Source organism: Neolamprologus brichardi, chromosome 22 (assembly GCF_056152115.1).
Source record: "Neolamprologus brichardi isolate AB-2024 chromosome 22, ASM5615211v1, whole genome shotgun sequence".
Classification (NCBI taxonomy): domain Eukaryota; kingdom Metazoa; phylum Chordata; class Actinopteri; order Cichliformes; family Cichlidae; genus Neolamprologus; species Neolamprologus brichardi.
The window spans coordinates 30,590,414-30,734,592 of record NC_142124.1 but is presented as its reverse complement, the minus strand read 5'-3'; the positions used below and the strand labels follow the sequence as shown (position 1 = coordinate 30,734,592).

Sequence of the window (144,179 nt, the reverse complement as noted above, 5' to 3'; positions counted from 1 at the left end):
TTTTTTTTCACATTCTGTCTCTCACAGTTGAAGTGTACCTCTGGTGCAAATTACTGACCTCTGTCATCATTTTAAGTGGGGGAACTTGCACAATCGGTGGCTGACTAAATACTTTTTTGCCCCACTGTAACTGATAAACAGCAATAGATCCAAACATGGGATTTGATTTTATAGTCAGAACTTACTGGTCAATTCAGTTCTATCTGTACAGCACCATATCACAACAACGGTCACCTCAAGGTGCATAATACTGTCTGGTAAAGACATTACAATAATACAGAGAAATCCCAACAATCAGACAAACCCAAGAGCAAGAACTTGGCGACAGCGGAAAGAAAAACTCCCTTTAAACAATAAGAAACCTCTGGCACAAGCAGGCTCAGGCAGACGCACACATCTACCACAAACAGTTGGGAATGGGGGAGAGAGACAGACCTTATCTGGAGATGTGTTATGATTCCTCTGATAAGGGCTCCCTTTGCCAGATCCTTCACTGAGGCCAGTGTTGCCTTCACACGTACTCATTCATGCGGTTCTAACACTATCACCTTCTGGGTTGGTGCATTTCAAACTGTGGCAGTTTTGGAACAGATGTGTGTAAATTAGAGGCCGACTGGACACCAGCCTGTTCCAATCACCGGCTTATTGATCAGTGCATGTCTAATAATAAGTTTAGATGCAGTAAAGGCCTTTGAAAGACTTCTATCCACTCTGCTCTGGCACACAGTACATTAGAGGGTTATGCAAGCAGAGCCTGGAGTGCCCACTAATGACCAACTGTCATCCCCATGTACATACACAGGGAATAATGCTGCCATTGGCTACGTTGGGCTTGCTTTTACATGCAACGAAAGCTCTACTAAGGCTTCGTTTTCAAATGGCAACCCCAAACCTGATTAGTAACAAGAGCAGAAAACCAATCAGTCGGTTTGTTTCTTTAGAACAAGCAGAAACTAGCATTAATAAAAGGATAAGCTACGAAAAGAGAGAGGTCTAGCTTTTCCCTGGCTACACAGTTTTATTAAATAGTTAAGAGGATTAATAATGATCCTTAATCAGTGTGGCTAGATATGGAATTATTTAACCCAGGTAGGATACTATTAAATCTATTCTTTGCCCTATAGACCGAAGAAAAATCAAGACTGATGTGGATAATAACATAATAATTTGAACTTCTCAACAAGCCTGGCAGGGAAAAAAGAAAGCTACGGGGCCACTCAAGAACATTGTCCTCCCTGGCTCCCATACAGAGTAACATTGATTTCTCTGAGGCCTGTTCAGATGGAGGATTCAATACCAGGAGGAGGGAGGGGGGTTTTGACAATGGGGCATCTGTTTGACAAAGCAGTGATGCTTATACTAGAATAAATCCAACACAATTATGGTCTCCTCTTAAGAAAAAAAAACAACAACTTCTCAGGTCTTTTCAAATTGTAGCTTTTGTCAGAGAAAGAGCATTTTGTGCTTTTTCTGCGCTCAATTTAACCACACTACTATAGTTCCGTGTCCTCAGGACACTTTCAGCATATATGAAATGATACATTTAAGCTGACAAATAAAAGAAATTTGGCAGCTCCTGTGTCTCCACTGAGACAGGATGAATTTACCTCAGGCAGATATATGATCTAAAGTAAGTTATATTAGTGTACATTAGCTTGCCGGCTAGTTTCTGATTTGTCACCCTTCCGGACGGTATGTTCACACATGCTTTGTTTTGTGTCCTTGTATTTTGCGACACTACAGCAGTGTTTTCCGAGACGAACGAAGACAAACAAACAAAAAAAAACACCTACTCTGGCTGAAATGGTGAGTTTAGCTCATCTGAGTTGAAAAGATATTTTCCAAGAAATGTGTTTGATCACAATAACCGTGTAATGCACTCTTTCACAGATGAATGGAACATGTCCTTTAGCTATTATATGCCCCATTAATAATGACTTACACAAACCCAACCGGGCGCACAGAACCAAAGCACACAGAGCATGCAAGGTTTCTCATTAGTCACACGCGTGACCACTGCAGCTTTAACTGGGAACATATTGACTGTTAAAATCATGGTTAGTGCAAACTCATCAAACTTAAGCTCTCCTTTTTTTTCCCCTTTTGAATACCTAGGTCAGGAAAGACCCACGGTTATTAATATCTCCCCACTAACTAGAAGTGACCTAATTGTGTGATGATACTCTCTAGAGAAAGGAGGACAAGGAAATGGGTTCTTAAAGGAGAAACCATTATTGATTGTCCATAAATCCTGTGTCAGGTTCTTGTGGCTGACTGAAAACAATACCCAAACCAATACTTATGTTGGAAAGCTAGCTGTAGCAGGGAATTCATGCATGCGCTAATTTATGAAGGAGAACAAAAGAGTAGATACTCCTCACATGTAATGATAGCAGCTGTTCCTCTGCTGAACATCTGTTAATCTTTTCTGATAATCAACCATCTCTCAAGTATAAAGGATCTAATTACACTGTTATTTATAGAGATGCATTTTATGTAGGAGGTAGTAAGTGCAAAAAACATTGTCCTTTTACTGTATATATAAAACATAGTTACGTGTGCGTAGTACCAGGCTGGTTAATTCCTCATTGCACTAATTCAATCAGTTGCTGGAAACATTCCTCTTAGAGTTTAGCCCATATTGACATGATAGCATCACACAGCTGCTGCAGATTTGTCAGCTGTACCTTCATGAGCAGAATGTCCTTTTCCACTAATTCCCAAAGGAATCTGTTAAACTGAAAGACCGTTTGAGTACAATGCACTTATTGCCATGTTGAAGAAACCAGTTTGAGATGATATGAGCTTTGAGACATGGTGCGTTACTCTGCTGGGAGGTAACAATACCCAGTCAATGCTCAGTGTGCCAAGAAAATCCCCCACACCATTACACTACAACCAGCCTGAACCACTGATACAAGGTAGGATGGATCCAAGCTATCATGTTGTTTATGACAAATTTGACCCAACTATCTGAATCTCACAGCAGAAATCGAGACTCATCAGACCAGACGGGCTTCAAGGTTTGATATCTTGTGTATTCAGAGATACTCTTCTGCATATCTTGGTTGTAATGAGTGGTTATTTGAGTTACTATTTCCTTCCTCTGACCTCTGGCACAAGCAAATCATTTTGGCCCCAAGAACTGCTGCTCACTTTTAAAGTTCAGCAGGCCGTCTTGACCATGTCTACAAGCCTAAGCGCGCTGAGTTGCTGCCATTTGATTGACATATTAAGGATTTGTGTTAATGAGAAGCTGAACTGGGGTACCTAATCAAAGTTGGCTCGTAAAGTTATATAGCATAGTTAGAGCTTTACACCAAACATCAACCTCTGGCCAATGTTGAGATCCCAAAAGCTGCAATTCCTTAAATGGCCACTTGGGGCTAACTGTAAAAGTGAGCTCATACCCACAGACTCTCACCACAACTTTAGCTATGAAATTAACAAGTTCACAGTCTGATTGGTCCCTATTTGAACATTTAAACCGAACATGTTCTGAGGTACAGCCTGTCCAAGAAGTTTGCTGTACACTAAAAACAAGTCTAGTATTTATCAGTGTTATTGAGCACTTTTTAGAAGGCATGGTGCATGTATAGTTTAATAATGAAGCATTTTAACCCAGCTTGCTAATAACCTACCACACCACCCAACTGTCATCTGAAAATGGGTATTTCTGGCTCCACAAAAATATAAATAGTAGCTTCAAGTTGTAGGGTTGAGAAACCAATGGTAAAACCACTGTGTTCATCATCATACAGTCTATGATTCTGGTGGAGCGTTATCAGGTACCACTAGCAAACTAGGTTAATAAGACCCATCCCTAAGCTGTATTGGTGCCATATACAGACAGCGATACCGGCTAATTAGTGCTAAGTAACAGACTAATGACATACTAGAAGTTAACTCATCAAAACCGGGGCACAGACTTATTAAACAGGCCATCTTAGGGTTACGTTGTGCATATGTTTATTAAAACTGGGGTTTCTCTGAGTCTGCACATGCTTTTCTGTGTGTATTTGAACCTACCAGAATGTGACCAGCGAAGCAAAGGAGCAGGATCAAAGCCAATAACAGGAATGCCATCCCAAAGGAGATCCCGAGCACAGCAGTTCTGCAACACACACACAGACACACACACATTACTCTTTAGTCTCTTGGCACCTCTCAGCCTTCTAAAGTGCCATCCAGGCCAATAAATATCACAGAACTTTTAATGTATTCTACCTCAGACCTGCAGTTCGTTTACGCTAGGGCAGCATAACATGGATCGTATGGCTCAAAAACAGGTTTGCTCATGTTTCAGTTTTCCTGTGGAGTAACACGGTAACGGCTGATTTAAGGACGCCTGCCATAAAACTGATGATGTCACGTCTAAAATGGGCGACGCGATGCTGCAGCAAACAGAGCAAAGATAAAGAGGGTGAGACGGCTGAATTAGAAAATCAATGGCCTCTCAGATGCTGAATTACACTTTTGGCTCCCAGAAGCAGTAAATTAGCATGACCGCAAATCTCTCTCTCCCCGCTATTAAAGAGACGCCACACTTTGATTCACCTGATCTATAATCACTAGCAGACATGCTGCCCTTTCATCTCCATCGCCTTTTTTAACATCCCGCCTCTTGCTCCCCTGCCTCTTTCATTTCAGCGCGGTGCCCGTTGATGAGACAGCTGGCGTCAAATGGCTTTTTCACATCAGCCCTGCTGTCACAGCTGGAGTTCGCGTAAACCCTGTAAGACTGGCACAGACTTACTTGGGCAGGACGAGGACCTGTACTATGAATATACAGGAGAATATGAGGCAGGCGCAGGTGACGTAGTACTTGAAGGCAGGTAATGTGGTGGATCTGTACTGCAGAGAGAAGATAGAGACCATGAGTGCAGAAATCAGAGTCAGAACGAGCACTAAGCATTGCAAACAAGTTAGAATTGATCATGTGTGAAAAAAATGATAGTGCTTAACATTTACCATGTAATTGCTGTGAATTCAGGGTTTAACTTTCAGCACCTACAAGTTTATACTGGTTTCTAATGATACTCTAAATTTAGGTAGCGTAAAACAAAAGAAGTAACAACAATCAGTCTTAATGGAAAGGACAATCTAGCTATAGTGTATAGTGGTAATCTCCAAATGATGAGACGAGCATGGAAATTTGAAGTCAGAGGTGTAGTATAGAATATTTAGTGGACACTCCTGTGTTCTATAAGCCTTATATAGCCTGCATAACAACTTCTTTTCCACCGATACCCACACAGTTGCATTGATTTGTTTCTCCCAGCGAGCGATGCCGGCTGCTGTTCTGTATGCATTCGCCTACCTCTTTCTCCAGGGCTTTGTTGTGAAAGAACAATGAGATCCTCTGGATGTCTTCAGACTTCAGCCACTGTCTGGAGACAACAAGTGAGACAAAGTCCAGAAGTCATTCCCTGGATGACTAATGGTCGCTGTATCCTCAGTGAGAGATAAAATCAGCTGGCGCGGAAAAACAATATTTCACGTCACAATGTGCCAACGGCTGTGTATAGACCAATAATGCACGTCCCAACCACATAACAGCTGAAGAGTGTGTGAGCTTTGGTTTTATAACTCATCCATTTTGATATTGCTGAGGTCAGAAGTTAGGGGTGCAGCCCACTTCCTTTATTTCCCAAGGGGTGGGCGCAGTGGATGGGTCCGCATGTTTGATTTGGCAGTTTTACGCTGGATGTCCTTCCTGATTCAGCCCTCCTGGGCGAGGTATGACCAGCACTAAGAGTACACCAGCTCATGACTCCCCTGAGGCCGGATTTGTGTCTCCTCTGAGTCTTGAACCGAGGATCTTTCACCTGTACGGTGAATGTAGTGACAACTACACAATTGTGTACTACTATGGGAAAAGAACTCCGTTTATAAAGAGCTTTTCTATCCCTGTGATACACCAGAGCCACTTTCACCAGCTGCACACACATTTATACAGCGCTGGAGAACATGCTGAAGACAGGGTTCATTTTTGAGAATGACTCTCTGAGGACACCCACTCCACTTCTCGAGCCTGATCACATAAACAAAGGGTATTTTTTTCCACATGGAGCAAAGTACATTTGGATAGCTTTGTTTTCCCTTCAAGAAGAAAAATTAAAAATAAATGTTTGTATTTACTCAGGTTATCTTTGAGCAAAAACAAAGAAATTGGGAAAAGGAAAATACTTTTTCACTGCACTGTATTATACAGTATTTCTATTGTTACACCTCTCGTGGGAGGGTCTTTTTACTTGCTTGAAACAATATCCCAAAGGTGCTTTTTCTTATAAATGCAGTGCTTTACTTCAGATTTATCTGCTTAGTGCTGTAATCGTCCCCTTTTTCCTTCATCATATATTACTTAAAACGATTCATCAGTGCATTCAAGACTGCTTCATCATATTTAAATCATAAAACATGACTAAATAAACAGACCTTCATCTGCATCTGTCACTGCGGCCCTGAATCCGATGACGTTCTTTGACTGCAGACTGACTTTCTGACTTCAGAAATGTGAAGCAGAGCTAGATAATGCAGCGGACACAGCGCTTGCTTACTTTTGTGAGTTAATGCCGTCAATGGTGCGAATCATCCGTTCATTGAGTTCTTCTTCAAACCTCCTCCTCTGGGATTTGGACCTGGGTTTAAAGTGAGTGAGAGAAAGAACTGATACATAAGCAGGATAAAAGTGGTTCTGTGTAACTGCTTGAATAAACTGTCCTGAGGGCGGAGCGATCACGTGTCATAAATATGCCGCTTGCTAACCTTTCTCGTCTCATCTGGAAGTGGTACTGGCCCATCGGAACGTCCTGAAAGAAGAATCGGACCATGAGTAAGTCGTGTCTGAACCTTTGTGTTCGCATCTGAGAAAGAGCAGCACTCACTCTGGTGTTGATTTTGCCGTTGTCTGTGGTCATGCTGTCTCGATGGTGGAGATTGGCGAAAGGTTTGGCAGCTCCCCAGGACTCCAGGTATCGGGTCATCCTGACTGATGCTCTCATCTTCCCGCTGTCCAGAGAGGGACGAGAGCGTACGCCGAGCAGCGGGCTGTGCCTGTCGGTCTGGGAAAAGCATCGGGAACAGAGAAAAACAGACCTCAGAATGAGTGGACGCTACAGCAGGGCCAGCAGGGTAGTCCTCGTCACTTTGATTGGTTATGCATGTCAACAGCCAAGGCTGCTGTTTTTTTGGCATCAGGTCCAGAGTAAAAACCTCCTTGTTGTACTCTTACTGCAATGGTGAAGTGTTCAAAATGGTAAAAGAGGACATTCAAACCCCATAATAGTAAAAAGCTAGCACGCGAAAGGACAGCTGACTGTGATCCATCAGTTGTGCCTGTGTAATCCAGACTTTGACACATAAAATGTGCTCAAACCGAGCGGGTGTGAAGTGAAAAGGACCAGCTGATTTGAGATCTGTGGTCATTTGACAGCTCTTGGTGTGTCCGACCTGCCCGTCAATCGTTTTGAGCTACTTAAACACTTTCAGTCAAGAATAATGCATCTCTATCTCTCTCTGTCTGTTTTTTTTATCCAAATTTTGCGATGAGAGCTTTTTCCCTGACAAAAAAACCCACCATTCTAGCACCGCCCGAAACGCTGACAACCTGGGAGGATAACAAATGCCACATCTCTGGTGGTTTATTTTAATTACTCACAAAGACAGGTATTGCGAGGGACTAAACATGCGCACACATGCTTGTGACGACCGCACACACACACATCCACGATGACTGTGTTCATTTCCTGAGGGTGCACCCAAACAGCTCTGACAGTGACAATCAATGACAGCGAAGGCAGAGATGACACCTCTTGTGATCGATGCTCCACGTTCGGCCTTGATCCATTTTAAGGCTCCTTGAACATGACAGAGACCTGCAGCCTTTTCACAATATCTGATAGGAAATCAAAAAGCCAGCTCTGATAAATAATAAGGGCTACAGAGTGGCATCTTGAGAGACACTCGTGTAAGATCATAACACTACTGTATTTTGTAAGAAGGTAAGTACCACAGTTTAAACACCCAGAGACGTGGGTTAGGTCTAAAACTGCTGTTTTTGTAATTACTGCAGCGCTGCATTCAGCAAAAGTAATTTAGGTCTCTCTACTCAAGTGTCACTCTGCATTTATAAATAGGATACTAGGGGAAAATAATAAAAAGAACTTTCATAAAAAATCTAATCTCCCATAAAATGTACCAATCTACTGGAGAGAACAGAGAGTGCTGGTGAACATTTACGCTTTTTGCATGAATATAACATGAACTCTGAACCCTGAATACAAGTCTAAAGACAGGCTGAACAAGAAGCACGAGAGAGGCAGGAGAGCACAATCCTCCACCAAGGCAGCTCCCTCTCTGGTAGTGTTTATTTTGAAGGGAATGGTGTTGTGCTTCTTATAGAAACTTTCTTAGAAGTAGTTAATAGGTATTGATTTCTACATTCAGCTGGAAAATTGGTGGATTTCCTCACGCAAGCTCTGCGTGAACCTTCAGGTCCTTTCACGGTATTTTTATAGGTTCACGGTCAGAGGTTTGACTCAGCCGTTCCAAAACATTAACTTTCTTTGGTGGGCGTGTGTCCCGCTCACGAGCTGCATGAGCTGGTTTCTGCTGGGATTCAGTTCAGTTCATTTTTATTTCAAACATTTCAAACATGTGCCTTCACAATCATTTCAAAATATCATTCCATTATTTGTTTGAAAAGCAGTAGGCAGAAGTATTTACTTATTTGTCCCTACCCCCTCAAGTTTTAATTCATTTAATTTTCTTTTAGTCTTAAATTAAACAAACAACATATGAAACAAAAGTAAAGCAAAACAAAACATAAATCAAAATCAAGAAATTAGCAAGAAATTACAAGGTCCCTGTACCCCACATTATTAATTAATCTAAGGGCCCTTTTCTGTATTATAGTTATTGTTTGTGTGTTACTTTTGTATGTGTTTCCCCAGACCTCTACACAGTAGCTCATATATGGCAATAGTAAAGCACAGTATAAAATGTGCAGTGCTTTCTGTTCACAAATCGATGTTCTGATTTTGCGCTTTAGAGTTCGCTGGTGTAATTTAAAAGTTAGTGGCTCCATCAGTGAAGTTGAGCCGTCCCTACTTAGGTGGAATGAAAGACTCAAACGGCTGAATGATGGAAAAGATGATCGTAACAGCGACCTCACCAGCAACTCAGCTGGTAGGAAAACATGAGGAAGGACCAGGGCTCCTCACTTCCTGTTTGAGAAATGTGTAGCTCAAAAGGTTTACAAATGTTTTCCACATGAGCGTGGAAAGTTCACCAGTGAACTAGCTTCACAGTCGTGCATGACGAATGAATTGGGCCCTGTGTAGACGCAGCTTTGGGGGCAACAAATTAAAGTGTAAGAAATGTTAGAATTCAGCATGAAGTGAGCATAACATGAAGTCTGAATTTAGGGGCGGGGTGGATGTTTTTACACACTAACACCCTTCAGGGTATTTGTGTCTCTGGCTGGAAGTGAACCAATCGACCTTTTGCTTGCCAAGCAAACTTGCTAACAGTGTCCTGTGCATAAAAATAGGGCTGCTGTAATCCCATACGAGTATTTGTAATGTAAAATACAATCCAGCATTTTATACTGAATTATTATTTCTTATTTTAAGCACAAAAACTCTCCAAGTTTGTTTTTTTCTCAGGTTTGCAGACCAAGTCATCAGATATCTGAATGCCGTTCCAGCAGCTAATGGCTGCAAAAAGCCTGACCGAGTTTGACGTTAGTCGTGGTCAGGCAGCTCAGATTAGTTCAGAGTTACTGAAGTGTGACCAGTTAATGATGGAGAGAAATGCTTCAGGAATTTAAGTGGAGACTTTTACTCTCTGCTGCTCGGCATGACCATCGGGAGCCTCTTGAGCACCGTGTATAAATACTGACAGGCGGAGTGCATTGCTCCATTAATGAAACTGCAGCAGTCGAGATTCCAGATTGCACCGGCTTCAATCCAAACTGAAAATCTACGATCTTGCATGCAAATTTGCCAGATTTTTATTGAGCTGAAGACGCCAGCAGATAAAGATGAAACCATCGAAAGCATGCTCTCAGGGTTTGGCGAAACGTTCTTTGAATTTGCTGGAGTGAGTGTCAGTGTCGTACAGGAAAAATAAAGCTGAAGATTCTTGGTAAAGCTCTAAATAGAAGAAGAAAACACACAAGCATATTTGATTTGAATAGATGTGGGGAGAAACACAAAAACCTGAATTTCTTTTGATAACATGCCGGCGTTGCACCGAGAACTGAGCCCGGTGCAGACAGTGAGCAGAAGATGCCTGGAGTAGGAAAAGGGATATTTTGGGGAGTGGGTGTGATGTAGCCAAGTTATGGGGGGGATTAGGAAGGAAGAGGACTGTTAAGCACGGGTTTTCATTTGCCAAGCTAAAAACTCTGAGCCCGGTCTGAATGCCAGCAGCATATTCTATACAGAAATAGTCTCAACACAGTTCACAGAGGAGGCCGATCTCTTAAATGCCCTTGATCAGCCCTCCATGCCCTGTGTGGACAGGAGGAGCCGTGCGGTGTCACAAACCACTCGCAATGCCTCGAGCTTCCAGACTAACCCGGCTCGTACTAAGATGTTGTCATTTGAGAACAAACTGTGGGCGCACTACATTATTTTCCTCTTCTTGACATTGTCAGTATTGACTAGCTGCTCGCTTTAGCGTGATGGAGAGGGGATGATGTATTTCAGTGCATTCTTCGTGTCAGCCTGACCAGCATCCAAATGATTATGAAGCAGCGGCATTGTCCATGGTGTTGGAAATAGATTTCCTATGTGTTTGTGGACTGCCTCTTTATCTACAAGAAGTTACATAAAAGCTTAAGTCATTACCCAAAATATATAAAATGTAAGTAGATACTGTGGTCAAGGTTTGACGGGTTTGATCAATAAAAGAGATTTTTTAGAAATCAAGGAATCAGTGGCTTTCCTAGATAAATCTCCTTTTTGGTGGATTTTTTTTGATAAATTATTTGTTTTTTTATTTTTTACCCCAACTTAACAGAGACCTAACAGCACTATATCAGAGCTGTCACAATACAATATAATTAGGCTATTATTGTAGTTACAGACGTATCCTGTCACAGCTTCGTTGCTCCAGCTGTCTGCCAGCAGCAGAAGATACACCCAAGCCGAGCTTGATATGAAACAGGTACACTGTCTTTGGCCATTTAGCAGTTTCCCTATGACTGATCAGCTGGCTCTAGTAGTGGCTATATAGTTTTCTCAGTACCCTAGTAGTCAAAGCATTACTCCATCGCGACCGCCAATACTGGGCAGTCAGTTGTACTGCAGGACAAAAGTGTTGGATTTATTCATGGATGAAAAACAATGATATGAAGAGAAACTTTGATTTTTGGGGACTTGTGAGCCATATTCTGCCCCAGCAGCTTTAAATGTTTAAATCCCTTTGTCCTTCACTCACTCCATACAGCACCATCATACTTGTCAATGCTTTTGTCACATCTCGTTTAGATTACTGTATTTCTCTTCTCTATGGTCTACCTCAGCGGTTCCCAACCACTGGGCCGTGAGAGTTGAGGTGGGTGTAAAATTTATGGTTTTCAGGGTTTTTATTGTAATTTGTTTAATTGTATTTATCATTAAGTCAGTTTCCCTGGGTCTTTTCCCGTGTGTTATGAATAAATCTTCTTCTTTGGTACCGGTACTGTTTTTATTTTCTTGTATTTATCCATGACACCTTAAAGGCGGCCCATGAAAATATTGGCAGACATAAACCGGTCCGTGGCACAAAAAAGGTTGGGGATCGCTGTTCTACCTCATAAATCTCTCCATAAATTGCAGTTAGTTCAAAATACAGCTGCTCGTATTTTATTCCGAATTAGATCAACTGAACATATGACACCTGTTCTTAAACAGCTCCACTGGCTTCCAGTTCACCTCCGTGTCAATTTCAAGATCCTGCTTCTTACTTTCAAAGCGCTTCATAACCTCGCTCGCCCATATATATCTGATCTTCTCCGTACGTACTCGCCCCCTCGTACACTTTGCTCTTCTTCAGCTTCCCTTCTGTTTGTTCCACCTGCTCGCCTGACTTCCATGGGACTCAGTCTTTAGCTGTTCTGTCCCAAGACTACAAACTACAGAACCCATCTATTTAAAATTGCATACCCTTCATCATGATTCTGTCTTAGTCTATTTTTACCTTGTTTAGCTTGTATACTTCATGCTTATTTTTTATTACCTTATGTTTTTATTTATATATTTTTTGTACTATTGTAAGGTGACCTTGAGGGTCTTTAAAGGTGCCTATAAATAAAATGTATTATTACTATTATTACTATTATTACTATTATTGTTGTTGTTATTATTATTATTATTATTGTTTACAAGAAGTTGTCTGATTGGAGCAGATGTGAAACATGACTGAAAATCAATAAGGGAGAGCCAAGTCTAAATGGCTCCTCCCCATTTTTTTTAACCAATCACATTCATGTCTTGTTTGTACCATAATATAAAAATTTGGCACCCTAGTAGTGATGGGATTTCCGGCTCTTTTTAGAGAACCGGCTCTTTCGGTTCGGCTCACTAAAAAGATCCGGCTCTTTCGGCTCCGAACCGGCTCTTCGGGTTGTTTTGTTGCTTTAATTAATTTATTATTAACAATAATATAAAATTATGCACAAAAGGAATTACTAATGCAAAAAAAAAAAAGTGGTTTTATTTATATATGTTTATATATAAATATATGCCGTGGCCCCTAGAGACAAAACACGTACAAACTCCAAAACAAATTTCTAGCGTTAACTGAACTTCCAAAACAGAGCTACTAGATCACTTAAATTACACAATTGAAAGCATGAAAGCATATGTGGATGGTTTGTGTATTTATACACAAGCATTCATATATAGTCAAATAATTTTTTTAAAAAAAGTTCATTTACCTGTTACTACCACACACCAAATCCGGTCATTGGTACTTCCTGGCTTGTGTAGCCACTAGGTAACAAAAGCTCAACACTGCGCCTAGCATCCTGGAGCACTTCTGTTGTCTTTTGTACGTGTTTTGAGTTTTTATGTGCTTCTGAGTTTGTACGTGCTTCGGATTTTGTATGTGTTTTTACGTGTTTTGGAGTTTGTACGTGCTTTGTCTGTAGGGGCCACCGTAAATATACTTTTATTTATTCACTCCACATAAAATGTAATAAATAAATCATATAATACAAAAATCAACTATTCACATTTCAACTTTAACTATTTAAATTTTCAGCTTTTTCCTTTTACAAATTTAAACAACACAAAACACTGCAAACCACAACACAATTAAATATAAATTAAAATATGAAAACAAAAAGAACATGCATATTCTCTGTCATATGGGCCTGCATGAATAAACTTTCTGAATCCTTTATCATCTGCAACTGAAAATAGTTGTGGATGATTACTATACCTTTCTAATGTGACGTTGTTGTCCCTGGCTCTCTTTCTCTCTCTCTCCCTCCTGCTCTGTTCCTGTGCTACTGAGTGTAACTACTACTATGGTAGTAACTAACTACTACGGCTCTCATCGTTCACGTCAAAGACCCGGCTCTAAGAGCCATTTCGTTCGCGACCGACCCATCACTACACCCTAGGCTCTTGGACAGAGGGAGGTCCATGATGCCGTGTATAACTTGAACCTTCAACCATTTAATAAACTTTGAAAACTTATCATTTGAGTTTGTTCCTGTTCAAACCACTTTTCACACAAATTAAATCAGCAAAACTAAAAGCATTCTCCGTCAGCCTCATTTGTGTTTATCATTAGCAAATATACATGCTAGCATGCTACTATGCTATAGCTGACCACGCATATTTAGGCTAAAAGTTTCTGCTGCAGTGCGTGCTGCCTGCTCCACTCAGTATGTAGGGGGAGAGAGGGGCACGCACAGGCATGCTCGTTTGGCTGTCACCCACTTACATTAATGCATTCCCAGCAGTAAGTTTAGCCTTCAGAACTAACTATAACCTAAACCTCTTTCTAACTTTAACCCTAAACTCGAGTCTTTACAACAGGCTGTTGGAAGGTTGTGAAAAAATGACGTTTGCACTAGAACGGGTCATCATAAAGATACATGGACATGCTTTATCTTAACTCAGTATCACACACACGTGGACACACAAAAACATTCAGTGAGCGTATCCTTACAGCTGTCCTCTTTTCAAGACAGTAACTTTATAACTACCATGTGATGCGTTTAGGGCACATCTGTAAATTTTAGCTAACAAGAAAAACTCCTCTGTTGCTTTCTGACTGAGACTATAAGAGCTGTGATGGTGTCTGACCTTGGGGTTGATGACCAGGAAGGTGACCACATTATGTTCTTTTAGGTAGGAATCTCTGGTCTGTCCATCTCCAGGCTCTACCTTGTATGAGCCTTTCAAATGCTCCAGTGTTACTGAAGAGATATGGACCCTCCTGGAAAAGAGTAAGTGGATAGACGAAATCAGTTGAAGACTGAAGAGCTTGCGTCACTGCACCACCGACGGCTCAATTAAAATTTATTTTATGCTCGAGCTTTGTAACTACACTACCCTGTAATTCTAGCTTTTCAGCTCGGTTGCCCTTCAAACAGAGATGGAAATATGTTTTTTTTTTTTCATCTGGCATATTTTTCAGATAGCTTTCAGCAGGCATAACAGGAGACAAACTATTAGCAGCCCAGTGAGACAACACTGTGGCATTGGAGAGCTTATTTTCAGAGTAGCATACACATAACCACCGGCCAATTTTCTGGAGCTTGCTACAGCGCTGGGATGGCAGCCCTAATGGCCACAGAACAAATGCAGAGCTGCTTGTCAAATGAAGTAGCTATAATTGACAAAAATGCTCATAACAGGTAGAATTAGAGGAGACGGATCCCCTGTCCAAAAATGTCTCAAAATGTTACCATTATTATGATGTGAAACATCTCAACAATGGAGCAGGGAGGTCAAACACTAATTGAAAAGTAGCTTTGCACCAGCAGTGAGATGAAGTAAAGCATTCTTCGGTTCATTAATCTTACCCAGGCACACCTCCGGCCTCCATGTGATTTGCTAGCGTTACATCATGTGACCACACATCATATTGCCACTTCCGGAGGCCAATCACGCCACAGAGGACATTTCCAGAATGAACGCCAACACGCATGTTGATGTCGACTCCAGTGGCGTCTCTGACCTTCCTGTGGACAGTACAGAAACGCCCTGATGTATTGTGCTCACTTTCTGTAAACAAGATCAAAAGCTTATAGATGACTTGTTACGCCAAATTCTACATTAATATTTTTATTCCAGGACTGTGGAATAGCTTTGCATGGTTCACACCCCGATTTGGTCTTATTGGCTATCCTTTGCAAACAAAATTTGAACAGTGGGTGGGTGGAGCTGTGTGGCTGTGATGACATTAGTGATACCAGCTATCACTGACATTGTTCAAATCCAAGCATAGAAAAAAATTAGCCTGAAATCTGAGATTTTGGCTCACAGCATAAAGCATTTCCATCCATCCGCATTAAAAACACCCACCATTATTAAAAGCACATAAATGAAAGAAAATAAGGAAAAGCATAACATGTTTAAAACAAATCACAAAGTGTAGCAATGTTGCGGTTAACCTTTAGCATAAATCTGGGAGTAAAAGGAAATAGCTAGCCTGGTTAAATCAGGGGGTGAAAAGCTATGAACCGCAGACTATATAAAAGACGGGTATATCTTCATCTCTGCTATCAACAATGTGTAAGTGCTTTAACTCTTTACCCCCTTGAAAGCCTACCAGCAGTAATCCTTCAAGCTGAGCAGTTTCTGTCATATTTCAGACCTGCCTATAGAACAAAATGACTGGGTGTGCATCAGAAGCTAGTGAGGGTGGTTTCTACCCTTGGAAAAACCTAGAAACTGTTCAAATGGTTGTCAAATCATGTCTTTTATTGGTATGCATGGAGTCAAAACTCAAAAATCATTAAGGGTACAGAGGAGGTCGTCATCTTTGTGAGAGAAACAACGACCAGAGGGCAACTATTCTGGTTGCCAGAAGACTTCCAGTTATACAGAAAACTGTGTGACCACAGTAAAAGCATCCCTGATGAACTTACAGGTTCAGGTCACATTGATTGCAAACACTGTTTATTTTAGTGCTGTCAATAGATTGAAAAAAATTAACACATTAATCGCACAATTTTCTGTACTTAATCACGATTAATTGCCATTACTTGATCAACAGCCTGGTTGCAATTATATTTTTTCAACTTTATATTTAAGCTTGTAATGGACATTTATGCAATATAATGAAGTAAATGCAGAAAAAACACAGAGGATGTATGCTTAAATTCAAAGAGAATTTGAATAGTTTTCTTCAATCTTTTAACACAGGTTCACTCCTGTGAAATACCTATGAGTATATAGTTTTTTAAAAAGTTGTAAGTATTCACTAATATATAATATATATTAGTGCTCTAAAACAATTAAAACGTTTAATCAGCTTCATCACAGGGTTACTGTGGATTAATTTTGATTAATCACAATTAAATATCATTCATTTTTATTCTACATTAATCGCTTTTCATTCTGCGTGAGCAAACAAACTCGAGAAACATGAACATGAATGTTCAAGATGTTCAATAAACATGTTAACAAAAAACTCTGTAAACATTTCTCCTCTCTCTCTGTCACTCTTGGGGAGGCACTTCATGTCCTTGAAACGAGGTCGACTCACTGAGGCCCCGATGCTCCGTGAGTGGTTTGTCGCAAGCTGGGTGACACGTTAGCCAAAGTGCTAGCAGCATCCCCGACTCGCGTGTGCTTCGCGTTAATGTTACATTTTAAGCTGGAAGTGCTTCGGTGAAAAGAGAAGTCCTTCTTGCACAATGTGCAAAATACTTTATGTCGGTCGACTGTTCCGTCTTGTTGGTCTTTTAATACTCAAATTTCCCATCGAGGGGACAATCTGCGTTTATCATCTTCCATCTGGTTTAGCTGCCCGTCACTACCAGATCAACAGCCCATTTGCACATGTGCGACGGTAACTCTACTTGGACAAACTGCCCGAAATACGTTGATGGAAACATTTCAGGGATTTTGAGTCATTCTGTACGGAGCCCCGCAGGGGACATGGGAGAAAAAAAATTAAGACGGACTTTTGCGAGATCTCACAAAACAAACTCGGGATCTCGCAAAACTTTTGCGAGATCTCGCAAAAGTTGAATTCCAACAATGGCGGCAGCTACTTAGTTGTAATATTACTCTTTCTGGGTCACAAAATACACTTTTAAGATATTTTGAGGCGTGAATGTAGCTGTGTAAACGTCAGATACCTGCTCGGTTTACAAGACATCACATATTTGCAAAAGTGCTCCGACGTTTTCGGAGATCTGACACCCACCATCTCGAAGCTAACGGGAGGTCGAGACCTACTACGGCCGGAAGGAACACCTCTTTCCCGGCACATCGTGCCTCGACCTCCCGGTCGGCTTCGAGCTGGCGGCCTCCGAAGAATGCGGCTAAAACTTTTGCGAGATCCCGAGTTTGTTTTGCGAGATCTCGCAAAAGTCCGTCTTAATTTTTTCTCCCATGTCCCCTGCGGGGCTCCATAATTCTGCACTCCAGATGCGTTAATTACGTCAAAAATTTTAATCGTGTTGACCGTGATGGTGGATTAATTTGCGTTAACGCGTTCATTTTGACAGCACTAGTTTATTTTGCAAATTATGGCTGCATTTAGAATCAGAAAACAAGAAAATTGTTGAGTTTTTTCCTGTATTATTATAGGGTCTTTACGTTATAAATAAAGAACCTTGAGGTGACTGTTATTGTGATTTTGTGCTAGATAAATAAAACTGAACTGAAAGTGTCTGACCAACCAACCACACGCTGTCTCAGCATGTCACAGGTGGCCATCTTTAATCTGATTGTGATTAAAGGTCAGTGTTGAAAAGCTAATATATTAGCCTATGAAACGAATGCGCGTGTGTTCATGCGTGAATGGAGACACACAGACAGATAGCAGAAGAGGGAGAAACCGGGCTAATATATTTCGTTTATTTGTCCATTCTGGAGGCTTATCGTATCGCGTTCACTCTGTGTTTACTCCAGAGTTCAAACAGAGCTGGAATCGAGTCTGGCATTCCTTCTGCTCAATCTGTTTGACAGCTGTGTGTTTGTGTGTGTTTGCGTTTCCCTTTGTGTAAGAGCGAAAAAAAATACGGGTGAAAAGAGAGGGAAAGATCTGGTGTTTTACTTGATGGCCTCACACATATCCAGGCCCATCTTCACGCAGTTCCTGGCGTGGTCAGGCAGCGATTCGGGCAGGCCAGACACACAGTAGTAACAGTCTCCCAGGATCTTGATTCGCATGCACTCATTTTCCTTTAAAAAGCAGAAAGGGAGAAGGAAGCGAATTGCAGCCATTATCAAACTCTTTCATATCCAAATCTGTCCAAAATTATTATCATCTTTATTAATCCTCAGCTATTTTATTCCTTCCTTACCTCCATCTAACCCTCATGCACAGAGTCACATCCATCAAGCCCAAAATCATACACCCACACGTAAAGCATATTCGCTCTTATTCCACATGTGGGAAGTGTAACAGCTCATCGTTGGACTGGGTTTATGTAACAGCAGCTTTGTCAGACGGGAGGACAGAGCTGCTGGACACAAAGCAAAGAGAGCCTGACTAAACTGTTGAGACCCACGTAGCTGCGAACCCCGGAGACAGCGAGATACACTCTGACCAGCCCACGCACGAAGGCAGGGCGCTCCGGGAAAGCGCGGCAGGAAGGCTGACAGAGGCCGCAGGACCGAGAAAAAATTTATTTCGAGGCCACGTTTCATCTGGTAGACAACACCAGACAGACCTCGTTCTCTCATCTTGGTTACTTTCTAATTAAGCCGTTCTAATTTAGTGCATTAATTCAAGCTTCAGATGACATTACCCTGAAAGCACTACATGTGAACCAAGACCAACTGTTTCATGTCTTCCATTATTTCCTCATTAAATTCAAATGAATTTCTGATTAAAATGCCATTTGCTGCTTTGATTTATGGAGGCTCTTACTGCAAGATGCATATGACTGTGTGTATTTCAATCATACAGAGTGGGTAAAGTACAGTAAATTCAGTTGAGAGTGTCTTTTCGGTTTACCTTCGCGATCTGGTCAAACTTGCCGAAGAGTTCGTTCAGCATGTGCACGAGCTCGCCTGGGGAGCAGTCACTGGCCAGCCTGGTGAAGCCCACAATGTCTGCGTAGAGAATGCTGTAAAAACAAAGATAAAGAACACTGTTAAAAGGAAAACCAATGTGTAATGTAGTACAGTGCAAAAGCCCTTCTTTATATTTTGCTTCCATGTACTTTTAAAGTGGTCTCGAGCAGCAGTTTTCCAGACTTTTTGAAGCAATTTCAAAGTTTTTCTTCAGTCATTTGTTGCTCTTTCACTCATTTTCAGTCCAGTCCTTGTACCTGACAAAGGATCAATTTTAAATGATATCTTTAAGTACTTTGTTATCAGCAGCAAGATGCAAAAATGCCGACACCAAACTTTTTGTCAGGACCTGGGTCTGTGGGACCCCAGGGTTCATGAGCAGTCAGTGGACTTGTTCACTTGTTGTTGATGTGTGTGTATATTATGCTGCTGTCCCTGTTTCCCTGCTCGCGGGCGTGTGGGTGTGTCCCTGCCAGGTAGCTGGCCACCAGAGATGGGCAGTAACACGTTACAAGTAATCCGATTACTTTTTTCAAGTAACGAGTAAAGTAAGGGATTACTATTGCAAAAACGGTAATTAGATTACCGTTACTTTCCCGTAGGAATGCTGCGTTACTGCGTTACTAAAACCGTGATTTTTTTGCGAGAATGTCTCATGACAGTGACGTAAGCGAGTGCCACGTTCGTGACAACAGCTGTGTGCAGATCAACAATGGATCATATATCGAGTGCGGGAGAAAGTATGAGCGTGCAGCGTTTAAAGCGTGGAAGTACTGACCTTACTTTAAGTTTGATTCCATAAAAAGTGACAAAAACATTAGTGTCCGTTGTGCGTGGGAAGAAAACTTCTTTTTACAGCGAAAAAACCCCTAAACTTCCAAGCAAGCACCGAGTAGCTACGACGTAATGGGAAACTCACAGAGAAACTTGCGGATTCTTCCACTGACCGCTGCGGCACACCTGCACCAGGGTAAACCTCCGCCTGCCTCACTCCTGCTTTACAGGTGAAAATAGAGCAAAAGGACCAATAAAAAGTCTTTGACTTTATTTATTTTCTGCTGTGTTTTACTTGCATCTATTTGAAAGACTGAGTGTAAACACACACAAAAAAATTATTTTATGTGCTGGAATGTGCAGAAAATAGGTTTAAATATTAAACAAATTTCTTCCAGTCAGAGAATGTTGCATTTAATTAAATTTTTGCTTGATGCATAAAGTTAAAAGAGTTTTCCATTTGATTACATTTTGTATGATGGATTATGTAGAAAAAGTAGAATTGGGCTGAAAGATGTATCGCTTTATCACCTATTCAGGTTGTAAATCGTGTTTTTAAAAAGTAACTAAGTAACTAAGTAATTAATTTTTAATTAATTAATCTTTTGAAAATAAGTAATCAGTAAAGTAACGGGATTACTTTTTTGGGGAAGTAATCAGTAATTAGTTACTGATTACTTTTTTCAAGTAACTTGACCAACACTACTGGCCACACCTGAGGAAATGATCGCACACTTGCAGCTGATCAAGCCTCGTCTGAGGAGCTACTTAGGAGTGTGGTGGAGCTTTCTCAGTGAGAGTAAGCCTGCTGCAGTTTGAAAGTGTCGAACGTCTGCCTCTGTTATTTCCCAGGAGGAGCGTGGAAATGAGAGGGCAACAAGCATGGGGTGCGTGGACACTTGGAAGTGAGGACACAGAGCACGGACACTGGGAGGAAGACACGGCACCGGAGTCTGGGGCGCGCAGGGATTTATTTGTGTGTGATTATTTACCGCACTGTAAATAAATGCACTGCTGTCATTGAAGAGTCCTGCATTTTGGGTTCTCCTTCCCCACCTCCCCACAGTCTGCCATACAGACCGTGACAATTTTATTCATTGATAAGAGTTAAGAACAAGGAAAACACCATTCGATTTTGAGCCACTACTAAATACCACCTAGGAAGTATCTGAATGGTTTAATTTTTCACAATGACAATCATCCCAAACACTCCTAGTGCAGTAAAAGCATATCTGGATTGGAAAACAATAAGTCATGGATTGGCCTCCCCAAAACCCAGAACTCAACGTTATTGAAGCAGCGTGGGATCATCGTGACAAAGAGTAGATCAAAAGGCAGTCCACATCCAAAGAAGAGCTGTGAATGTCCTTCAAGAAGCCTGGAGTACTACTGCTAAGGACTCCTTAAAGAAATTACATGAAAGCTTTCCTTTGGAGTGTTGAAGAAGGAAAGCCATTAGAAATGTTCAAATTTTGTTTTTACCTTATATACTTAAGCAATTTGGGATCATGTTGACAGCAAACATCCAAAGAAGAGCTTTGAATGTCCTTTAGGAAGCCTGGAGAATTATGCTTGAAGACTACTTAAAGAAATGATGAGAAAACTGTCTAACAGAGTTCAGACTGTTATGAAGAAAAAGGTGGCCATACCAAATATTGGCTTGTATAAACTGAATTGTGCCAACTGAATTATCTGACAAATAATGAAGCTTCTGTGGGCCAAGAAATCCAAGAAGTTGTGTTTCAGTTTTGTTGGATGAAATTCAAGGATTTTATTAATCTATCGCTAAGCCAGCAGGTATCTGTGAGTGTGCACGGCGTCTGTAAAGTTTAGAGATAAAGATGAGCTTATAACTTTAGCGCTCCACCATCTGGTTCAAATATAGCTTCAAAAAATGAGCATTGCAGCCGCCACTGAAGCTTTACAGTAGGCAACCCAGGCAATAATATGATTTACATATTAGCAGCGAATAACGTTGGTAAGTTGATACAAGACGCTGGGGAACTCGTGGGATTGGAGTCCAGAGTTCACAAACCAATAAGTGACGTAACGGTTGCTGCATCAGCCTTTATGTAACTCTATAATGACAACAGCTCTCTAACACCTGTGCTGCTGATTCAACTTTTGGAGGCTGTAGTTTCTCATCATTGTAACTCTTATATAGCAGCATAAACTGCATGTTCTATACTTATATACAATTTTTAATGGTTAAAATGTATTTTTTTTAAAAACAGGAAAGGTGTGTGCACTTTAAAGCAACCATATTCACATGTTACATTTCCAGCGTGCCAGCATTTAGTATGTGACCATCTCCCGAAAGAGAAAGAATGCTATGATCTTCAGCCAAGCCTATTACTGCAGCTGGAGAACTGATAATGGGGGTAGTACCTGTTTGGCTCTCTGCTAGCTGACTCATTTAAGAGGATCCCAGCAAAACTGCATTTCCACCTGTACCTGTTCTTTGTTCTGGAAAGATTTCCCTTGTCTCGGCCATCACTGTGAGCTGGACCATGTGAGATTTTGTAATTATTGGAGAGATAATAGGCAGATCAACATGAGGACACACACATACATCCACACACACACCTGAACCCTGCTTAAATGAGGCACGGTGCTGCTATTTCTCCTGTGAAGCTCCATGATGAGGGTAAAAACTGATTTTTAGAGGGCATTTGGTGAAGAGGCTCTCATAGTAAGCCTGGGTTTGTGTATTCGCTCTGTTACCATGAACCCCCTCAGTCCAGAGGAGGATGTCATCGGGAAACAAGGACAGAGGCTCCTGCTCATTTCGCAAAGTGACCTCAGAGGACAATAGAGGTGGATTAACTCTGAGGTGAATTCAGTCATGAAAGGAAAGAAGAAAATGGGATGTAAAGATGATGGCCGCAAAAAAGTGGTTTGAGGAAAGGAAATGAAATTACAGGACATGACAGAAGATGTGAAGCTTGCAGTAATATACAGTAGAGATCCACCTATAAGAGCTGGTGGAGGGTGAGCAGGAGGACAGGATGGCATACGAGCAATCAGGAGCTAAGATGAGAGCAGAAGGTAATCATCTTTATCATGTGGAGGCACAGAGAAAGGAGAGGGACACTTACCTGACATTGGTGTGCCGCTGCACGTAGAGGTTGTGGAAGTTGTTGGTGCTCTCGGTTCGACCGAAGTTCGGTCCCTGAAGCCTCTGGATGATCTCAGCTTTCATCACTCTGGCTATGTGAGCAGGCAGTAGGGATAACAGCAAGCGCTCCTACAGAGAGGGAGATGTGGGGGAAGGAATGCAAATGTTAACAGTGAATAACAATGGCAGGTCGATAAAGAGACTTTGTCTTTCTGATATACTATGATATGGAAATAATCGGGTTTTGTTTCCACCAATCAAACAGAATGGCTCCACAAAAAAATCTTAATCCCCATTCAAACTGGTTTAAATAATTTGCTCCCTGAAACTGAAAGCTGAGCTGCTTTTCTAGGAGACCTGAAGGCTCACATGTAGTGTCTGACAAGGAGTAGTGCATAATTAAGTCTGTTCTACTCTATTCTCTTCTGTTGTCATCCACAGCTAATATTTAACCTATTTTTACATCCCTTAATGATGGCTCATCGGGGCTAATTTTTCAAGCACTGAGCACAGGAAGCCAAAGTCGAGCACTGAAAATCTCTCGAGGCACATTTTCAAATGTGCAGTGTGTCATGGGAAACCAGGTTCTGCGCATTTTTAGGCTGCCGGTTAAATGAGTGATGGAGTGGAACATTAAGGTAAATGCACTTGGTAACCTCCAGTGGTGTCAAAATTAATGTGGAAGTGCAAAAATTGCAGCGGTACTATAGATAATAACAGTAATTTATATTTGGAGTTGTGGCGCTGCTTGGGCGCTAACAGCCACTGCTGAAAAGATCGGCAGAGAACAGAGAAATTATCCGTGACAACAGAGCTGACACTAATTCAGAAAGAGCAAGAAAGCATAAGATGCAGTCGAGGTGGGTTGCAAAGTGGCTTGCAGACAAAAGCATTTTTTTAAGCCGCTTTCAGCCACTCCCTTATTTACATGGGGTCCTCGAAGCAGGTAGCTCTGCATGCTTGATTTGGTAGATTTTTGTAGGAGAAACCCTACCTGCCACGATCCCAAAAGCATTTGTGTTTTCTCTTGAGACTGAACCAGGCATATGAGTTTTGGCTGTCAGCTTTTTTGTCAGCATTGAAATCAGGAGATTTGCTGGGATTGCAGCTGACTCACTCACTATGTATTAACAGACCTCTCTGCATTGAATCATATCTGTTATTAATCTCTGTCTCTCTTCCACAGCATGTCTTTATCCTGTCTTCCTTCTCTCACCCCAACCGGTTGCAGCAGATGGCCCCGCCCCTCCCTGAGCCTGGTTCTGCCGGAGGTTTCTTCCTGTTAAAAGGGAGTTTTTCCTTCCCACTGTCGCCAAAGTGCTTGCTCATAGGGGGTCATATGATTGTTGGGTTTTTCTCTGTATCTATGAAGCGCCTTGAGGCGACTTTTGTTGTGATTTGGCGCTATATAAATAAAATTGAATTGAATTGAATTGAAAGGTGAGCTTGACGTTGTTGAATGTGTGAGCTTCCACCATTAACAAATAGTTAAATAGCCCCACTGGGAATTTTTTTATAACCACCCATTCAAATTGTACTACCCATTTAACATCCACCAAATCACCTGTCTACTCCCTTAGGATCCATCTGTTTTTATCAAAATTTTGGGTTGTTGTGCATAACTAAATGGAAATGCTAATGAAAGAAGAGCTGCATAGCAAAATGCACTGTTGAAACTTTAGTTTCTGAAAATTGTGATTCTTTAGCACAAGGCTAAAATACAACCAAATGGTAGTCCTATCCCTAATGGGTGACAGGTATATGCCAACACCTGTTGTTCTATTATTGTAACAGCTAGCTATCTGCTAAACATCACCTCAAGCCGGTTTTTAGTCAGTGAACTAGATCCCTGAGTGTGTTTTGGGGTGACAACTGATGACTTGCTGAGAGGTTTATTATTGTATTAACAGTCCAAACAAAAAATGAGCTCAAGTTTTATATTATTTTATTTCAGTATGTATATGTAGGCACTTAGGCGCTACTTGCATCTGTATGATGCGCCAGTTGTCACAATGAGGATTGATGAGGACCAAAATGCATGTTAGCTAGCTGATCACAAGCCAAATATGAACCAAGTCCAAAGGGAGGTGGAAATAATCAGAGAATTGATGGGAGACAGACATGAAGTAAAACTACAATAGGTAACCTTCAAAGTTGTACAGCAAGTTCATGAAATGCAAAATAAAAAATGCAGCGAGAAGGTCCGTGCTAAACACGAATGGCAGACAGGGGAACAGGCAAAAGATAAAGATGAGACAGAGGACGGAACAGACGGGGAAACACAGGGAACTAAAACGACTACAAAGAATGAAAATAAGAGAATGACCCAAACTGTGAAACTGAATCATGTACATCCATTTTTTATATACAGTCATAATGAAAATGTAGATGTCATATAGATGTACCTTTGCAGTGATGTAAAATTTATTTGACCTATTATAGTCCGTAGTCCAAATCATTGATTTCTTTCTCATTTTGTAGGTTTTTCTACATTTCCCAAAAAGCATCTTAAGCATCTTATGAACACTGCTGTGCAGCTGCATTTGCTGGAATATCTCAGAAACTGAAATGCCTCGTGGCTGAAGGCAACAAAAGCACACAGGTGGCTGTTGGCAGTTTATCACATTTTTCTTCCGAGGATTCATCTCTCGTCTGATTTTTGAAGGCTACATTATTGTTGCACAAATACGACTATACAAACGACTTTGACAGCTGCTGGTGATTTTTTAGAAAGTTTACCTACGCTTTGGAAAAGTCATGTCATTATACAGTGAGGAGAAAAACGCAGAACCAGAGATGCAAGATCCATCACCCCTCGCTGTTGTGTAACCAGAAGTTTTTGCTTTAATTTAGCACCATACACACTTGCATAGAGGGTGATTTTGGCGTGCATGTGCAAGCGTGTGGGCATGTGTGTGGGTGTGGGTGCATGTTAGAGAGAGTGAATAGCTGCCTGAGGGGGTGTGACTCATAAATGCAGCTCACAGCAGAGAGGGTCATTACATTGTTCACACACCACGGGCTCATTTCCTAAAACACAGCAGCAAATTAAGTCGAGAGAGGGACCAGGGGCTCTAAAAATAGAAACCAATAGCAACACTTGCTCTTATTTACTTATTCAGCGCCGGAGCAATATGAACACTCCACTGTGAGCATGCACAATAGGTATAATAGCCTGGGGAGATGTAGTGCTATTAATCATGTGTTTGATTAATCAACTAAAGTTGTGTGTTCAGTCGCTGAATGAGATTTGTTTTATGCACTGGCATTTGTGTGCGTCCTCACACAGTGATGCAGATACTGGTGCTGAGGAACAGATGCCAGCTTAGTTATAAAACATAGATCAACAGATAGACTCTGCTGATCTATGTTCACAAATAAAACATGTAAATAACTTAACAAGAAATAACAAGAAATGGTAACTACACCTAAATCCAGCGTTTTTACAAAAAAGATTCCTGTAGTAAGTAAGCAACTTTTTACAAACTTAGCAATTTAAAAAATGATTTAAAAACTCATAGTCAATGCCAAGTGCGTACACTACAGGTTATTAGTGTGCACGTTCATATGTCATTTCCCTGGTTGGAAAGAATGGCTAATGTCAGGGCAAAGACGCTAATGTCAAGCAAATGTCACCGCATAATGCCACTTAGACATGACGGACTTACCAACTCCTCGTCCCTGACAAAACTAAGAAGTGAAATATTTTGGCAATTAAAACAGAGGCGGTTTGAATTTAATGTGGGCACTAAATTGTGTGGCCAGCAAGGCCTTGAGCTAATTATAAAAATCAGCATGCAAATAGGATGCTTGCCTTTGCCACTTAGCAGTAAACACAAAGTATAGTCAAGGCTAAATAGAAATATTACATCTGTGTGTTTGTAAAGGTAATACATTTTGATTAATTATGGTGCTAGTTAGAGCTCACGCAAGACATCAAATCCTGGATTAGAATCCATCTAACCCAGGACCATCTTTAGGGTTTACAGAGATATATTCATGGTAAATGGTAATAAATGGCCTGTATTTATATAGCGCTTTATATAAATACAGGCCTAAGGACCCCAAAGCGCTTTACATATCCAGTCATTCACCCATTCACACACTGGTGATGGCAAGCTACGCTGTAGCCACAGCCACCCTGAGGCGCACTGACAGAGGCCGGACACTGGCGCCACCGGGCCCTCTGACCACCACCAGTAGGCAACGGGTGAAGTGTCTTGCCCAAGGACACAACGACCGAAACTGTCCAAGCCGGGGCTCGAACCGGCAACCTTCCGATTACAAGGCGAACTCCCAACTCTTGAGCCACGATCGCCCCATATTCACTCAAATATCCAATCATTACAACCAAGGTATGCAGAAAAACCATCTCTGCACCAACAACATTTTGAACTTTGCAGCAGATCATTTACAGCAGCAAAAGACACTCTGTGAGCTAAGAACAGGAATCTGAGACCATAATTCGCACTAACTTGCCTAAATTGGACAATATAAGATTGGAAAACGGTTGCCTGATTTGATGAGTCTCAAGAATTCATCAGAATTTGGTATAAACAGCATGAAAGCATGGATCCATCCTGGTTTGTATCGGCGGTTCAGGCTGGAGATGGTAATGTAATGGTGTGAGAGGATATTTTCTTGGCACAGTTTGGGCCCCTTAGTAGTTGAATATCATTTAAATGGACATAATGGCAGTGACATTTCGGACTATATCACAAATCTCAAACTGTTTTTTGAACAAAACAGTGAGTTCACTGTACTCAAATGGCTTCTGCAGTCACCAGATCTCAGTCCAGTAGAGCACCGTTGGGATGTGGTGGAACTTGAGATTCATGATTGATGTGTAGCCGACAAAATCTGCAGCAATTGTGTGATGTTTTCATGTCAACATGGACCAAAATCTCTGAGCAATGTTTCCAGCACCTTGTTGAATCCATGCCATGAAGAATTAAAGCGGGTCTGAAGGAAAAAGGGAGACCAACTCAGTCCTAGCAAGGTGTAACTAATGAAGATTAGTTGGGTACCATTAGTTGATGTCAGTGGGTGAGTGTAACTAATCTCAGGACACCTGAAAGAGATCCCTGAATCAGATATGTGGTCAATGGATTGATAGGTTTACTAATGAGTGGATGAATGGAGCAAGAAAAGAAGTCAAAGATAATGACTCTCCAGATTCACTGCAATCCATCCAATTAGAGTAGCTATTTTTGAATGTATTTAATGCTTTTTTTTTAGTGCCAAAATTGACAGGCTTGTTTTGTAACTTCAAAATGGGAACTTCTCCAACTCTTAACAGCTTGTGGAGTAATTTCTAAGGGAACCGTGGATGATGGATTCTTGGCAAAAATGCATAGGATATGACGCTTGTCATACACAAAGTTTCAACACAAACTCTGCTTGAGAACCAAAAGCTGTTGTAGCTTCAGATAGTATTTTGTTAGTGATGGAACAAAATGATGGAAAGTGGCTGGAACGTTGGGAAGGAATCAAGCTAGTTAGCAAGTTAGCCCCATAGCTGCTATTTTGGGTAGCTAATGAATTGTCCGAGTTAGCAACAAAACTAAAGCTGACAAACATTAGCCAGCCCCCAGTACACAGTTTGAGCCCCAGAGTAGAGTGAGCATGACTGTTGGATATGCACAGTCAAACTAGTGGACAGAAGAAGCAAAATCAGGATAATAACCAAGAAGTAACTTCAAGAACTAAAGTATGGCTCTCAAAGTGTGTACCTGTTGGTGCTTTTCAAACTCCAGCTTGATGGGAGACTTGATGCAGTTGCAGGTGTCCTGATAGGTCTGTTTGAGTGCCAGGTCCATCAGATGCTTGTGATATGCCCCAGCCAAGTTTCCACAGGTGAAGATTATCACATTGGCTAAGATCTGCCACACACAGGCACACAAACATGGAAGAAATAAGCAATTAAGAGCTGGCCTATATTGCAAATATGATTGTACCAGTCATTTTTCCACTATACGACCTTTCCACTTAAGCCTCTGTTATTACCTTGTAAAACCAGGCGAGAACACACACTTTTGCAGTGCTTCCCACCACAAGCTCTTTACAGTGTGGACCTGCATATGAATAAGTTGTCCTTGGTGCCGTATCCAATGAACACTGGTTTATTGTTAGAGTACTTTTCCACTCTGCATGTGTGAGTGTGTGAGAGCGAAGAAAGCTATTGAAAGCTGTTGTGATTACAGTGTTTTTACTCTGATGGTTGATTGGAGTGTGTGTGTGTGTGTGTTTGTGTGTGTGTGTGCCAGCAGCAGCAGAAATAGATCTGATACCAAATCAATTCTACTTCACTTCATGTTTCTGCACGCTTATTGACGTTTATGGATAATCTTTTTCTCTTATCGGTCTGCGGCGAGACTCTCTTTGTTTTACTGTATCAACAGTCCATTCAGTTAGAGCCAGTTTTGAAGGGCTGTTCCCTGAGTGCGGTAAAAGGCCCTTCACATTACTCTGGAGGCCCTGCTGAATGTGCTCGATTATACAGGATAGGTTCACTGTTTTACAACCCCGACGCTGCACCTCATCATTTTTAATCATGCTTGGAAAAACATTAGAGAACAAGTTTTCATGCTGCAGCTAATATGGAGAAGAAATTACATATGCAGCACAAGCAGGAAGTCATGGAAAATATATCGGCAGATTCCAACAGCGTGGCTATGTGTTCAGGTTTACCTGCCAGACTAAAGGATCCTCCAGGTCTGTGTCGCGGGTGGTCAGACAGACACTGAGAGTGATAGTGTGTGAGAAGCAGGTGATTCCGCTGGCGATAATGGCCCCTCTCATGGAGAAGGGAAGCATGGTGTAGACAACAAACACGATAAAGAGGAAGAAGGAGACCTGGAAACGGGAAAGCAAGAGCAGGTGAAGGTGCAAATTTGTCTAAATTAAACCACACGCATTAATACAAACAGCTTTGACAAGAAGTTCCCAAATGTAGAAATATGCTTGCGGCTGAATCCCAGCAGAGATCTCTGCTGTACGTGTTCCCACTTTGTCTGCTGTTTGCCTAAATACAGAACACAGCTGAGTGGGCTGCCAGTGCTTCTTTCCTAAGAGATCCAATGATAAACTGCTGATCCTGTGATAAATCATTAGAGATGAGTGGGCTGCTCACTTAGTTTTCACAAAAATCCTCTGCTCAATTGTCCAGAAAATAAGAAAACAACAAATCAGAGCATCACAAGTTATTAAATGACTGCTCAAGTATGTCTTTACATGTGGGAATAACATATTGTAACAATTACACGAGGAGTTTGTTGCTTGATTTCTGTGATCAGTTGTACCTCTTTTTTTGATTTCCATGAGACATTTTTACTCCGATTGCTTATCAGCTCCTGCTGTGGATGTGCGCATGCATGTTTCTGTGTGCTGTGCATGCGCATCAGCGTATTTTTCACTGATACCTCATGCCTTAACCTCCCACTTCGTCTCTGTGCACTTCCCCTGCCCTCACTCCACCTCTTCCTGTTATGGTGGCTGTGGTGGCAACCAGCGTGATGAGGTCACAGCTTCAACTAGGACACCAGATCAACTTTGACCTTCCTGCCTGTCTGTTTATTTCCTGTGCCTATCAGGTTCAGAAAGTCAGACTGCAAACAGGAATTCACTACGGGTGACAGCTCTGAGTGGATGGTTTCTCCTGAAAAGAAACCGATAATTCCTAGACCTCGATTTGTGTCTTACTTTATTATGCATGTAAACTTTAAGCTTTAAATACACTATGGCCTGCATTTCTCAGTTATTTCAGGGTTTATATGGATGCTTGGAAATCCTTTGAGGGTTTTGGATCAAGTGTTTGAAACTGTTAGAAATTTATTAGCTTTTTAAATAAGACTAAATGAAAAGCTTGCTTTTGGGAAAACATTTCTCTTTGAGCCTCACTTAACACACGGTCTGTAAATGTGTGGTTAAAGTATGAGCGGTGCTTTCTAATGGAACAGTGGGTGGGACATGACAGCATGCCAGGAGGTTGCTGTTTTAAGAAACATTGGCTTTAAAACTATAAATCAGGGTTCAAATGAGGACCAAATCCTCAGTGACGCTTCAGTAAATGATGGAGTCGTTTAAATGGTGAGCAACTGTTGGAAATTTTCAAGTAGGCTAACATTACACGTCTCATTTGTTTAAGCTAGCTAAGCTAATAGCCAATTTTGAAACTGCTAGTACGAGGCCTGTCAGTCACTTACAGCACTTTCACTCATATATACCATCATATGCACGCTACCTGTTCGTGTTCGCTTGGAGTGTGATGGTTTGAAAATGGAAAATGCCCACTTTTTCTGTATACCACTTATGCTAGTTAGCCATGTAGAGCTGTCAGTGGCTAAAGCACGCTAATCTGGTGAAAGCTACAGCGCTTCAAGATTGTTCAGGTAATTAATGAAACTGGAAAAGCATCAAAATAATAGAGTTTATCTTTTTTATGATCCAGTAATAATGGACTGATCATTATAGTTGAGAAAGTCTTTCTTGAGTCGCCCGGGCTGAAGAAAAATATGGATTTGTTTTAGTAGACCCTGTGCCATAAAAAACAACACACACCCACACAGTATTTCAGAACTGTCAAAATTTGTACAAAATGTATATATATTTTTTAACTGAATTCACTTAACTGACTTTAAATTTTTATATACAAATTTCAGCCGGCACAATGCATTTCAGAATTTAATGAAGCATAACGTAAACCATTTTAGCAGTCAGATTTGAAGAGTTGGTTGAAACAGCCTGAAACCTCACATGAAACTGAATTATTAAACATCCATCAAAATAAAAACGGCTAAATCCATTTAGATTTCCTCTTCCAAGCACCAGATGTCCATGGAAGTTGTTTTCTGAGCCAAGGTGATAAGGCAACTTTTCAGAGGATTAGCAAAACTCTAATTAAATTTTGAATTAATGTTTAGCTACTAAGTAATTTTTTCTTGATTGGAGGTCTAAAATATGTTTAATCGGTACATACCCTCCAATGCTAAATGCTAAAATTGGGTTCAAATTGCTTAAAAAGTCAAAGTAAAATAGATTTCTAGATAAAAACTAAACAGTCCAAAAACAGTAAATGGGCTGGTTCTTATGTCATCTACTGGAACACTCAGGTTTTCACAACATATCTCCTCATAATAAGAGGAGTGTTCTTGTTTGGCAACGTCATTCTTAATATCTTTTAAGGTCTTTTTGTTGGGTGGGTTCCTAACTTCCTGTCTATGAAGTTCGCACTGGAAGTGTAAATTAACTTTGTTCTGCTTTCCTGCTGTGAAGTCAACAATTGATTGAAATTTACAATAATTTCTAATTTAATTTAGTTGCACTTTGGAAACCCTGGCTTTAAAATTTGTCAGAGTTTTTAGCACAGGACATGGCTTTAGTGTGACTATATATTCTTATGTGTACCACAGATGTCTTGGGCTAAAAGATCCATCTTTAGAGTGACTCAGTTCAACTTTGTGAGAGCTGTAGAAACCCTGCGCTCTGTTCCGCTTGAGAAAATAACAGATAGTCAAAATCAACGCTGCGGACATAATTTGCAGCAACGGGTTACAGAGATTTCTTCTCTCGCTAGCATGCAGTGTTTTATCAAGCCAAATCACAGCTAGAACATTGGGTATAAGTAATTGTTTGGTTGACCTGAATGCAGCGAGCGCGCACACACACTGAGGTGTTTTTGTGTAGGCTTAGACCTTCTGTTACTAAGGGAACCAACAAAGGGAAGGATGCTGACGTCGGAGCAGATGTAGCGTTTTGAAGGCCGTGTATATTTTTGCCATAACCTTCAACTCCTTACCCTGAACTCTCACCTCGGCATCGGGGAGGGGGTGACTAAAGGGGTATGTGGTTAGTCGGAGTGTGTGACACTGGGTGTGTTCAGGTGGCTGCGTGGAATTGAGAATGGCAGTCCAATTTCAGGTGCGTCACCTGCTTCTGTGTGCCACACAGGCAGGCAGGCAGACACCGTCTCCACGGCTTTCTATCCTGAATCCTAATACAGCCTCAAACACTCCGACATGAGTCCTGCAGCCATCATATCACTTCAGCACCTTCCATGACTTTTTCTCCCTCTGCCCTGCTCTGTGTGCTTCAAGCATAAGCGATGCATGCTCACCCGCCTCCTAATGCAAACACAGACAGATGCACAGATGCATGAATACTCCCATTTAAAAAGGTTTTGCTCTCCCCTCCTAAGAAGCAACACCCTGGTTTTTTTGTTTGTTTGTTTTTTTGGGCAGGTACGTACTAACACGCACAGGTAAAAGTGACTATATCTTGATTATTTGGCACCAGGTGTGACAGTTATGTTCCATCTGCCTTCTGGAAAGAGCCGTGGCCTTCAGAGAAATTAAATAAAGAGCAGACTAACAGGCTACTGCGGCTAGATAGTGGCACACGTGGCTAAAGATGTATTTCTGTGTGCGCATGTGTGTGTGTGTGCGTCTGTGTTTACAACAAAAGCAGGTGAGCCAGCTCAGAATGGGGTGGTTGAGAGTGGTGGAGGGTGGGAGTGGGAGAGAGGGGGTCCAAAGTGAATGGCTGAAGAGAGAAGCAGCTTCTCCCGGCCTCTGTCTTTGTGGCCTTTCTTTCTTTCTGTCAGACCCTTACTGTTATTAGCTCCGTGTGCTCCATCAGACATGCTGTTCTCTCAGTAATCACAATCAATCCAGCCCACCGAGAGCAGGCAGCAGCTCCAACTGTTCTCCTCTCACAGGATTTCTGCTCCCCTGCATCTTTCTTTCTTTCTTTCTTTACCCTGTTTGTTATTACCTTTTTTCCTTTTCTCACTCCTTTCCTGCTTTCCTTTTCTCATTTTTTCTTTTCGCCATCCTCCTTTCATTTCTTGTTTTCCTTTCCTGTTGCTTTCTTTCCTAATGCTTTTATTTCCCACCTTTTTCCTTCTTTTCCATTTTCCTTCGTTGATTAAGTGTTTCTTTTCTTACCTAATTCTTTCCTGCTTCCTTCTATCTTTCTTTCCTTCTTTTTTGCCTTTTTCTTCTTGCCTTTCTCCTTTATTTTTTTATTTCTCTTCCTATTTTTCTCCTTTTTTCTTTCCGCTTTCCTTTTTCTTCTTTTTTCTCCTTCTTTCTTTTCTTACATATTTCTTTCCCTTTCTTCTTTTGTTAACTTATTTAATTCTGTCTTTCTGTTTTTCATTCTTTCATTCTATCTGGATAGATAGATAGATAGATAGAGAGAGAGAGAGAGAGAGAGAGAGAGAGAGAGAGATAGAGGAAGAGTCATGGGAGCAGAATAGCATAATTAATAATGCAGAATGATTATGCTCTCACAGGTGGCCGATGTTAAAAATATCTCCAACCCCACCGTGGAATCGAAGAAGTAAAACGAAGGTAATACGGAGAAAGAGAGGTGGGGAGTGGGTCGTAGGTGGAGGTTAAAAGGATAAAAGGAGGCAGGTGGAGAAACCAGGGAGAGAAAAATGGGATTTGATGAATAGATGGAGACAGGGTGCTAGCATGAGAAAATAGGAGTCCTGAAATGGAGAAAGAAGGAGCCTGGCGCTGAAAACTAATGTGTCTGTCTGCTGATCTGCTCACCTCCAGCTCTCATCAGGGCTCATTAACACGTCAAATTAATTCTGCGCTCACACACAGCCTCAAACGCACACAGTCACGCACACACAGCCATGTATGCATTCAAAAAATACACATTTAAACTAAATGACAGGTGTGTGTGCGGAAGCAAATTCTTTCTCACATGAAATCCTGAGAAGACTCTTGAATGCACGGCTACGTGTCGAAAGGCCAAATTATCAGGTTCGGGTAATCGTAAGCCATTTTCACGCACGTACTGCAGCGCTGACTAAACAGCTTAAGTCACATATTTATTAATTGTTTGTTTTTGTAGACTGTAGACAAAAGTCTTGTCAATCACAAGTGCGCCCTGTATTATCCTCCTTTTTGACTCCCATGGAAATCGTTTATTAAACAATAAACATCGTGATGCATTTATTATGCTCTGAAACTAGACGATGACTCATGAAGAGAGAGTGTTTACTGAGAGTATGGATCATGGCAGTCATAAAGTTGTTTTTTTGTTTTTGTTTTTCGCAGACTTTGATGCCCCCTTACTCGCCCCCTGCTGGCTATCTGAAAAAATGTAGCTTTAAGGCTCATTTACATTTTCACCCTCAAAAACATTGAAGCTATCCAATCTTTAAGTGATTTCCACTTTAATTGAGTGGAAAAAAAGTGAGCGTTCATCCTCCATCTTTACTGTGTTTATGTTATGCTAACATAGCTCTGCCGCTAGCCACCACGTAGCACATCATTATATACCAGCTAGCCCAACTTCAGTAACCCTACAAACATCACTGCTGTTTAGGTTTTTGTTTTCATTTATGTTGGAAGTGATAATAGAGTTGTACGTTTTAATTTTTTCAGAAATCTCTCAGGCAGAGCATAGTAAATTATGTTTGGGTGGAAACTAGCTAGCTAACTCCCCGCTAACGTCTAACTCCGTTAAATTTAATGAATTCTGTTTTCTTTTTTTTCTTTTTCTTTTTTTTTGTTTTTTTTCTTTTTAACCTGTCCCGTTTGGCTCTTTTGCCATCAGAATTATTGTCTAAAGGCGAAGAAAGATGCCCAACGGATTTTCTTTACCAAATTGACCATCCCAGCTTTGCCGTAATGGTCCATTTGATTCACCTTTTATTGTTTATTTTATTTTCACTTGCTGAATACGGGACAGACTTGACTGGGGGAAAGAAAAGGGAGAAAGAAGGAGGGAAAGAAAAACAGTTGAGAAGAGGGACGGGGGAGAAGGGCAAAAAACAAAAACCAACAGAATAAGCAGAAAAAAAAAATACATATATCGATCACCTGGATCACCTGTTGAGAAAGAAAAAAGAAAACAAGCAGAAGAAAACGAGAGTAATAGAATAAACAACATCACAATGATATATGGGAATATGACAGTAAATACTAAATATTAAACATTATTGTGCAGCACGTAAGATCGACAGCACAGTGTGCTTTGAGGTAGGAGCCAAAAAGGGTGTCGTTTGTGTGTGTGATCACCCGTGTGTACACCTGTGAGCATGGACGCGCTTGTTTTTTTTTTAAAAAGGTTCCTTCATGTAATGATCTGCTAGAGGGTGTGGGGGGGCCACTGCCCCGTCCTCCAGGGCATGAAGCAGGTATGGAGGAGATCAAAACTCCAGACATCCAGAGACCCCCAGAACACAAGAGACCAAGGAAGACCAACAGAGGGGCAGCTGGGCCACTGTCCCAGAAAGAGCTGAGGAGAGTCCCAGATGAGGGGTCATTCAGCAGCCGCGGAGCAGAAGCCAGCGGGGGTTGCAGTGACGTGCCCGTGAGCTCCGCCGGCAGCCAGCTGTGCCTGAGTGACCGAGCTCAGAAATTCTGTTTTCATGGATGGCTGGATGTTAAACTTAATTGTTACACACAGCTGGTAGAGCAGGCACACGGATGATTTTATTAAAGATTAAAGAATTTAGACAGTTTTTAACTTTCAGTGATGCCGTAGTGTTCCTTTGAATTTGGGGCCAGAAGTGAAATTTGGACCCGAAACGGCTTAAAGACCGGATAAAAATAATAATAAATTGAAAAATATACGATCAACTTTAAACTGAATCAACTGATTAATCATTAAAGAAAATGTGCTTGGTGTAAACTAATCAATAAAGTACATTTCATTTACATTTTATCAGATTCCATTAAATTTAAAGTTTTTCATGGTACTTATGTGACTAATCTACATGAAAAATCTACATGTAATTAAATGAGCTAAAGTGTGAATTTTGGGCTTAAACTTTCTTTAAGTGCACAAGCTATGTCCATCTTTTATATCCAGTTAGTTTACTTCACAGGAAGGTAGCATCTGATTAAGTCTTTCAGAGTCTGCAGAAAAGCTTTGCTGCTTCCATTTCATATTGAAGTTTTAATCTGAAGTGTGTGAATCCTTCAGCTTTATAAAAGTATGAAAACTTATCTGCCGAATATTACTTCAAGCTGATGCATCTTTGCAGGGCTCAAACACCTGGTTGTGTTATTATCTTTCCTTTCATGATTTTTACCAGTATAATGATTGTTCCACCATTGTTGTGACTGTCAACCAGTGCTGGGTGTAATGCATTACAAAACAACACTTTACTGTAATCACATTACATTTTTCACAAATGCAGTAATGTAGTGCATTACTGTACTAACTTCAGTAGTCAAGTTACAATTTCAGGCATTATCATCATCACAAATCACAAAATACAGTCACAATACAAAATAAAGTTGAGCATCATAGGGTCCCCTTCAAGTCACTTTTACAATATTCTCAATTCCAAATTGGACAGCTGTAAACATTTCAAAGCCATCTGCTGAACTCTTGCTGATCAACCCGAACACTCACACAGAAAATAAAGAAAACGATCTACCTGGTCCCAGGGGCTGAGTCTCCCTCCAGAGAACATGAAGAGGTAACCCATGGTGACCAGACAGGCCCATATTAGCAGTGAGAACAGGCGAAGCATCCGCTTGAAGACGGATTCGATGCAGACGAGGATGAAGATGGAAAGGAAGAGGAAGAGCGCAGTGGGCACTGTGATCAAGAACGTCAAGTGGTCCTCTGTATTCTGGAGAGAGACAGAGATGGTTGGAGGTGAGGTGAGTTTGGTGAAATTGAACACATTCATGCTTTGGCCCTGGGTTAACCAATCACGAGTGGACACCTCTAATTGGCTCTCCCGTGGCGTCAGAATGCAACCACTTCTGTCAGTATCTCACCTAACCCCGTTCTCAGTGCAGATAAAATGCCACATGTGCAAAGAGTGGTTCTTTCTCTCTACACCAAACCACACAATGGAACGCCCGAAATGAAACACAGAGAGATAAGGCAGGGAAACAAAAGTAAGATTAAGGAGGCAAACTCTTGATTGTACTGTGACTCATCTGATATCATCTCCCCACCTGCTTCTTAATATAGGATTATATCTGCACATCGGAAAATGATGCTAAGGAGGTACCACTTCCGTTAAAGAGAAGGGGACCTGATGACCAGATGTCGGTGCGTTTGCTTCTACTATAGGTCAAAATCATGCACTCTGACTAATGTGTAAGCACAATTATGGACGGATTTTGATTTAAGAAAATGTTACTGAATCTAATTTTCAGCTTCTTCCTAATCCCTGATGCTCACCCCATTATACCTACAATGTCTTCTTCACCTCTCTTTAAAACTGTCCGTTGCTTTGGATGGTCGACCACAGGTATTTAAACTCATCTGTCTTCGCTATCTCTGCTCTTTGCATTTTCACTTTTCCATCAGCCTCCCTCTCATTCACACTTTCATCTGGAGCAGGGCGATATGACCAAAAATATTTATCACGATATACATTTGAAAATTTGCGATAACGATATAACTGACGATATAATTGACACTAGACAAAACACTTTACAACTCCACAACTTTATTAGTGCAAAAAAAACCATCAATGTATTTTCACTTAAACAAGCAGCTGTTTTTTAAGTGCATTAAAGTTATATAAAAATTTAACAGTGCAAATGCAAATTCCTTGCTGATAGTTTAACCAAAATGCATTTCCGGTGGAAATTGGCCAACATATCCTCAGCATAACCATGTATAATATCCACAAAACTTAAAAAGAGGTTATACACACACACAATATGGTAATATTATGTTGAAGCACAGTACGTATCACTCCGCGAGGCTCCTGCTTACAATAGCCGTAATGCTCCAACAATCCATCAAGCGGTGCAGCTTCGTAGCTTAGCAAAGTCGTACTGAAACATTTGACAGATTTTCGAGCGCCGTGCACATAAAATCGTTTCGAGGTCAGTAAACACAACCAGAATTCATACATAAGGCACACGGGATTATAAGGGGCTCTGTCGATTTTCAGAAAAATCAATGGATTGATTTTAAATGTGCCGTATTTTCCAAACAACACGGTAATAACGACGGCCCGCTAGCATGCGCTACCAAAAATAGTGCTTTGTTGTGTAGCTGACGAACGAAAGCTAAACCAGTTCCACCACTGAAGTTGCAGCATTTTTACAAACCAATTCTGGTTCATCCATTTCATTTAACGATCCGCTTTTGCTCTTCTCATTCTGCGTCGCCGCCATGTGCGTATGAAAACAAAGGCACTGCGCATGCGCGTTTTACCCATATTCTATCGTGATATTTCATTTTCCTATCGTTGCCCAAAATTACACCTGTATTATCGTGAACGGTATGATATAGTCCAGCCCTACTTTCAACTGAGCTTCATTCCTCTTCTCGCCAATGCGTACCTCCACCTCTCCACGCTCTCTTCCACCTGGTCCCTATCTCAGTACAGAGATCATCTGCAAACATTGTCCTGCCTAAACTCAGAAAACAAAAATGGGCTCAGGGTTGATCTGTCTCACATGGGAGGTCCCTGCTGTGGGAACGCACAAAAAAATATGAGCCACCCAAAAACATACTTGAAAACGGCCAGTACTGAAAAAGGAATAATTCACCTTCGAGGCTGAAACCATTTTGCACCAGTTCTAAATTGGGGCATCCTCTCAATTCATGTCCCTTAACCAGAGCACAGCCTGAAGCCAAAGAAGCACCTACCAGAGACACACAGATGAGTTCTGATATTGTTTTAGACACTCGTGTCTAAAAGCTTCAACCTTAACTCCAAATTGACAAAATGTTTGCTCACTTTTTTTGTTTGCTAGTGAGGATGTTAGGTCCTCAAAAGGATGGCGGTACTACACAGCGTGCACGCACAAACAGACGAGCAGACGGCACAGATCTGCAGGCAGACAGTCTGAGCCCGGGGAATGTGCTACAGCATCACTTCCACGCTCACACTATCAAAGTCAGCATTTAGAAGCTGTCACCACACAGACAGAACACTCTCTCGTCCTCATTTGGCATATATGCAGGTCAAGACGTTAAAGGCAACAAAAACTGTCCATCCCGTCAAGTCGTAATTTCTTTTGTTTCTCCCCCATACAGTGGTTCAGCTTTTTTCTCTCATATAGCTTTGTGCAATTACCTGCCTTATTAATATATTGATTCTTCTTTGTAGAAACTTGTGAAATCAAGTGCAAATGAGCTCATATAACTGCCAGATATATACAACTGGTTCTAGAAAAATGGCTTCATATCAGACTCATTAAAGCTTATGCAGCTTTTGCTTATTCTTTATGCAATCTTTACTTTTCTGGTCAAATGTTCTCAGCATGGAGACTCAAAAAAAACAAAAAACGAATGCAGTTATGGGATTCAAGGTAGATTCATAATCGTCTTATTTATCATTTTTATAATTGTTAACATGAGCAGACTAGAACAAATCCAACAAAAACTGTAATGGAAAGAGTCTGCAGGGTTCGCCGAACCTACTTGCCGCTTATATTGAGGCTGTTCAGGGGGAAAAAGTGCACTTTTCTTGCAACAATATTCATTATTTGGAGAATAATACGTGATGAACATGATGATGAACTCATGATGTTCATTTTCCTGCTCCATATTTTTTCCCTTGCACTCTAGAGGGGCCAGCCTGGTGGTCAGCTCTGTCTTCTCACAGCATGAACATCCTGGGTTTGAATCCTGCAGCAAGATAGTGATGTCATGGTCCCAGCACTTTGACCCACTCATACAGAAAATCAAGATACCTCCTGCTTGTTTTTTCATGTTATATTCTCAGACTTTCTTACTTTTAATCTCCTGTCTCATTCTCAGTGATTAGTTTCACTTGTACCTTGTTTCAGTCATTTCTTGTGTTTCTAATTGGCCTTTAGTGTATTTAAAGCTGCAACTTGCCTTAGTACCTTGTCACGTCTTACTCTTTGTCTCCCAGAGTGTTTACCTGTTTGCACCTCTATGGACTTTTGTTTGTTTGTTTGTTTTTACTTTGCCTCAAAGGTCTGTTCTTGGGTCCACATTTCCCTCAAACATGACAGAATGATGGACCCAGCTGACGTTGATGTACTTTCTGGGGAGCTTAAAGACGAGTTTGTGTGGTGCTGTAAGATTTCCACCTGGATTCTTGGATCCACAAACATTAAAACCCTGTGAGTGGGAGCTTCTGCCACGAAAAGAAGAATCAACAAACATCCACAATTCCTTCAGTCTCCCACAAGTTCGGACAGTTTTCCCAATAACTGCAAAGCGGAAGGATGACTGCAGTTGCTCAGATGTAAGTAGTATCTGAGTCTCCTTAACTCCTTAAATCCATCTGCTTCATCCGATTTCCAGTCACTTGTTCCTGCTACCTACCTGGCCAACAACCACAACCAGAGGATGACGAACTAGCCTCCCTTGACCCTCCAGCTGCTACATCCACAACCCAGTCATCCTGCTCCACATAGTAACTGGCTGCACCATCCACTGCCAACCTGCCAGAGCCCACTTCCTGCATTTTATCATCTTTTAAGAAGTCTTCAGTGACACAGCAGTGGTCCAGCTCCGAACTTTACTGCAATGGATATGGATATGAAAGAAAATGGCCTCTAGAGCAGCGGTCCCCAGCCTTTTTTGCTCCATGGACCGGTTTATGCCCGACAATATTTTCATGGACCGGCTTTTAAGGTGTCGCGGATAAATACAACAAAATAAAACTAGTACCGGTACCAAAAAAAGAAAATGTATTCATAACACACGTGAAAAGACCAAGGAAAACCGAGTAAACGATAAAAACGATAACAAAATAACGCTGAAAACCAATAAAAACCCCGAAAACTATACATTTCACACCTGAGCCTCAACTCTCGCGGCCCGGTACCAAACGACTCACGGACCGGTACCGGTCCGAGGCCCGGGGGTTGGAGACCGCTGCTCTAGAGGACTAGACTTGAACTACAGTAACTTTGCATGATATAAAGTTCCTTTAAAGTCACCCTCCTTTTATATCATTATGTTTCTGGTTAGTGGGATGTAGCAGAGCGGGAGATCAACAGACGAATTGGTGCTGTATAAGCAAAGCTCTCGATTTACCGGTCGATCTACATCCCTACCCTCACCTGTGCTCACAAGCTTTGGGTGAAGAAAGAACGAGATCACGGATACAAGTGGTAGAAGTTATATTTGTCTGAAGGGTGGCTGGCATCTCCTATAGAGATAGAGTGAGTAGAGCCTCTACTCCTCCACATCGACAGGAGCCAGTTGAGGTGGTTCGGGCATCTGACAAGGATGCCTGCTAGAGACCTCCTGGGTGAGGTGTTCCGGGCATGTCCCACCAGAACAAGGCCCCAGGGCAGACCCAGAACACGCTGGAGGAATTATATCTCAGGTGGCCAGGGAATGCTTTGGTTTTCCCCTAGACACGCTGGAGGAAGTGGCCAGGGAGATGGAGGTCTGGTCTTCTCTGCTTAGGCTGCAGCCTCCGTGATCCGGAAATTGATGGATGGATGTTTCTGATTGGCTGTCTCTCACAAACAGAAGGCTTAAATTGAATTGCTAATAGTTGGCGCTGTATGGATGAGATGACCATATTTAGGTTTCCCCCTCTCTTTGACATCATACAGAGCCTGTGCTTTTGGCTCATAGAGGTTACTTGCACATACACTTAATTCATTATTTGACTAAATGTATGGCCCACTTTAATACCAATTCCACAGTCATGCTAATTAAAGACTGATGACAGCCAAGAGACAGTTGTTAGATTGTTGTCCCTTTTCCCTGCTGGATGTATTACGGATTCCTAGCTGTAAAAATTCACTGGCTAATTTGGCCTGGACCTACAGAAGAGGTATGCCTAATTAAGTTAATATTTCGCTAAAAATTTCACTTGCCACTTATGATCTGATTAGCTGCTGAGCCTCTGCACCAAGAAATAATGACAGTAGTGTTTGCAGCAGGTCTGATTGTGCTGAGTGAAAGTCAGGAGGAGTGCACAGCCTCCTAGAGCTCATTCTACTAATCCGCCTGTGCACTCTGCAACTAATGTGCAAATAAAGCACTCCGAAACATCGTTTCAGAATTTATACACTCTGAGGGGAAAACAGGCAACAAAATAACCATCATTCACCCAAAGAGCAGGATGTGAAACACCTCACAGGCTCCATCCTAAAGCCGGTGCCCACATAAACCATTTAAACTTATTCTAGTCGAGTCATGATTACACTGACAGGTCCGGCATGATAATTGAGCTAGACTCTCTGTGATTACTTGTCAGCCATTTTACAGTAAAAGGCACGCCGGTGTGGGCAAAGAAACGCATTGGATCCTCTCCGCGTCCAATTCAATTTCTCTGAGAGAAGCAAAAAACAAGATGTCACAGGCTCAACCTTCAGTAACGGGATGTTTTGACAGTTTATTGACTCGAGCTGCTTGTTAAAATACAGCAGAAGCTATTCGGTCAGAACAAATCCAAGATAGCAGCATTAATGTGGCAACATGGTGCAGCAGCGGTAGCATGAGTCAGGGTCTGGTGAAGGGATCCCATGGGATCCGGCTGCTGACGCCACGGCAGCTATACAGTCAGCCCGGAGCACAGATTGAATCCTAATGAGAATGTAAGCAAGACTGCAAACTCTTACAACAGCAGAGGTTCTTTTAGCGTTAGAAACACACGCAAAACACACATGCACACACAAGTCAGAGACATACAGAGAAAGAAAAGGGACCTGCTTTCTCGCTACATGCGCATTTGGAGTGGAGCAGCTGTTCACATCAACAGAAAGAAGCATCTGCACTTTGCACATTTCTGATCGTAGGCCATCTAATCCTGTTAAAACCCCTTTGAAACTGGTTAAAGCATTTTCCCTTGACATAGCACAGAGGGAGTGGGGTGTGTCTGCCTGCTATATTGTGCAGCATTGTCACCCAGAACAATAATTTCCTTTTTTAACCCAGTCTGTCTCATCCAGCTATTATACTGGGAGGGGGAAAAAGGCTGGGGAGGGGTATGGGGAGACATAACAGTGGCAGAAAGAGATTCAAAAATCTAATTATTCAGCAGCAAAATGACAAAAACGCACCAAATAAAGAAACTGAGGAGAAATGGGGGCCAGAGAGGGTGTGTTGCGATCGCGGCAGCGTATGTTCTTTCCACGTGCTTGTGCCTGCTGAATATTTATACTGTCTGATGAAGCAGCACTGGTGGCATATTCCTTCAATTTGCTCTCAGCCTGGTAATGAAATTCATCAATAATCAACAACCCTTTCCCTTGAAGGCCCATCTGCGGCACAGAGAAATGCTACCGCGCTCTCCACAAACAGGTCAAAGGTTGCAGAACATCCAGTGCTGAACCTAAAAGTTTATGGCTCACGTTATTAAAGCTAGTTTGGAGTGAAGTCACAGTCACTTTAATGGAGGACCTACCATCACGAAAAGGACACTAACTCACTGCAATGATGTTTTATGGGCGCTTTAGCGGCTTTTGTTGTGTTTAACTGTCATGACTGTTTTCATTTCACCTTGAGAGATTGCGTTACTTCAACTGTGTGATCTTACATCCGTTCATCACAGCGCCACAGTGAAGGAATTCATCGGAGGCGAGTGAAGAAATGGTCATTTTGCCAGCAGAATAAAAAGAAGTCTGATGCCCACAGCAGGGAGACGGTGCTGCTCAGTGGATCAAACCAGTTTGAAATGCTTCTGCAGATTCAAAGAGTCCCAGCAGCTGAGTAAAAAAAGATCACTTATTTAAAGATGAGCCATGAAGAAATGGTAATCTTGGTGAAAATGAACTATGAATTTCAAAGAAATCTGATAAATTTAATGTTAGTTTAAAGGCTCAAGGGGCTAATGAGGACTAGATCGTATCTCAAACTGAATTACTCCTTTATTTATTACAACCACGAGGGAGACGTGTCGGGTGGATGTCATTTTGAGACAGAAGTAGCAAGAGTTGAAGATGGAGCACTGTCAGCTAATACCAACAACCTACATCCATAAACAACACACATACTTGCTAATCAGTGCTTAGTAATAGCCTAATAGCCTTCTGGATGATCTGTGCTACATGGCAAGTCGCATCAGAGAATTCCACTAATAAGATAGAAAAAAGGGGCAAACACTACAACACAGGGGAGAGGTTCAGTCAGTCAGTAACTCGAGTTAAATGAGGAAGTCTATGGGAATTCACTCACTTTTGTCTTTTCCTAGGAATAATAGCAGCTGTCTTGGATATTTCCCACACTCAAGCATTAATAGTTTAGTTGGTTTTTACACAGTGCTTCTGCATTTTGACTTTTCTGTTAAGGGTACAGCATCAAAAATCTCACCACTAGATATCAGGAGACTGCATATCCTAGTCAACTGAATTTTGTTTCCTTCCAATTCAAGTGCATAATCCTGGCTACAGTAGTTGCTGTAAGACAAACACCTCTGGCTGTAGTTCGTCTGTAGTGAGTGTAGGCTGTCAGTCTCTTGTTTATCTCAGCTGTCAGCATGCACCAGCATCTATTTACTCTTGTAGAAGCTGTAAAACTTTGTGAAAGGAGTCAAAGGCAAGTCAGCAGGTGAGTGAGACTCTCTTCTTTCCAATGACTGTGATACTGAGGTGAGCTGTTGGGGATATCCTGAACTTTTCTATCAGTATCACTCTTTGGTTAGCCTCTGTTAGCTACTGCTGCCCTCTCTTACGGTGCGTTCACACCGAACGTGATAGACGCGACCAAAAAGCACCAGACGCCCCTAGCTGGTCACGTGCACATTCGCACCTCAACGCAAATTGGTTGCACTTCAAAATATGCAATTTTCACGCGTGTGAAGTGGAAATGTGGGAGGAAGTAGTGCCAGATGGTATGTTTGCAAGATGGCAGCTGTCGAGCTAGCGTTTGAAGAGAGAGTCTCCTTTCTCTATTTACTGTGGAGAGCAGAGCAGCGGCGTAAAGGATGACCTCGCCGTACCTGGGTCCATCAGGTCCTCCAGAAGCGTGAGCAGTTTGGTGAGTTTCACCACTTGCTCCAGGAGCTGCGTCTGGATGATGGCCGCTTTCAGCGGTACCACCGTCTTTCCTTCGTCCAGTTTGAGGAACTGCTGTCCCGCGTCGGTCCAAGCATCGCCCGCCTAAACACCAACTACAGGCGCTCAATCCCACCTGCAGAGCGCCTGTCCGTCTGCCTGCGGTTAGTAAAAGTGTTTAATACGGTAGTCCTTTATCGATACCTGTGCTAATATATGTTCATTTGAAGTCCCAGTGACTTCCCTGCCACCCACAAACCTCTAAAGAGCGTTCCTGCCTTTTTTAAAATTTTCTTAATAAATGGAGCTTGCCTCCAAAATAAACTAACCTCTCTTTATTCTCTTAAATAATTGGGCTTCACTATGTTCCTTTATAGTAGTATATTTTTTCATTGGTATAATATGAAATAAATTCTACATGTGTCAAGTTGTGTGCCAATATTTGCTGTGTAGTAGAACTGAGACATTAGTCATTACAAAAACTTATTTGAAATAATATTAAAATTCTTGGTAGAGAAAGCAGCTGGTGTCGTACAGCTCCGGGTGGTTTGTTACGGCGTTGATGAGCCTTTCCTCCATATTGAATGAAGAATGAAGGGCTTTGGCTGGACCTGCCCCTTTGAACTAGGCCAGAGCATCACGTCACCAGGCTCCTGATTGGTTGTCGCGGCGCGACTTGACACTGAGTTCAGATTTTTCCAACTCGAGCGGTAGACGCGATACGCGATACACGCGTATTTTTATTCGCACTTCAAACACGTCAGTCGCGCGACTGGCGCATTTTCGTGTTTTCGCGTTTTCGTGACGCAAATCTGCTTCTGAATTTTCGCAGGATCCTCAGTCGCGCTTCATCGCACTCCTCCATTGACTTTACATGTAAACCTGACGCTCTGGTCGCGTCTATCACGTTCGGTGTGAACGCACCGTTAGATATTGTTAGCCTTTGTTAGCTACTGTTAGCTAGTGTTAGCTACTGTTAGCTAGTGTTGGCTATTGTTATCCTCTGCAGATCTAACATTGTTAGACTCAGACACTCAACAAATAAACTCTAGTACGATGTGAGAATGTAATCAAACTTTATCAGAGGGAAAGTGCGATTTTTAGAATACTTAACATTAGCTGGTATAATATTAGCTTATAACCAGCTGTTCTTGTTGTATAGCCAGTTTGCCACCAGCTGCTGGAAGATGGGAGGGTCTTCTCACAGCTAAGACCTCCATGTCTAATCTGTTAACAGGAAGTAACTGCGGAAATGTCTGAAATAAATAAGCATATTTTCGTGTATTAGAGCCCTGACTTCAGCTCAGGAGATTCGGCTTAAATTCAATTCAATTCAATTTCAATTCAATTTTATTTATATAGCGCCAAATCACAACAAATGTCGCCTCAAGGCGACAAGTGAGGAGGAAGAGGGTGATATTTTATCCAGATGTTGGGCACATTGTCTCTTTCCTTCTTGTCTTGCTTCTTTGGTGAAGGTAAGATAAAGGAGAAGATAAAGGATAGGTATGATCAGCGTCTGATAGTGCACACACAACACCATGCAATTGCTTATGAGTTCTCTTTTCTTCCACCTTCGGCATGCTACATACTTAGCTGGTCTCTAACCACACACATAAAACATGATTAGTCAGAACGGCGATATCTATCTCGGTCACTGTATTCAAGATAGCCTGGGAACATGGTGGCTTCTACAAACCAGATTTATTATAAGTTTATGTGAACTCATCACTTTGTTGGGAGATCTAATTTCCCTAATTTGAAGACCAGATTATTTTTATGATGTCTTGGTACTTAAAACCTTAGAACTGACTGGGGGGCATGTTTTCCTTTTTTTTTTTTTTTACCATGACTGTGTAATTATATCTAACTGTGATTATATCTTTTTGAAGGCACTTTAATCAAGAATATACAAGCAATTCAATATAGTTTAGAAAAGGTCAGTTTTTCGCAGCATTGTTGCTTGAGGTCTCCGTGTCTAGTGGATTATTTTTTACTTAGGTGTAGCTCCAACCACACCTAGTCAGTGACGTCACAACATCTATTTCATTCCACTCGGTCACCTCACTTCTCTCCCAGTAACAGCTGGTGATCCATCATTACAAAAACACCCTTCCCTCACTGCCTCCCATCGATCAAACTGTCAACGAGAAGAAAACTAAATCTGTGTTTTTGCTTTACTTAAAATATCAACAGACTGCTCACGAGCCGGCCGAAACAGTGCTGGAATCAGTGATGAGCACCAAGGCAGCAATGAGAGAGCGGTTACAGTTCACAGATTACCAATCTTCTATAATCAGACGGAATATTGATTTCGATTAAACTGTCAAATTATGTTTTGAATGGCCTTAGGTTAACACGGAGGACACACACCACAGAAAATACAACCTCAAGGCAGAAAGAACAAGAATGATTTTCCTCTCAAAATTACTCAGACAGAAATTAAAAAAGACTTCCTCAGACAAACACACCCAAACAGCACAATCGCTGATATGCACATACCAGCACACACGCACACACGTACTGCGCAAACTGGGTGGAGGGGCCGGCTTCTTAAAACAGCACTTTGAGCCACTCCAGCCATGATGTGTGGCGACAGATAAAAGTGGGCAGCAATTTTGGGAGCATTAACGCTGCTTTGGTTGGGTTTCTGTCGGCTCACTGATAAAGCCACGGCACTTACAACAACATCCTCCCCTCTCTCTGCTGCCCGGCCTCCTAGCTTCAGACCCAGCCTCTATTTATTCCTGCCATTCTTCTTGGCCCAGCAGTAATAAATACACACGCCTCGCTGAGCAACCGCTTCATCACTATAGACAGGCTTGGATGTTATTTAATAGGAGCAAACTTGGGGGGAAAGAAATGAATGATTTCAATTTGCATTGAGAATGATGGGAAATTACCTGCGGGATTGTAATTTAACCAGTGAAGCACAGAGCCCAAGAAGTAAAGGAGGATTAGATCGACCAGCGGGGAGGGCAATAAATTCTATTGATTTGTCTTAAATAGAAGGCATCAATAAAGGTGGAGGTGCTACTGAGAATGACCCCCACAATTATTGAGTCGAGGTGCTACTTAGAGAGCAAAACAAATGTCTAAAGACCGTCCTGGGCATATGAGAGCAAAACAATCTTTATCAAACAACAACAGCAATAGCAATGAGTGGGCTTGCTTTTGTACGGCTATTCCATGAAACACAAAGGCAGCGCTGGCGAAACAATAGCTTGTGTTTATGGTTGAGTGTTTGTGGCCAAAACAACACTTTTCACTTGACAAAAGCACCAACACCCACGCAGCCGCGAACTAAACTGTCACCGTGCTCTTGATCCGCTCTGCAAACCCGGCGTTGAGATTTAAAGTGCCGCTTCACGGCCTCTTATGCTGTCACACGTAATCATACACACACATAAACACACAGAGCTCCCCACCTCAGTCTCATTCAGTTTCATCCCAAAACTAAAACTCTTCTTCTGATCACAGCGCTCTTCGATGATCCCGAGAATAAAGCTTCTTTCTGATTCTTGATAATGAGAAACATAATGAATTAATGAAATCCAAAGTCCACTGTACTCTTTATTCTTATTATAAATGACGTAGAACTTGGAATGTGAAAGCATTTTCATTCTGATTTCAACAATTATGATATCAAGATAATTGAGATGAAATGATGTGTCTTGTTCTATAAATACAGCAGTTTTATTTATACAGTGCCAAGTCACAACAACAGTCTGTTTAAGGTGCTTTGTATTATAAGGTAAAGACTCTACAGTAATGTAGAGAAAAGCCCAACAATCAAATGAGCCCCTGTGAGCACTTGAAAGTGGGAAGGAAAAACTCCCTTTTAACAGGAAGAAACCAGCAGAACCAGGCTCAGCCACAATCGGTTGGGGGCGAGGACAGGAAGATCAGGACTGATGTGTTTTTTTGTGGCAGCTTTAACTCGAGCTACATTTGAGTTTTTCAGTTGAATTTATGTTAAAATTCTATGAATTTCACACCTAAATGGGACCTTTTATGTGTTTCCTACATTACGTATATGTACATGTACTGTTACAGTGGTAGGTGACCATATTAAACATGGTTAAAGTTTGAAATAACGATGTCAGCTTATGTGCAAATAAACCAAGAGTCATGATAAAATATTTCTGTTTGCACACAACAACAGAATTATTTAAGAAAAAACAAAAACTACCACTTGTTTTACTATCATTACCCTCTCTGAAAATCTGATCTTTTTATTGACCCATAGCACAAAGCACTGCTGTGCTTTGATGTGCTTTAACTTTGTAATCCTGAAAACTTGTAAAATTACGGAGCCCCGCAGGGGACATGGGAGAAAAAACAATTAAGACGGACTTTTGCGAGATCCCGCAAAACAAACTCGGGATCTCGCAAAACTTTTGCGAGATCTCGCAAAACAAACTCGGGATCTCGCAAAACTTTTGCGAGATCTCGCAAAAGTTTTAGCCGCATTCTTCCCATTAGCTCGAAGCTAACGGGAGGTCGAGACCTACTACAGCCGGGAGGAACACCGCTTTCCCGGCACATCGTGCCTCGACCTCCCGGTCGGCTTCGAGTCAGCGTCCGAAGAATGCGGCTAAAACGTTTGCGAGATCTTGCAAAACTTTTGCGAGATCCCGAGTTTGTTTTGCAAGATCTCGCAAAAGGTTTGCGAGATCCCGAGTTTGTTTTGCGAGATCTCGCAAAAGGTTTGCGAGATCTCGAGTTTGTTTTGCGAGATCTCGCAAAAGTCCGTCTTGATTTTTTTTTCTCCCATGTCCCCTGCGGGGCTGCGTATAAAATAAATTGAAAAGAAAGGGTTATCTTCCAATTAACAAACAGTATAAATACTTTAGTAAGGGTCTGAGCTGTCACTTGTGAAAGCATCATGCTAAAAACAAAAGAAATCAGTTTGGACTTGAGAAAAACAATAATTGATGCTGACAAAGCAGGAGCTGGATATCCAACTGTAACATCAAGAAATTCAAAGAAAGCCACGACGTGCAGGACAAACCTGGCAGAGGCAGGAAGTGAAGGATTTCAAAGACTCAAAACTAGTGAGAGATTTGCCTAAAAACCCAGAACAACTTAAGCAAGTTGGGAATTGTAATCTCGAAGAAGACGGGAATGGACTGCGAGGCTGCAGAACAAGAAAAACTTCACTTCTGCAGAAGAAACGCCTTCAAGCCAGACTGAAGTGAGCTAAATACAACCTGGAGAAAGATTATGCGACAGTGGAATACACCGGAAGTGCGTCTTTTGGTCAGATGAGATGAAAATAGAACTATTTAGCCACAGAGATGCTGCTTATATTTGCGTAAAGAAGGTGTATAACCTAAAGAACTCCGTACCCTCAGTGAAACACGGTGGTGGAAGTATTTTGCTGTGGGGACGCTTCAGTGCGTCTGGACCTGTGGAAGGAATCATGAAGGAAGAAGTCAAAGGAGCTTGCAAAGAAAAGCGTCTGGACTTCTTTAAGTTACTTGAAGACGTTTCACCTCTCATCCGAGAGGCTTCTTCAGTTCTAAGGTCAAATGGTGGAGAGTCCCAGATTTAAACCTAGTGGGAGTATCCCCCCACAGAGGGACAAAAGGACCCCCTGATGATCCTCTAATCGCCTGAGCCAAGGTGTGAAACTGGGTGTGGGTCACAATCAGCCAGGGTTTCGGGTGAGCTCAACTGAAGAACTGAAGAAGCTTCTCGGATGAGAGGTGAAACGTCTTCAAGTAACTTAAAGAAGTCCAGACGCTTTTCTTTGCAAGCTCCTTTGACTACGATGACCTGGATGACTGAGAACCTTCACAGACATGAAGGAAGAAAGATGTGTGAAGATTTTGAAAGAAAACGTGAAGAAGTCAGCAGCAAAACTGGGTCTGGAAGGGCACCGCACTGGTTGAGCAGGTGACACACTTTGAGAGGGGTAGTGAATGAGCCCGAGTGCGAGTCTGTCTCAAAACAGTTTCCTGATTTCCTCATGCTGTGTGATACTGACCTTATCTGGTATCGATCGAATACTAAGTAATTACAGTATTGTGGAATGCAGATACCATTACAAGGGGAAGAGTGGTTCGTCATGATTTATGAGACGAGTCATCATCATCATCAAGTATTGATCCAATATCAATATCAACATTGGTATTGATACTATCGATGCTTGGATCTATCCGTCTACTCTGTACTGTCATGTCTAATAAAGGCAAAAAAACATCGAATCATCCATTAATCTTCTTCTGCTCATCCACTTCAGACTGACAGTGGGGCTGCTGTGAGCTCTCATGGGGCTAAAAGTGTGGCAAACCCCACACACTTCACCGGTCTGCTGCAAGGCTAACGCACAGAAACAGCCATCCATAGTTACTTCTAACTTAGAAGCCAGATAACCTAACAAGAATGTCCTTTGGAGGATGCTTGGTGACCTGGAGAGAGCCCTTTCCGCTCGGGAAGAACATACACTCCACACACAAAATTCCCGCTAAGCCGGTAGATTCAAACACAGAAATAACGCACTAATGCAAAAAAGAGAGAGAGAAACAAAAGGGAAATGCTGAAATAAAACTGCTCTACGCAACTTTACTCAGACAGGGAGGACCCTCCGGTCTGTCCTGTCTCTTTTTTGTTGACCCTCTGCTGCCGCTTGTTTTACTAACACGCTGAATGACTCTTATCGGCACCATGGCTGATTGAAACAGTCTTTCACTTGACATGAGAAACATTTTCCCACATGGCAGAAATAAAAAGCGGCAAGTGTGCAAGAGTGGTTTGGATCTTCTCATTTCATTATTAAAAAGAAGGCTAAAGGCTGAAATTACTCCGTTAATAAGCAATCTGTCCTTGTGGTGACTAAAAAACCCTCAAAAGCAGGAACTTGTTCCGATAACACAGAGCACGTGCTCGTGTTTCTATTGTTCAAACACAACAATGACAACATTTTCTCTCTGTGTTTATTTTTAGACTCAAACTGACCGCGGACTGATGTGTGGATTGTTCACCGCACCTCTAAAATCCTGTCAAAACACTTCCCCCTGTACACACACATAGACAGCCTGTTAACACACACACGCACAGGCACATGCACGCACACTCTCACCAGTCCCGAAGCGAAGAACACCGCCAGCAGTGCGAGGCAGGTTCCCATGACGATCAGCAGCAGGAACACGATCAGCGGGTGCTGCTGGCTCATTCGGTAGTACGACTCGTACAGCCAGTCCTGGGGCTTCTCGCCCTCCGCGCACACCTCACCCTGGAACCCCGGGCACCCGTCCCCCAGGCTCTCGGGCCCCTCGGGCCCCTCGCCTCCATCGCTCTTCTCCAGCAGGTAGCGTCCGCGGGTCCACAGAGCGTCCTGCCACATGGGTAGCCTCCTCTGGATGGATAGTGATGCCTCCTCGTTGCCAAAAAACACGTGCGCAAGGAAAAGGGTGCTTTCTTCCTCTCTTTCTCTCTCCCTCCTCCTCCTCACTCTCCAGCGTCCACCGCTTCCTCTTCTGCTTTAGTTATTTATTTATTTTAAAGTTTGCTAAGCTGCAGAGTGACAGATTGACTGCCGAGTGAAGCAGAGCCAACTTTCCAGCTCCTGCAGCTTCCTCTGCATCCTCTGCCGCTCCTTCAGCCCCGAGGTGCCAAACTGAGTCAGGACAGTGAGAAAGCCGAGCGCTCTCCTCTATCCCTCCTCCTCCCGTCAGAGGCTCCGGAGAGGGAAGACTCGAGGGGAGGTAGGTTCTCACCTCTTGCCTCTCCTCCGGGCTTTGCTCTTTGTGTCTGGTCAGTCTGATGGGGAGCTGGCAGCAGTCTCTTCTCACTGCTAAGAGATGTAGTTGTGACGAAGCAGCATGTTACTCTGCTGAGGTGCGGATGGGAACTGAGAGAGAGAGGGGGGTGTAACTGGGAGGGAGAGAGAGAGAGAGAGAGAGAGGGTGTTCCAACTCGTGTGATAGAGAGAGAGCTAAAAGTGTGTGTGCTGCACCTACCAGAGCAGTGTGAGAATAGTGATGTGTGAGATTAGATAATGTGGAGGGAAGTGGTATATGACTCAAGACTGTGTGTGTGTGTGTGTGTGTGTGTGTGTGTGTGTGTGTGTGTGTGTGTGTGTGTGTGTGTGTCTTTGTTTACAAGGTACAGAAAAGGAAAGAGACTTAAGACATTTACATAAGAGGAAAAAAAGAAGACACTGTGAAGTTGGCAGAAGAAGAAAAACAGTGTGTCAGCGTGTGTGTGTGTGTGTGTGTGTGTGTGTGTGTGTGTGTGTGTGTGTGTGTGTGTGTGTGTGTGTGTGTGTGTGTGTGTGTGTGTGTCTGAGAGAGAGAGAAAGTGAGAAGGGTTGTAACAGCTGTGCAAAACCAAGGAGACCGGAGCGTTGAGAGAAAAAGCACAAAATACCATCCAGCAGCCAGTGACAGAGATAAAAAGGACAGGCAAGACAAACACTCGGAGGGGGGAAAGAATGGGGGAGGAACAGGAAGAAGAAACAAAGTCAGGAAGGAAAAACCTCATGAGACAGAGAGAGTGTGGGAGGAAGAGAGCGAGAGATCAGTGCTTCAAATGGGAGGGAGGGTAGGAGGGCTGGTAATGAGTGAAAGTTTTGAGAGGGGCAAGTGTCAGTGGGAGTAAAATTGAGATGTGACGAGCCAAAATCCCAATATTTTCCTCTCCTCTCCTCTCCTCTTCTCTCCTCTCCTCTCCTCTCCTCTCCTCTCTCTTACTCTCTTCTACGAGCCTCATGCGATGCTCCGCGAGGTGAGAAAAATGCAGTTTTTTTCAATGTGTCAAATCCACAGCTTCCAGAGAGACAGAAAGAGCATGTGTAAGCAGATTCTGATAATAACACGAGCCCAGCAGTGCACAGAACTCAGGGCTATTTTTAGAAATCATAAAAAAAGTAACAGAAGGAAAAAAGAAACCCAAAAGCAACAAATAAATCATCCCAGTGGAAACCTGGTAACAACTTATTCAACCTGAACAGGCTGCACAGTCCTGAACGCAGCTTGGCTAGACTGAGCTGATAGGCTGTCTATCAGTATAAGCAAGGTAACTTTGATTTGATTTGATGGAGCTTTAACCTGCATTTTTTGTTGAACTGTGTTCACAGACGGTGATTTCTGGATTCTGAGCCTATGCGGGGATTTCCAAGACAGAGCCGTGCTACTCTTCAATGCAGTGCAGTCTGAGGGCATGTATTATTCATTTTCAGCTTGTCCGTTGCGCACAGATTTCTCCAGATTCTCGGTTTGATTAAATTATGTACCGATGGGATGGCTGTGCATCGGAAGGTAGAACGGGTCATCTACTAACTGGAAGGTTGGTAGCTCAATCCCCGCTGCTCCAGTCTGCATGGCGAAGCGTTGCCACTGATGCATTTATCTGCATGTGAATGTTTGATAGCTCTTAGATGTAGAACAAAGTGCTTGCATGAGTGGATGGTTTAAGCTTGAGTAGAGGAGAAAAGCAGTATATTTAGGAACTTTGCCATCCAATGTAGGTGATGAGGTGTTCAAAGTCTTTGCAGTTTGACTCTGGGGAAAATTATTGTGAAATTCTTCCAAAATTTGATGCCATATTTTACAGATTCTCAAGCCCTTGCCCATCTTTACTTCTGAGAAACTCTCTAAGTTGCTCTTTTTATACCGAGTCATGCTACTGACTTGTTGCTAATTAGTTAATCTAATTAGCTGCAATCCTATTTCTTGTTTAGTACTGCTTACTTTTTCAGTGTTTTGCTCCCCTGTTCCAGCTTTTCTGAGACATATTGCTGGCATAAATAGAAAATGAGCCAAGTGTCTCATGTTTTTATATATTGCATTGTGATTAAAGTATGAGTTTATAAAGTTTGTAAATTACGGAGCCCCGCAGGGGACATGGGAGAAAAAAAAATTAAGACGGACTTTTGTGAGATCTCGCAAAACTAACTCGGGATCTCGCAAAACAAACTCGGGATCTCGCAAAACTTTTGCGAGATCTCGCAAAACAAACTCGGGATCTCGCAAAACTTTTGCGAGATCTCGCAAAAGTTGAATTCCAACAATGGCGGCAGCTACTTAGTTGTAATATTACTCTTTCTGGGTCACAAAATACACTTTTAAGATATTTTGAGGCGTGAATGTAGTTGTGTAAACGTCAGATACCTGCTCGGTTTACAAACATCACATATTTGCAAAAGTGCTCCGACGTTTTCGGAGATCTGACACCCACTAGCTCGAAGCTAACGGGAGGTCGAGACCTACTATAGCCGGGAGGAACACCGCACACCGTGCCTCGACCTCCCGGTCGGCTTTGAGCTGGCGGCCTCCAAAGAATGCGGCTAAAAGTTTTGCGAGATCCCGAGTTTGTTTTGCGAGATCTCGCAAAAGTCCGTCTTAATTTATTTTTCTCCCATGTCCCCTGTGGGGCTCCGTAGTAAATCACTGCATTCAATTTACATTTGAACTTTTTTGGAACTGGATTTGTATCATTTGATATAAATTATTGGGTGGGCGTGTTGGGTGCAGTGCCACACCATGCCTCCCCTCTGGACACGCTACCAGCTTCAATGCAATGTAAGGACAAACGTCCTGTGGTGCACTCAACAATTAATAAAGACTGAAATGAAATATAAAAAGTTTTTAAATGTGTTTATTAATGTGAACACAAAACTATCACTTTGTTCCAAATGCAACTCAGCTGTCCCACGTTCAAAACATCTTTAATATACAGCACAGTTCACTTTAATCAGCAGTGCCCTACTTCTACTGATGCAGTGCTGCTGCCTGATCTGAAACCTACTTCACATGCACACCTGTCCTCTATGGGAGGGGCTACAGGGCATTCATCAGTGATTGGCAGATGCTGCCTGTATATTATACCCACCACTGAAATGGCCCCACTGCATAACAATCAGTCCTCAGATGTTGGTGAAAAAGACAAATCATTACTCTTAAGCCATTAGTCCAATTTACAGTACATAGGTAAATGTAGTCCCATTTACATAGATCAGCAACTCCCAGTGTGTGAGCTGAAGCCCCCTGGTGGGTCTTGAAGGCACTGCAAGTGTGTTACAAGAAAGTTCTATGTTTTCAGATCTATTTTTGATCCTGAATTTGTCTTATACTTCATCACTATAGCAGCAAAAAGCTGTTTGATATTCAAGCTACTGATGGAAAATCAGCCTCAACAAGAAAATTGTCTGGAGATCAAAAAAAGGAGGAAATGCTTCATCTCAGGCTTTTCTGATAATCAGAGCTGTGATTAAAGACTTGGATGTGCTGCAGAAGATTTTGAGATTTCAAAATGAAGGGCACCGGAATGGGACCTAAGAGATATTTTTATATTCTCAAGATGCTTTTGGAATCTCCTTACAGTGTTTGTTGTCCTGTTTTGACTGATGGCACACTTGGTCAGTACATGTACGAAATGAATGATTAACAAACAGGTTCATGCTATTCAGACTACCCCAAAAATCAGTTTCACCCGGTGGAAGCACTTTGAAAATCTTGAAATGCAGCTATGTGACTATGAGAAGTGTTGCTCTCTCTAAATCTGATTAACAAAGTCTTTGAAATCTGGAACAGAAAAAAAAACAAGCACACGAATGATTCTAAAGACTCTTCTTGGTCCGGGAGTCTGCAGAGCCTGTAGCATCGATAGCACCGTCTCAAACAAAGCAGAGGATGATGCAGGACGTCTTCAGCGCTGCAGGAAAAAAAGGAAAGACATATTTTTATAGCAATTTTCAGCAGGGGGTGTGGAGCGAGGAAATCAATCACTGTGGAGAAAGCAACATGGGGGAAATTTATAGAAAATTGCTATCCAGTTTGGCATTGATGGTAATGACAGCGACAATGATACCCGAGCTAACATGTCCTTCTGCACATAAGCCTCAAATATCCAGCTTGTTCACACAGATAAGTCAGGCAAAGCTGACAGAGCTCTGAAGAAGAGACTGCAGTTGTCTGACTGTATAATAGTACCAGTACCACATACAATGGATCGCAGAGATCAGAGATAAACTGATTCTTTTAGTGCATGCAGAGCTGTGAGGTATTTTTGATTAACCATGATTAAAATGCTGCAGTGCTGCGTTGTTTATTATTGTGATTCCCACAATCAGTGTAAGGAGATTCTGGCCTCCCACACTGGCTTCCAATTGAATTTAGGCTCTATTTTAAAAATCCTTTTACTGGTTTTTAAATCCTTAAATGGTCTGGTGACTGAATATCTGCTGAAACCCTATGTGCCCCCTCGTTCACTCGGGTCATCTGAGCAGCTGCTGCTCTCAGACCCTAAATCTGAAACTCAGAGGAGACTGAACAGTCTCTTTTGTGGCCCCGAAGCTTTGGAATGATCTTCCTCTTCACACTAGGCAACCTACTTCAGTGGTGGTCTTTAAATCCAGGTTAAAAACTCATTTTTATTCGCTGGCCTTGTACTCAGTGGGTAACTGACACTGTTATTTATTTATGGTATTTGTTATTCTTATTGTACTTTTGATATTTCTGCTGCACTTTGGTCGGCCATGTGTTGTTTTAAAAGTGCTATATGAATAAATGATGGTATGGTAAACAAACTCCTAAACCTTGAGTTAAGCTGTTATAGCTGCAAAGGTGGGCTGACATCACCTTAAACCAGGCTCGGCCAACTCCAGGCCTCGTGTCCTGCAGGTTTTAGATCTCACCCTGTTTCAACACACCTGAATCAAAAAATTAGTTCATTACCAGGCCTCTGGAGAACTTCAAGACACGTTGAGGAGGTAATTTAGCCATTTGAATCAGCTGTGATGGATCAAGGACACATCTAAAACCTGCAGGACAGCGGCCCTCGAGGCCTGGGTTTGGACACCACTGCTTTAACCTTCTGGATTAAGAATAATGAGCGAATACTTTTGACAATATTGGCATTTGAAGATGGCTGGATTAGCAAATTCAGTCAAAGCATGAAGATTCAACTCAAGAACACTTATAGCATCAGTACAAGATAAAGAAGACAAGTCCAACTCCAAAATGTGCACCCCAGTTCAACTTCAACCCCAGGTCTGAGAAATGACAGAATTGGGCAAATTGACTTTATTAAGGTCAGATGCTCCGGCGAATGACCGGATGAAGCGGATCAGGCTCTGTGTCAGTAACCTCCCGAATGTAAAACAGAGCGCTACAGCGGCTGCAGAAGATCGGGCCTTCTTCTGCAGCGGTACAAACCCAAATATTTATTTTAGTAAAGTCTCCAGCACTCAAGCACTGCAATAACCCAGATTTCCCCTGACAAGCCAATATCTCTATGACATGAAGTGTGATGCATTTGCAGCCGTTCAGCGTTGCTCATCCTGCCTCCTCTGACTGTTTCTGTCCAGAAGTCCTTTTTGACTCTGGAGAAATTGGTGTGAATCTGTGTTTCATTGTCACATGAACTCTCCCGTCTGGTGGAAACAGAAGGATTTGGAAAACGTGTGAAGAAGTCGTTCTCTGCTCTGCTACATATCTGTTTTATCCCCGTGTGTGTGTGTGTGTGTTGTGCGTGCACATGCCATATTGCAACATATGATAGACTTCCTGTTCAGCTCCCTTATGATAAGCTGTGTAATGTAATCTAATTAGGTCTTCCTTGGCACAACAAAGACAAGATTAATGAGCTGAGCTGAGCTTCACGCACGCTGATGCGCACGCAACCCCCATGACAGTTTGGGAGTGCGTGTGCAGTTGTACAAGTGAGAGACAGCTTGAATTGTGTGTTATTTTCTTTTATCAAACTTGAACTTTGTGTTTTTTGCTTTTTTCCTTTTTCCATGTGTGCCCTTAAGCAAGTTACTCAAACAAGGGATTCGCATTTATTTTCCCGGACACCAAGAACACACAGAGGAACTAAATGTGAAGTGTGACAGGAAGAGGAGAAATGTAAGGAAACAACAGCAAACATGAAGTCAAGCACACACACACACAGAGCAGTTATGAGTGTAAGCCACCTCACAGACGTTACTATGATCCTTGATTTTCCTGTGTCATAAAACTGCCTCCCAATCATGATCCACATGTGCGTTGTGTTGTGTTTGTTGTGCTATAAATGGAGTCTTCTATATAAGGTTTTATTCCCCATCACATTAACAACAGGTGTGGCTGTGCTCACCACCTGCTACCCACTCCACACAAACATAGGCATGCACACATACACACACTCATCAAGCGCCAAAGGCATTGACAGAATGAGAGCACACTGAGGAAGAGTGGCCTTAACACACTAATTCTGCATCAACACCCTCCCACATACAGACAAAGGCACAGCGGCAGGACAGAAGACGAGGCAACACAAGCAGATGCAGAAAGGACGAAAGGGCTCGGCTGCCTTCATGTGCTGTGGGAGATATTGCCACTATGAGATGAGCGTGTACGTCTAGTAGTCTCACCGAGAGGCTCGCGTTAAAGTCCGAAGGCCTTGTTTAACACAGTTAGCGGGGATGGTGAAAAAAGAGATAGCATTAAAGATGATCTTTTTTAAGTTGCATGGGAACAGGGTCATAACACAACACCTGACAAACCATTGACTTGTGAAGTTTCTTTGGGAACTTTGGACCATGTTGGCATGTGTGAGGACCAGACCACCGATAGAAGTTACAGAATGTGAGCAGAAATATACCATATATACACATATATAAATACAGAGTATACAAAAGGGATAAATAGAATAAATAAATGATCAATAAATGATCAATTATCAATAAATCAGTGGCTCAATTTGCTAAAACATGATGCTAAATTGCCTGTATTTGTCAGTAGATTGAAAATTGCAATCCACTGAGCTCTGTTTTTTTACCCCTTCCAATTAAAGTGCATAATCCTAGCTATGATGGCTGACGTAGGATCAGCATGTCTTAGTCATCCAAGAGAGATCAAAAAAATTAAATGTAGTGTGTGCCCATGATAGTTGTAGACAGCCAGCGTGTTTCTACTACTGTTTGGACTGGGTCTGAAGTTTCTCCCTGTCTGTGGAAGGCTGTCAGTCCACTTCTTACCTCAGATGTCAGTACCAGGTGACAAGCATCCAACTGTGTTTACTCTGGAAAAGGATTCAATACAGGTCAATAATTCATAGAATCTCACATCTGACTGGTGACAGCAATACTGCGGTGAGTTGTTGAGGATAAGCTGAACTGTCAGTAAGCACTGTTAGCCTCTATTAGCTGCTGTTCGTCTCTGTGAGGTGCAGTTCTCCACTGTTAGCTGCTGTTTGTCTCTGTTAGCTACAGTTAGCTGCTGTTAGCCTCTGTTAGCTACTATTAGCCTCTTTTAGCTGCTGTTTGCTAGCATTGGTGAAACTTTCTTTGAAGTGGATCTAATGTTGTAGGACTTAGATACTTTGTGATAAACTCTCACATGATGTTTCTCACAACTGTTTATCAAAGAGAATGTGAATTTTTAGGACATTTGAGCCTAACATTAGCTGGCATGACCTTAGCTTATAGAGATTGAAAATGTGACGTCATTCAAGGGTAAAATCGCAAAGAATTCTGGGAACTCGTGGCAAGAGGTACTAGCGCACGCAGGCTTTCAATTGAAATCAGTTACACAGCGATAAAAAAGAAAAGCTGAACAGAAATTGTTGCGCTATGCTCCTTTGTTTATTGTGCATAAATAGTGAATTGTCCTGACACAATATTGCGTTTTGCTTCTGTTATTACCATGGTACATTGACAAAAACATATACTTTTATTCACAGGATAAAACAGGTTTTTTTGTATCACTAATTGCCCAGTACGATTACAGCATACACTATTATTGTCACTGCTACATTTCTGTAATGCGAACCAGAAATTATTTCCACTACTAATTAATTACCGTTGAGCTCAAAGTTCCTATTAATAAATGGTTAACGAATGTGTATTTATGAAGATGATTTGTGAGACTGGTAAACTTATGATATGTACGATGGTCTTTCGTTCTACACGGTGCATTTCATGGTCCTGTACCCATCCGTCGGTAAACTGTTCCTGGGCTTGTTGCAGTGACCTGAAGTTACTAAACTTCATGAGTGTATGCACTCACTCCAAGAACCGTATGATTATAAATATGAGCGTGGTGAAAGTTGGGCAGCACGCTAACGTCTTTTGTCCACTCTGTGTAAAGGGTATAAACCTTTCACTCCTTTGATTTTTTCCTCGTATCTTTTCTTTGACTTTTCATCAAGTCTGTCTTTGTACAGACCGGCATTGTTCTCCTTCGTTTTGTACATAACTTTTTTGGGGGGCAAAGAAAAAGCAAGAAGGTATTGGAACCGGAGAATGAACGTTTTGCGGTGCTGCAAATGCTTGCATTTGATGCGGTATTTGGGTTGTTTTGCCACGAGTTACCAGCATGCAATCCGCAAAAGTCACATGGTCTGTCAATCTCTATAACCAGCTGTTGCTGTTGTTTAGCCGGCTCATTGTCAGCTGTTCAGAGATGGTAGGTTTGCATGTTTAATATTTGTCTATTTAATCAACCTTTAAAGAACAATTTGACCCTATTCCAAAAAAAATTGTTACATGTTACATCCATAGCGGATTCCTCTTACCCTACCTGCCATGTACATATAACAAAAATGTGACAAGATGCTAAGACATCGTGACTGGTACATACAACCCATTTATTCTTTTTACTGTACAGGTTTTATATGTTTGTTCCCATGTTTAATGTGAGACACCCTGATCTTTGTTATCTTGTATTTATTTAAATAAATAAACAGTAATAAAAATATTTTATTAAAGAGAAACTGCTGGGGTTAAGTCCTGGTCAATATAAATTTTATTGGTTGAACAAAAACCTTTCCAAATCATTCCAAACCTGAATGTGCCAGCAACACTCAAGTTTATATCTGTGGATGCCACCCTACATGATATGCCCTGTTTGTGGTCCAAACAACTGAATAACTGAACATAATGAAAAGGCCAGTGAACACACAAGGCAGGAGAATGAACCATAAACTGCACACCACCAGTCTACCACAGGCCAAAACATTTAAGAAAAGTAACAAAGTATGAAAGAAAAAAAGATATATATATTATGAACTTCAGATTTGGAAAATAATTCTTTCATCACAAACCCCCTCATTCTATTACTCATATGTCAGATGTCACTGTTAAATATCAATTTATGCTGCTTTTTGAAAGCAGCACTTTGTTCCTGATCGGTTTCGCACTCCTGTGGTTCGTCGTTCCGTTCCCCCCTGTGGCGCTGTCTGTGTTTACGCTGTGCGGCTGTGATAGAGCACACACCACTCCTCAGCCAACAAGTGATTCTCCTCTGTGCAGCATTAATGATAGGGTACATTTATTTTGGGGAGGGGGGATTCTTGGGGATCCAAAGCCAATGCGGGCTCAACATGTGACCATACTCTGGCTAATTTTGTATCCAGTGTCTCGTGCCCTATTGTGGTTTGGAGCCACATCCTCTGTCTTCCTTTTTAGCTTATCTTTCGCAATCAAATGAAAAATTAGGATGCGTGAAGACAGTGTGCCTGCCGAGAGAAATCTGAAGCACGTCACTTTCTAGAAACTGAGAGCAGTGTGACCTCAGGAAGAACAAAGAGGATATGTGTGTAACAGCTGTAAACTAGAGGTGGACAGATCAATCCAAATATCCATAATAATGATACCCATGTTGGTATTAGTATTGGATCAATACTTTTTTCTGTCTATATAAGTTCAGTATGTAGCCCTAAATAAGTTGCCATAAATTAATTATTTTATTGGAGAACAGCACTACTGTAAGCAGACCAGCAAAAGCACACATGCATTCATAGATGTGACTTGTTCTTGCATGGAGTCACACATGGGAAATCAACAGTGATAGAGGTCAATCCTGTCATGTGGACTGAAGCACATATTCATAAAGGGCTCAAAACAGAATCCGCTCGTGTATCTCCTGTAAAGCATCTGAAAGTATCAAAGGCAAAAAAAAAAACAATCTAGGCCATGGATGTTGAATTATTGATAAAACTGGATGTCATCCCAGATGTAGCTCAGCACAAACAATGATGTTGCGCTAGAAATAAACCAAGTTTCCCACCTTGATGAAAAGAAAAAGTGGGCTTCATCACCTAACTGGGTCTAGCTCAACCCAGCGGTGATTAAAACACACTGAGATGACCTAGATAAGCAGCAATCAAGTCAGGAAGGTGGCGGGGAAGAAGAGTGATGGGGAGTGAGGGAGGGAGAATAGACGACCGTGGGCTTCATTAAGTACACACGTATGCAATTTTCTCAATCAAAGTCTTTCCTCAATCAAACATGGTAATTTAAAGCACCCTGTACAGTCTGTTTTGCATTTGATCCCCTCGACAAAAATGGCTTTTTTTTCCTGAGAGGCGCACAGCATTTCTGGGAATTGGCAAAATATTAAACTAATCAGGCTTTTAATTGCATTTGATTGCTATTGTTCTGGGGTTTCTTACGAGGCTTGTTAAAATGCAGTTTGGCTCAGTTTCCCGCTGTAGAGAAGGTAGAGAAGTGGAGTAATTTTGGAGTTTAAAGACTCCCAGGAGTCTTTAAATACAGAACCTTCATTAAATGCTATAGGCGGGGATCTCTCTGTAGGAAACAGTTAACAGTAAATACATGTGTGTAAGCTTCACTCTTATGTTTGAAAACCATCACAATGCAAAACAGCACAACGTTAATCAGAAAGCCGCCAATAAACAAACAAAAAAAACATATTCAACTGCATATGTGATATAATTTAACAGGTTATCAAGCTGTGTACAATTTGCGCTAATTACGTTTCAATTTTCCTTCCCAGCCAGGGATTTAGGAGCCAGTATTAAAATAAAATATCACATACACACATAAAATATCTTCAACTTCTTTTAAAAATCAGAGTCCTGAATAGGGCTGGACCCTATTCTAGGGCGAGAGGTGTCCTACACCCTGCATAGGTCAACAGTTCATCAACAGGTTAACACAGAAAGAACAGATAAACCACTCATCTACTACCAGTTTTAGACCACCAGTCCCCCTCAGTCTGTGGACACTTCCCACAGTGTCCCACAGAGCCACTGCAGGGGGGGAAATCATGGAGTGAAACTTAGCTGAGGAGGTAAGGTAAACAAGAGCTTCCTGATATTCCATTAAAATCCAACTGAGGTCACTTTTGTTATGTTCATGATATGAATAGTGGGGACAAAGTCTGACCTAGATTCATTTGAATGGACTGATTTTTGAAATTTAAATGGACATGTGACCAGTGTACATAGGCTGTATACAAAAGACAGACCACCACATCATTCCCCAATCGTGTTTTGAAACCTTGAGCTGAGCATTTTGGCCGCCCAAAATGATCTGAGTAATCTGAAAAAGGTAAAAAAGGTTAAATAGCTCCGACTCAGAAAATAAGGGCAACGGTATTATTATACAGTCTGAACTTATCATTCATAAAGCATACCCCATTTTACTATCACCTTTGACTCTAATGGGGACTGTGATTTACAAAATGATTGAGCAAAACTTGAGAATAGCAAGTAAGACCATGAACCCGCCAGAAAAGTGTACGCTGAGGCCACAGATCAAGTTAGCAGCAGGCTAACACTTAGCAGGCTAGCTTCTGCACTTTCTGCACTTTTCAGACCCAGAAGCAACATCCATCTTTTTACAGATGGATGTTTTATGCCAGCCAAATTGTCCTACAAAGATACTTGACTCGTAACCAGCTAATGGCTCCATGACGTACACAAGCTAGCAGCTAACTGTGCTCGGAGCTAGCATTGCTCACCCTCTGCTAGCAGTGCTAGGTCATAGTGCAGTCGGGTTGAAAAGCAGCCATATTACGCTGCTTCTAACAAAGCTGGAAAGAGAAGTGCAAAAAAATTAGGGCCTTCAAATTAACATGATAACTGTAAAGATGCTGTAATGCTCCTTATACTTGAGGAAAACATTTGATCCAGTGTAATAAATACTGATAATAGCAGTGTTGAGCTCTCATAGGTTAAGATGTGGGCTACACGTAGACATGCTTTGTTTTGAGCAATATTCTAAAAGATTTAGTCTACAGGATAATTATTTTTAAAAAAACTTATGGTATTTTTTCCTACAAATAAACACTTTTTTACAGCCAGGAAAGAAACTTTATCGTGGATTTATTCTCCAGTCTATATCCTGCTATTTCTGTCCAAAAAGAAAAAAAAAATCAGGCTAAGTGTGGAAGCAGCTAATCACTGACTTGTGAAAGACTTGTTCATTCAGCTATGCAAGAAGCTTTTCCACTCAAAGTGTTTTAATTCAGCTCTGGCTGAGGACAGACCCTTGGCTTCTGTCTGGCTGGCAAAGAACATACCACATCCAGCAACCCGAGTTATTTCTGAATGTTTTCTGTTTATTTCCTGTGAGAATGCAGCCCTTTCTAGGCTGCATAGACATATTCTTTCTTTGTCGTTTTAAGGGCGCTCTGTCCTAACCTCATCTCCACTTCTTTTTTTGTCTGTTGAGCCTCGTCTGTGCTGTTCATGGCTTTTGAACACTAAATTTAGTGTCTCACCTCCTCTCTTTACAATTGAAATGCTCCTACATTTTGACCTCTTTCACCTTCTTCAACCAGAGCTCAAAAGTCAATTATTTTCAAGCGTCCTCTTATGTTCAGCTTTATTACTACATCGAGGTCATATGGGGGAGGTTAAGGAAAATGTCATAAACATTCCTCGGCAGGCATTTCAGATTTGCCTGGGCTGATTTTTTCTGGAAGCACTGCTGTGGATACAGACAGGACACCTAATCCAGAGCAAAAACACACTTTTCTATTGAAGGACCCGTGAAGCTGACAAAAGCTGATAATACGGCATCAACACTCCTTCCTTTGGTTTGGGGTTTAAGCATGTTGAAGACTCCTGGGAGCTGAGGCACAAAGCAGCCATGCCTCGGAGACCTTCGCTTAATCCAGTTCTGAAAAACAACAGTAAGTGTGCTCCACCCAGTGTTGATGAAAGGAACTGCAAGTGAAGAGATACACGGTAAGGTGCACTAATCTGTTTTTATATCAACAAAGGGTCACATGTAAGGTCAACAGACCCAGTCTCATCAGTGTTGTATGAGCACCAGAGGCTTTTAAACACGTTACACTCTACTTCTTCAGCCCAAGCAGCAGCTAGCTGACATTTCTCCCTCAGAACCACAAATTTACAGCTGTGGTTAGAAGTTTGAACCCACTCATGGGCATGAATGCCACGGTAATTTGGGCTTTTAATGATTTGGTTGAAATGTGGAACAATTGCTCAGCATAGATCTTTTATAACTTTAAAAAGACAAGAACTAGGTGCACAAGTTTGAATTTATTTAGATTTTCTTTAATCCACACAAAGTGAAATTTATACATACAAATTTATAAATACATACACTCACGTAAATCTTTTAATAAGGTTCGACAATGACTGTGAACTTGAAAAGGCCAGAACTATTAACTTCTTACTACAAATGGTAAATTCTCTTTGCCTCTGTGAAAAGGATCTGACGGCTCTAACTGGATTAATACTGAGAACAGTAGCTTAGGGAGGAACTAAGAAGGAGAATTAGAGATTTAAACAGGTTTAGAGGGTCTGTTTCAGACATTTTTAAACAACTACAGAGTAAGATTATCAGATCAAATAACTGTATGCAAGTAAAAGTTCTATCTGGCCTCAGAATCCATGGAGGACTAAGGTGAGGCGTTCGAATCTAAGAACACTATCAGCTGTCAAGCATGGTGGTGGCAGTACCATGCTCTGGGTCTGTTTTGCTGCGAGTGGTACAGGTACATCAAACAAAGGGGATGAAATAATGAAGGAGACGGACTACCTCCAAATTGGACACACTCTGCTTCTGCTAGCTTTTACTGTTCTTTCAGGTTTGGGGGATCAAGAACCAGAAGGCTTCAGAGGGGCTTTTACTTCATTCAGGGGTCCTAGCGAAACCCTTTCGAGGGTGGAGGTGTTACGCCCCTCTGCAGCGGCAGTGCAAGAGTGTTCAGCTGTTGCTAACTGACCACACCTAGTCAGGTGTGGGTAAAGGCACACCTGAGACAGGCTTTCAGGGAGGCTCACTAGTCTTTGCGTTGGTGTACCAGGTATTTCAGCCCACTTGCTATGTAATTTAAGATAAAACATCTTGGCGTTGAAATTCTGGTGTTCGTCTCCATATTTATGTTGCGGCGTTTGAGCCGGGACCTCGTGTGGATTAGAGAAAATCAAAATAAAGTCAAATTTGTGGACCCAAGTCTTCATTTTTAAAATGAGAAAAGATGTATGCTGTACAATTGTTCCACTCTGGAAAAAGAACTGATCACGGAAATCGTTAAAAGCTCTAAATTACTTTCACTCTGATGCCCATGAGGGGTGTATATCAACTTTTGGCCTTAACTGTACATTCTGGGTTAGAGAAATTAATCCAGAAATACGTTAAACCTGCATTCTACCTAAAGGGCGCCAGATGGAGATCTATGGTTGCTAAAAAACCTCCGGTCCTGTACAAGTTTATGGGAAATTGGCTTTCAGACTTTATCTCTGTAAACATTATTCTGCTGAGTTTAGAGGCTCAGTCATTCGTTTGAAGGAATATTGAATAAAAATAAAGTCTGTTTAGTAAATGTAGGTCATACCATGTTTCATACTCTGTGCTATGAAATCATTCGCTTATTGGCTAATAAGTCATTGTCAATCATAAGTCACAAACCAAAGACTGTACGGTTGCCACGGTGCTACAAATGGGTTACTTGGTAGCTCTTACCACCTTGTGAAACATAGAGTAATCTCTTTACACCATCACCTTAGGCCTCAGTTGCCTAATTTACCAATTATAGGCCAATATCACTGCTCCCACAGTTCTCAAAAATTTTAGAAAAGTTATTTGTTAATAGACTTGATAAATATATTGAGAAGCATAATCTCCTAAGTGATAACCAATATGGCTTTAGAGTGAAAAGGTCCACTTCGATGGCAGTGATGGAACTTGTAGAAGGGATATCTAATGCTATAGATAATAAGGAATATACTGTTGGTGTTTTTATAGACTTAAAAAAGGCGTTTGATACGATTGATCATTCTATATTAATGAATAAACTAGAGAGATATGGCATAAGAGGGTTAGCATACAAGTGGATGAAAAGTTACCTGGATGACAGATATCAATATGTCGAATTCAATAATGTAAAATCTAAGCAGTTGAAGGTAACTTGTGGTGTTCCTCAGGGCTCTGTGCTGGGCCCTAAATTATTTATATTATACATAAATGACAGATGTAGCATTTCCAAACTGTTAAAATGTGTATTGTTTGCTGATGATACCACTCTGTATTGCTCAGGTAAAAACCTGGAACAGCTTCTGACTACAGCGGAAAAGGAGTTAAATATAATAAAAAACTGGTTTGATGTAAATAAGTTATCATTAAATATAAAGAAAACAAAATTGATTATTTTTGGCACTAGACAAATGAAAAATGTATCTAAAATCAGGGTTAATGGAATTGAAATTGAAAGAGTGTACGAAAATAAATTTCTTGGAGTGATAATTGATGATAAGCTGAGTTGGAAGTCTCATATAAACCATGTGAAAACAAAAATGTCAAAAACCATTGCTATCCTCTATAAAACAAAGCATGTCCTGAACAAAAAATCATTATACACACTCTATTGTACTCTGTTGCTTCCATATATGACTTACTGTCTGGAGATATGGGGTAATGCATATAAAACGAACACTCTTCCTATTTTCAAGTTGCAAAAAAGAGCTATAAGAATTATAAACCAATCAAACTATATAGAACCAACTAACATTTTGTTTATTAATCTGAATACCCTGAAATTTTATGATTTAGTTGAATATAAAATGGCACAGATAATGTATAAAGCACAAAATAACTTGCTTTGCCCCAGTACTCAGAAGCTGTTCAAAGTCAGAGAGAGTCAATATGACTTAAGGGGAACAGATTTCTTTAAAAAAAACAAGATAAGGACAAATATAAAGCAGAGATGTGTTTCTGTTAGAGGAGTTAACCTGTGGAATAGTTATGACAGTGATTTAAAAAGGTGTAGTTCATTTTCCTTGTTTAAAAATATGTTTAAAAATAGAGTATTAGAAAAAAATATATATCAAGAATGAAAAGAGCAAAAAAACAAAACAAAAACAAAAAACAGAAAACCTCTTGATTCTTTTGCTTTGATGTAGTTACTTACTAAGGTGGTGGTGTTTTTTCTTGTTTGTTTGTTTTGTTTTTGCTTTGTTTGCCTTCTCTCACCCCAACCGGTCGCAGCAGATGGCCCCGCCCCTCCCTGAGCCGGGTTCTGCCGGAGGTTTCTTCCTGTTAAAAGGGAGTTTTTCCTTCCCACTGTCGCCAAAGTGCTTGCTCATAGGGGGTCATATGATTGTTGGGCTTTTCTCTCTGTATCTATGAAGCGCCTTGAGGCGACATTTGTTGTGATTTGGCGCTATATAAATGAAATTGAATTGAATTGAATTTTATTATTTGCTTCGAGCCCTGTGTACAGGAGCTGCATGCTAAAAGATCTTTTGTTAAAAGGGTTGGCGTAATAAGCAAATGCTTCAGCCAATACCTTTTGATTAGCCTTGTCTCATGCTTTCTTGCTTTGTGGTAAATCTTTGTTCTGTCTTCACTGAGATATTTGAATGCTAATCAATAAACATATCAATGTAGTTGCACAGGTCTATAGATGTGTCAGGAACACCATGGGAAGGTCCTGGTAAGATCCCCGTTCTCCACCATTGGAGACTGGTTTCTGGCTGTCACTGAAATCTGTTACAAAGATGCTACACCAAAAACCTTGTGACTGCTTTGGTCAATAGCAAATTGAGGCGCTTGCAGTTTGCATGGAAAATGATGACCTGTCTGCATATACTCACTAACGAAGAGGGAGAGAAACTTAAAGTACAAAACAGGAAACTTTTATTTTGACTTCAAAATCAAATTATGCCTTACAGCAGAAACCAGTTTCAAAAGGGGCAACTTTTACTCGGAAGGCAAATGGTCACTATAGTCTGTGTACGTAGCACTTTTCAGGTTCACTACCACTTTGCAATTATTTAGTGTTTGCAGACATCTTCCACTCAATCCAGGCGTGACCTTTTCAACCAATTTCTCCCAGCAACCACTCGAAAACTCGCAGAAATCGAGGAATATTCATGTTTTCTTAGCAACTGGTGGTTGCCAACCGGTGCCTAGGCTTGTGTGACTCCGTCACTCACACTTAAATCAAATAGACAAACCCACACACAGACTGGCAGTTTTAAAATGTTTATTAAAAAATAAAATAGAAAAAAAAAAATATTTACATAAAAATGTCAAAAAGAACAAAAAGAAAAAAAAGAAAAGCTGGGCAGTGGGTCCCTCTGGCCACTGGTGTCCATTTCGAGGGTCACTGCTCACATGAATCAGCCAGGACACTGAGGGGCTGCCATCTTTCTCTGAACAGCAGCCACCAGTTTAAAATCCCTCATTGTATTGCAATGAAGAGGGGGGTGTTAATATTACATTGCATCTACATGTACATGTGTATGCCAAAATCTCAGCGGTCCAAGTCAAGTATCCAACTCTCCTCGCTTCCTTTTCCGCCTCACTTTTAAAACCATCGGGAGAAGTCAGGACAATGTGGAAGAGCGCGACTGAAGCTTTGACCTAATTGTTTTGACCTTCTGGTGAGGAAAAAGGAACAAAGGAAAGCAGACACGGTGAGTTGGCTACACCGGACCGCTGAGATGCACAATTCTTTATTCCATACAGACTTCCTTGGATACTGCATGTCAGTCTTTGCTGTTAAGAATGCAGGCAACTCTAACCGAGCCAACAGCTTTCGATCCCCAATTTAATTTTTTTTGTCTCAAATCATTGCTGGTTCTGAGCTCTAGAAGCAAAACGCGGCTGTAAGAATCTCAGTTTGAAAGGGTAACTTCATTCCTCTTGTTATCAAATTACTATTGGCCTACAACTGCATGAAAGTCAGTGTTGAATGTTCAATTCTGATTATTACCCTACAGACGGAAAATTATGTATAAAAAAAAATGTAATAGGGAATAACAGGGTGAGAGTGTATACGCCAGAAAACATCAAGAACTTCTCACCCTTTCCATTGGTCAATGATTTTGATTTTTCTGGTCAAATTTATTAAGTATGAAAGGAATTTGTAAGCTGGAGGTTATGATTAGCTCTTAATCAGCTCTGCCCCGTGACCCATCGGCCAAAACAGCAAACCTGCTGTGCAGTTCTGACCGACAGATCCGAGCTGCCATGGTTCAACAACAAAAAACAAAACAACAACAAAAAAAACAAACAAAATAAAAACAGTGCAACAGCAGTGAATGCGTGCAAGTAAGAAAAAGTCAGGAATTGTTGGACACTTTGGCCCTTTGCGAAGAGCACCTGCAGAGAGCAAGTCGCTCTGTGGGTGGCGCTCGTTCGTGAACGGTCGGGCGTACGATTACCAAAGAAAAAGAAAAATTCAACTGTGGTGGCGAGTCACGAGTCTTTCTCACACACGTTTCACTATGTCACACACTACACAGACTCAGACCCGACCACTGACATTAACATCCCCCTTGTTCCTTACATTTGACTGACGAGATGCAGAAATACTGGGTCTTAAACACATCATGGCCTTCATACAAACACAAGGGAGTTGTGGCACGGGCGGGGGTCAGGGGATGGGGGCTAGAGTTTACATGTGTTGGCTTGAGAAGTCTGACAGTCAGTAACATCACTCTAGTCCAACAAGCGGTGAGTGTTTTTTTTTTTTTTGGATACATTTTTTTTTTTTTTTGCTTTTTTTGTCAATGGGAAAAAAGAACCCCAAAAATAAAATACAAGAATTGACACAATAATTAGAAGAATCCACTTGCATAGTAATAACACCGGCGTGTGTAGTGTTTCTGGGCGAGTCACAGCCTTCGACAGTCCCCTCTGTGAGCGTGTGTATTTGTGTGGCGCGGTGTGCTCGCAGGAAACGTGGTACACACACATACACACCCCGAGTAAACACAAAGAAAGGCATTGCAAACAATTAGCGGAAGTACCTGGCAATCGAATACACACAAGATTCCTTAATGGAATCAAAATATAATTCCCTTCACTCAGGGTCCTTGGTTCAGGAAGAAACCCCCCCACGCCCCACCCTCGCTCCCTCCTCCTTTGTCCAGGACCACAAAAAAAGGAGAGAAACCTTATCGCTGAGCATCTAAAGTGTTGGTCTGCGCTAATTTACAGCTGCGGGCGAGAGCTGACCTCAGCCCTGGGATCAGATTTTCCACAGCCACGCCCCCTCTGACACGGCTCAGTGACTTTCTGCCCGCCATTCTTGATCTTCTAATTCAAGTCAGATAAGCTGTTGCCTTCGTGGCCCCAATGCTCCTACAAAAAATAATAACAACAACAACTTTAAAAGAAAAAAATGAACACAAAGCCTAAACAAAACAGGCTGAAAATCCTCCGGGTGCAGAGAGATATGGCCAAGACAAAGCTATCAGGCCAGCCTTCTTTTGCCAGCCTTCTCTCCCCAAACGACAAAATGAGACAACGACATTCCCGTAAGAGACGCAAACAGATATGCGCATTCACACAATACTCAGGTGGCAACAAAACTTGAGCCTCTCCCTGTGCTTCAACGATATCCCAGGGCAGAGTTTCATTCCCTCAACTTCCCCTCAGCATGCCTTAGAAAAACTGGAGCGAGGAACAAAACTTCCATAGGGATTTTTTTTCCCCTTTTGTTGCCCACCTCGCCCATTTTCAGAAAACATGTGAAGAGAAATGATCAGAAATGCCAAGATGATGCTTTTCTGATACGGCTTCCCTTAAGCAGACCACATTTAAAGAGAGGAGAGAAGAAGAGGGGGGAGGGGTCATTTCAACCTGGGTCCATCTCAACCTGATGGAGAGATGCACACGCACACGTGCACACACACACACACACACACACACACACACACACACACACACACTTTAGAGATGCTGCCTGGGGAAAGGTTTCGTAAACAAAATTTAAAACTCTACAAAAATAAAATAACAGTATAAAAATGCCTTTACACACACACACACACACACACGAAATTAAATAAGCTCTTACTTTAGTTTCAAAAAGAAAAATAACATTATTGCACAAAATGGAGAAAAAAAACGTTTGTTTTTAAGTGTATTAACTGTAAAAAGGAAACCGTGGGCAGCTTGGCTGCAAGGGTCGAGATGAGGTCAAGTGAGCTTAGCAATACTGTCAACGCTAAGTTCCAAAAAAAGTAAACCGACCTGAACGCAGAGAAGGAAGACACAATACTGAAAAAAAATGGAATTAAAGTCATGCAAAAAAAAAAAGAAAAGAAAAAGGGAGGGAAGGTACAGAGAGGAGGAAGATGCAGAGCTGAGGGCTGCTGTTCCATGTTGAGGAGCCCTCGGAGTAAAAACTGCTGGTCTCTGGTCCTCTTGTCTGCTTGTCCATCCTCCTTCAAGACGAACGAAGAGCCACGGCATGCAGTCGGAGAGGAGACGGAGGAAACGGCGAGGAGAGGTTTCTATCTGCTCAGGCTAACCGGCAGGCTGTCCCTCTTCCTGCGTCGCCAAGTGTTGCGGTGATGCTGCGTGTATCCACGGTTAGCCAGAACAGCGTTGTTGACCAGTGGCGGGTTGTGGAAGCCCTTCCCGTTGAACTTGGCTCCGTTCTGAAGAGAGATGGAGACGAGGAGAAGACTGAGGGAAAAGCATCAAAGCTGTGATCCCAACACATTTGTGTGTGGACTTGTCTTTGTGGTTGCTCTGTGTTTAAACATGAGCAAAACCACAACACAGAAATAAATGCACGCTGGAGCTAGAAGGCAGGAAGCGATATACAAGCTGCCACTGCTGTGAAGAAGTCTTTGCCCCCTTCTTGGTTTCTTTTGTTTTGCATATTTGTCACATGCACATGATTCAGATCAAATACATTTTTATATTAGACAGAAACGTAATATTTGGCCCACTCTTCTTTCCAGGATTAAATTCAGACATATTGGAGGGTTTTCCACCATGACTGGCCTGTTTAAGGACATGCTACAGCATCTCAATCAGACTGAAGTCTGGACTTAGACTAGTCCACTCCAAAACCATTAAAAATAATAATTACTGGTTATAACCCCAGTGTGTCACTAACTTTCTGCTTCTTAACTCAGATAAAACTGAGGTCATTGTACTCGGCGCTGAAAAGCTTAGAAATATGGTATCTAACCAGATTCTTACTCTGGATGGCATTACCTTGGCCTCCAGTAACACTGTGAGGAACCTTGGAGTCATTTTTGACCAGGATATGTCCTTCAACGCACATATTAAACAAATATGTAAGACTGCGTTCTTCCATTTGCGCAACATCTCTAAAATTAGAAATATCCTGTCTCAGAGTGACGCTGAAAAACTAGTTCATGCATTTATTACTTCCAGGCTGGACTACTGCAATTCATTATTATCAGGATGTCCAAAAAACTCACTGAAAAGCCTTCAGCTAATCCAAAATGCTGCAGCAAGAGTACTGACAGGGACTAGAAAGAGAGAGCATATTTCTCCTGTTTTGGCTTCCCTTCATTGGCTTCCTGTTAAATCCAGAACTGAATTCAAAATCCTGCTCCTCACATACAAGGTCTTAAATAATCAGGCCCCATCTTATCTTAATGACCTTGTAGTACCATATTACCCTATTAGAGCACTTCGCTCTCGCTCTGCAGGCCTACTTGTTGTTCCTAGAGTATTTAAAAGTAGAATGGGAGGGAGAGCCTTCAGTTTTCAGGCCCCTCTTCTGTGGAACCAGCTTCCAGTTTGGATTCGGGAGACAGACACTATCTCTACTTTTAAGATTAGGCTTAAAACTTTCCTTTTTGCTAAAGCATATAGTTAGGGCTGGACCAGGTGACCCTGAATCCTCCCTTAGTTATGCTGCAATAGATGTAGGCTGCCGGGGGATTCCCATGATGCATTGAGTTTTTCCTTTCCAGTCACCTTTCTCACTCACTATGTGTTAACAGACCTCTCTGTATTGAATCGTATCTGTTATTAATCTCTGTCTCTCTTCCACAGCATGTCTTTTATCCTGTCTTCCTTCTCTCACCCCAACCGGTCGCAGCAGATGGCCGCCCCTCCCTGAGCCTGGTTCTGCCGGAGGTTTCTTCCTGTTAAAAGGGAGTTTTTCCTTCCCACTGTCGCCAAAGTGCTTGCTCATAGGGGGTCATATGATTGTTGGGTTTTTCTCTGTATCTATGAAGCGCCTTGAGGCGACATTTGTTGTGATTTGGCGCTATATAAATAAAATTGAATTGAATTGAATTGAAGTGTGTTTAAGCTTCAGAAGACAAACTGATGGTTGGACATTTTTCTGGATTTTCTAGAGTTCATGGTGCTCAGTTAAAACAAGTCATCCGGGTCCTGAAGCTGTAAAGCAGCCGCAGACCATCACACCATCATGTTTTGACTGTTGCAATGATGATCTTTTCTATAACATTCTGTGTTAGATCCACAGCTGGTGTTTGATTGGCTCAAACATTACAAAAGGTTAAACTTTTGTCTCGTCAGTCCACAGAATTTTTTCAAAAATGTGGGACAAACTTTTTTTTTTTTTTTTAAAGTTGGCAGCGTTGTTTTTCCTAACGAACTCTTACTGAGGCAACTAAGGCCAGCAGTTCTGTATTTGTTGTTCTGGGTTCTTTTGAGACCTCCTAGATGAGTTCTTGAGGCTCTTAGACTATTTTTTGGCAGACCAGCCAATTCTGGAAAAGTTCATCAGTGCTTCAAGTTCTCTTCATTTGTGGACAGTTAATTGGCTGGATTCACAAAGCTTTGGAAATGTCTTTGTGACCTTTCCCAAACTAATAGACGGCAACAACTCCACGTTTCATCCTTGGAGTTTCTTTAGGTCACGGCATGATGATATGTTGCCTGTTAAGATCTTTTAGCCTACTTCACTTTGTTACACAGGATATGTTTTAAGTGATATCTTGATTCATCAGGTCGTGCAGTAATCAGACCTGAGTGTGGCTAGTGAAACTAAATTCATTTTTCCACATAATGTTAGGTAGGTTTGGATGGGTTTTTCCCCTTAATAAAAGGGACTGTTTGTTTATACTCCAGTTATCTTTATGTAATATTAAAATGTCTTTGATGATCTGAAACATTTAAGTGTGACAAATATGGGAAAAAAACCCAAAACAAACAAACAAACAAACAAAAAAACAAAAAAACAAACAAAAAAAAGTGCACAGTATTATTTGTGCTCGTTTGATTGAACATTTCCAAACGATAAAGACTCACAGGACTGGACAGACGAGTCATTTCAATGCTGAAGTAAACTCTTCAGTTTTTACATTTTGCAGTCAGTTTTTTAAAGCACTCACCACTTTTTAAACGTCACCAAAACACACGAAAAGCCAGCTGCAGATTGTGTCTTATTCCCCTTTAGATATATTATCCATGTGGTATGGAAAACTCCATTTTTCATTTGTCTAATTTCCATAAATAGATGTCTGGCATTTGTATCAAAACCAAACCTCTTCATGGTGCATGCATTAGGAGGCGTGGCTCCCTCTGGGCAATGCAGCGGCCACATTGACCAATCATTACAATAAACAGCAGCGACTAATGCGGTGCATATGGGTGAAAGCGAGCTTGGTTTAGCATAAAGGCGGGGCACAAGAAAATCACCCGTTTTTAAGCACTATCACAGCTGCAGCAATGTCATTAGTTATTGGAACGCAAATAGCAATTGAATTTTTTATGTAACCTGTACAGAATAATGAGAGCATAAAATGAGAAATAACAAACATGTGACAGGATGAGGATGAAGACGCTGAAGAGAGACAAGAAATGAAATGACAGAGTGGAAACCCTGTGTGGGAGACAAGGTTGTCTCGGTAGTGCATTTGAGTGTGTTTGTGGCATCCAGCGCCTACCTTATGTGTGTGGCTGGAGTGGGGACTGGGCGGAGGCTGGGGGCTGGAAGGGGCAGGGGCATGAGCATGGGCTGGGGGGTGCATGTGGAAGAAGGGGGGGAGCCCGGTGTCTATACACACCTGTCTGCCAGGCATGGAGTGCATTGCTAGACCACCGGGCAGTGAGACGCGAGCCTGGGGAAAAAGAGGCAGAGTTTAAATTGGAAATCTAGTAGTTTCGTTTTTTAATCGAATACTGCAATAAAAATCTGCAAAAACCTGCACATTTTATGTCTTGTTCTCTATCCTACTGATTTAATATGCTTCATTTGTAGTCCAAATTTTAACCACTATATAATCCCATTTTACATGTAAAATTCAGGCTAATTCAGGCAATCACTGCTGCTTGTAGCCACGGCTGCGTGCCTACCTGGGAACCTGGAGGCATGAGCAGATGGTGTCCTCCCATGCCAGGTTTGCCGGTGCTCATGTTGAGGCCTGGAGTTAAAGCTAGGCCGAGGGGTGGGAAAGGCGGGTAAGCTGGCAGGGTTGGTGGAGGGAGGGGACATGGCAACGCTGAATCAGAGTCCTGATGGATCAAAGCAGAGGACATTATTAAAAAAACTAGATTTCCATCTGAATACTAGAATAAAATGACAGTAAATTAAGCTGTACTACCATCAGAATGATAAGAGGCATGTAGTTATGTCATGTGTGTGGCAACATTATCCTTTTATGCTGGATGTCAAGTGCATAATCAGAAGAAACTGTTTGGTATTTTTCAAGAACTACATCAGAAATACAAGCAGCATGTGCATCGTTACTCGTCCTGCATGGGGTTTCTTACGTTATCAGACCCAGACAGCGAGGACACTGATGAGGCGGACGAGTGCTGCTGGGGGCTGGAGATGGACATGGGAGAGTCCGCGCTGTGGGGTGACACCGAATCCCTTTGCTGCTCATCTGACCCAACACCACCTCCCAGCACACAGTTCTCTTGCTCCGACACCGGCTTTTTGGGAGGCGACACTAAAGAAATAGGATTAATGGTAAGAATATATATCATGCTTTAAAAAAAAGCTGATGCTTAATGAGACAATTTAATAGCATCGACTAGCATCAATGGCAAAACTGCATCTATTTTGTTTTGTAACCCGATGATTTGTACCTCTGTTGTCCGGTCGCACCAAATCTCTGCCCCCCCACTTCTTAACGATCCATTCCCTGTAGTCGATCACTTCCTTGGTCAACCTGATTATCCTCCCCAATGTGCTGCAGGGACAAGATAGAAACATTTAAATAAAAGAGCTCTACTCTTAGTAGGTGTCAGTATTACTTTAAACTAGCTTGGATTCTAACCTTTCACAGTCTTTGTTGGGATATGACTGTGCAAGCGGGGAGACAGCATGACTCAGGACAATGAAGGCATAATTAAACACCTCCTTGACTTGCATGGCACCGTAGGAACCCCTTCCCACGTCATTACCTACAAGGTGGAGGGGAAACAAGAGAGGAAAATTTTTTAAAAGACCAATTTAACCGGTTTTAATCAAGTTTTACATTTTCTAAAATTGTTAGTGGCTGTTGGATTACTTGTTACTTAATTGCAAAATGTGCAAAGCATGACTGATCTTAAAATGTATTATTCAACACACAATGGACAGAGTATTGGAGTGAGCTATATAAAAATACATGTGATTAAAGTGCACTATGCAGCATTTTGTATAATACAAGCTTTAGAAAAAAATAAACCGTCAGTGAGTGAAATGGGATATTTGGGCTCTACACTAAATGCCTCAACGCTTTTCTTCAGCTTCCCTGCACCCCAATAAGCTAACGTTAGCCAAAGGAGAACACTAATCACTAAAGCCAGCAAATATCAGCTCTCAACACAAATGGTAAATGGTCTGTATTTGTATAGCGCTTTACTTGGTCCTAAGGACCCCAAAGCGCTTTACACTATACACAATCATCCACCCATTCACACACTGGTGATGGCAAGCTACATTGTAGCCACAGCCGCCCTGGGGCGCACTGACAGAGGCGAGGCTGCCGGACACTGGCGCCACCGGGCCCTCTGACCACCACCAGTAGGCAACGGGTGAAGTGTCTTGAAAAGACAAAAACAAAAATAGATGGCACTCTCCCCAAAGAGTCCACAATAGCTAGCTGCTTTAGTGGGTATTTAGCGAATTGTCTAAATTAGCAAGTAGTATACTGTTAGCCAACGCTAACCAGAAAAAAAAACAAACAAACAAAAACAAAAAAAACCCTTCTGGCCAAATGCGTAGATGATTCAAGACAAGGCCAAACTTGGGATAACATCAGCAGGGTATTTTCTTGACTGACTTTCATTTCATTTGGAGAATATAATTAGACTATAAGCTAGCTCTGTTCTGGCTAATGCTAGCTTGCCTTCTAACACAGATATAAGCTGTAAGCTCCAACACTGTGAGCTATCCAGCTTAGTAACATAAGGCCAGTTAATACACATGTCCGTTTTACATATATACAGCATCTTTAAAAATTATTTTATTGTTTAAACTTTTACAGTAATTGGTTTAAACATATTTAGCTGCTGTGCCAGTCTTAAGACGAACACCAGAGGATACTAAAAATTAAAATCAAACATAGTATGACACACTGATGACCTCTCTTTGGATCATAAATGCCAACCTGAAAATGTAGCTTAAAGTCTTATTTGTTTAGAGACAGATGGTATTTCACACACACCTGGAAGTAGAGGGTCCTCTATGTAGAGCATGGATGGCCTGTATCCATTTGTCATGCCCTTCATAATCTCCTCTTTGGCTATGTATGCGCCTCCATTTTTAATGCGAATCCCTGTTTTCAAGTAGTTGAAATTACGGCCGTACAACTCAAAGAACTCGATCAGTAACACTCCCAGGTTCTCACTGGGGTTGGTGGGATCGATACGAGGATGGAGCTGAAGAGAAAGGAAAGAGACTGGATTAGGGTGTATTTGAGACAACTGCTTCACTAATAAAGATTCGATTTTATGTTGTCCTACAACAGCTAATAAACTACTTCTGCTTATGCCACTATAAATACATACGCACACGATATTATCAAGCAGCACTACTACAACATAAACCGCTTCAACTGTTGTGACATCCCATCCCCGTACCTGTAGGAAACTGATGACCATGAGGATGAGACTGTAGGAGCTGATGCCCCCGGTGAAGACTTCGTTTAGATCCCTCTGCAGCAGAAACTGCTTCAGCACAAAGATCAGGTAAGGCAGCACTGGATACTTCTGAAAGCAAAATGCAGGGACAGATGTGGAATGAAAATGCCTGATTCAAACTATAGATTAAGTAAGAAAACACCAGAGCGCAGCACAGAATCTTAAGAGTAAACGCAGATAAAAACAAATTGACTCGGGCTCCAGCTACATAAATCACTCAGGAGAAAGAGTGTGTCTAATGAGATACATGTAGAACTGTGAGTCAGAAACGAGACTAGGCTACATTATAAGTAAAGAGATGAAATGATGCGGCTGACTAGCACGTCAATCATTATTCTAATTAAGGGTGTGAATCTTTGTCTAAAGAACAGCCTAATTCATGACTCAGGGACAGGCTGGTGCTTTGATCCAAAGCGACGGTGAACACAACTTTGAACGTGACGCAGTTTAATCTTGTAAACTAACTCGATTCAGAAACCACACCCAAAAAACACTTAGAACACAAGCCCAAATGAATCCAACAAATCAATAAGTCAACTTTAAATAAGAACTGTCTTATATAATGCTTTTCCTTATATTCATCATAAATATTGTTAAAAATTTGGATGGTCAATTTTTTATTTCGGGCAGCACGGTGGTTAGCACTGTTGCTGCACAGCAAGAAGGTCCTGAGTTCAATTCCACCATCAGGTCTTTCTGTGTGGAGTTTACATGTTATTCCCGTGTTTGCGTGGGTTCCCTCCGGGTACTCCGGCTTCCTCCCACCGTCCAAAGACATGCAGCTTGTGGGGATAGGTTAATTGGAAAATCCAAATTGTCACTAGGTGTGAATGTGCGAGTGAATGTGAGTGCGAATGGTTGTCTGGCCCTGCGACAGACTGGTGACCTGTCCAGGGTGTACCCCGCCTCTCGCCCTATGACAGCTGGGATAGGCTCCAGCGCCCCCCGCGACCCTGAAAAGGATAAGCGGAAGCGAATGGATGGATGGGAATTTTTTATTTCCTTTTTTTGTTCTTGGCTTTGTATGATTTGAGTGATCCAAGTGATTTGATTTGAGAATAGCAGATATCCTTATACGGTCACTGCAGGCACACAGAGACGATTACTACTGAAAGTAATGTTTTTTAAGCAAGTCAACGAAGCTAAATACAAAAACTTTCAGTCGTTCAATGTACGAATTGTTACAACCCCGACTTCCAACTGTCAAGCTGCCAAGTGGGCCAAACTTTCTAAAAAGCTATCAATATGAGGTGCATGTGATAATCCAGAGGGACCTGTTTTTTGATTTTCCAATTGAAAAGGCAGCACAAGCTCCTGGCTGAATGTGTGTATCTGTGCCAGTGGAGCAGCAGAGCGCTGTCAACTCTTCAAATATCCTTTTAAGGAGTAAGAACAAGACTGCGGGATGCACTGAGGCACCTGGCCACCATGTGAAAAATCAACTCTGAGGTGACCTTTCAATGACAAGACTGCACCGAGTCTGTCACGCCCACATGTTCACAACATCAGCTCTCTGGGTTGGTGTAGTTTGTGGTTGTCAACAGCAGGCTTTCACGCTGGGACGTACATTCCCGGCGATCGCCGTTCCAACATGCAACCACGGCAGCAAACAAAAGCCCCAACAAAATCTGACAGCTCGCGGCAGCAGCGGCACCTGGAATTCCTTTCGCGCATTAGTTCCTAAAACTGACTAAAGTGGGCATGGATCCAACTCGAGCAGGAATTTCTGTGCGAAACTCACCTCTGCTGTGCAGATTTAGCAACAAGAGCTTCAGCAGGACAGACTCTGACGGAGTTAAATGGGGGCTTGACGGAGCGATGTTGCTGGTTCTGTTCCAGCTTCACTTTGGACATGAGATGAGCCGGTACAAGATTGGAGTGAAGTAAAGAGTAATGGTTTAAACTGCTGGGTAGGCTATATTCAAAGAGGGAATTTCCAATTTCCAAGTTCCACCTCACTGCAAGACAGCAATTATGTGACTCCTCCAGTGTTTTTTTTAATTCAAATATGAAAACATGACCTTTTCTTGCTCTCTTCCTCCATCTGAGTGTGTTCCTCCTACTGTGCACTGTTGCCTTCTGGTCTAAGTCAACAAAGAAAGCAGTACCAGAACTACACATGGCCATGAAGTTTGACTTTAGACAACAAATTATAGGAAATAACTAAGTCTCCCCCTCTGTGCCTGGTACGATTTAACACATTGCTCATATAAGTAAGCAGCAGCAATGCAAGTCCCCATGTTAAAAACAGCAAATAATATGCCTTGCTGTGAGCCAATTCATTTAGCTAACTTGTCAGTCCATCACTACATCAAACATGGTCACTCCTAGCTCCATAAAGCCAGCGCCCACTATCAGGCAACAGACTGGTGCAGTGTGTGAGTGGGGTAGTTATTTGTGCTACTGCAAAAATAGGAGAAACATCCACAGCCAGCGAAGCCCCGTGAGAGTGCTTTAAGATGGAGGGGTGATCATCAAAGAAAGGTCAAATAGTTTCCAGTGACTTTCATGTGTTTTTGCTTCAAAATCCCAGCTCTGTCCGCAAATCACAAATGCATCTTCAACCAAAGCCGTTGATCTAATTTGCAGTTTTAGGAACAGTGTCATGGGTTCTAACTTCATGCTTTGTCCAGCTCTCCGTCACATTTTATGAAAACCGGCTTAGTTGTGTGTGTAATCTTTCTGACACACAAACAGATATATGAAGTAATACCCCGTCTGTATCGCCAACCCTGTAAAATCTCCAGCGCTGAAGGCACCTCTCACCTTCATGTAGCCTTTAATGAAGCTTGCAGCCTTGACTCCAGTCTCTACGTTAAAGCTGATGTCCACCTTGACGTCAGTCCTCTGGTCGGTCAGCTTAATGATTGGCACCTGAAAGATGAAGTGAAATGGATCAACAAACACTACAGTCATGTCTTTCTGTAAAAACATGCTCACTGTGTCCTGGAACACAAAGAGGAAAAAAGGGAAGGAGAAAAAAAAAGGAACAACTGTCCCAAATGACAAGCTTTTAGAAATAAAAGCTAATCCAAAAATGAAAACTCAGCCATTAACTACTTATTATCATGTCAGTCAAGAAGGCACTGAAGCCTGTGGTCGCTTGCCTGGTTGTGTGCACAGCCCACACGATGACTGTGCGGGCCACTGAGTTGCTGTTTTCAAATGTATCCCTGCAGGATAGGAGCTATAAACACCTCCGAAGTAGGTGCACACATTAGCCCGAGCTGCAGAGTGATGGCTTTGACACAACGAAGGGAAGTTGCTGTGGAACCGAAATGAGTCGGTAAGTAAAGTATGACCGACCTCGACTGAACAGATGATGGCAAGTTTTCATTTTGGGTGAACAAGAGCAGACAAAGTACGCACTTCAGCATTCGCATCAGTGGTTTCCAAAAAACAGCAGACTATTAATCAAGAAAGAAATGGACAGAAAGTCCACCACAACTCAGGAAATGTGTCACCTGTGAGGCAAACAGATGGACGACACTGACGGTGTCTCACAGGTTAAAGTGGACATTAAAGGGAATAAGTCAAAGCTTTATACTCCTGGGCTCTGGAAGTGCACAAGAGCTTTTTGGTGGCAAATTTTGTTTGCCTGGATTTCTTCCAGCTCTCCTCTTGATTTCTCTTTACTGGAGCTACAAGCATTTATTAGCAAGTGTGAAGAACTATCATTTTATCATTAGGCCAAAGCAATCAATTACTATTTTATACAAAGGGTGGATATTTATCATCTAGTTCCTTACTGAGAAATAAGCAGTTTTTCATTTTGACATTTATGTTAATTTTCTGAATTGTCTTTATTAATCCCTCTGTTTCTGTAGAAACATTTCACAAGTTTCCTTTGTAGAAAATACTGAGCTATAAAGATACAGATGTCATGTAGAGCCCAGCTGATACAGCAGGTGATTTAACAATGTGACGTATTTGACAACTGATTTTGTTTTGAGGCCCACAAAACAAACAGATTTCCATCAAGTTTATTATGCGTTTCATTTATGTTTTCCGTTTTCTTCAAATACTTTTTTATGCTACTCCGGACTCTGTTGCTAACCAGGAAATTGCAGATATCGTGTCAACAAACCACGCTTTTCATTTAGCAGCCATTGTGAATGGCAATACAGTTCGATTTGCAAGTCGCCAATCTGTGGTCCAACAATAAATCAGTGCGGCTCGACTAGCTAACAGGTATCTAACTAATCCTATGGGATAGTTTGGACTAATATATTAGAAAGCATTTTTCACCATCAAGTGTTAGTTTTTCTTTCTTTTGTTTTTTTAAATAAATACCAGCCAATAACTCGTTAAACTCTTCTCAACCAGCTGCAATAAAGGATCAGTTGCTGGCCGCTATGAATGCAGAAAATAGCCAATATTGGCCGATAGTATTGTCCCACCAATAAATCAGCTGTGCTCCAGTGTGATGGCCCAAATGCAATGCCATGCTATAGGTGCACACAGGCACAGAGTGGAGAAGCACGACCTGCTTGTCTCTACTTACTGTAGCCTTGTCCAGCACTTTAATGGAGTTAGGGTCGGCAACTTCATGCTTGCGAAGAGCTTGTTCAAGCTCTTGCAGTGGCGGGCGCTCCCACTTCCCAGTCACCATCAGGTCAATATCACTAAGGGCAAAAAAACATACATGAACTAATTTAAACAAACATTAATTAGTCCTAAAATTAAAATGACCTCGCAGCAAAACAAATCAGGAACAAAATTAAGTTGGCTATTTAAAAACTGAATACATTTAAATCCTGCTCTTACCTTGTTGGAAGGTACAGCCCTGTGCTGAAGCTGCCATATATTTGGACCTGGTAAAACATGGTTACAGAAGTGTGTAAATGACCAAAATCACTGTCATTCATGGCATACAAGCAGACGTGTTACAGCTCTTCACATCACATTCTAACCATAAAGGGCTTGGCAACTTGCAACAACTACACTTCTAGCTCATTTGCGGTGGTGCTGTATATATCCAGTTCAAATGTTTGCAAACGACCAGGACTTCGGCATTTCCGGCTCCCTACTTCAGAGACTGTAAACACTGCCAAGTTAAGTACGCTGCCAAATTAAGTACACAATAGCAAAGAACAAAAATGCTGTGCTTGAGGGCTGCAAGTGAATGCTCTCCAAAGGAAGCGGAGTCATTTCCTTTTCCGTCAACGCAAAAGCACCACGACAGGCCAGGGTAAATACATGAAAATGAAAAGGGAGGCTGGGACAATCCGAGGCTTGATCCATTTACCTGACAATGTGGCTCACAGCAGAAGTGGTGAAGACTGGCAGCCAACAAATCACTGCTGCGCGTGTTTTACATGATTAAGCAACGAGAGAGGCAGTGCATCAACCGCGCCTCGCTGTACTCTTCTCAACCAGCTGCAAGATCCTCCATCACCATTTCTACACCTCTCAAGTGAGAGTACAAACACTAATTTTTCTGTTTTAAAGAGTGTCTCTTAACTGCTTTCCAGTTAGTTAATTATGTTCTCATTCCTTCTAAGGAAACTACAAAACAGTGGTAGTATGAGGTCAGTTTTTGTTGGGTCTGACACATAGTTAAAGAGGAACAGTTTGGTCAAAAGTGTGAGCAAGAGATCGATGCCAATCTCACGTCTGTCTGTTATTTAGAAAATTAAAACTAGGAGTCTGTTTGTTAGCTTGCGGTTTAACAGGAGGAGGGGTGACATGTGCCAGACTGAAACTTGGACGAGCACACCTACGGTCCTGTGACGCTGCCAGGTCATTAAGTCACTAAACCTGGCCAAAAAACATCCGAGCTGACTAATCTCTCACGCCCAATCACACTTCCTGATCGCAATAACTGATGTCATCTCTTGTCCAATGATATTTCAAATGTCATAAAAATACATTTTGTCTTTACAGTTTTTGAAATTTTTGTGCCTAATTTAAGCTCATTTTTAAGGGCTGTAGCCTAATGAAATTATTCAGTCAAAAATAAGTAGTTTTTAAAAAGCACTAGTCAAATTTTCAAAATTTAAGCATGTTCCTTTAAATAATAAAATCATTGAATTAAAATGTACAGCTGTTAAAGGAGAGTGTGGTGAGAGCAAGGCTGGTATGCATAGATGAGCACAGTTAAAAAACAAACAGTTGGTGCTCCACCTGCTGTGGATCCAGGTTAGTTTCAAAGACTGCCAGCTGTGGCCCAAAAAGATCAAAGGTAGCGTCTTTTTCTCAGACAGAGAGAGAAAAAATAAAATAATAATTATTTAAAAAAAAAGGGGGGGGGGGGACACTGTACTGTATTGAAACATTTGATAGTTTCAGCTATGACTTAGGAACACTGACAGGATATCAGTGAAGTCTCTGATTTACGCTGATCCAAACAAACATGTGTGCGTGTGCATGCGTAACATACATCAACAGTAGGCCACAGCTCCTTGATGACCACCTCTATCCGGTTCACCACCTCCTTCCTCATAGCTGCCTCCTCCGGCCGAGGAGATATGTATTTGTAGAAATCCATCACCTCTTCGTGGAGTCTGGACAAAAGGACAAATAAGGGTTAAGTACAAGAATGAACTAAAAATAATCCGACTACGTGGTCACTGCTCTGGAAAGGTTCACACTGCTACTGCCGATGTATACATGTACTAACAAAGCTCATGATTATATGGACACTGCAAACTGAGAAACACTGCAACAGCTTATTAAAACATAATCGATGCCACAAGCAGATCTCAAGGTGTAATGAATATGCACCTCAGCCTGGTAGTGTTACAGCACTAATGAAAGCTCCCCTAATGAAAATGAACTTCGACTTGCAAGAGTGTCACAGGGTTCAAAACCTTCAGGAAGTAGCTTCTCATTTTAGCAGGTACTGATCGTCATGTTCAGTGTTTAATATGACAAATGTGGCAGGTGGCGGATTGTATCAGCTGTTGCTAATGAACCTCAACTCTACAAGTGATTGATGACAGCCCCCACCCCCAAAAAAGCATCACTCTGTAACATCCCGGTAAAACCAGATCACGAGTAATGCTTCTTCTCTGCACCACAGTGTCATTTGAGAAAGCGCATTATCCCAAATAAGCTGCCATGTAAGGGGACTTATACTCAGCTCCAGCTTCGTATTCTTACTCTCAGACTCCAAATTAGCTTTTCACATTTCACACATCAATATAATCCTTAATCATCTTACTCTGGTCCCCAGTTCATGCTCTGTCTGAAGGGTGAACAGAAGGTTTGAACAGCAGGTGGGAGGGGCGGGTGATGACCATATTGGGGATATCTGCTCTCACTGACATCATAGAGAGCCAGGAGTAGAAAAAAAATAGTGTGTTTAAAACCATCTGAGCCCAAGCTTTCAGGTCAGAGGTACATCAACTAACCTCAAACTTTGTTTAACGTTTATATCACTGAAGCATTACATATGTGAGACAATGAGAAAAGAATTTTAGGTCTCCAAGTGTTTTCAGACAGTAAGTTTTATATTATATTGTTAAAGTGATTAAAATGGGTAATATTCCAGTGGAGTAAGAGTTACATTTAACAGTTGCATATTATGTTCTTTGGACATCTAGGCAAATTTGATTTGAAATCGCTGACGCCACATTAGACAAGCATGGGCCCACTTTAAATTAGGAATCCATTAGCTAGCAGTGACCCTGTTGACTGATATCAACATACTGGAAAATAAAATGCCATTAACCAGTGTCGCTGGCCCATATGCGTCAGCTGTGCAATACTGCAAATTTTGTTACTGATCCAATACCGAGGAAATGCAGCCATATTGCAGACACTGATACGTTTAGTGCATCAAACGGCTTATGCAGTGGAGAACGCAGTGTCATGACTTATGAGATTAATTATCAATAATTTGTAAACTGAACATTTTAATTTTTCATAGTGGATGTTTGAGATTTTTGAGGGGGTTTCTTACATTTCCCCCAAAAGTAAAACGTTAGCACAGTTCAGTGGGCTACACACTGAACTCGGAGAATACAAACAAAATATCAATCCTATTGCGCTAGTATCAATCCAATACCAGTGTTGGGGTTGGGTCATTTAGACTGATCTGCCCACCTGTAATTGGCTGTGTCGCAAAAATTTTAAGATTCTTTCTTTTAATTAAAAAAACTCAAAACAATTAAAAAAAAAAAAAAAGCTGCGTAGATGTTACTTTGTTATTTCATTGATCTGTTGTTATTTCTAAATCATTGCATCCCTGTTTCAGATCATAGTAATAACAAACTTCAAACAGTCTTATTTTGAACTGGTGCCCTCTTTTGATCAAGAAGCTACAGCTGTTATTTCAGCATATCAAACAGATTTCTTGGGAAAATGCAGATAAATATTGGATTTGACTGGAAGATTCCCAATACTGTGATAATGGAAAACTCAATTAGGAAATCTGGTCTAATTGTGAAGTCTGAAAATCCATAAATATATTTAGGAATTGCAACTTTGTAAAACCACGTTACTAAACCTGCCTGCTTCAGTAACAGTCAAACTGAAATAATTTGATATATTTGGTTTTTTTTAAAAAGACGAAACATACGTTTTTCTATGCCTTTATGAGAAGTCTCTTAGATCAGTACCAATTTAACCATCCTAGATTCGGCCAACTGTAGCCCTGCCCCATATTGTAACCACCAGGCCAAAAATAAGCCTGAACTAAAGTGGTCAACGTGCAGAGGAGCTATGCTTTGCAGAATACTCATCTTCACTGAATACATTTGGCTTACGGAAAGACAACGGCACAACACACACCTGAGGTTTTGAGTGGAATGTGAGCAAGGTTTAAGTAAAACACTGGAGGGCCAGAGTAGGCCTGGGAGTCTCCCAGGCCCGTTGTTGATATGGATTTGTGTTTGACAGCGGGGCACATATAATGTACAGATTTCTGACCAGTTAAATGCCTTCGAACAGAGGAAGTCTGTTTGACCCATTCATTTTTTTTCCCTAGGAATGCATGCCACGATGCCAGTGTGAAATACAGAACAGGGAGGGACTGTCACAATCAATTACCAGAGCCCTGAAGAAAATGCACTCAGCCCCATGGGCCCACTCCTTGGTGAAAACTGTCAGCAAACCAGTCAGTCCAGCGTGTATCCATGCTAACCGCCCAACGATTACACTCCACACAGCCCACAGTTAGAATAATAGCTATAACCAGAGCCATCCCTGACAAGCAATCTTACAGTAAACACTCAAAGCTTACAACTTTACTCCACCACAACATACAAGTATTTTTATGTCCACACTGTTCCAGTTTGAAGTGAAACTCCCTCTCAGAACTTTAAAGGGCACCCCTGAAGGCAAACCAAAGCAACACTAGTCGGCACACAAGCTGAAACTTGTGTCAGAAAACTTGTAGAACCACGAATTACAAGATGAAATTCACTGTGGTTTCAGAAGAAAACATTCATTAACAACTTCAAACTTCTCAGCTCACTTAGATTTCACTGCAATTGGGAAACTCTGCATCACGCATGTGGAACTGCTTTCGTGACAAACACTGTTTCGTTGTTACAGAAGATTCCCAGATGGGTGCAAGCAGCCATTACAAATATCACAAATTCCTGCAACACATTCAGAAATTCTTCGCTCATTTGTTTCAGGAGGGCTTCTGTTAGTGCTCAGTTATACTTGAAAATCAAAAGCTATTCAGTTAGTTTTTATTACACCAACAATGCAGATATTGCAAATTTAAACAACCCTTATTTACCATTTATAGACATTAAATATTAGGTGAACTCAATACTAAGAAAATATATTTAATCTGTGGCTAAAGCGAGTTCCTGGAAACTGATTTTAATCATACTTCAGTACTCTGGGATCCACCCTGTATGTTATGTCATATTGGCAGATGTCTACAAAGAATAACCTGCAAATAGGGAGTGCACCCAAATTAACTTGGGCACAAAGGTAATTAATTCTGAACTAAAGCACGTACCTTGCACATAACTAGTCCTTCCCCCCACAAATTGTATCAAATTATGTTTAAAACAGTCAATATTGAGAATTAATCTAGCAGGTTTCACCTCCCACGCTCACTGTCAGATTGCCAGATTACTTTTCGGATTCACCACAGCAGATTGCTAACAGGTTAAGTGCAGTTGTCCATATCGTTCAAATTAAGCTGGTTTCAACCTCGTCAACAAAAAATGTTGTAAATAGATTACCATATTTAATTTCTAGTTCTGTGTAATTACATTTCACTAGAGGAATAAAAAGGTTGTAATTCTGTTTTTAAACAGTTTTTCCCGTTAAGTCCAGCCTGCATAGGAAGCCGTTGGGTAAATTAGCTTTAGGCTCCTCGTTTAGGCTAACTAACGGACTACATTTAAAAGCAGCGTATCCGGTCGGCACCTTCTAAATAAATAAACCATTAAGAAAATCTACTCAAACTCGCTCCACGCCAACACATTATTCAACACTTCAGAATACATTTTATTGCTTTACTTAATAGTTGGGCTCGACAGCTTGCTGGAATTATCGTGTTCCGTAACGGCTCAGTTTAACCTTCTGAATACCAAATCACGGCACTTCCGGTCTTTTTCTGGCCGTCTGCGGCTGCCTTTACGCAGCTATAACGGTTAGCTAATCAGTCAACGGCAAGAAGAAAAATGTCCAGCTTACTTTCCAGTACTCAATGTACCGCCATATTCCAACTGCATTGCAAAACAAGAGTATAATATATAACTATACTGTTTATATTGCCAAACAGACGACAGCGTCAGGAGACGTTTGTCAACTTATTACAGCTTATTTCACCACAAATCAGCGATGCGGTTAAGTCACTCACCCGAGTACCCCTGGGCTGTAGTCCCTCGTCTTCCAGGGCGTGCAAGTGCTCGCATAATTGCCATTAGTGCAGTTAGAAATCGAATAATTCATTCCATAAGTGCTCGCCTTGTTGTCACTTTTCCTTCGGCCCGGGTGGTGACTGTGTGGTTGATTAATAGGTACAGAGGGGTGAACCTGATGCTGGTTCACGCAAATCTGCTGTAACTTGAAAGCCTGGTGCTCCTGCGGGTGACGGTGATGGTAAAGGTTGACATTATTGTCCATGCTGTCTCTCAAGTTGAAGAGCAGGTTGGCACCCCCGACGTTATTATTAATACTCCCCGTAACATTTCTATCCATAGTCCTCTCGAGTGAGCAGCTGGAGGGGGGACTGTCCGTCCCGGATTCCTGCGAAGACGACGAGGCAGATCCCGTTTTAAGGGACGCAGTTTTCCCCTCACCTGGCTCGCTGATGTTCGACGGGGTTAAAGAGTTGTGTACGTTCCTGTTGGACAGTGCTCTCCCCAGCGGAGGAATCGCATTGCCGTTACCGCTACTACTGTGTGCAGCGCCGTTCGTGATGCTACGATGGCTGCTGCCGTTGCTCAGGCTTCCTGTAACGTTACCGTTGCTGCTGCAGATGCTCTTGCTCGAAGCCACGGCGGTCGCCACATTTTTTAAAACCGCGTAACTCACACACTGGTTGTGGTTTTGATTGTGGAGCTGCTGCTGAGCGGAGAGAGTCCGTACTCCCTGAGAGGTCTCCCAGACGTGCATCCATAAGGCGTTCGCAGGTCCTTTCTGTTCGGGCTGAATCCAAGCTACCCTCGGATCCATTCAACTTCTTTCTCTGGTAACCCCCCCGACAAGTCCCTAACTAACACTTCCGAGCCCGTGATGAACCTGCGCCGCTTCTCGGACCTTTCAAAGGTCGCTACGCTGTCCGGGGTTACGAGAACAGACGCGTTTGAACATTAAACCGAATCAGGACCATTGATAAAGTGGCCCCCTTTTACACCGCTAGCTGGAAAATTCGCTAGCTGATTCCTACGGGAATTCAATATGGCGTATGCTCTTCAAAATCCACACGCATGCGTCCTACCAGGGATTTCTTAAATGATGACTGCGCCCCCCCACCCCCAATCCGCCCACTCCTTTATCGCTCCTCGGCCGGGAGACTGACGATTTGCAGGGAATAAATATTAGAATTTTCATTTGATAAATAATTCACTGGACAACAAATGAGGTACACGGTAAACGTCGATAATGAATAAAATGACCCGGGGTCTTTCTATTTTTTTTTTTTTTTAAATAAAGCAGGGCCTGGCAGTCCGCAGATCCTTGTGCGCTCAGTTTCAACTTCCCCGCTTTCACCAGTGGGTGGAGGAATGGATGGGTGGGTTCATAGGGGATCCCCATCAACACGAGGCCGGACAGAAGCTTATTGTTGCACAAATGATTGACTATTAACGTCCTGGACACGAATGCATGTCTTGAAATATTCACGCATTAAAGAGAAATCAGATATATAGATTTCCCCAATTTATATGTTATATACTCATTAGAGTTGGGGGACATTAACAGATTTGGCCCTGCAGAATGCCTGACTTTTTCCGTGGGTGATCTAGCTATGGATCTGCAGCTTCCTCTGAAAGACAAAAACTGGAACTATGTAACTTTTAAGGAAAGTATAATTTACTTCAAAAGAAGATCAGGCCATGAGACTGTCGGCATCCCAAACACTTGCTCGAGGCCACAAACGCTGGCCCTTGAAATGCTGCTCACATACACACAGCAGTAAGCCTACACTGCAGTGCAAACACAGACTGTATATAAGGACATAGAGGCTTTTCATACGATCTAAGTACAACAACACAGTAACATGGTCCCCCCCATCTAAGCTTCAAAGGGCCTCCTTTTCCCCCGTTTATTATTTCAGATGCACACTGCGGACCTGGATTCCAAATGTTCATTTTGAAGTGAAGCACAGCAGGTGGTGTTCATCGTCCCAGTATCTCAGTACTGCCCAGGCCCCACCGGTAACAGCAATTTCCCAAGCCATTAAACACTACGATGAAGGAGTGGCACCTTCTGGGATGTGTATGTATTTCTTTTTAAAGAGTATCTTGCATAATGCCTGCCCCCAACCTCTGCTACTCACGTGCAGCATGTGACATAGCCAAAGAAAATCCCCCCTAGAGCAAACTCTGTGTCGGCTAGGATATGCAGCTCGCCATAAAACACACTCGGGCACACGCACAGATGCTTACTCCCACTGTACGCCTGCAGAAATCCTTCTTCCTATCTTTTCCATTTTACACTGCATGAAACACAGGCACTGACAAAGCACACTGAATAGGTTATTCCTCTCATCTCTCATGTCACGGACTCAGCTCGAGCCGAGCGCCGACACCGACTATGTCTCAGCGTGCGTGTCGTTTCAAGGCTGGTTTGCCTCATTGTCAGCTTTTATGGGATTACAACATTGGTGACAACTGGACCGTAGCTGACAGGCGCCTAAAAGATGCACACAAACACACACACAGAAACAACAACACAGGAGCAGCTGGAGAAGCCACTAATATGCTCACAGGCATAACAGTAATAGGAGATAATATTAAGGAAGCAGGCAGTTGTCTGAGGCTGCATGTGGCTTGAATAGTAATGAGGCTGCAGTATGTTCCAGATATTTAACCCACATTAGTGGGAAGCTGCGCTTACAATGTCAGCAGCCGTTACACTGTTTCTCCATGTGAGCATATTGCCTGTGGTGCGTTGCCCCCACTGTGCAGTTAGGTACAGTAATAACAAGGACATCATTAGAATGAACCCACTGATTATCATCTAACCGCAGAGCAGGTTCAAAACTGCAAATCTGGGCCATCGACTTTATATGCAGTCTGTGGTCTGAACCTACAGTCCAAACTGTACCACCTGAATGCAAGATGGGGGGGGGTTAAAAGAGTTTAAACCTAGGAGGTGTAGGTGTGTTAATATGCGCCATCTACAGGTAAAAAGAACATCTTCAAACTGTTGTCCATTGCCTGCATTCTGGGTGCAAAGGAGGGATTTTAAGACCTCAGTAAACACAAAGGAAGACCAAGATATCATACTGCTAGTTATGACAGGGCAGAAATCAGTGCAACACCAAGTATGCCGTTTTTCTTCACGCATGACAATAAACTGAATATTTCTGTTAAAGTTACAATGTTAAAACAATTTGACATAAAACAGAAACTTTATATATTATAAAGTTCACCTGCACTGTTATACAGAAATTTTACACAGACTCTAAGACTAGGACTTCACGTTTCCTTTAATTTCAGACTTTTTGAGATAATTTTTTGTACAAAGTCTAGTCCTATCCGTGGGAGGCAAGACTGGAGCCATAAATAAACAAATAAATAACCAAAGCAGCTATCATATTACCGGCTGGCTTAGGACTCCATGTTGCCATGTTGGTTTTCCCCCTTTTATAGCCAGCAGTGGCCATATTTGAAGAAGAGGGTGGATCGCTAACTTATCAGCTGGACTTGACTGTTTTGAACCCTTCGTCATTTTCACTGTTGCTTCCAATGGCCACTCATACAATAAATGGCCTGTATTTGTATAGCTCTTTATCCTTATTTCCCTCTTATTGGGTCGACAGTTTACAAAATGAACATCTTATTGTTTTCAATAAATCTTGAAAGTAGATTTCCAGGCTGGCTTTACTTTTCACATCGGAAAGCTGTGTCCATCTTTTATATACAGTCTATGGCTTGCAAGACGGGCAGAACATGCAGCAGTGGCTTGTTATTTTACTTTTCTACCACAGCATGCAGCAGTCTTAAAGGCTGAAGGTTGTTAATGCTGCTTAGTTGTTGCTTTTCCACGTTACATTAAATTATATAGCATGCATATATTAAATATTACTTGTATCCAGAGCCTGTGTGTCTAAGTTTGAGACCAACAAGCCATTACAAAGTGCATGAAGATGAATGGTATTACAGGCAAATGGCACGCTCAGTTGTAAATAGTGTCTGTGTAATATAGTGATGCAATTAAAAGGAGCCCAGACAGAGGATGCACAACTAGAAAAAAAAAAAAAAAAAAAACACCCTGGAAAAAAGAGAGAGAAGGTGGGGGCATGAAGGACGTCACTCTGCAAAGCAGCCATCATTTATCATCACACTCAGACGCAGCAGTCAAAGTATTTATTGGTGACAAAGTGTAAAAATCCCTTTATCAAATTCCTAAAGACATGACCTCAGTTGTGACAGGAAAAGGACTTCATCAGGAAATGAGTGAGCAAACTTTAAAGATAACTGCACTTCTTTTGAATAAAAAGTCATTTTTAAAACCCACCCCAAAAAAGGGCATCTGAGTACCAACAAACCATGACATGATTTAAGAAAAGTCTTAACTTACACTGACAAGATTATGACTCACGGTAACAAAAATGAAACCGTAATGGAGCGAAAGAGACAAGTCCAATACTTCCTGTTCCTGTCTTTACTTCCAGTTTTTCTCCGTCCCTTCAAAAACACATCTCGCACAGCTTTATTCATTCAGCACGCGTTGTCCTCCTGCTTTCACCTGGCCAATATTTTTCTCCACTTCTTCACCATCTCTCTGAGAAACTCCCAGCATAGGGCATGTTTTGGGGGCAACTCTTATTTTCTAATTTCAGGCATGGGTGACTTATTGACGCCTGTGCTTGATCTCCATTCTCTGTCCCCGCAGTCCATGAGTGGAGGACAGGCCTGATGCAAGTCTCAGTCTTTTTTTTTTTTTTACTTTTTATTTTGTACATTTTTCCAACTTTGTAGTACATGCAAACAAAAAATACGAAAAAGGAACACAAAAGAAACAAACTAAAAGGAATAAAGCACACCTAATCTGTAGGGTGAAGAAAACAAAGAATAATTATACACATATGTATAGAGAGGGGGCCAGGGAATACCCAAAGTTAGGGCTGCTCGATTATGGCAAAAATGATAATCACGATTATTTTCACTGAAATTGAGATCTCGATTATTTGACGATATTTATTTAACAATAACAATGTATTGAATAATGACTTTAAAGATTGTCAAAAAATAATATAAAATAGTGTGTAAATACTGATAACAGTTCAAATGTTTGCAATATAAGAAATAAATGAAAAATGTAAACATCTATGTTTAGTGAACTTTGCAGTGTTGCTCTGTGGTGCAGCTACGACACCGTAGCAAAGTTTACACACGGTCTACTTGATCCACGTCTGACTCCGCGAACCCATAATGTTTCCACACCACTGAAGTTATTTTACCTCTTTTCAACCAACGGCAGTCACTCTCCTCTCCAAATAACTTCTGCTTAGCTTTCCGAGCTTCCCTCGGGTCCTCTTAATTGTTGTGACGTGTGTTCGAAATGCAGAGAGGTGCGCTTGATTTGCCACACGGAGCAGCGCGAGAGTAAAGCACGAGGGAGGTGCTAATAATCGGCTCAGTCATTTTTAATGATCGTTGAAAGCCCAGATCGTAATCGTGATTAAAATTCAATTAATTGAGCAGCCCTACCCAAAGTACTGTCTTATCAATCCCGTCCCAAAAACACCATCCACCCAGCCCCTTACATCCATATGAAGGCTGCCAAACAGGGCCCGAAGTCTGGTCCTCTCCCCGACAGGTCCAGTTCATCCACAATCATAACATATTTGAACCCGGAGCGGGTAATAGCAGGACCCCATTCTCTCAGGGCCCGGCCGTCCGCCTATGCCTCAAAGGACCAAGAACCAAAAGCTATTTGAATTAAGAAGAAGAAAAACTCCAACGAGGAGAGGTCCCTGCCTTATGGGGTCGAGTGAGTCTTATAGGCTATCCATTTTGTCCACTGTTTTCGGTGTTTATCAGATTTCAGTCTCAAAGTGTAGGTCATTTTCTCCATTATATATATTTCCTCAATTACATCAGTCCATTCTTCCAATTTTAAAGGGTCACTTTTCAGCCAGTTTTTTGTTATTATCTTTTTGCTTGACAACAACATAATTTTAAACAACTAATGGTCCTCCTTTCTTACATTTTCCCATATTCCAAAATTCAATACTTGTGCCTCACACGGCACGTCATACCCCAGCACTTTCTTCATTGTTACCGCAATGCTTTCCCAGTAAGGTTTGATATTTTTACACTTCCAAAACACATGAGAATGATTGGCGTCCCAGTCTCCACATAATCTCCAGCATCGTTGGTTGTTTTCAGCTGCTTGCTTTAGATATAAAGTGTAATAAAGAACCTAATCACATTTTTCCAGCCATATTCTCTCCATCGTCTAGAGCTGGTAGAATTATGCTGTGAGAGACAAACGGATCGCCAGTCATCCTCTGACATAATTCAGATTCCCACTTTTGTTTGATATATAATGTTTCATTCCTATTCAAATTTTGCAGACCAGTCTTTTTTAAGTCCAGATATGCAGTTACATTCACAAAGTTGCTTCTCTTTCAGGACTTTGAGATGACGAGGTCAGTAGATGACACCCAGAGCAAAATCCAGTAGAAAACACGTTCTACGTAATTCAGAACTCGTCTATTTGATGCGAATCGACGTTAAAAAGATTTGTAACAGCTGAATCTTGAGGATAAAATGACCATTTTAAATGTCTGCTTTGCATTTCCAACTTTATGTTCCAACTGGGAGAATATGCAGAGCAGGAGGAGAGTCTTAAAGCTGTTTACTGCTGATGTAGACTGTCATAAATCCCGTATATTACCATGGAGCTACTCCATTCACAACCTTTATTTCCTCTGGAGGAGAGCTGAATGCTGCCTCTCCTGCAAATGCAACACTTCCAGCACATTCAGTCCATGTTTGTTGATGTTCCTTGGTGCTTTGTGATGTTATTACCAACGTAACAGAAATGATAAAAACCTTTCTGAGATGGTGACTTTTAACTATTGCTTCTTCACACCTAGAGTGAGCTTGTTCTCAGTGGAAAAAAATAAGCTGTGTTCAAGGTTTGTTGCAACATTAGAGAATTTCTAAATTAGGCAAATGATCACGGGAATGTTCTTCGCCGTTGCAGGAGAACACATTACCTTTCGAGGTGTCCAGTTTTCTAGAACAGAAAGGGAATCAACACCTTCCTGCTTTTAGGGTAGTCCTCAAACTTGGCAAGGTACCATCTGCAGAGCAAAGGAACAAGAAATTTTCCTGTGTTAATTTTGTTTAAAATGTACAGTGTGCACACTCCAGGAACATTGCTCTGAGTGTGAGAACGCTGCCTGTTTTTGTTCTTACTTGTGGTGGGCCACAGCTCTGCTAGCGAGGACCACTGTGGTAAAGATGGCGAAGGCTGCACTGTGAACAGAGTGACCAGCCAGAGTGAAGCCAGCCCACTCTGTTATCTCGCCCAAGAAGTTGGCCCCAGACACGTACTCGAACATGCCGCCTGTGGGTGGAAGACGGCGACATTAGAGCAGGTGGGTTTCTCCTTTGCTCACTGATGCAAAATTAACCCAAACATTTTAATGTTGAGGGAAATAAAATCCAGCGACTTTTTGCAGAATACAATTTGATACTAAGCTGAAGAAGTGGTGACATTTCCACTGCCTGTGAATCTTATTTGGAGGCAACATGCAGTTACAAAATGCAAAGGGCATTCACAGAGCTGGCTTCATACCACACATACATGGCTGAGCACTCAGTATGTGACTGCAGGCTATGCGCTCAGCAGTGCTGCTACCCTTTATGTGAAAATAGCAGATTCTTGGCTGAGGGGATTCCAGACGTGCCTGTAGGTTGATCTGGAGCAACAAAGCTCACAGCTTCCTCACACCTCGCCTTCTCTGCTTTATTTTCTTTAAGGATTGTTTCAACAGGTTCAGTGCAAGTTCAGGCTCAAGGTGCTTTTGTTGTGACTACGCTCCCAGTCAGGGGAGCCGCTCACTTTGTGAAGCCGTTATGATTACAGATTTATTTAATAGAGGTAGAAGCCAACTTATGGTTTGGATTTTTCAGAGAAAACAGTCCATGTACCCACCGTACAGCCTGTTTTGCAAAAGGAATTTGGACGTGAGCCCATGCCTTGTTTACCCAACCCCCTCCTTACATGTCACATCTTATACAGTGCTCAGCCAGTTAAATGCAGTAAAAGGTCACACACACTTAAAAAAACAAAACCAAACCATAAATCCACTCATGTTTCAGTTGTTAGGTCTGTTTTAGCCAAGCTGGAGTGGGCTGCACAGCGAACTCTTCCTAAAATGGGCTTAAAGATCAGAGAATGTTGATGTGTTGCATTCCCCTCCCAAAAAACATTTATCGACCATTTGTACAGAGAACCACCAACCATCATTTTGACCCTCAGTGTTAAATGCTGCAGTCCTGACTGCCTAACAACATGAAGGCTGTATAGCATGACCCAGATCTAGCTAGATAGCTAAATATATAAGGCACTGTCGTTAGATAAAAGATTAGTAATTATCACAGGGTTTGAATGGATCTGGGATGGGATTCTGATCCAGGCCGTTGGATAACAGATGTGTGGAGAATTAGACGAGTTGCTGCCTGTGTAGAGCAGCTAGGGAACCATAGCTGAACTAAACAGAGTCGAGTCTGTAGAACAGGGGTCGGCAACCCTAGGCAGGGTTAACTGATGGCACCATAGCTGGACGGGCATACCAGGCATTTGCTCGGTGGGCCGATGATTTTTTTTTTTTTTTGGAACGGTATAAACAATGAGAGGTGGTGAATTGGCCAGATGCTGGTCGGTGTGTAAAAATAACTCAGTTGTTTGGTGGTGGCATCCCGGAGCTTCCACAGATTCAGGAAAATTAACAAGTGGTTGAGGCCAGCAGGTGGATGAGGGAGAGGGGAGGCAGGAGGAGGAGAGCCCCGAGGCGGCCGCTGGTCCGAGTGTCAGGTGAACTGAACTTCAGGTAAGAAGTTATGACCTGCAGTCTATCTGGGTCAGATATAAACCAAGTTTAGGTGGAGTTTATTTTCATTGTGCTGACTTTTTACAGTCAGTTACAATAACTCGTACTGCGTGAGCTAGCATGACGGAGTTTCTATACAGCTGGGTGCTATGATGTTACTGATAGTGAACTTTATTTTATTCATAAGGTTAGTTAGTAGAGTCCCGTAAAAAGACGGAATCGTCCCGCATTCAGAGAAATTATTACGCGTTTCGTGTTGAGCTGAGAAGGGACACAGTTTGTCTAGGATGGAAAAAGACACAAAGGTGGATTTATTCTGTCGTTACGCTGTCAGCTGCCTCTTCTTCTCTCATTCTCTCCCCCTCTCTCTCCTGTTGGTCCAAATAAAACATTGGTTCATACCAATGTTTTATTTTCTGATCAAACCAGAAATCTTTAATGAGCAGCTAATTTGTCTCGCATTAACTGAGTTAATGCCAGTTAATGCAACATCGAAGCAGCTGGAATCCACAGCTGTGCGTGTTCATGGAGCTGCATTTTCACCTGATGGACATCACTACCTGACAAGTTTTACTGTCTTAAGAACATTGCAGAGGCCTTATTGACAGTATTTGGCTCTACATGTCTGTGTGAGCAGGTTTTCTCTCACATGTGTCCTCAGGTAGCCTCTGAATGCTGGACACTGGGAGACCAGAGATCACATTAACATGTGTGTCTCTGTATTAACAAACATGCCATATTGGCCCAGTTTATTTTTCTTATCATTGTTGTGAGGAGACCATAAATAGCATTTGGATTTTCTGTTGTACAGTTCATTTGTTGTTATGGATAAAAAGTCTTTTTTTGTTTCAAAATAGCTGATAACTATTCGCTGATAGCTGCCAACATCTGCAAACAAATATAATTCTATAAAGTGGTTCTATATAGTGTGTAACTGTTCATATAGAGCGTTGTTAAATTTATTGCTAATGCAATCATATGGCACACTGACCTCTGAGGAAATTTTAAATGGCACTCGCCATCAGAAAGGTTGCCGACCCCTGCTGTAGAAAGTAAAGAGTGAAATCCAGATCAGAGTAGCTGAATCAGGCCTGAGGAGCTGAGGGAGGTGACGGGCTGCAGAGTGAATGCCGCCTCTTTATCGTGGTTAGTGAAGAGCCGTGCAGAATATTTTGGCTGTTGGCAACTTGGTCTGTCACAGATCAAGAGGCAACTCTGACTGAGAAACCAAAGGTCATCATATGTTCTTACATTAGGGACTTTTCAGTCACATGGTTGACCCAGCCTGAGGCATGCTCTGCATTTAAGCCTCCCTTCTAACCAACTGGGGCAGTCGTTTACAAAATGAACATGTTATATTCAATGAGACTTGAAAGTAATAAGTGAAAGCACCTTTTTTCAGAAATCCCGTGTGAAATGTGATTTTTTGTTTTGCTTATGTAGTGTTGTAAACTGACCCTTCTGTGCTTAAAACATTCCAATGTTAAAAATGTAAACAAATACTATAAATACATCAATCTGAAAGCACATTAGTCTCAAATAACATGAACACTTCGTAAAGATGAATTATGTACACAGCCTGAATACTGAATAAGTGAGGGTTTCACATTTACACACATAATGCACATCTTCCACTGTACGCCTGGCTAACTGTCTAACAATTACTGTCAACTCCGTGTGGTTTAAAAGATTTCCATGTTTGTGTCAGTGAAAGCAAACACACTAAAAGTCCTACAAGTTGGACCGTATTAGAGGATGTGCAGCAAGAGCTGTTTATACAGTAATGTAAGGGCTCACAGAGGCGCAGGCAACGACAGCTAGTGACAACCTGTGATTCTGCTTAGTGTGATCTGTATAATCATGAGACCACACTGGAAAATTAGCATCTAGCACGCAGAGACCGCAGAGTCGAGGGCCATTATGTGATTGCAGGTTTTGTGACTTCCTTCTCACTCATCACATGTGCTGCAACAAAAACATTCAGAGTCTAAACCTAAGAAAAAGTAGCACCACAATGTAAAAACGGCACCGTTTACAAGGAAGGACTGTATCCTAAAATTGAAGAAGGCCCTGTCTCAGAATTTCATGAAAGTATTTTATGCTTATTTCGAGCTGTATGCTTTTATTTTTGGAATTTGCTAGAATAGCTTTATTGGAAACCATGCTTATTTATTTTATACTAATCTTAGTATGGCCCCTCAGTTACTCCTCTGCCTGAAACTAGCTGTTTCACAAATACGTAATCGATTTGATCAGTTTCCCCCTCTACATTCTGTATGCATATGCCAGTTTTTACATGCATACACAACGTATAAAAAGGTAAACTTGATGTGGCAGTGTTCTGAGTTAAGCTCTTAAATAAATAAATAAATAAATAAATAAATAAATAAATAAATAAAGTTTACCAGCACAATCAATGTACAGTTCGCCGAGGACTGAGAGAAATTACATCGTACCATTCTTTATAGCTTACTTTACAACAAGTACAATGAAAACCTAATGAAATGATTTCATTATAAATTGTTTTCTTTCATCCTTTAATCATCAAATGACTAACAAAAATGTTGCATTGCTTACTTTAGGTTGAGTATGCAAAAACTTAAGACTACAGTTACAGAAATGATTTATCCTTAATTACTGGACGCCTGCTGTTGAATTTCATCTGAACAGAAAATTAAATAGTCTAAATCAAAGGTGTCAAACATTAGGCCTGGGGCCCAGAATCAGCCCGGCACAGACTCCAATTAGGCCCAATGGACAGTTTTGGACAATATGAAGGAGTGCACACATTTTGAACTGTATTTTCATATTTTTTTCCCCTCAACACAGACGCTACACTTTTTTGGTTGTTTTTTTAACAACAAGTCCACAATTATTAAAAGGCTATTTTATTGTGAATTAACAAAACTTTCTGCTGTACAATTACAGGACAGTCTGGGTGACAAACTTTATGTAATTTTAAACATTTATGTCTTACAGCTTAAGCTGAGCTTGAGTAGTGCTGACAGATTATTTCTTCAACACAGCAGCATTTCTAGAACAGGTAGAAGAACTGAGACAACCTTGAAACGACACCACTTTTTCTTATGAAGTTATCTCAGGGACAAAATGTGTATCTAAACTCCTTTACACTGACAGAAAGAGTTTCACTGGTTTGACCCACTGGAGATTAAAATGAGTTTAAAATCCCAAGTCTAAATAAAATGTCAGAGTCTGACTGAAGCCCTTACCTTTGGGAACCTTGTAACCAGTCTCTCCGGGCTTTCTCAGGTTCCTAAGGATGTGGTCAGATTGTAGATTTATAAACCAGCCGACGAACCACAGTACCGAGCCTGGAGACAAAAGCAAAAGCTGTTTCAGCAAGTGACTGTACTGACAAAAAGCCAGAGAGCAAAACTTTGCGTTTCTTTTTCTTTTAGCATTTCCACATTTTGATGAATACTCCTGGTTTCCTTCCGAAAGCAACCTTAAAATATCATATTTTAAGTTTTCCTGCTAATCCAACTTAGGGTCACATACAGACTTGATATTTTCCCAGCTGTAACAGGACAAAAGGTAAGGTTTTAAAAGAAGAAAGAAAAGAAAAACTGTGTTGAGAAACTGTTGTTATAAATAAAATACATATATACATACATGATGCTTTAGACAATGTGCACAAACTGGCGAACGACTTAACTCTGTGTAATCACTGTCATCTGTGAGGTACAGCTCTCCAAATATTCACCCATATCTATCATTTCCTGACTTTTCAAAAATAGCTCACACTCCGGCTGTGGTTCTCAGACAGAAAGATGTAGGCAAAGTGTACCTTTGTAACTTTGTATCTCTGAGTCTCGTTGATGAGTTGATGACTGAACCTGGGGTTATTTGGCATGCAGCCACCCCACTGACAAATCTGATCATTTTACCTTTCAAAAACCTTTATGTGTGTACAAACATCAAAAACTATACATAACATCTTTCTCACTCACTTAGAAAAACTCAAATACATGTGGACGAATCACCTGATACCCACAGATCACATAGAAGGCCCACATGGGCATTCAACATGTAAAACTAGAACATCTGGGCTTCCAGTGTATACCGAAACAGAACAGCTCGTAACCATTCTACTCGATAACACAGATTTTTTTTTTTGGCTCAGTAATGCCTCCAGTCTTCCCAGATGAGCTGGAGGAAGGGGTGAGTGAGGTCTTAGCTCGTCTGCTTAGGCTGCTGCCTCCGTGACCCAGATAAGCAGCAGAAAATGGGTGGATAGATACATGGCTGGACTTATCCCAGATATACTGCCACATGTGTATATGTTGCTTTATATGGGTTTTTGAAAACTGCTGGACAGTTTTCAGCACAGCACAGTGCATGTAGAGGACTATGCAATCAGCAGAGCCTGGCCTTCCCCTACTTAAAACTGATACTATGTAATCCAACTGATGCAGTCTACAGCGTGGTTATTTTTAATTGCACAAGAGGATGAGAGTGCAATTGTAAAGTGGAAACTACATCCAGGATGCTTGGCTAGCCAAGAACCACAGTGAAAGCTGAGTGAATGCCGACGCCAGCCCATCAACCAGACCTTGAACTTCAACCGGTAACAAACTGATGAGCAGTCAGGCTGCAGTCTGTTTGTACAGTAAAATCACAGTGGAGATCGTTTTGAAGTCGCTGTGTTGGTTTTTATCTTTGTTTTGTGCAATACCAAGAGAAAGATGCGTCCTCATTAGGACAGAGTTTTTTGTTGGTATGTGAAACTATAGTTACAGGTTTATGTTGTTAAATGGTAATTATGAAACAATGTGTCACGGGTCATTTTACAGAGTAACATGAAAGTAATGTAACAAGTAGGATAACAAATCATCTTGAGTGCGCATGCGTCAACCATGCATGCAGCCTGTTACAGTTGCTCCTGTCTTTTCTCTTTAGTTTAACTTTTTTTCTTATTCATTTCTATGTCCTTTACTTTTTACTTAAATAAATACAGAATTTTCCTTGGGGATTAATAAAGTATTCTGATTCTGCTTCAGACAAATTACTGAATCCTGGGAGTAATTAATCAACGTACGGCATTACTTTTAATAAATGTTTTATTTGTAATATGTGTGATAATTACTTTTTTTTGAGTAACGACCCCAACACTGATCACAACAAAGAGGGGGAAATACCTCCAACATGGACAAACATTTGACCAGACAACATGCAATTAATTTGCATGAATTTAATGTCTTTGATATGGGGGTGATTCTCAAGGAAGATCCAGTGAGAATCGGTAAGAGAATGAATAAGGGATGGAATTGATAAGTGATATGGATATTAGCTCAATTCTTATCAATTCCCATCCCTATGTACACTTATAAAATACTAATTACACTCAGTGCAACATTTTAACTTCTGCACACAACAAAATAATTCACATTCCTGTTGCAAACAGTCAGGGAACAGGACACCTACCAATGAGGAAGCATGGATGTGTAACCCAGTATGCTGGGTACTCAGCATAGTGGCTCAGGTACCTGATCTGCATGAAGCCATTATAGCAGCAGAAGACAAAGGCCAGAGCGAATGAAGCGAACGGTGTCGGTTTCCCTCCTCTGATTAAAAATGGATAAATGCAGGCTCTGCAGAAGAAGAAGAAAAAACACAACAAGAACACATTATTTTGAGTAATGGCATGTTTATACTGAAATGTATTCATCTGTGCACATTTTGACATCTCCTGTATCTGAGTTGCATAATCAATCAGGCGTTTCTTTGCCCAGTTGAAGGGGTACTTAAGCAATGCTCCTTGCGCAAGCCTGCTTATAACACTGTATAAATAAATAAACGTGAATGCCCACGGTTGCTTACCTCTGGACATAGTGAAGGAAATACATGGCAATGAGGAGCTGATTAGGTAGTAAAGACGTCTTGGAAGAAGATGTCCAGAGTAGAAGACACAAAGGGAGCAGTAAGGCTGGCAGCTCCTGGACGAACCAGGCGAACCTGGCGTTAACTGGAAATCCATACTTGCTTGTAGCATACCGCCCGTAAGGAACATTTTCAAACAGCAAAGTAATAAAAGTGCAGGCTGCCATTAAAAACATGAAGTAAGCCATGCGGTCCAACATGTACAGCTCCTCTTCCTCCGAAGAGAAGAGCAGGGAGAGGAGAGCATCCATTTCGACCTCAGGGCTAATATTTAAAACTAAAACGTTCACAATTAGCTAACTATACATACCGGTTATTCCCTAGCTTGCAGTCCAGAACGCAGACAAGAGCCTGCACAGCGCATACGCTCGCGACCGATTCGGACCAATTAAGAGTTCTTGGACGATTACGCAACCGATCCTTTCAGCCAATGAAAGCGCTCGGTCTTTGCATCAGCATGTTAGATTGGATCCGGTGGAGACTCCTGCTGGGATAGGTTTCTGAGTTCATAAAGTCGTCAGACTAAACTCTCGCGAGGTCATAACCCAGCCGGAGAGCCGTTCGTGTATGAAAATGCTTATAAAAAGTCCAATCGGGGAAAAGTCATTTATCCGTCTCCTCATCCCCTACTTGCCAAATTTATACATTAACATTTATATCGACTGTTTTGTGCAAAACTCAGCTCGGTTAAACATCTCTCGGTTTAACATACGCAAATTGTTGCTGCAGTTTATAGTTGTAATCACAGCAATTCCCAGATGAGGCTGCCTATTTAACCCATCTCTTGGGTAATAACTTTATGCTGGGTTAATGTGACGTTGTGTTATTTACTTCAAGCCAGGGTTATGCTACAGTTTTATATTTTTCTTCTTTCCAGGCTGCCACTACTGTTCAGTTTTAATGACAAATGGTTAGTCTATCTTTCTTAATGACTCTTTCTCAAAATTGAACTATAATGTGGAGTAATGTGGAAAACAGCAACTTGTACGGTCACTTTAATACTGTTATATAAAACATTGTTTTTACTTTTCATTGCTGTTAATACAGCGTTTGTCCATATAAATTACATGTTATTGTTATGGAAATAAAAGAATAGGATGCTTTCATAAAGGGTTGTTGGTGGATAAAAAAAAAGAAAAGAAAAACAGATCATTTTACCTCTCTGCTTGCTGGTTGCCATGCAACGTGAAGATAATATGTTTAACTAGTGTTTTGTGTGTATAAAATTGCTGTGATGAAATAAAAAGATGCAACATTTTAAGGTGCAAAAAGTGCATAATTGCTAAAATAGGTCAATTTAACGGGTTGTTGGGTGGTTACTAGGCAGTATGATGATTCATAATATAGGACCTTTAAGGGGCCCGTTTGGTTGATCAACTCCTGATCGTGTAGGATCACTGATTATTATTATTTATTCATTTATTTATTTATTTATTCATTTATTTATTTATTTATTTTTTAAAAACAGAAATTTGATGAAGTAGGATTAATATAACATTCAGGGCCAAATAACGAACACGTGTATGTTAAGGGAGACTTTGTTATTTTCATAGACAATTATTTGCATAAAATCCCACAATGGCACATATTACGATTATATTAAAAAAAACAAAAAAACCCGAGTTGGGACAATTTTTAAATAATGTGTAAAAAAGTGAAGTTTGTAGTTTCGACAATAAATATTAGTTATTTAATTTGCATAACTTACTTTAATGGCATTAATTTAGAAAAACATATTTATACAAATTCGGTCATCGTCATTCAAGCTGGAATGTAGTCATATAGTAAACAAGAAATTAGAACAATGTCTTTTATATAATTCAATTTTTATGGTTGCAAAGTTTCACGTAAACAATTTAAACTTTATTTTTGTAAAAATAATATTTCAGAAAAGTGCAGACCGGCTCGTTGAAGCGTTTCTGCTTTCTTTCAGGCAGATTTTGCGGCCACCTCAAGGGGTCCTCATTCACGTGCGTCAGAGCAGCACGTTCCGTGGATACACAGCCTGTCCATCATCAGGCGCCTTGCACGTTTACACTTTAGCTGAGCAACAGCTCTGTTTTGCTCGCGTCCAGTCACCACGTTGTTCCGCAGACTTTTCTCCAGAGTTGTCTGCTATTCCAACATGGGGAAAAGAAGCAGACAGCGGCAGAAAAACCAGAATGCTGGCAGGGACAGCAGAGACACCGCTGTAAGTAAAACTCCTGCTCCAGACAAACTAGCTAGTGTTTGTGTTTAGCCACGCCGCACATGAACGTTTAAATAAAGTAACTGCAGAAAGGAAGCGACTGCAGGGATAATTTATATCTGTTACCTTTACTGAAAGTAGCAGATATAAACTGCTGCTGGTTACCGTGCTGTTTTCAAAGCCATGTGTGACCACCATTTTCCTTTTTCTCCCCCTTTTGAACAAAGATCTGTATATCTTTATATATGTGAACAGCTTGTTGTACTATAGGCCAAATTCAGCACGACACCACAGTTAAATGTAACAGATCGTATGGTATGTTGTTCAGGCTGTTACTCAAAATTATAAGCAAGTAAAGTTAAATTTGATTTTATCAAACAACATTCAGTGTAGCAATTTTGTCTCCTCTTAGTTTGCATGAACATATTTGTTTGTCCCAGGGTTGGGGAGCTGGGTATGCTGACATTATCAAGGAGAACAAGCTGTTTGAGAACTACTATAAGGAGCTAGGTCTGGTACCTGAGGGGGAGTTTGAACAGTTCATGGAAGCAATGAGGGAACCTCTGCCAGCAACCATCCGCATCACTGGATACAAGAGGTGAGCTGGACAGATCTACAACTTGGGCTCATGCTTAACGCCATGTAGGAGGTTGTCATTGGAACGTATGTGCCCCTTTGTAGGTTGTTCTGAACTTTTTCATGGAAATTCCACTTTTAATTACAAGGTGAAAATGCTTAATCATTAATTACATTTATAAGGAGAAATATTAGATCCCTAATGTAAATGCTACTAATTTCCTTTTCCAGCCATGCCAAGGAGATCCTTCATTGTCTGAAGGAAAAATATTTCAAGGATATTCAGGAGCTGGAAATCGATGGTCAGAAGATCGAAGCTCCGCAGCCTCTCAGCTGGTAATATATCATGTTTTCCCCAAGACTAAAAAGATGCACCGATTCAAATTAAAACCAGATTGTGGACTGTCCTCTTCAGGTACCCTGATGAGCAGGCCTGGCACACCAACATGAGCAGGAAGATCATAAGGAAGTCTCCCCTGCTGGAGAAGTTCCACCAGTTTTTGGTCAGCGAGACCGAGTCGGTGAGTCAGTCACAGTCCCAAAGATCACATTTGTGTTACCAGTGGAAGGGGCTAAAAAAACCCAAACATGTCAGGATGTTGGTAAAGAAGTGGAGAGACTGACATTCCTTTTGTTTGTCCTCGCAGGGCAACATCAGCCGACAAGAAGCTGTCAGCATGATCCCTCCTCTACTTCTGAAGATTGAGCCCCATCACAAGGTAAAAGCAGTTTTATTATACTTAATGCAATTGAACTTTTTCTCTGTTTTAAACTCGTGTGCAAATTTACCCTCTGTGCTGGTGAGGAGTGTGTGCATAAATCAGATGAACATGGTTTCATAAATAAAATCTTAGGCCCTTATGAGTTTAGAATAATCCTTTAATTGTCCCACAAGGGGAAATTTGGTTGTAACAGCAGCCAAAAAGACACATATACAAACAAACAGGACACGGAACAGAAACATACACAACTTTTCTTACATATTTACATTAAGGACAGTGGTTACTATATACAGAGAGTACTGTACAGTTATTAAATTCAATAAAAATAACTACAGATAAGAGGCAAAGCAGGTTGTAGTGCGAATCAGTTAATTAACTTATTGCAGTTATAGCGCAGATGTAAACATCTATGATTGTTGGGAGCAGTTCTTAATGTACAGTCTGGGAGCTGCAGAAACACTCCTTCATGCATCGAGGATGCAGCAGTCTGTCACTGAAGCAGCTCTGCAGTTCAGCAACATTTACATGCATGGGCTGGGAGACTCTGTCCATCAGAGATGCTATTTTGGCCAGAGCCCTTCTGTCTCCCACCACCTGCGCTGGGTCCAGGGTGCATCCCAGAACAGAGCTGGCCTTCCTGATGAGTTTATCCATCCTCTTCCTCTCAGCTGCCGATAAACTGCTGCTCCAACATACAACACTGTAAAAAAATGACAGATGCCACCACAGAGTCATAGAAGGTCTTTAAAAGCGCTCCCTGGACTCCAAATGACCTCAGTCGCCTCAGCAGGTAGAGTCTGCTCTGACCCTTCCTGTTAAGAGCATCAGTGTTGTGGCTCCAGTCTAGCTTATTATTCAGGTGAACACCCAGGTACCTATAAGAGTCCACTATCTCAATGTCCACTCCCTGGATGTTCACCGGTGTCAGTGTGGTGGGTCTGCGTCTCCGGAAGTCCACCACCAACTCCTTCGTTTTCCCGGCGTTCAGCAGGTGGTTCTGCTGACACCAGTCAACAAAGTCCAGAGTCCACTGTCTGTACTCTGAGTCGTCCTCACCTGTGATGAGGCCGACTATGGCAGAGTCGTCAGAGAACTTCTGTAGGAGGCAGCGTGGGGAGTTGATGGAGAAGTCTGCAGTGTAGAGGGTGAAGAGGAACGGTGCCAGCACAGTTCCCTGTGGGGCCCCCATACTGCAGACCAGCGACACAGCCCAGTGTCCTCACATACTGTGGGCGGCCTGTGAGGTAGTCCAGTATTCAATTTCAATTCAATTTTATTTATATAGCGCCAAATCACAACAAAAGTCGCCTCAAGGCGCTTCATAGATACAGAGAAAAACCCAACAATCATATGACCCCCTATGAGCAAGCACTTTGGCGACAGTGGGAAGGAAAAACTCCCTTTTAACAGGAAGAAACCTCCGGCAGAACCAGGCTCAGGGAGGGGCGGCCATCTGCTGCGACCGGTTGGGGTGAGAGAAGGAAGACAGGATAAAGACATGCTGTGGAAGAGAGACAGAGATTAAATGATTCAACACAGAGAGGTCTGTTAATACATAGTGAGTGAGAAAGGTGACTGGAAAGGAAAAACTCAATGCATCATGGGAATCCCCCGGCAGCCTACATCTATTGCAGCATAACTAAGGGAGGATTCAGGGTCACCTGGTCCAGCCCTAACTATATGCTTTAGCAAAAAGGAAAGTTTGAAGCCTAATCTTAAAAGTAGAGATAGTGTCTGTCTCCCGAATCCAAACTGGAAGCTGGTTCCACAGAAGAGGGGCCTGAAAACTGAAGGCTCTGCCTCCCATTCTACTTTTAAATACTCTAGGAACAACAAGTAGGCCTGCAGAGCGGGAGTGAAGTGCTCTAATAGGGTGATATGGTACTACAAGGTCATTAAGATAAGATGGGGCCTGATTATTTAAGACCTTGTATGTGAGGAGCAGGATTTTGAATTAAATTCTGGATTTAACAGGAAGCCAATGAAGGGAAGCCAAAACAGGAGAAATATGCTCTCTCTTTCTAGTCCCTGTCAGTACTCTTGCTGCAGCATTTTGGATTAGCTGAAGGCTTTTCAGTGAGTTTTTTGGACATCCTGATAATAATGAATTGCAGTAGTCCAGCCTGGAAGTAATAAATGCATGAACTAGTTTTTCAGCGTCACTCTGAGACAGGATATTTCTAATTTTAGAGATGTTGCGCAAATGGAAGAACGCAGTCTTACATATTTGTTTAATATGTGCGTTGAAGGACATATCCTGGTCAAAAATGACTCCAAGGTTCCTCACAGTGTTACTGGAGGCCAAGGTAATGCCATCCAGAGTAAGAATCTGGTTAGATACCATATTTCTAAGCTTTTCAGCGCCGAGTACAATGACCTCAGTTTTATCTGAGTTAAGAAGCAGAAAGTTAGCGGCCATCCAAGTCTTTATGTCTTTAAGACATTCCTGCAGTTTAACTAATTGGTGTGTGTTATCTGGCTTCATGGACAGATAGAGCTGGGTGTCATCTGCATAGCAGTGAAAATGTATGCTATGTCTTCTAATGATGCTGCCTAGGGGAAGCATGTATAATGTAAACAGAATTGGTCCTAGCACTGAACCCTGTGGAACTCCATAATTAACCTCAGTGTGTGAAGAGGACTCTCCATTTACATGCACAAATTGGAGTCTATTAGATAGATATGATACAAACCACTGCAGTGCAGTACCTGTAATACCTACAGCATGTTCTAATCGCTCTAATAGGATATTATGGTCAACAGTATCGAATGCTGCACTAAGGTCAAGAAGGACAAGCACAGAGATGAGTCCACTGTCAGAGGCCATAAGAAGATCATTTGTAACCTTCACTAAAGCTGTTTCTGTGCTGTGATGAGCTCTGAAACCTGACTGAAACTCTTCAAATAAACCATTCCTCTGCAGATGATCTGTTAGCTGTTTGACAACTACTCTTTCAAGGATTTTTGATATGAAAGGAAGGTTGGAGATTGGCCTATAATTAGCTAAGACTGCTGGGTCTAGAGATGGCTTTTTGAGTAAAGGTTTAACTGCAGCCACCTTGAAGGCCTGTGGTACATAGCCGATTATTAGAGATAGGTTGATCATATATAAGATCGAAGAATTAATCAATGGCAGGACTTCTTTGAGCAGTTTTGTAGGAAGAATCCACTGGGACATGTGGTGGTCCACTCCCGATAGCTCCAGCTTGTCTCTCAGAAGTCGTGGCTGGATGGTGTTGAAAGCACTGGAGAAATCAAAGAACATGATCCTCACAGTGCTTCCAGGCTTCTCCAGGTGAGTCAGAGCTCGGTGCAGGAGGTAGATGATGGCGTCCTCCACCCCGATGCCAGGCTGGTAAGCAAACTGCAGCGGATCCAATGAAGACCTCACCAGAGGGCGCAGATGGTTTAGAACCAACCTCTCGAGGGTCTTCATCAGATGTGATGTCAGGGCTACCGGCCTGTAGCTGCCAAGGTCCTTGGGATGGGAGGTCTTTGGTACCGGTACCACACAGGAGGTCTTCCACAGCTGTGGTACTTTCCCCAGTGACAGGCTCAGGTTGAACAGATAACCTAGGATGCCACACAGTTCATCTGTGCAGCATCTCAGGAGCCTGGAGCTGACAGATCTGGACCTGCAGCCTTCCGCACCTTGATCTTGCGAAGCTCGTTCCTCACTTGAAGTGCTGAGATAGAAAGAGTGGATTTTGGGGGAGGGGGTGTATGTTGGAGTCCACAGAAGCCGGGGGTGGGTGTGATGCCTGGGAGCTGAGAGGTGTGAAGTCCTGAGATGAAGGACAGAGTTTATTCCTGACAAATATTTTATATCCCAGTTTCCTTTCTCTTGGCTCTCAGCGAAGGCGGTCGCACTTTTCTCCTCTCCTCCTTACCCTTATCTTCCCTGCTTAGCCTCTGTGTCCTTGTCTGTCTCATGTTCATTACTTTTCCCTGGAACAGTCTCTCACTGTCGTTCTCTAAAACCTAAAAGAGAATTATGGATTTGATCAACTGGTCTCTGAATGCTATTGACACCCTCTTCTCAACGAGAAGTCTGGGCTCGGGAGAGCCCGAGTGCCCTGGAGGGACTTTCCCTGCCGGTTACACGATGGACGGGTGGCAGAAATGGAGGCTCGTGTGCCTGGCGGGACTGTCGATCGAGGACGCTGAAGATATCTACCTATTCGGAACCATGATAACGGGGTTCTTGCTGATCGGAGCTGGCATGGCCCTGACTTATCGGAGAAATAAGAGAGCAGAACCGGCTGTTCAAACCCCCCCAAGGCTGCCCGCTGGAATCGACGGGACGAGGCGCGACCTCTCACAACGAACGCAGCATGGTTAACACCTTGGAGACGCTTACAGCTGCTGCGAAGGCTCAAAACAACACCATTGAGCGTATGGTGGGATACATCAGAGAGGGCCCTGCTCAAAATGACAACCTTGAGCGAAAGTTGGATCACATCACAGAACGGATCACTGCAGTTGTGAGGTCTCAGAATCAAAAGAATGACAACACCACGGATCAGAAGTTTGATACCATCATGGGGAGGCTCGCGGCTCTCCAACGGGAGATCGAGAGACCGGCATCAGAGTGTTAAAGATCAGCTTTGAAAATTCTCGTGAGCTGCTCGTTTGGAAAGAAAATCAACAAATTCGGGATCAAAATGCAGACACCACCACGGCGCCAGCTGCATAGGCCCAAGGCTGAAGCCGAACAAACACTCCCTGATAACGACTGTGATTTGACTATTCTCCCCATCCCATGCAAGGCCACCTGGATTGGCTGGAGGACTGTTTACTTAGCCTGATAGGGCGAAGGACACTGTCTCAGCTGAACTATGGACACGCACACACACACACTTACACTGATAAGCACTCACTCATCTCCCCTTCCCTTTCCAACGCCTTCGATGCTTGTTGTCCCCCGGGAACACGAGGCGGGTCTGGGCCCGCGCTGCAGAGACGGCGCCGTTGCAGGATTGCTGCTGTGTTGCCTGGGATTACTCCTCATCCCCTACCCAACCCTGTGGCTTGTTATGTCTTAATAATGTTGTGACGTGGACATTCATGTGCTTTTTTTGTGCAGAGGAGTTTTTTTGTTTCCTGTTCTCGTGCTGTCCTACCATGGAAGCACAGCATGAGTGGAGGTCTCTTTTTTTCCTCTTGTACCGCCCCGTTGTGTGGACATTTCGGTGTTTTTCTGTAACGCTACCAATCTCCGACTTGTAACCCCATGTAAGGTCGGGGGGGGGGGGGGGGGGTCCCCATTTCGCAGCAGGGCAACCTGTGTGTGACAAATAAAGCTTTCATTCATTCATTCATTTGTGTTACGATAACTGAGCAATATAGTTAGCTATTTCTCATCCTCAGTCAGATCTAGCTGTTCTGTCCTTGTTCCACAGTCTCGATTAGCTCAGTGTGTCGGCACACGAACCAGTTCTCCACCCACTCCGTGTTCTGGTTACATTGGTCCTCTTGCTCACAGAGGATCTCCAGAGTAGAAGGCTGACTGTTACCAGCAGAAAAGCAAGACAACTGAGTTGGAGTCGGTTCCTCTGTGGGACGAGGCAGCTGAAGTCTGTGTTGAGTTCTGCCACAAAAGCAGTTTTGCTAGGGAGCCAGTCAGATGGGAAAACACAGGACAGGAACAACTGATTAGCAGAGACTACACTCTGCCAAATGTCCTTCAGCGACTGTGAACTTATTGTCCTCCCACAGGAGTCTGTGTTGGTAACAAAAAAGTTTAAAAAGATCGTTTCTATGCAGATCCTGGACATGTGTGCAGCGCCAGGGTCGAAGACAGCCCAGCTGATCGAGATGCTTCATGCTGACATGGATGTGCCGTTTCCAGGTAGGAAAACTGGAAGAAATCCATGTTTTATTTCTTTAAATTGCAAAAAACTCCAAGATTCTCTTGCATTAATAGTGTATATAAGTTCAAACCTGATCTCCACCTTTCAGAGGGCTTTGTCATTGCAAATGACGTGGACAATAAGCGGTGCTACTTGCTCGTGCACCAAGCCAAGCGGCTCAACAGCCCCTGTATCATGGTGGTGAACCACGACGCTTCCTGCATCCCCACCCTGGAGATCAACTCCAATGGCAAGAAGGACGTCCTCTTCTATGACCGCATCCTGTGTGATGTGCCCTGCAGGTCAGCAGACGTATCCGCTACATGTCTGCATCGCTCATGCAGAGAGTTGGGGTTACGAAGCTGCTAAAACAGTGAAAATATGATCAGTAAGCTCTGATTCATGTGTGGGTGTTTGACAGGAAAGCAGATTGTATGAGGCAGATGTAGATGACGTACCACACTCTCCATCAAATGCACCGTCATCATACGTTGCTGTTAGTGTCTTTGTGACCTTCAGGTTTCAGTAGGGTGGCAAAACATTTGTCCACATCTTTCATCTCTTGAAATTTAGCATCATTTTGTGGCCAAAGCAGAACTGCCTCGGTTTGCAAATGCTGCCTGAGTTTGGGCAGCTGTAGTGCTGAAGCCAGGAGTCTCCTGCCAAAGACAACATAGGGAGGGGAGAGGCGTGGAGGGGAGGAAAAGCAGTAATGAAGACAGAAGCAGACAGTTTGTGCTTCGCAGACATTTTATTTGCCCCATGACAAGTTGAAAAAAGGCTCCGTGGAGGTTTCATCGCCTCGGGCCAAGACGAGGTGGGTGTTCTGACTGTTGCTGCTCTGTGCTCTGCAGTGGGGATGGCACCATGAGGAAGAACATAGACGTGTGGAAGAAATGGACGACCAGCAACAGCCTGCATCTCCACGGGTGAGTGGAGGAGAGCGCGCGCTCACGCCTAAGCTACAACACAGGAATGCAGTCGTGTGGTACAGCAAATTGACTAAACAGCAAGGGAATGGAGTGTGTCGCTTTTGGTCTTAATTTAAGACGTTGGCAGGATTACAGAGCGCACACGTGTGTGTTTTCACCAGGCTCCAGCTGCGTATCGCTGTGCGTGGTGTGGAACAGCTGGCTGTGGGAGGGAGGATGGTCTACTCCACCTGTTCACTCAACCCCATAGAGGACGAGGCTGTCATAGCAGCACTGCTGGAGAAAAGTGAAGGTAACAAACACACGTTCGGGGTCACACAGTAAGAGGTCAGCATTCATATTAATGTTTTAGCTGTTTCATACACTCTGCTTTGCTGTGGAGGGTTTGATAATAAAATAATGGCCTCATTCACTAATGTTTGTGTGGAATCGTTCTTACTGTGGACAAAACAATTTGCATAGTAAGGAAACACGTTTACATCCAGGTGAAGAAGAGAAATTGGTGATGATATAAATTGGGTGGATGCAGACATTTGTTTACACACTTAGTAAATGAGGCTCAATGACTTGTACTTAGGTTTGTGACAGAAAAATTGACAAATATTCATCGTAAATTGTGTTTAGACACTGAAACCCAAGTCAGCTGCTCACATACAGATGTCAGATTTAGACAGATACAGTCCCTCTTGCAAAGTTATCTCTAAGATTTCCTTAAATATTAGAAAGCATTGACAATTTTGACCAAGTTTAAGGTGGCACATTTTTCATTTTTGTAAATCCAGTGTGCCCCCTTTTTTTCAAAATTTCCTTTTCTAAACTGAATCTCGTAAATTAAAGTCAAATGGTACTTCCTGCGGTGCCATGAGCAGGCAGCGGCTGATAGCGCTGCAGCAAAATACAGTTTGTTTGTTTTTCTACGGCGTAGATGTTGTTTTGTTTGGTTTCCCGACCGAGGAATTCTTTTATTTATTCATACTGTAAACTGTAAAGCTGCTATGTTGGTCATTTTAAATTTCAGTTGTAAATTTTAGACTGTTATTAAGCCTTTTTACCTCAAAGTGTATATTTACTCTCCTTATCTTAGTCCTAAAGTGTATGTTTATTCTTACTCTTCCTATATTTAGATTAGATTAGATTAGATGAAACTTTATTAATCCCTCGGGTGGGTTCCTCCGGGAAATTCAGTTTCCAGTAGCAAAGCACCGAAAGAAGTTGCATGTTACAGATACATTAAGGGGAATGAGAGTAAGGATATAAGCATAAATACACCATATATATACACATATATAGATACAGAATATACAATATGGATAAATAGGATTGCTCATTTGAGTGAGTATATTGCACAGTGATTATTGCACAGTCGAATATAAGAAAAAAAGACAAAACAAAAACAAAAAAACAAATATTGCACAGTGTAGAAAAGCACCTACAGCTCAGCTGTTCTCGCCCTCCCTTGTCCCCCTGTTTCTCCTCCCTCTCCCCTCCAGTGAGGAGTTAAACAGTTTGATGGCGTGTGGGACAAAGGAGTTTTTAAGTCTGTTGGTTCTTGACTTTGGGAGAAGCAGCCTGTCGCTTAATAGGCTCCTCTGATTGTTTACGACCGTGTGCAGAGGATGCCCGGCATTGTTCATAATGTCCATCAGTTTCTTTAAGGTCCTTTTCTCTGCCACTGTCACCAGAGTGTCCAGCTTCATGCCGACCACAGAGCCCGCCTTCCTGATTAGTTTCTCCATTTATTGTTCTTTTCCACTGAATGGCGCTGAAGCCTTGTCGTCTCGGCTCTCTATATACTGTACTGTATATACTGTACTGTATATACTGTACTGTATATAGCAGAGAGGAGAAAGTTTACTTTGAGTTTGTCAAATTTAGATTAAGAGCAGGAGATCATTTAGACTGTGTTTACATTGTTATTGACAAGTGGCTGTTCGAGATATCAGTTCTGGTGGCATCTGTAAGAGCAACTCATAGTCATGGTTTAGTGGCAAACTCGCGGTTCCAGATGCGTCTTCACAAACCAAGTTTTTCACCGTGGCTTGTCCATCATTTAATACAGTCTGTAATCAAACCACCGTTTTTCTCTTGCATGCATGACAGGATACCTTGCATTCAGTTGTGTGTTGGTAATATGTAATTATGCTGTCATAACCTGAGAGGATACATGAGCGTGGACATTCCCTAAAGTTCATCCGTGTCAGATCCACAGGGAATGATCTGTCCGTGTCAGCAGCTACACCTCAGCTCGTCAATTTTCAACAGGCTAAATATTTCACTTTGTGTTTTATGGAAGTTATGTGTAAATGTCATGTCTTATGAAGACTGGCTGCTCTCTTGCTTCATGTTACCAGGAGCGTTGGAGCTGGCTGACTGCTCAGCTGACCTGCCGGGGCTGAAGTGGATGCCTGGGGTCACTTCCTGGAAGGTACTGGATGTTATTTATTTACCGTATTTCCCGGACTACAAAGCGCACCTGAATATTAGCCGCACAAGCTAAAATCAGGGGAAATCCTGTTTTGTACATACATTAGCCGCACCTGACTAAAAGCCGCAGGTGTTTCAATGTTGACTTATCATATGTAAGAGAATATGCACAAAGGGAATTGTCAGGAAAGAGATGGCTGTTTGGAGACACACCCCTTTTATTAATATTTTGAAAAACAAGTTACGGGTACATATTTGCATAACTTTTTAGGTATATGCACAAGTAGCGGTAATTACAAGTACCAAACATGTACTGTGCTTCATAAACGAGTAACAAATGTAGTACATAACAATAACCTACAGCACACCAGAAAAATAGATTGGGACTACCTTTTAGGCTCAGGTGCAGTGACACGGCTTTAACAAGAAGAAAAGTCAGTCATTCACCACCATCTTTCTCTTCTTCCTGCGCACTAAAACCACCAAAGTCCTCTTCTCCAGTGTCGGAAACGAACAGGCTCAGGATGGCTTCGTCATCCACTCTCCGCTTCTTTTCTTCGTTGTCACTTTCAAAACCAAACAAATCCTCGTTGTCAGTGTCAGAGTCGAGCACCCTCTGAAGGGCCGTGGCGGTGTCCTCCTCTCCATCATGTAGCAGTCCAGCCCTTCGAAATCCGTTGGTGATCGTGGATGTTTTCACACTTTTCCACGCTGTCAGATTCCACCGGTGGAGTTGAGCATAACTTGCTTTTCGCAAGTTTATCGCCGCTCATCATCCACGCCTCCCGCTGAATGCGTAGCGCTACTTTGAAGTTTGTTTTTCGTGCTACTTGTACGGCACTATGTTGCCTGGCGGATGGACATGTGACCAACATACCACTCTTGAACCCCGATACTGTGTGTCTGATCACATGCCCTTCCGCCAGGCAACGTAGTGCCGTACAACAGCGGAACAAACAAAACAAATCCTCCTACGATATCACAAAAATCATGGACAATCCATAGAAAAGCCGCACCTGACTAAAAGCCGCAGGGTTCAAAGCTTGTGCAAAAAGTAGCGGCTTATAGCCCGACCATTACGGTAATTTTTTTTTTTAATGCCAGTCGTTACTTTTGAATTGTAGATCTGTATCCAGACTATTTCTGTTTCTTTGTAGCTGATGACTAAAGAAGGCCAGTGGTACACAGACTGGTCAGAGGTCCCGAGTAGTCGTCATACGCAGATCCGACCCACCATGTTCCCGCAAAAAGACCCAGAGAAACTGGCAAGCTTTCATCTGGAGAGATGGTAAGTGAGCAGTCCAGACAAACAGATGCAGGTCCATGCTAATGCGTTTTAGAATTGAAGGTGTTCTCTTAAAAATGGTGTGAAATAGCTTATTAAAGTGTTCGATCTTAGTGTCCTTAAAACGTTTGTTAGCCTGCTTTGTTTTGGCTGATTTCTTTCAAGAATCGTTAAAATACAGAATTTAATTTTACAGAATTGTGAAATCAGGGACTACAGTAGAGAGCATCCTACACCGTCACCTCTCACCACCGTAAACTGTGCTTTTTAAACTTACATCCAGTGTGCAGTAGATGCAGGCGCACCGGCCACCCTCACATTACGGAGGATGATGTCATGTTTAAGCGTCAGTGCTCACAATGACTTGATATTGGCAGCAGAGGGAGCTGTTGTCACATGTTGATTAAGGCTGTTTTCACAGCAGGGGGCTCTATCAAACCCCAAGCTGTGATTTTATTCATTTTTTTTATTAATTTTTCTCTGTGTGTGTGTTTTATGGCAGTATGAGGATTCTGCCACATCACCAGAACACTGGAGGTTTCTTTGTGGCTGTGCTGGTGAAGAAAGCCCCGATGCCTTGGAACAAAAGATATCCTAAGGTACTTCATCTTAAACACTCACGCACGATGCCCCCTTCTGCCCCCCACCCCACGTGCCTCACCTCACCTCACCTCGCCCACCTGGTCGGGTTATTAACCACATCTGGAGCTTCCTCTGTTTTTTCTTTGTCCGTTCACTCTCCTCCTCTTCCATCTCCAGCTGAGGAAAGACTCCAAGCTGTTGAGCTCAGCTGCCCAAACCGGCAGCTCCAAGGAGGCTCCGTCACCAGGAGACACTCCACATCTCCCCCCTGAAGGTTCCACTGAGAAGGTGGAGGGGAACAGCCAAGAGGAAAAAGTGGACAAGGAGGCAGAGGAGACGCCCAAAGGAGCTTCTGTGGGTCAGGATGCTAAACCAGAGGGGATGTGTGGGTGAGTCGCACTGAGCTCATGAACTAATAAATGGAAACTTATGACTATTAACTGGTTACAAATACAGATAAAAAACAAAACAAAAGCAGTTTTGGACCCACAAACAAGCTTTAAAATGTAAGTAAACATTTTGTATCTGTCCTTTTTCAGGCCTCCACCCTCAAAGAAGATGAGGCTGTTTGGATATAAAGAAGACCCCTTTGTGTTCTTAAGTGATGATGACCCCGTCTTCACCACCATACAGTAAGTGCACCCTTGTCTTCAGTGTAAAATAGGTGTTTTCAACATTTTTCTGCAGCATAAATGCGTGTTTCCTGTTTTCCTCTAGGTCTTTCTATGATCTGTCTCCCGACTTCCCCAAACTCAACGTCCTGACTCGGACCCATGAGGGCAAGAAGAGGAACCTGTACATGGTGTCCAAAGAGCTCCGTAATGTCCTGCTCAATAACAGCGAACGCATGAAGGTAGGCCCACGTGTTTGATAATGAAGATGAAACATTTGTGTTTTTGAAAATTGATACAGCCAATCCATAATCAGTTATGTCCTGAGACAGTGTATCGAGTATCGATCCTCTGGAGGAAGAAGCATTATGTTTACCTAAGTGCTGATTTATGGGCTTTACATTGATTCATCTGTTTGGTTGGTTGTGTTGTTGTTATTTTTCCTTTCTTTGTGTGTTTGTCTCTGTGTGAGGGAAGCAGCTTAAACAGATGGGAGCCTCTCCTTTCCCAAATCCCTCTGGTCCTCCACCCTGCAGGACCTGCACAGGTGGCAATGTGGGGACTCGGGCTCTTTGTTCTCCCCGGTGTTTGTTGTTTCTCAATTTTTAGTCACTTTGTCTTAAAGGAACAGGAAACCTCAAGATCTTAATTTTCATATTTTTCCTCTGGTTTGTTGTCCTGTTTACGAGTTGCTCAGTTCTGGAGCGATCGTGTGCAGAAACGTCTACTTTCTCATTAACATAGTGGGAGTAAACGTGTGTGGTGTGGAGTGCCTTCACCTAACCTGTCATGTAGTGCAGTATATGACCGGTGAAAAATGCGGAGGGTGTCTGTTGATTGTCTCATGAAGGCCGGGTTAGATGTTGTTTGACAAGATGCTGAAACCCAGATTGCTGTCATTCAGATATCCTGGTGTGTTGGTGTGTATGTGATGGATAAAAATGGATGAATATGGTCCACAGTGTAGTAGGGCTGCCACGATTAGTCGACTATCAAAATTGTCGACGACTAATTTAATAGTCGACGCATTGTTTGAAGCTTTGTAAGATCACAAAAGACGCAGGAATAAGTAGTAGGATTTAAGAGTGTAATAACGGACTGAAACAGAAGATGGCAGCACTGCATGTACAAGGATGCCAGCTGCAGTTAAACCCCGAAGAAGAAGAAGCTCTGTCCCAGAATTCATAGTGCAGCCCAGCTCAGTTTCCAACAATGGCGGCAGCTAGTTAGTTTTAATATTACTCTTATTATTCTTTCTGGGTCACAAAATAAACGTTTAACATATTTTCAGGCGAGAATGTAGCTGTGTAAACCTCAAATATCTGCTCAGTTTATCAAGACACCACAAATTTTCAAAAGCGCTCCGACGTTTTCGGAGACGTCTGTTACCAACTAGCTCGATAGTTAGCCGGGGGCTAGGCTCACTAGAGCTGTGAGAACACCGGACTCCCGGCAAATCGTTTTCAAACCCACTGCAGTCTTTCGCTACTCAGGTTAAACATATATAAGTCACTTAGATAAATTAAAAATGTTATTGTTTGGCTTTTTTTAGTATTTTATTTGTTCCTGAGTAAATCGGTTTGGCTGAGATTAAAGTTATAGTTTTTACACAGCTGAATAAACGTCAAGCAGACAGCTGATTATCAGAAGTGTGAGATGCTCAAGAATAGACTCCGGTGTCCTGTTATATTTTAGATAGCAAGGAGTTTATTAAACTTCACAGAAACAATCTGCAAACTTCATTGAAATTTAATAAACTATCATCTTGTCTTTATTTTTAGTTAGCACATACCTTAAACACTTAAAGCTGTAAGCTAATGATAGTTATATAAGAGCAGATGCTGCTGGTGCAATAAGCTGTACATTTTACGTCCAATGGATGATGATCTGATTAGTCGACTAATCGCAAAAATAATCGGTGACTAGTCGACTATCAAAATAATCGTTTGTGGCAGCCCTACAGTGTAGTGATGGAAGATTTTTTTTTAAAAAAAAGAAAAAAGCACTGTATAAATACCAGGCCATTTGTGTATGTGTGGTGAGAAAAAAACATGCATAATCTGTAGGCCTATTTCATTTTAAAAGCAAGTATTAGTGTTTGTATACTTAAGGCTTTGAGTGGTCAGTAAAACTAGAAAAGCATGATTATAAAGTATCTGTTTAAATCTGGCAACAAAAGAAAAAGTGTATGTAAAGATTTCAGAGCACCGTCATTAAGACACAAAGTATCTGACTAAAATTACAGCTGAGTTAATGAGATGCTCAGTGCATTGTAATGGTGAAATTCAGCCTCATTCTTTCAGCGGGCGCTAAATGGTCTGAGAAATTAAAAAATAAACATCAGAACATGTTTCTAATTGGTAAGTAGGACCTGTGTTGGCATCGGGTCTTTAGACTAAGGCTTTTAGGCTCACTGTACACAGAAGTCTGAGGAGTCTTCCAGGAATGAGGGGACTATTTTCTAGAGGACCGATTAGGGAGTAGATGGTTGTTTTGTACTTGCAGCCCTCTTATCTGGAACATGAAGGTACGGTCGTGATATATCCTGCTAAGAGGTGAATCACCTTCACAGCCTCGCTTTACTATACAGGCCTCTGGCTCCATTATGTTCAAGAGAAGGCAAACATTTCTACAGCAGGCATCTCCAATAACGTTCAGCTCACACCAAAATAATCCTGACATGTAAACAGCACCACAGGAAAACCTGAGCGCTGATTGCACCTTGGTGAAACAAGCCTAGAGACTGGCAACCACCTGTAACTAGGGAAAAGTGCATTCGGTGCACCGGAAACCACACTGTGATTACTTTGGTCGGTAGGAGGTTGCCAGTAGATTTTTAGAACATTTTCTGTTTCCAGTTTGATTTTGTTCAAGTTTCACGTCAGCTCTGAGAGTAAAACATGAGTGTTTGCATACAAGTTGGTGTCTTCCATGCAAACTACAGGTGAATTTGAGGTTTTTGGTGCACCAGCACCTTTGCAACCTCCAGCAACCACTCGTCAATCAGTTGCCAGGGGGTTGCCGACCAGTCTCTAGGCCTGATGATTGAAGCCTTGCGGATCACCTTTAGCTCAGTAGTCTCATTAAATTGACTTTAGTTCCCTTATAAAAAGAACAGCATGTGTGTGGTAGAGTTTTTACTATGCAAATCACAGACACAGTTGCTCCCACACCTGCTGGGACACCAGAGACCGGCTGGCTGTGTGCCGATGTCTTGTACAGTCGTTGCCTGGAGGAAGACAGTTCAGTGTAATTACAATTGCATCACCAGGAAAGCTACAAGAAACATAATTAGTCACTGATTGGAATTTAAATAACCTGTCTCTTTTTTCTGTTTATTTCAGTGTGGTGTTTTTATATGGACGTGGTTCATTACGCTCTGTTTTTTGTCTCTCAGGTCATAAACACAGGGGTGAAGGTGTGGTCTCGCAATAGTGAAGGGGAGGAGTTTGGCTGTGCCTTTAGACTGGCTCAGGAGGTAACACACACACACACACACACACACACACACACACACACACACACACACACACACACACACACACACACACACACACAGTTTTTAGGCAGTCACACAGTTCAGTCCTGTATATAAATCTGCGTTTCCATTTCTTCTTTGGCTGTCATCTTGACTAAAAGCTGAATGATTTGGAGACTGATCAGTCATTCATCAGTGACGCGATGCACAAAAACTTAATAGTTCTATTATTTTATCAACTTAAATATACTTTGAGGTTATAATACATTTAATTTAATATTCAAACATGCAAGAAATCCTTCCTGCTGTCTTTACTGTGGCCAACGCAGAGCTGTAGCCGAATAACAAGTGAGCCAGACGGCCGATCTCACACTCAAACGAGTTGATAATGAATTCATTTTATATGCTGCGTGTAACTGGAAAGAGTTTCTTTGTGCCGATTGTCAGCCACATGTACTTTGTGTCCTACCAGGGTATTTACACTCTGCAGCCATATATACGCTCCAGGATCATTAGGGTGAGTGTGGAGGACATCAAAGTGCTGCTGACCCAGGAGAACCCCTACCTCAGCAAGCTGGAGGATGAAGCGCATGCACAGGCCCAGAAAATTGGTACAGTCAAACATAGATATGCTCTCCAACTGTGTGTGTTCGGGGAAAATATATGCAGGCTGCACACTGGTCTTTAAATTGCCTTAGATATACATTTATGGCAAATGAAAGTGAAAATGGAATCTGTAATTCTCATCAAAAAATATTTTTACAGATCAACTTTGACCAAATTCCCACTTCCACTCTAATATATCCCACCCACCCACAGTGTTACTCATGTCACCTGTCAGTGGTCATATTTTATGTATGTTTTCCTGCCGTATAACCTAACGTCACAATAGGTTGTATCACTTTCTACTTTCTGTTAGGGCTGGGCTATATCATACTGTTCACGGTAATACCGGTGTAATTTTGGGCAACGATAGGAAAATGAAATATTGCGATAGAATATGGGTAAAACGCACATGCGCAGTGTCTTTGTTTACATACGCACATGCGGCGACGGAGAATGAGAAGAGCGAAAGTGGATCGTTAAATGAAACGGATGAACCAGAACTGGTTTTTAAAAATGCTGCAACTTCAGTGGTGGAACTGGTTTAGCTTCCGTCCGTCAGATACACAACAAAGCACTATTTTTGGTAGCGCATGCTAGCGGGCCGTCGTTATTACCGTGTTGTTTGGAAAATACCGCGCACTTAAAATCAATCCTTTATAAGGGGCATCGACAGAGCCCCTTATAATCCCGAGTGTTATGTATGAATTCTGGTTGTGTTTACTGACCTCGAAACGATTTTATGTACACGGCGCTCGAAAATCTCAAATGTTTTAGTACGACTTTGCTAAGCTACGAAGCCGCACCGCTTGATGGATTGTCAGAGCATTACGGCTATCGTAGGCGGAGCCTCGCGGAGTGATACGTACTGTGCTTCAACATAATATTACCGTATTGTGTGTGTATAACCTCTTTTTAAGTTTTGTGGATATTATACATGGTTATGCTGAGGATATGTCGGCCAAATTCCACTGGAAATGTCTTTTGGTTAAACTGTCAGCAAAGAATTTGCATTTGCACAGTTAAATTTTTATATAACTTTAATGCACATAAACAGCTGCTTGTTTAAGTGAAAATACATTGATGGGGTTTTTTGCACTAATAAAGTTGTGGAGTTGTAAAGTATTTTGACTAGTGTCAATTATATCGTCAGTTATATCGTTATCACAAATTTTTAAATGTATATCGTGATAAATATTTTTGGTCATATCGCCCTGCTCTACTTCCTGTAAAACTTTAGTTTTCTCTCCACAGGAATGGGAAGCATTGTGCTGAAGTACATCCCAAACCCAAAGTAAGCTTGTAACATGTTTTTAGTGTTTCTGATGTTTGCATTTTGAAGTGAGAGCCTGTTTTTTGTTTGGTTAAACTGTGCGACCCACCGTCGTCCTTTATTTTTCAGTAACCCGGGGGAACCTCAGTGTCCCATCCAGCTGTGTGGCTGGAGGGGAAAGACGTCCATCCGAGCATTCGTCCCCCGCAACGAGAGGTTTCATTACCTCCGAATGTTAGGTGTGGAGGTCTTCAGAGACAAACAGGGCCTCGGGCAGAAACGGAGTGATGGAGAAAAGGACGGAAAGGAGGAAGCAGAGGATGCGGCAGAGAAGGACGAAGAGCAGGAAGAGGAAAGAGCAGCAGACAAAGAGGTGGATTTGGAGAACGGCAATGAAAATGGATCATCAGAATCAAAGACCGACTGTGGTGACAAAGAGACGAGCAGCTGAGAGCGTGAAGGCGATCGTAATGAGAAAGGACTGACTGACGTATCGGAGCTTTAAGAGCTGTTGACCAGGTCCACAACCACACGCTGTGGTACAGGAGGGTAACGCACCGCTACGGGTTCCTCTGCTCACCACACTGCCAGTGCACAAGGATTCCCTCCCAGAGATGCACTCCCGTGGGATTTTTCATTTATTGGAGCCTCTCTAGGAGTCAGCATTTTAGTTAAATGGCTTATGTTATTTTATAAACTTTTTTTTTGCATTTTAACAAATATATTCCACCAATGAGTGGAACAGATCCATTTCATTCAATTGCTCACATTCAGGTTTCTATTAATTGCTGTTTTATTTTTTACACCTGTAATTAAGCAGAAGTGCGAAGCTGATTAAATGCTTAAAAGGTTCACTGTGTCACTAGTCAAGTGATTTCACTTTAAGATTAATGCGGCTCTGCTGATCTGTACAAGGGTGCTCGAGCAGGGATTGATTAGAAGTAGATGGTGAATGTTGGATATTAAATAAACTCTTGCAGGTAAGTTACTTTCAGTGACATGCTTGTGGTTTCCAGATATCAAAGACAATAAAAATGAACAAGTAACAAGTTTCCAGCTGTGGTTGCAGAACGGGCATAGAGGCTGGGGCATAGACTGTAAATAAGAGATGGCCACATCCACCTTGTCGGTTTTAAGGAGCCACATTTGGATTAGAGGCTGATGTGCCAAATTAAATCTGATGCTGGCAAGCTTGGTGATAGCTACACACATTCATTTATTTTATGGAGTGGAGAAAAGAATCCTTAAGATTAAAAGTTAGGCGGGGGTGGGATTTCACTCTGGTCCAAAAAGGTTAAAAAAAACAAAAAGTGTGTATGACATGACCAAAAAGCCTCCTGTAGATGTCTCAATGTTATTTGAGAAAAGTATTTAAACACTGATGCATCACAATGCTGAGTTTCAACAAGTACACTTCCTAAAGCGAAGGTCAAACACAAAATCAAACCACATTTCAGGCAGCGGTTGCCACGGCGCCTTCACTTCACTGGCTGGCTGGACATTTCCTCCTTATGTTTATTACTCAGTCCAGCTGCCATGACAACAGCTGGCATGACAACCAGCCCCCTTACCTCTGTCTGATAGAACAGAGGGACCACAGAGAGCATCCTGCACTCCTCCGCTTTTCTTGTTTTCTGCTCCAAACTGTCCTTAATCCGTTCTTCTTTTTCATCCGTGACCTCTGAAGTGCAGAGCGCTGGGTATTACCTTTCAGGAAAGCAGCTTTCATGTCACTTCCTAAAGCTGTGGGTATGTAATAACAGTGTTTGCAGTGGTAAAAGGGGACAAGTATGGGATAGGAGCTGGTGTTCGATGTTAAGAACTAAACACTGACGCACTCACGTTTCTGAGATTGGCAGCCAAAGCGAAACAGTCCCCACAGACATCACCGAACATCAGTGATGGACATGTTTAGCCTTGTACTGGTTATCTGGTACATTGTGGTCCTAAAGGATTGCACGTGTCGGACCATGTTGTTTACGCCAAATTCTTTCAAATGTTGCACCAGAAATTGAGACTCATCAGACCAGGAAATGGTTTTCCAGCTTTCTGTTGTGCAATTTTGGCGAGGCTTAGTAAATTTGGGTCTGGTGGTATTCGGTATGCTCTTCTGCTGCTGTAGCTCATCTGCTTTAAGGTTCAATATATGCAGTCGCAGATGCTCTTCTTCATAAGTCGTTTGAAATGTTTGTTATGAGACAGAGTTCGTGACAAAACACATATCAGTCCGTGGAAGGTGTGCCACTTATGTGGAGGAAGCAGGACTGTGGCCAGACACAGGCCGACCAATCCACAAATAATACTTGTATATGAAAAAAGTGCTTTCCACTCCTATTACAAACAGAACGTGATTCTGGTGGGTTTTAAAAGGTGTGAGCATCCTGACAAGATGCTCTACACATCTGTGGATTTTGATGTGTCTTTAGTGCTTCAGTTCAGGTTAGGAGAGCAACTTCAAAACTGAGTTTATTTTCTTTCTCTCCAAAACTGGTTGGAAAAATTAAACAGGGAGTGAATGGGAGCGCAGGACGGTATTCCTCTGAAACAAATGGCTCTGTTCAAAAAGTATATATTTCTGAGGAAGTGTTTGTGTGAAAGAAGGCAACTGTAGCTACATTTTGAGGCTAAAATAATGGTTGTAGATTTGAGTAAAAATAACAGAAAAAGTAGAAAGTACAGTGAAAAAAAAGATGTGTGACATCGGTGTCTGTAGGGTAAGCAGTGTGGGAGAACATCGGCCCAATTTCCCCCCACAGCAGAAAATTGAGAGAGGCTGGTCTCTCTATTCAAAGTCAACCTACCGACAGAAACAGTAGAATATTTCAGGAACTGTACAAAATTTCACAAATCTGAAGAAAAGCACGCAGTGCACGAATGGCAACTGGTGTGAAACTAGTTAGCAGAGGAATAATAATAATAAACAAAATGGCCACCGACAATAATACATATTGGTCGTGTCCAAATTCGTGGGCTGCAACCTCCTGAGGACCCGGCCTTCGCGGTCTACGTGGGCCGGGTCCTCAGAAGGTCGGGTAGGCTGGAAGTAAACGGCTGGGAAATGGGACGGTCTAGCCTTCTGATTAGCGTCACCGCTGTCTCTGTGGAGTTTAATAAACTCAGCCGTCTGCTCCTTGCTATCTAACATATAACAGGACACTGGAGTAAATTCTCGACCGTCTCACACTTCTGTTTAATCAGTTTTCTATTTGACGTTTAGTCAGCTGTGTGAAAACTAAGGAGGAACCCACCCGGGGGATTAATAAAGTTTTATTTTATCTAATCTAATCTAATAACTTTAATCTTAGCCAAACCGATTGACTCACGAACAAACAAAACACTGAAAAAAGCCCAACAATAACATTTTTAGGTTGTCTAAGTGACTTATATATTACGTTTAACCTGAGTAGCGAAAGTCCGCGGTGATCTGAAAATGATGTGCCGGGAGTTGTGCCGTTCTCGGCCGTATCAGTGACCCTCGAGCTCCCGGCTAGCTGTCGAGCTGGTGGGTAGCAGACGTCTCCGAAAACGTCGAAGCACTTTTGCAAATATGCGATATCTTGATAAACCGAGCAGATATTTGATGTTTACACAGCTACTTTCTCACCTGAAAATATGTTAAAAGTTTATTTTGTGACCCAGAAAGATTAGTAAGAGTAATTTTAAAACTTAGTAGCGGCCGCCATTGTTGGAAACTGGAGTTTGGCTGGGCCGCGCTATGAATTCTGGGATATGGTAGGCCACGAAGGACACACCCGACCCATCCTTCAAATTCAGGGAAAAGGAGGACGCATTTGTCGGCTGCATTCGGAGGAGTCTAGGAATTTGGACAGCCTTCGGCGCGTCGCTGTGACGTAATCGGTCTACAAATGCGGCCGCAGGAGGATGCAGCCCATGAATTTGGACACGACCATTGGGATTGTTAGCCAGTAATGCTAGCTAGCTTGGTAGCTGAAAATCGAGCACATCACCACCTTATCTAAATATGGTCACTTCTGCTTCCAAAGAGCCAGAATTGCAGCAACCAAATCGCTAACACTGTCTTCACAATGGAGAGTGTGGAAATCAGCGAGTGTCGCATTAGTTGCACTTCCATCCTTTATATACAGTCTGTTGGACATGAAACGTTTTATGGTAGTTTCACAGACACAGATCTACAGGATTAACAGTGTGTGTGGTTAAAGTACTGACATTCAATTTAATGCGTTAAAGGTTTGTATTCATTAAAATGCTATCAGTCAAGGATGAAAGATGGGAAGGAAAAATGCTTCATTTTTTTCAGGCCGAGGCAGGATTGCACGTGAAATTGGAAAGAGTTTGGAAATGATAACAGCCTTGAGAGGATGACGAGAGATGGGAGCGTGGATGGAGGTTTAGAGAAAAGGTGCCGACGAATAAATTGAATCGGAGCGATAGCGAAAGGTTTGAAGATGAGGCAAAAGTCGTTACTGATTCTCAGTCCAGTGTGTGCGTTTTGGCAGCTTGAGTGATGCCTTTTGCCTTTTAGCTGTGACGTTTACTGCCAGCTTAATAATGCTGGTAATAACATCAGCTGTGCTCAGGGACACACATTAACTTTATATCGTCTTTTCCTTCCTCTCCTACCGTAGCTCCCCACTGTTCCCTGTTTGCCTTTTACTTTGCAGTTAAATTTCCATTTAGTCCTTGTCTCAAACCTTATTCATACAACTAACCATGTCTTTCCATTTTGATTATCTTTCTCCCTCAGAGGAGCTTTGCAAAAACACTCCCGGCCTCCCAAAAGCTCCCACTCTAAAATGTTCTCATACTGTCAACTCAGTTTAAGCTGCTGCTCTCGGTTTTCCCTGAGAACGCCAATTTTACTGGAGCGCTGTTGTGCTTTGTTGTTTTTTTGTGTGATTCACTGAGATTTTCCAGCAGTGCGATGACTTTAATGTAACCCAACACTCGAGTTCTGTGGTTGTTTTCTGCCAGTCTCTCCCTTTTGTCTCATGTTTCTGTGTCAGAGAGGTCGTTGGTTTCAGGTTTGAAACAATTGTCTGACTGATGTTTCTCGTCCTCCACAGTTTTTGTATTTTCAGGGAGCATTTTTAGTTTAGAATAGTTGGTGTCTGTGAACCCTTCCTGCACTGTGGTGCAGATTAAAAGGTTTAGTAAAATGTCCTCATAGGAGTAAAGAAACCCTTCATCCTTTATTAATGATGTTCATCATTTCTTAACCATACAAAAAGCAGGATAACTAGTGGAAAAACTGCACCAGCAGTGCATCGGATGTGAAAAGTTGTAGCAGCTACAGAGACATTGTTCTGTTTCAGTTTTTATCAGAGGTAACAAGAAGCTTGAATATTAGGCTTTGGCTTTCTGTGAGTGGCCAGCAGAGGTGGGTAGTAACTAATTACATATAATCAGTTACAATCACCCGACTAACCTTTTAGAAAAAAGTATTGCTACTCTTGAGAAAAATTCTGGATACTCTACTCAGTGTGAGTAACTTCAGTGAATGAATAAAAAACACGTTTTAACCAAAACTGCATGAGACACAGACATAAACCTACAGTTTATCTTAAAGTGAGACTTCTTGTTTGTACATGAGGTTTGTTGTTTTTATGTTATTCTAGCCACTGAACTTGTTGTGCCATTTGGAGATGTAGAGTAGAACTGGTAGGTAATGTATACGTACTCGAAATATTAGGTTCATAATGATGTGGAAAAGTGTTTCTTCTGCTTAGATTTATTATTTTGTAATCATGGTTTTGTTTTTGTTTTTCAGTCTTTAAAATACCAAAATTGGCGCTAAACTTTGTTTTTGTCTGATTATCTCATTTTTAAACATTAAATCAGACGTTATGATCAGTTACTCAGTACTCAACTAGCGTTTTTTACTAAATACTTTCCTACTCGAGTAATTTCTTGGCTACTTTTTACTTTTGCTTGAGTAAAACTGAGTTGAGGTAGTGCTACTGTTACTTGAGTCTAATTTTTGGCTACTCTACCAGTAACGCAAGTCCTCAAATTATAATGTGTGTTGCTATAGATCCTGTCTCCAGGACACATGGGCATACTGGGCCATCTCACTCACCCCTCTCTAATAATCTGATGGTATCTGAATGTGTCAGCTTCATATGCAAATATCTGAAGGCACGCTACCCCATTAACTGCTCACACAGGATTTCAACTGCGCCACATTCGCTCCTGCATCTCAGTTGCTCAGCAGATCAAAAGATGGCCACTCTGTAAAATGTCCAAATAAGCACCCCCCCCCCCAAAAGAAAGAAAAAAGAATTTGAGCTGCACAGATAACTGAAGAAACTTTGTAACACAAGTAACAATATAACTGTAATGTAATTAACACATTACTGTGCAACTGAAAAATGCAATGTGATTACAGTAACATTACACCCGACACTGAAAAATGAATCACCTGAAACTAGAGCCCAGCTGATGTTACGAGTCAATAAATTGTATCATTTATAACAGCTGATATATGAAAATGTAAAAAAAAAAAGAAAATTAGTTATGATTTAATCAAACTACATCTGAGGAATATAATAAAATATCGACTGATCTATCAAAATATCATATTTTTAAATCTACAAATATCGGTATTGGACAAATAAATCCTATATCTGTCCCACGGACACGGTCAATGATTGAAGGGTTTTATTTTGAAGGATGCTGTAACAGGTTATTGCATCATTTGGCCGTTACACAATCCTTTGCATGTCACCTTGTACTAATTAAAGAAATGAATGATTTAAAACATGGCGGCTCCTCTGCCAACATGTAGTGACAGCTTACATCAACATGAAGGGATTTACAGGAGTAAATGTGGGATGGTGTCGGAATCTAATCCAGATGGGAAGTACGCTCACAGTGTCCCTCCTTCACCTCTTTCTTTTCTGTCTTTCCTCCTCCACCTCCTCCTGCATGTCACCCTCACTTCATTTCGATGCTCTTGCATGCTTCGTGCCCTCTAGCGCTCAGCCTTGTGGCCATGCATATATGTTTGGGATTATATAATCAAGCTGTTATGCAACACTAAAAGGGACTGAGGGAGGCAAACACACACACACACACACTTAGAAGGAGAGAGAATGACAGAGAGGAGGAGAAGGAGGAGGTGGAGGAGGAGGAGGGCTGGTGTGTTGAGGGAATATAGTTTCATGTTTGGCTTAACCAAATCCCACTCAGCTCACAAACTCACACACACATGCACACACAACTGCTCGGCCTTTTAAAATCCGCTGGTAAATCTCTGGTTATGGCTGTTGGCTCTGCCTGATAGTGCTATTGTGCAAAGCCGGAGTGTGACTGTGTCCATGTGTGCACGTGCACACTCAAAATACAACAATTTCACAGCAGGCTCTCTTCCCACTCCACACATGCACACGAGGCAGAGCCCGTCCCGTGCTATTTTCTTTCTATCTCTGATACACACTCTGTTCTTCAGTGCATGATGCTGCAGCTTTCACAGGTTTTAATCCTTTCATGTTTTTCTTGCCTCATCCTCTGTTTCTGTCCCATACGTGCATGCGGGCATGTCCTTGTATGCACATTTCTGATATGGCACGATTAATGCTGCCATATCAGTTTAAACCCTGCATCGCCTTAAATTCATCTCACCTAAATCCACATTGCACAGGGTAGCAGGAAAACTTAAGTCCTCCCCACAATTACTGGAACCAGCAGCTAAATAGAGCCCACACGCAATGTTTCTAACACTATACAAGGCTCCTAAAAGTAGCAACAAAAACGTCAAATGTTAGAAAATACCATGTTATAATAATCAGAAATATACTGCTCAAAAAATAAAGGGAACACTTGGAGTTACATTGTGTTGTTTAAGTGTTTTTTAGCAGTATATATTGATAATAACATGCACTAATAATCGATAATTATTATGCATGTTATGTCATTCGTTTGTGGCTTTAAATATTCTTATGAATTATATATTGGTTTATGTAGTTTATAATGTTTCATCGATGAGAGAAAATAAAAATAAAAATCTGTTGACTTCGCATTTAACATTTTAACATTAACATAGATTATTTTATATTTTATAACATTCAAATCCTTAAAACATATAAATGTAATTATGTTTAGAAGCTGATCTCAAACAGCAAAATCACATCTACGTTGCTGATGTTACGTGTACGTTACCTTACATATATGTTAGATATATTAAGTAGGTTGTGTTACATGTATGCGTTTGACGTTATGCATATGCTACATTATATTATGCATGTTACAATGTAAGTTGTTGATATCATACGTATGTTATCTGCACATTATATTACACTTTTTACATACTTTTACATACGTTTTTATTTATTTATTTATTCATGTTTTTCCATGGTTGTCAAAGTTTCAGAATGCTTATCCAAATTCAATAAGTGACGCCACGTTGTATACTTTACACAGAGCACAGTCTTCTCCTAAAACTAACCAAGAGTCAATCGAACAGGGGTCGTTTCTTACAAAATCTTTTCCAAGCCTGTCAGGTTGACTGATCTTATACATGGTGCCAAGATTTATCCTTCTCAGCAGTACCGCGAGAAAAGTGGGGTAGTACGTCAAGATGACAGTTTGGGGTTAATTTTTACCTGTCGGTGCCCCCTGAAGTGAGCCTGCTTCATCTCCAGAGCCCCAGAGCTGTCATCCCGTCTCTGCTGATAAATCGCCAAAAGACAACTGCTCATAATCTCAAGTTAGAACACGGGTGGGCAGTTAATTTTACCAAGGGGACCACATGAGAAACTGGGACTAGTGTGAAGGGCTGCACATCTCTTTATAAGCTTATTGATACGGCCCTCCACAACAGTCCCAGTTTTTTGTGTGGTCTCATGGTAAAATTAACTGCCCACCCCTGAGTTAAAGTGAATTAACATGCAGGTGAGGGTCAGGGAACCTGTGAACTGCATGCTTTTTAATCCCTGCATGCTCATGGGATCCTCCAGAATTAAATTAGCAGAAACGCCTCCATTCAGATTAATCTTTCCTAACAGGTACAGCTTAACTTTTCTACTCTTAACTTTGCAAAAAGAGGCACATACAGCCTTTTGCCATCGCTTAATCCTTTAAGAATGCATGAAATGCTCTATATATAGCTAAAAGAGAGAAAGCTCGAGAGCATTTCTGTTGATGTCAGTGGAGGGAGTGTATTGCAGAGTCTGATGCACTTTGTATGCAAATAATATGCATTCAAGAAAAAAAAAAGAAAAAGACTCCACTGTGTTACAAATGATCAACTTGTAGGCTTTAATTCAAAATCAGCCCACCTCAGCACTCGTTTCCTCACAGTTGGCTTCTCTGCGACCGCAGCCACTATCGTTTCTCTTTGGTGCGGGCCATTCAATAAAGCATTTCATGGCTTTTCTTTAAAAGTGCATTGAAGCACTTCCTGCAGCGTCTCAGAGGCAATCTAAATGTGCGTATGTGAGTCAGAGACTGTGGGATTTTCATTAAGTCTTCATGGAGGTTCCATGTCTATTATTATCAGAACTGATTAGAACCAATCGACCTGGCGCCAGTTGCATTTTTCCATGTTCAAACGTGGCCTACTTATAACCAGGAGGATTTATACAATATCCAGTGAATGCCAACAAGACCGTTTAAAATGAAGACTCAAATAACTTAAATATGAATGTTTGTGATTGAAAAGTGATGTGAAAAGATTCAATATTTCATAATGTTACAGCACACCTCAGGTTATTAAACTGTGATATTTTGCTAAATGACCCAGTGACAAACCTTTCACAATATTTTTTTTTATAAAAGATTAACTTAAATTAAACTGTTTTTTTTTAGCAAATGTAGCCAATATGTTTAATTGGTGCACATGATGCTACTGCTAGCTACAACATAGCAAGGATTTATCTCACAGGTGTCAGACTCCAGGCATCGAGGGCCGCTGTCCTGCTTGTTTACCAACTAACCTGCCCTTGTAGCTTCTTATTGGCAAAGCACACCTGATCCAAGTAATCAGTAGCAGGTAGGGCAGGGATATCTCAAAAACAAGCAGGATGCAGGCCCACGAGGACTGGAGTTTGACACCTGTGAAGCCTTAACACTAGTGTTGAGGCCTAGCAGGCAACTGCTGCCTGTAGCCTTCTGTGCTAGCACACATGCCAATCAAAGGGGCCACACCCCCTGCTTTAAAACTAAACAAAATCCAACAAGGTGACTATTGACTAAATCATCCATTCGTATATAGCTACAATGGTGTGACACTAGCTATAGAGACCAAAATTAATTTTTGCATAAGGCTGTAAACATGTTTATTTTATCAGTGAAATTGGCCATTGTAACAAGTCACTTTTCAAGCCAGCCTCCAGTGGGCATTGAAGGAACTGCAGGTTTTTTTTTTTTGCCATTTTTGCGAGATTGCTCTTGAAAAACAACAATGATCATTAATCCTTGATTGTTTAATTGATCAATTCAATTTTATTTATATAGCAACAGCAGTCGCCTCAATGCGCTTTATATTATAAGGTAGAGCCTACAATAATACATAGTCAAACAGCTAACAGATCATCTGCAGAGGAATGGTTTATTTGAAGAGTTTCAGTCAGGTTTCAGAGTTCATCACAGCACAGAAACAGCTTTAGTGAAGGTTACAAATGATCTTCTTATGGCCTCTGACAGTGGACTCATCTCTGTGCTTGTCCTGCTAGACCTTAGTGCAGCATTCGATACTGTTGACCATAATATCCTATTAGAGCGATTAGAACATGCTGTAGGTATTACAGGTACTGCACTGCAGTAGTTTGTATCATATCTATCTAATAGACTCCAATTTGTGCATGTAAATGGAGAGTCCTCTTCACACACTGAGGTTAATTATGGAGTTCCACAGGGTTCAGTGCTAGGACCAATTCTGTTTACATTATACATGCTTCCCTTAGGCAGCATCATTAGAAGACATAGCATACATTTTCACTGCTATGCAGATGACACCCAGCTCTATCTGTCCATGAAGCCAGATAACACACACCAATTAGTTAAACTGCAGGAATGTCTTAAAGACATAAAGACTTGGATGGCCGCTAACTTTCTGCTTCTTAATTCAGATAAAACTGAGGTCATTGTACTCGGCGCTGAAAAGCTTAGAAATATGGTATCTAACCAGATTCTTACTCTGGATGGCATTACTTTGTCCTCCAGTAACACTGTGAGGAACCTTGGAGTCATTTTTGACCAGGATATGTCCTTCAACGCACATATTAAACATATATGTAAGACTGCGTTCTTCCATTTGCGCAACATCTCTAAAATTAGAAATATCCTGTCTCAGAGTGACGCTGAAAAACTAGTTCATGCATTTATTACTTCCAGGCTGGACTACTGCAATTCATTATTATCAGGATGTCCAAAAAACTCACTGAAAAGCCTTCAGTTAATCCAAAATGCTGCAGCAAGAGTACTGACAGGGACTAGAAAGAGAGAGCATATTTCTCCTGTTTTGGCTTCCCTTCATTGGCTTCCTGTTAAATCCAGAATTGAATTCAAAATCCTGCTCCTCACATACAAGGTCTTAAATAATCAGGCCCCATCTTATCTTAATGACCTTGTAGTACCATATCACCCTATTAGAGCACTTCGCTCCCGCTCTGCAGGCCTACTTGTTGTTCCTAGAGTATTTAAAAGTAGAATGGGAGGGAGAGCCTTCAGTTTTCAGGCCCCTCTTCTGTGGAACCAGCTTCCAGTTTGGATTCGGGAGACAGACACTATCTCTACTTTTAAGATTAGGCTTAAAACTTTCCTTTTTGCTAAAGCATATAGTTAGGGCTGGACCAGGTGACCCTGAATCCTCCCTTAGTTATGCTGCAATAGATGTAGGCTGCCGGGGGATTCCCATGATGCATTGAGTTTTTCCTTTCCAGTCACCTTTCTCACTCACTATGTATTAACAGACCTCTCTGCATTGAATCATATCTGTTATTAACCTCTGTCTCTCTTCCACAGCATGTCTTTTATCCTGTCTTCCTTCTCTCACCCCAACCGGTCGCAGCAGATGGCCGCCCCTCCCTGAGCCTGGTTCTGCCGGAGGTTTCTTCCTGTTAAAAGGGAGTTTTTCCTTCCCACTGTCGCCAAAGTGCTTGCTCATAGGGGGTCATATGATTGTTGGGTTTTTCTCTGTATCTATGAAGCGCCTTGAGGCGACTTTTGTTGTGATTTGGCACTATATAAATAAAATTGAATTGAATTGAATTGAACATACAAAGAAAAACCCAACAATCATATGACCCCCTATAAGCAAGCACTTTGGCGACAGTGGGAAGGAAAAACTCCCTTTTAACAGGAAGAAACGTCTGGCAGAACCAGGCTCAGGGAGGGGCGGCCATCTGCTGCGACCGGTTGGGGTGAGAGAAGGAAGACAGGACAAGTCCTTAATGATCCTTAATAAGTAAATGCAAACTTTATCTTAGAAGCATTTTTTTTACAAAGTGAGTTATTTTGTTCTTCTTGATTAACCACCTGCAGCTGAAGAATGAGTAACTTAATTTCAACACTGAAAGAGGATTTCTTAAATTCTAGCACCAGCACCAGTCATATAATTCCCTTGCAATCTGTGTCCTTAACCTTTTTTTATTTATTCATTTTCTTTGAAACATGGAGTACTGTTGTTCCTGCTCAATGTCGAAATAAAAAGGACAAAGACAGAGAGAGAGTGAGAGGGTGAAAAAAGCCCATACTCCAGTACAGTCAGGAGGTGATGTAGGAGGAAGAGGATGACATAAGAAAGAAGGGCAATGTGCAAGAAGGGCTGAAATATATCGGCGCTGGGATGATGGGATGAAAGTTAGAGGTTCTGGTGAGTTAAGGGATAAATGAGAGAAGGCAAGATGGATGAGGTTGATGAAGAGAGAGACAGAGTGAGAATTGGAGGCAGGGGGCTGGGTGGTGGGTGGATGGGGGTGGGGGGGTGAATAGTGGGTACAAGGCTTTATTTAGTGCATGCCTGCAGGTGTTGCCTAGTAACAGAGAGGAAACAGATCGAGGGAAGAGCTGGAGAGCACACCTCCCTTTATCTTCTTCATTCTTTCTGTTTCTGCTCCTGGCCTTAGTCTCTTCCAAAACCCCAACACAGGCACGCACACAAACAAAGACACACAGTCGCTCTCTGTGTGTATGTGTTTTTCTCCCTTAGACACTGTCACAGCAAAAGCCCTATCCCTCATTAGCAGTCAGGATGGCTGCTGTCCTCCTGTCACGAAAGAAGACGAGGAAAGGAGGGCAAGGAGAGGCAGGAGGAGAGAATTAAGGAGAAACAGACAGAGAGGAAAGAAAATGCAGTGTAACACACACACACACAGACACACACACATTCATCAAGGTTGTTGCCATAGCATTTGTTGCTCTGTTCCTCATTTTGCTGTTTGAAAGAGCGTTTCAGATGGGTGTTCTTCAGTTCAAACACTCGTCATATCCATCCAGCACGATGTGTCTTAATGAGTCTGTTTTATATTCTGCACGGTACTGGAGACCTAATAAAACGAGCGAGGAAAGCAGCTCAGTAGACTGATCAATGTGCAGTTGGATCTTCCATCCAATCATGGCTCTTTCAAATTATTTATCAGGGTTTGACCAGTCTAGCTACCTGTAGCTTTGTAATCGAAGCTGATCAGGTACAATGTGTTTAATGTACACACACACACACACACACACACACACACACACACACACACACACACACACACACAGAAATGTGGCCACATATCTGAAAGAAGTTTCCTGATTATGTCTAAATTGAAAAATCACGCTCAGAAACACACAAATTGCAGCCGTGATGTGCTTAATGATCCAGGGATAAGTCTAATGTCTGGACTACTAATGAAAATATCCTTTTTTTTTCTTTCAAATATTACTTCAGTCTTTCAGATGTAGCGAAAGGCTACATCCTCTATGACTGTCTGACTGCCGTCTGCTGCTCATGTTCATGCATGCATGTCTTGGTGGCAGGGGAAGAGTGTGCTTTGCATTTTAACATCCCACCGCTCACTGCAGACATGTGCAAAATGCACAGTGTGCTATCATTTCTCTGTCTTTCTGATTGTCCTCTTGAAGACAGAGGCATCATCAGGTTAAATCCCTGAAGTGTTGAAACACAGCTTCCTAAAACGCAAACTTTATCTGCTTTAAAGCTCACACAGCCACATCCCACCCTAAAAGACATCATTGAAAATCAATGTAGCCACCGCCAGTGGAAAGCAGTCAGGATTGATTGAATTCATCAAGGCTCGACCTTGATGCAAATACACGTACGCGTGCAGAGTCAAACGAATCCACACCAAAAAGCTGTCTGGCTCCACAGAAAGCTGGCTTCTTGTGAATACGCTGAAAGAGGCTAAAAATAAATATTTCCCACATGCACTGTGCCATATAAAATATTTATAGTGAGTCCTAGTCTGCTAAGTATGGCAGAGATGCTACACAGAAAGAGAGGGAGGAGCTGCCAAAGCTCGCTGTAGCTTCCATCTCGGCGCCAGAGCTTACATAAGAGCTAACTGCAGTTTGAAAGAGAGGAGTAGAGGCTTTACCCTCTCTATCTGTATTTAACACACACACACACACACACACACACACACACACACACACACACACACACACACACACACACACACACACACACACACACAGAGAGTGACTGAAAAAGACAGACAGGAAGGCAGAGGACTGATTCTAGTGTCTGTTTCTACAGGAATCTATTCTTGTCAGATCCCTTTTTATACTCTACTATGCACGTCCTGATTTTGCCAAGCTTACAGTATGTGGGTGTAATTCGTCACCCAAGGCCAAATATAACAAGGGAAGAGAAACGTGTATGAGAAGCATCCAAAATCATAACTTGGACTTTGTTATTACTACATTATTTATATTTCTACATATGGATAACATCAAATCCAGGTCCTAGCTTGTAGCCCTGCACTGCAGAATATGCTGCTCTTACACTGAAATGCAAATGCAGTATTCAGAGTAAAATACTGTAAATAATACGTAAAACATACTTTAAAAGGTATTCGTTTACTAAGTCTGTATCTGTCAAAATGATGATGCACAAACTATGTTTCAATAACTTGCAGAATCACCTTTAACACCAAGAACTCAACAATAGAAATGATTTTCTATTTACAGACATTCAATGATGCACAGCTCATCTTGAGTTTTCATTTGTATCAGTCTCTCACATCATTGTGGAGGAATTCTAGCCCACTCGTCTTTACGACATTGCTTCAGTTCGTCGAGGTTTGTGGGCGTTAGTTTGTGCACAGTTCTCTTGAGGTCCTTCCTCAGCATTCCAATCTGACGTCGACTGCTATATCGTAGCACCTCGATTCTTTTTTCTTTTTCAGTATTTCTTTTGTAGATTTGCCGCTGTGCTTGAGATCGATGTCCAGTTGTAAGATCCAAACTGGATCCAAGCTACAAAGCAAGCTGAAATCATCACTCCACCACCGCCGCGCTTGACAGCTGATGTCTCCAAACTTGCCCAAGAACACTTTGCCATGATGTGGATCGAAACACTGACCTTCTGATTAGTACACAACATGCTTTGCCTCTCACAGTGAACCAGCCTCAGCTACTAAATTAGTTATTTCAACATGAAACATTTACACTCTTTAGAATGCTCTCCAGGACAAAACTGTATAATTTGTGCTCCTCAGGTTCTATTTCATTCAATAAAATTGTGCAAATTGTTACTGTTAATATTTTTGTTCTTCCAGATGCATGTGCAATTATAATATTTAACTGTAATCAAAGGTAGGAAAGGTAGAACACTACAAAATTACCTGACGATTTACACCAATCTACTTAAGTGTGTCTATTGTCTGGACAATAATGGGCTCCCATGCCTCATGCTGGAATTCATTTAAAATAACAGACCAGTATGCAGCTAGAAAGCTTTACAGTAGAAAACCCTTTTCTCCATTAAAAAGTATTGAATTATTTCAGAGCAAACAAACAAGCACAACATGAAGAAGTCGAGACTTTCTGCCTCAAAGAGCCAAAAATAGCTGAATCAATGACTGAAAGTGTCTTTCAGATGTCAGTTCAGAACAATCCAATCTCTGCTAATGTCCTTCTCATACTCTGCCATAATTATGTAAAACAATTGACACTGATATCGGCTGTCTCCTGTGCTTGTCAATGTCAGTCTGTGCAGATGGTCTCAGTTTGGACAACATTTATGCCATGACTGAGAGTGTGTGTGTGTACTTTTTTTTAATAAATAAAAGTTATGTTGTGAATTTACAGAGTGAGGATTTTGCATGCAAATATAAAAATATTAATCTGCTACATTTCATAACTTGTGCATTTCATTGTCATGGGGAAAACTGAAGCTATCACAATGCTCACACAGAGACTCGACCATTCATGCTTATATTCCCGCCCGTTCTCACTCCTGAGGCGTAACATCTCATTTGTCACGTCCCGCGGCGCTCCCGAGGAAGGCGAAAGGTGACCTTCCGCGTTCTTATGCTACGCCCCGGGTTATGGGTGAAATCCAGTAGAATGACGGTCTCGCGGTAATACATGTTCTAGCCATGTATTCCAGCCCTAACCTTAACCAGCACTTTAATGATGTTAAATAGTCTTGATGCATTCTCAATCATCCAGGAAAGTAAATCTCCAAAAGTTAATTAAGTACATTTGCATAATGACTGAAACCAGCCCACTGAAGGAACAATGGGCTGGGAGGTCAGTGACCTATGCAAAGGTACTGTTTATAAGATTTGGGGAAACCTGCGACTGAAGAAGTCACTTGGATGAGTGACGAAACGTTTCTCCCACAAAACGCTACGTCCAGATGAACAGAATTAACGTTAAATAGTGTTTTCCAAAGCGATTTAAGTAAAATTGAACGAACATGTGTAGATTGATTCCAAACGATTCCCATGTTTCCTCGTTTTTCCAAACTCGTCATTTAGGGATGTATTGGGTGCCCGGACGCGTAACATGTTGATGATTTGTCACCTAGCGTAAAATATTACGCTTTGGAAGTGAGAACATGTTGTACATTCACACCTCACAACCAGTTTAGTATCACCAATCAACCTACACTATGTGGAGCATTGAGCTGCACCTCTTAATCTCC

At 41.9% G+C, this 144,179-nt stretch overlaps 4 protein-coding genes across 6 annotated transcripts in view; 1 reads left to right on the top strand and 3 right to left on the bottom strand.

Annotated features, from left to right (window-relative positions):
- The window catches only part of adcy2b (adenylate cyclase 2b (brain)), a 76,981-nt gene extending 23,157 nt beyond the window's left edge, over positions 1–53,824 (bottom strand). For both annotated transcript variants that reach the window (XM_087834556.1, XM_087834557.1), the window contains exons 1-15: positions 53,071–53,824; positions 37,508–37,705; positions 29,788–29,952; positions 28,830–28,979; positions 23,078–23,226; positions 19,147–19,258; positions 18,241–18,368; positions 15,032–15,190; positions 14,310–14,442; positions 6,888–7,064; positions 6,769–6,812; positions 6,561–6,641; positions 5,321–5,390; positions 4,757–4,854; positions 4,030–4,114 (exon numbers count right to left, since the gene is read on the bottom strand). In XM_087834556.1, coding sequence (XP_087690682.1) covers positions 4,030–4,114; positions 4,757–4,854; positions 5,321–5,390; positions 6,561–6,641; positions 6,769–6,812; positions 6,888–7,064; positions 14,310–14,442; positions 15,032–15,190; positions 18,241–18,368; positions 19,147–19,258; positions 23,078–23,226; positions 28,830–28,979; positions 29,788–29,952; positions 37,508–37,705; positions 53,071–53,334 — 2,013 coding nt within the window. In that variant the 5' untranslated portion in view covers positions 53,335–53,824. The remainder of the gene's footprint in view (positions 1–4,029; positions 4,115–4,756; positions 4,855–5,320; positions 5,391–6,560; positions 6,642–6,768; positions 6,813–6,887; positions 7,065–14,309; positions 14,443–15,031; positions 15,191–18,240; positions 18,369–19,146; positions 19,259–23,077; positions 23,227–28,829; positions 28,980–29,787; positions 29,953–37,507; positions 37,706–53,070) is intronic.
- Positions 53,825–73,845: 20,021 nt separating this feature from the next.
- Positions 73,846–92,825, bottom strand: tent4a (terminal nucleotidyltransferase 4A). Of its 2 annotated transcripts, none has more exons than XM_006806658.3 (13): positions 91,793–92,825; positions 87,401–87,524; positions 85,786–85,832; positions 85,523–85,643; positions 83,785–83,892; positions 80,959–81,087; positions 80,544–80,757; positions 79,170–79,296; positions 78,979–79,082; positions 78,658–78,839; positions 78,241–78,399; positions 77,832–78,005; positions 73,846–74,585 (listed from the first exon to the last, which is right to left on the bottom strand). In XM_006806658.3, exons 1-13 carry the CDS (start codon positions 92,608–92,610, stop codon positions 74,439–74,441), a joined length of 2,454 nt encoding a protein of 817 aa, XP_006806721.2. In that variant the 5' UTR covers positions 92,611–92,825; the 3' UTR covers positions 73,846–74,438. The 2 variants fall into 2 exon arrangements, with proteins under 2 accessions (XP_006806721.2, XP_006806722.2); XM_006806659.3 differs by having other exon boundaries at positions 77,952–78,005.
- A 3,129-nt stretch (positions 92,826–95,954) lies between these two features.
- On the bottom strand, positions 95,955–106,934 carry srd5a1 (steroid-5-alpha-reductase, alpha polypeptide 1 (3-oxo-5 alpha-steroid delta 4-dehydrogenase alpha 1)). Its single transcript, XM_006806657.3, has 5 exons — positions 106,517–106,934; positions 106,121–106,287; positions 103,906–104,007; positions 99,036–99,186; positions 95,955–98,920 (listed from the first exon to the last, which is right to left on the bottom strand). Exons 1-5 carry the CDS (start codon positions 106,825–106,827, stop codon positions 98,854–98,856), a joined length of 798 nt encoding a protein of 265 aa, XP_006806720.2. The 5' UTR covers positions 106,828–106,934; the 3' UTR covers positions 95,955–98,853.
- A 1,631-nt stretch (positions 106,935–108,565) lies between these two features.
- nsun2 (NOP2/Sun RNA methyltransferase 2) lies at positions 108,566–127,954 on the top strand. The gene is made up of 19 exons (XM_087834994.1): positions 108,566–108,767; positions 109,205–109,362; positions 109,572–109,676; positions 109,756–109,861; positions 109,988–110,059; positions 115,829–115,913; positions 116,024–116,216; positions 116,769–116,843; positions 117,008–117,138; positions 119,198–119,271; positions 120,428–120,558; positions 121,058–121,154; positions 121,315–121,526; positions 121,677–121,769; positions 121,855–121,990; positions 125,146–125,226; positions 125,699–125,837; positions 127,084–127,123; positions 127,232–127,954. Exons 1-19 carry the CDS (start codon positions 108,702–108,704, stop codon positions 127,551–127,553), a joined length of 2,316 nt encoding a protein of 771 aa, XP_087691120.1. The 5' UTR covers positions 108,566–108,701; the 3' UTR covers positions 127,554–127,954.
- The last annotated feature ends 16,225 nt before the right edge of the window (positions 127,955–144,179 follow it).

What these genes read in the sequence shown, in the direction of transcription:
- tent4a (XM_006806658.3), bottom strand. Translation starts at nt 92,610, where the DNA reads ATGGATCCGAGGGTAGCTTGGATTCAGCCCGAACAGAAAGGACCTGCG. An exon ending in AGCTGTGGCCTACTGTTGAT is followed by an intron (nt 85,833 to 87,400) that starts GTATGTTACGCA and finishes ATGTTTTACCAG; the next exon opens with GTCCAAATATATGGCAGCTT. An exon ending in GGTGCGACCGGACAACAGAG is followed by an intron (nt 78,840 to 78,978) that starts GTACAAATCATC and finishes CTATTTCTTTAG; the next exon opens with TGTCGCCTCCCAAAAAGCCG.
- srd5a1 (XM_006806657.3), bottom strand. Translation starts at nt 106,827, where the DNA reads ATGGATGCTCTCCTCTCCCTGCTCTTCTCTTCGGAGGAAGAGGAGCTG. An exon ending in TTCCTTCACTATGTCCAGAG is followed by an intron (nt 106,288 to 106,516) that starts GTAAGCAACCGT and finishes CTTCTTCTGCAG; the next exon opens with AGCCTGCATTTATCCATTTT. An exon ending in AGAGCTGTGGCCCACCACAA is followed by an intron (nt 98,921 to 99,035) that starts GTAAGAACAAAA and finishes TTTGCTCTGCAG; the next exon opens with ATGGTACCTTGCCAAGTTTG.
- nsun2 (XM_087834994.1), top strand. Translation starts at nt 108,702, where the DNA reads ATGGGGAAAAGAAGCAGACAGCGGCAGAAAAACCAGAATGCTGGCAGG. An exon ending in CGCATCACTGGATACAAGAG is followed by an intron (nt 109,363 to 109,571) that starts GTGAGCTGGACA and finishes TTCCTTTTCCAG; the next exon opens with CCATGCCAAGGAGATCCTTC. An exon ending in CATGGATGTGCCGTTTCCAG is followed by an intron (nt 115,914 to 116,023) that starts GTAGGAAAACTG and finishes TCCACCTTTCAG; the next exon opens with AGGGCTTTGTCATTGCAAAT.